This window comes from Chlorocebus sabaeus, chromosome 6, assembly GCF_047675955.1.
Source record: "Chlorocebus sabaeus isolate Y175 chromosome 6, mChlSab1.0.hap1, whole genome shotgun sequence".
NCBI lineage: Eukaryota > Metazoa > Chordata > Mammalia > Primates > Cercopithecidae > Chlorocebus > Chlorocebus sabaeus.
In genome coordinates, this window is record NC_132909.1 from 44,447,791 (window position 1) to 44,585,701 (window position 137,911).

A 137,911-nucleotide genomic window follows, 5' to 3' on the forward strand; every position below is an offset into this window, starting at 1 on the left:
CTCTCCCAGAGGATGTGTGCACTGATATTTCAGTGATGGCAACGGTCTGCCCATGCAGGGAACTGACAGCCCCAGGGCTGGGCAACAGCATGCCTTGTGCAAAGGCCCTGGGGCCAGATCTAGCCTGGTGCATTCCAGATGGATGAGGCTGGGTATCCCGCAGAGCCACACCCTGCAGGGCTTCAGGGGCCATGAGAAAGGGCCAGGGTTGATGCTGGCAGGTTCCCTGATCCCATCTGGCTCTCCCAACTCCGGACTCTGGGAGCTTCTCCCATGATGCCGCTCACCAGTATAGCTAGGATGGGCAGAGCCAGCACTGGGGCCTCTGTCACCCCAGCACCTGCACCTTCTTCTTACTGTTCCATCTTGCCCCCAAAAATGAGGACATCCCTGAAAATAGACCACTACATTCATCTCACCTGCATCTATCACCTTATAGCCCAGGAGGGGAAGCTCCCTGCCACAGCCACCCAGCAGAAACTGGTGCAGAAGGGAGGTTGGAGGCCCTCCCAAAGGCCTGGGACTCCAATCTACACCCCCACCTCACTCACTCACCCGCCGCTTCCAGGCCCTTGTTCTCTGTGTCACCTGGATAACTTGAGGCTGGGTGTGGCTTGAGTCTGTGCCCTCTTTCCAGTGGTTAGCCCCAGGTTCAGGCAATTCTCCTGCCTCAGCTTCCCAATTAGCTGGGATTATAGGCATGAGCCACCACACCCAGCTAATTTTTTTTTTTTTTTTTTTTTTTTTTTTGCATGCCAGCTCTGTCACCCAGACTGGAGTGCAGTGGCATGATCTTGGCTCACTGCAATCTCTGACCTCTGACTCCCAGGTTCAAGCGATTCTCCTGTCTCAGCTTCCCAAGCAGCTGGGATTACAGGTGCACACCACAATACCTGGCTAATTTTTTTATTATTTATTTATTTAGTTAGTTATTCATTTATTTTGAGACGGAGTCTTACTCTGTCGCCCAGGCTGGAGTGCAGTGGCGTGATCTCAGCTCACTGCAAACTCCACCTCCCAGGTTCACACCATTCTCCTGCCTCAGCCTCCCGAGTAGCTGGGGCTACAGGTGCCTGCCACCACGCCCAGCTAATTTTTTGTATTTTTAGTAGAGACGGGGTTTCACCATGTTAGCCAGGATGGTCTTGATCTCCTGACCTTGTGATCCGCCCACCTCGGCCTCCTAAAGTGCTGGGATTACAGGCGTGAGCCACTGCGCCTGGCCTATTTATTTATTTTTGAGATGGGGTCTTGCTCTGTCACCCAGGCTGGAGTGCAGTGGCCCAATCTTGGCTCACTGCAGCCTCCACCTCTTGGGTTCAAGCAATTCTCCCACCTCAGTCTCTCAAGTAGCTGGGATTACAGGGGCATGCCACGAAGCTTGGCTAATTTTTTTTTTTTTTTTTTGAGACAGAGTCTCGCTCTGTAGCCCAGGCTGGAGTGCAGTGGCACAATCTTGTTGACTGCTACCTCTGCCTCCCGGATCCCGGTTCAAGTGATTCTCCTGCCTCAGCCTCCCGAGTAGCTGGGATTACAGGCACTCGCCAACATGCCGAGCTAATTTTTATATTTGTAGTAGAGACAGGGTTTCACCATGTTGGCCAGGCTGATCTTGAACTCCTGACCTCGTGATCCACCGCCTCGGCCTCCCAAAGTGTTGGGATAACAGGTGTGAGCCACCGCTCCTGGCCCTTTTTTTTTTTTTTTTTTGAGATGGAGTCTTGCTCTGTCATCCAGGCAGGAGTGGCATGGTGCATCTTGGCTCACTGCAACCTCCGCCTCCAGGATTTAAGGGATTCGCCTGCCTCATCCTCCTGAGTAGCTGGGATTACAGGCGCGTGCCACCATGCCCAGATAATTTTGTATTTTTAGTAGAGATAGGGTTTCACCACATCGGTGATTAACTTTCTTTTTTTTCTCTCTCTCTCTGTTACCCAGGCTGGAGTGCAGTGGCACCATCTCAGCTCACTGCAACCTCCACCTCCCGGGTGCAAGGGATTCTTGTGCCTCAGAATCCCTATAACAAGCATGTAATCCCAGCACTTTGGGAGGTCAAGGAGGGTGGATCACCTGAGGTCAGGAGTTCAAGACCAGCCTGGCCAACATGGTGAGACCCGGTCTCTACTAAAAATGCAAAAATCAGCCAGGTGTGGTGGCATGTGCCTGCAATCCCAGCTGCTCAGGAGGCTGAAGCAGAAGAATTGGCTTGAACCCAGGAGACAGAGGTTGCAGTGACCTAAAATTGCACCATTGCACTCCAGCCTAGGCAACAAGAGTGAAACTCATCGCCAATATGTGTTTCTGTGTGTATGTGTGTGTGTGTATACATACAACCTCTTGACTTTTCATAATGCAAAGTCAACTTGTTTCCTGTTCATGTAGCACACAAATCCTTTTTTTTTTTTCCCCCGAAACGGAGTATTACTCTGTTGCCCAGGCTGGAGTGCAGTGGCCTGATCTCGGCTTATTGCAACCTCTGCCTCCCGGGTTCAGTGATTCTCCTGCCCCAGCCTCCAAAGTAGCTGGGATTACAGGTGAGTGCCACTACGTCCAGCCCATTTTTTTGGTATTTTTGGTAGAGGTGGGGTTTCATCTTGTTGGACAGGCTGCTCTCGAACTCCTGGCCTCGTAATCCACCTGCCTCGGCATTCCAAAGTGCTGTAATTACAGGCGTGAGCCACCACGCCTAGCCAGCACACAAATCTTTTTTTTTTTTTTTGAAACAGAGTCTCGGTCTGTCACCCAGGCTGGAATGCCGTGATGTGATCTCAGCTCACTGCAACCTCTGCCTCCCGGGTTCACACCATTCTTCTGCCTCAGCCTCCCAAGTAGCTGGGACTACAGGTGCCTGCCACCATGCCTGGCTAATTTTTTGTATTTTTTAGTAGAGACAGGGTTTCACCGTGTTAGCCAGGATGGTCTCGATCTCCTGACCTCATGATCCACCCGCCTCAGCCTCCCAAAGTTCTGGGATTACAGGTATGAGCCACTGTGCCCAGCCCAGCACACAAATCTTAAGATACAGAATTTCTTCAATCCAGGAGCTCCTAAGTCTTGTTTTTTTCTTAGAGACACGGTCTCGCTGTGTCACCCAGGCTGGAGTGCAGTGGCGCAGCTCTCTGCAGCACTGACCCGCCCCCCTGCACTCAGGTGATCTTCCCACCTCAGCCTCCCAAGTAGCAGGGGCTACAGGCATTTGCCACTGCTCTCAGCCAACATTTTAGTGTTGAATTGCAGCCTAGATCTGGCTAAATGTGAGACTGATAGTTAATATTTCACTCACTTGCTTGATGCACTTTTTTTTTGTTGAGATGGAGCCTCACTCTGTCACCTAGGTTGGAGTGCAGTGGGGTGATCTTGGCTCACTGAGACCTCTGTCTCACGGGTTCAAGTAATTCTCCCGCCTCAGCCTCCCGAGTAGCTGGGACTGTAGGTGTGTACCACCACGCCCGGCTAATTTCTTATTTTTTTTTTTTTTTTGAGAGGGAGTCTGGCTCTGTGGCCCAGGCTGGAGTGCAGTGGCCGCATCTCAGCTCACTGCAAGCTCCGCCTCCCGGGCTTACGCCATTCTCCTGCCTCAGCCTCCCGAGTAGCTGGGACTACAGGCGCCCGCCACCTCGCCTGGCTAGTTTTTTTGTATTTTTTAGTAGAGACGGGGTGTCACCATGTTAGCCAGGCTGGTCTCGATCTCCTGACCTCGTGATCTGCCCGTCTCGGCCTCCCAAAGTGCTGGGATTACAGGCTTGAGCCACCGTGCCCGGCCACGCCCGGCTAATTTCTTTTTTTTTTTTTTTTTTTTTGAGACGGAGTCTTGCTTTGTCGCCCAGGCTGGAGTGCAGTGGCCGGATCTCAGCTCACTGCAAGCTCCGCCTCCCGGGTTTACGCCATTCTCCTGCCTCAGCCTCCCGAGTAGCTGGGACTACAGGCGCCCGCCACCTCGCCCGGCTAGTTTTTTGTATATTTTTTGGTAGAGACGGGGTTTCACCGAGTTAGCTAGGATGGTCTCGATCTCCTGACCTCGTGATCCGCCCGTCTCGGCCTCCCAAAGTGCTGGGATTACAGGCTTGAGCCACCGCGCCCGGCCCCGCCCGGCTAATTTCTATGTTTTTATTAGAGATGGGGTTTCACCATGCTGACCAGGCTGGTCTTGAACTCCCAACTTCAAGTGATCCGCCCACCTCGGCCTCCCTTAGTGCTGGGATTATAGGTGTGAGCCACTATGCCTGGTCGCTTGTTTGATAAACTTTTTAAAAAGGTTTATTAAAGGAAGGAAATGTCCTTCCTGGCCAAGCAAACTGCCAGTGCCAACCAATATCTGGAGTTGAAATAGCCCTGCAGGACCGGTGCGTGGCTCAAGCCTGTAATCCCAGCACTTTGGGAGGCCGAGACAGGCGGATCATCAGGTCAGATTGAGACCATCCTGGCTAACACGGTGAAACCCCGTCTCTACTAAAAAATACAAAAAAACTAGCCGGGCGAGGTGGCGGGCGCCTGTAGTCCCAGCTACACGGGAGGCTGAGGCAGGAGAATGGCATGAACCCGGGAGGTGGAGCTTGCAGTGAGCCAAGATTGCACCACTGCACTCCAGCCTGGGCGACAGAGCGAGATTCTGTCTCAAAAAAAAAAATAAATAAATAAAAAGAAAAAATACAAAAAAACTAGCCGTGCGAGGTGGCGGGCACCTGTAGTCCCAGCTACTCGGGAGGCTGAGGCAGGAGAATGGCATAAATCCGGGAGGCGGAGCTTGCAGTGAGCCGAGATCCGGCCACCGCACTCCAGCCTGGGCGACAGAGCAAGACTCAGTCTCAAAAAAAAAAAAAAAAAAAAAGAAAATAGAAATAGCCCCAGAGCTTCCCAGAACATGCAAATTATGACATGGTCCGGGGATGGGGAGGAGAGAGGCCCCGAATGGCTGGACTAGGATTGTGAAATTGAATGTGGTCATTCACTTGGCCACTTCATCCTCAAAGGTTTGAGCTGGATGTGGGTGGTGAACTGGAGCATCCAGTAGGTGTGATATTGCAGTTGTGTTGAAGGCATGGAATGCTTTTCATGGGTGGCAAAGGGTATCCCTCTTGGATGGCATAGCTGTGCAAGGTATGCCAGCTGGACCACGTATGGTACCTTTGGAGAACGACGGGGATGGCTTTTTCTTTCATACCAACACATTTACTAACACCTCCCATGTACCTGGCCTTGAGCAGTGACCCAGGCGGGCCTTACCCGACCTGCTATGGGCTGTGAATTGGAAGTGAGCATTGCAGAAGGAATTTTGCATGTGTACGCGAGCTCACATTTCTGGAGCATTTGAACAGGGCGAGCTACATGTGCCCTTGTCTCGTCATCGTCAGAGGACAATCAGGTAGATGCTGTTACACTCCCTGTTTCCTGGATGAGCAAACTGAGGAACAGAGAGGGCAACACATGTCCAAGACCACACATGGGGCAAGGGGCAGGGTGGGGTCACTGCTTCCATCAGAGAGCTCACCAGGTGGACTACGTGTCCGGGGGGCACTCTAGGGTAATCAACTCACTTGCAATATTGTGGATGACCTAGTTCTTTTTTTTTTTTTCTTGAGACAGAGTCTTGCTGTGTCGCCCAGGCTGGAGTGCAGTGGCGCGATCTCAGCTCACTGCAAACTCCGCCTCCCAGGTTCATGCCATTCTTCTGCCTCAGCCTCCCGAGTAACTGGGACTACAGGCACCTGTCACAATGCCTGGCTAATTTTTTTTTTATTTTTAGTAGAGACGGGGTTTCACTGTGGTAGCCAGGATGGTCTCGATCTCCTGACCTTGTGATCCACCCGCCACGGCCTCCCAAAGTGCTGGAATTACATGTGTGAGCCACCACGTCCGGCCTTGTCTGCAGAAATTTTTAAGAACTAGGTCACCCATGGCCGGGAGTGGTGGCTCACGCCTGTAAACCCAGTACTTTGGGAGGCTGAGGCAGGTGGATCACTTGAGGTCGGGGGTTCGAGACCAGCCTGACCAACATGGTGAAAACCTGTCTCTACTAAAAATACAAAATTAGCTGGGCGTGGTGGTGCATGCCTGTAATCCCAGCTACTCAGGAGGCTGAGGCAGGAGAATTGCTTGACCGGGAGGCAGAGGTTGCAGTGAGCCAAAATCATGCCACTGCACTCCTGCCTGGGCAACAAGAGTAAAACTCTGTCTCTAAACAAACAAACAAACAAACAAACAAAAATGTCTGCAGATGGCCAGGCGCAGTGGCTCATGGCCTATAATCCTAGCACTTCCTAGCACTTTGAGAGGCTGAGGCAGGAGGTTCTTTTGAACCCAGGAGTTTGAGACCAGCCTGGGCAACATGGAAAAATCCCATCTCTTCAAAAAATACAAAAAATTGGCCCAGTATGGTGGAGCATGCCTGTAATTTCAGCTACTTGGGAGGCTGAGGTGGGAGGATGGGTTGAGCCCAGGACTTCGAGGCTGCAGTGAGCCAAGATCATGCCACTGCACTCCTGCCTAGGTGACAGAGTGAGACCTTGCCTCAAAAAAAAAAAAAAAAAAAAAAAAAAGGCCAAGCGCAGTGGCTTACGCCTGTAAAACCAGCACTTTGGGAGGCCGAGGCGGGCGGATCATGAGGTCAGGAGATTGAGACCATCCTGGCTAACACGGTGAAACCCCGTCTCTATTAAAAATACAAAAAATTAGCTGGGTGTGGTGGCCCGGGCCTGTAACCCCAGCTACTTGGGAGGCTGAGGCAGGAGAATCTCTTGGACCCAGGAGGCAGAGGCTGCAGTGAGCCTGAGATTGTGCCACTGCTCTCCAGCCTGGGTGACAGAGTGAGACTCCATCTCAAAAAAAAAAAAAAGAAAAGAAAATGGAAGGCTGGGCTTGGTGGCTCACGCTTGTAATCCTAGCACTTCAGGAGGCCCAGACAAGGAGGATCAGTTTGAATTCAGGAGGTGGAGGGTGCAGTGAGCCATGATGGCGCCATTCCACTCCAGCCTGGACAACACAGCAAGACCCTCAAAAAAAAAATAGGAAAATGAAGCTGGACTGCACCATCGCTCAAGGCCTGTGGGGATGTAGGATTTTATCCTATTAAAAGTATTCATCTCATAAGAAAAAGTTTACCAGCTCCTCCTCCACCTACCGGTCCAGCACCTTCCCTGGGTGGAAGTCCCATCATCCCACCCTAAGGGATGCCCTATAGGTCCAACTCAGCTTCCAACGCGCGCGCCTCGTTTACATAGCCACGCCCACCCTCCCCAGCCTGCGGCGGCGCCTACCCACCCACGTGTTTCGCGCCGGCTCCGCCCCTCCACGCCCTCTCTGCGGCTTTCCACAGAAGCCAAAGACGGAAGACTGTAGAGATCTCATAAATAATGCATCACGTCAGCGGCTGTCGGGGCGGGGCTTTGACGCGCCTGGCTGAGTCAGGGTTATGTATAATACTATGGAGGTGGGGCCTGGAGGGGTGCGCGTGTTGAGGCGGAGTTCGTTCACGGAAGTGGCCGCCTCTAGGGCCTGAAGAGGCGGGGCCATCAGTGCCTTATGAATTTGCAACAATTTGGGGCGTTGACTGTGGGCCTTGTGCGGCCCGCAGGGGGCGTGGCCAGGCGCGTTCCTGAATAATGCAGTACGCTGCCTGGCGGTACGGCGGCGACTGTTGGCTTCGCGGGACTCTGGGGGGCGTGGCCAGCCGCGTCTCATGAATAATGCAGCACGTCAGCGGGCGGCGGGGCGGGGCGTGGCCGGCGCGGCGGCGCTGGAGCCGGGAAGGGGGCGCGGGGGAGAGATGGTCGCAAGATGGCGGCGCTGAAGGAGGCTAGGAGCTACGGGCTGTCGTGCGGGCGGGTTAGCGACGGCAGCAAGGTGTCGGTGTTCCACGTGAAGCTCACCGACAGTGCCCTGAGGGCCTTCGAGAGCTACCGCGCCAGACAGGTGAGTGGCATGGCGCCGGGCGCGCCAGTGGGGAACGTCGGGGCGCGGGCTGGCCTCGCGCGCCCCTCACTAAGGCGTCCGGGCTCGGAGACGCTGGGTCTGTGGTGCTGCTCGCGGGTCCCTGGGCCGGCGGGGCGCGGAGTGGGCGCCCGTCCGGCCTGGAGCGCTGAGAACCGCGTTCCTTCTCAGCACTAGGAATACAGGCGGGCGGCCCGGGGCTGCTGAGGAGCCCAGACTCGCGCGCCGGGCCGGGAGGGCGTCGGTGTAGGCACCTGGCGGCGTACGGGGCCTTTCTGGCCTGCCCCGCACCTGAGCGGGATCCAGTTTGCGCACCTGGCGGCGGGGCGAGGAGGCGGTGGGCCGCACGGTCTCGGCACCGTGATAGGGGGAAGGTGGGGGCTTTTCCATCTGGGGCCCGGGTAGGGCCGTTGGTGGGGGTGACTGTGCTGTCCTCATGGGAAGCAGCGATCGTCTGTGTGCCTGGCAGGGGGTGGTCAGCGGGGCACTTGTGGGGGCCTGTTCTGTCTGGGTGGGAGGCTGTCTGCAGCTGGGGGCCGGCTTTGACGCGTTCCGATGAAGCCCCTCAGGTTGGGCCACTTTCGTTCTTGGGACGGGGAGTTTGGGCAGGAACTGACAGCTTGTCCCAGCTTTCTGCTCCCCTTACGCCCCTTACACCCTGTCTCCGTACACCCTTGGAGAGTGGAAGTGTTGGGGGCGGCTGTGATGTTTTCCTCAGGGCACATGTAGGGGTATCCCTGCCACCCGGGAGGAAACTCTGGCTACCACATCTGGCCGCTGACTCTGGAACTTCTCAGAGGCAGATTTGGGCCCATCTGGGGGAAGTTTGAGGCGTTTCGGTTCTGCCACCTGGCTGGTGGTGGGGAGGGGAGGCTGCCGTGTATGTTCTCTTGGGCCTGACTTTGGGGCGCATCTGGGGCCGTGGTCAGAAACCTGCCTTTTTCATTTCTGTTTGTGTCATGGCCCCCCCCTCCCCCCCGTCTGTGCTGGGTCAGAAGTTGCAGATGACCAGTGGTCAGGTCCCGAGGGGAAGTGGTTTAGGAACCTTGTAACTCCTTTTCTGGAAATTGGGGGCTTCATAGCCCTAAAGGGAGTGGGGGTGGGTCTAGTCTCAGACTCAGAGAGCCCTGCTCCCTGCATGTGTGTGTTTGTGTATACTGGTGATGGTGGTGGTGGGGGGGTGCCGCGGGCGGGTGAGGAGGGAGACTAACTAGGAAGGAATGTGGCTTTCTTCCTGCCCCGAACTTGTTCAGCTCCATTAGCTAAGCCGAGAATTTCTTCCCCTGTTTGGTTTCCACTGCTCTCCCGGTGCCCACCCCTTCCGTGCTTCTTTCCCATGTCTTTGGGTAATTTCCTCCCTGTCCTGGTGTCTCAGTTTTCCCCTTCATAGAATGAGGATTTCATTTTTTTCGGAAGAGCAAGTTCGCATCTTGTCAAAAAGACTCCCCAAGATGAGGCTAAGGCGCCCCTGCAGGTGAGGAGGAGATGGTGGCAGCGACAGCAGCTGCTGGCCCGTGACCAGCCAGAGCCTCTCTTCCTGGTAGAATTCTGGCCCTGGGTCTTTTTCCCTGAGCGATTCTGACTTGTCCTGCAGGAAGGCAGGCTTTCCTAGAAACAGCTGGGGGAGAGATCATGAGTCATGTAACTACGATGGACTTGGTACCTGGTCACCACTGTCTTCTGCGCTTTGGGAACCAGGAGCCCCGCCTTCTCTCTGATGCTGCTCTTGCTTGCTTCAGTACAGAAGGTCTGCCTGTGTGTCCACCTCATGCTGTCACACAGCTATTTTTACTTTAGGGTATTGGTTACATCCCCTCTCTAAGCTGGATCTTCCTCATGTTAGGGTGAAGGTAACTGTGGACTGTTACTCTCGGAGCCCAGCTGTGTAGGGCAGTGTGTTGACCAGCCAGGAGGGGCTCCCTAGAAGAACTTCTCCAAGCCATCCAGAGCAACTTGGCTGGCTGGATTATATTTTGGGGTGATTCAAACTCGGGTTTTTCTCAAAAAGCTGTCTGGTAATTTAAGTGGCTTGGCCACTTTCTGTCTTTTTTTTTTTTTTTTTTTTTGAGATGGAGTCTTGCTCTGTCGCCCAGGCTGGAGTGCAATGGCTGGATCTCAGCTCACTGCAAGCTCCGCCTCCTGGGTTTACGCCATTCTCCTGCCTCAGCCTCCCAAGTAGCTGGGACTACAGGCACCCGCCACCTCGCCCAGCTAGTTTTTTTTTTTTGTATTTTTCAGTAGAGACGAGTTTCACCGTGTTAGCCAGGATAGTCTCGATCTTCTGACCTCGTGATCCGCCCGTCTTGGCCTCCCAAAGTGCTGGGATTACAGGCTTGAGCCACTGCACCCGGCCTTTTTTTTTTTTTTTTGAGACGGAGTCTCGCTCTGTAGCCCAGGCTGGAGTGCAGTGGCGCAATCTCGGCTCACTGCAAGCTCCGCCTCCCGGGTTCACGCCATTCTCCTACCTCAGCCTCCCCAGTAGCTGGGACTACAGGCGCCCGCCACTGCGCCCGGCTAATTTTTTTCTATTTTTTAGTAGAGACGGGGTTTCACCATGGTCTCGATCTCCTGACCTTGTGATCCGTCCGCTTCGGCCTCCCAAAGTGCTGGGATTACAGGCGTGAGCCACCGCGCCCGGCCTTTTTTTTTTTTTTTTTGAGATGGAGTTTCATTCTGCTGCCCAGGCTGGAATGCAGTGGCGCGATCTCGGCTCACTGCAGCTTCTGCCTCCTGGGTTCAAGTGATTCTCCTGCCTCAGCCTCCTGAGTAGCTGGGACTACAGGCACATGCCACCGCGCCTGGCTAATTTTTGTATTTGTAGTAGAGACAGGGTTTTACCATGTTGGCCGGGCTGGTCTTGAACTCCTGACCTCCAGTGATCCGCCCTTCTTGGCCTCTAAAAGTGCTGGAACTGCAGGTGTGAGCCACTGCTCCCAGCCAGCTCAGCTACTTTCGAATTTAATCTTGCCCATGGGGCAGTACGGTGGATGGACTTCTCTAAGGACAGGGCACCTCCATGCTCTCTGTGGTTTTGGGTAGTGAGCTTGAGGAAGGCAGCTTGAAGAACTTGATTGTGTAACCAGAGAAGTGTACTGGTTATGGACAAACTCTCATGTGGACAGCTCTATCAACCAGCAGCCAGAGTTTTCTATTCCCCATGCTGTGGTTATACAGTTTGCCAATTGCAACTTCTGGAGAGGGCTTTTATTTTTAGTTGTTGTTTTTTTTTTTTTTTTTTTTTTGAGACGGAGTCTTGCTCTGTCGCCCAGGCTGGAGTGTAGTGGCACGATCTCAGCTCACTGCAAGCTCCGCCTCCCGGGTTCACACCATTCTCCTGCCTCAGCCTCCCCAGCAGCCGGGACTACAGGCACATACCACCAGCCCCGACTAATTTTTTGTATTTTTCGTAGAAGCGGGTTTCACCGTGTTAGCCAGGATGGTCTCGATCTCCTGACCTTGTAATATGCCCTCCTCGGCCTCCCAAAGTGCTGGGATTACAGGCGTGAGTCACTATGCCCGGCCAATTTTTGTTTTTAATTACGAAGAGGCTTTTACAAATTCAGGTGTGGCAGGGGCTAGAAGGGAACTTGTTGTGGAACTTTCTCTTTGGCTCCTAGGAGCAGGTAATCCTAGCTCTGGGAACAGCCCAGGTAGAAGCCCTCCTGTTTTCTCTCCCCAGAGGGCTTTGGTGTTGACTTGGTAGCCAGCTGGAGCAGCATGGTGGAAGGTAAAGGCGCAGCAATACCCGTAGCTGCTGGCCTTCTCATTCTACCTTGGACTTCGTGCAGTTTTTCGTTCCTTTTTTTTTTTTTTTTTTTGAGACAGGATCTTGCCCTGTCGCCCAAGCTGGATTGCACTGGTGTAATCTCAGCTCACTGCAACCTCCACCTCCCGGGTTCAAGTGATTCGCCTGCCTCAGCCTCCCAAGTAGCTGGGACTACAGGCACCCACCACCATGCCTGGCTAATTTTTGTATTTTTAGTAGAGGTGGGATTTTACCATGTTAGTCTGGATGGTCTCAAACTCCTGACCCCTCAAGTGATCCACCTGCCTCAGCCTCCCAAAGTGCTGGGATTATAGGCCCGAGTCGCTACTCTGGGCCCTTTTTTTTTTTTTTTTTTTTTGGTTTTTTTTTTTAGAGGCGGGGTTTTGCTCTGTTGCCCAGGCTGGAGTGCAGTGGCGTGATCATAGCTCACTGCAGCCTCAAACTTCCAGGCTCAAGCCAGCCTCAGTCTTCTGAGTAGCTGGGGGCCACAGGTGTGTACCACTGCCCCGGCTAAGTTTTAAATTTTTTTGTAGAGACAGGGTCTCACTATGTTGCCAAGGCTTGTTTCAAACTCCGGGGCTTAAGTGATTTCCCTGCCTGCCTCAGCCTCCCAAAGTGCTGGAATTACAAGAGTAAGCCATCGTGCCTGGCCTAGTTTTGTTGTTGTTTTTTGAGACAGAGTTTCACTCTTGTTGCCAGGCTGGAGTGTAATGGCCATATCTCGGCTCACTGCAACCTCAACCTCCCAAGTAGCTGAGCTCACAGGCATGCGCCACTGTGGTCTGCAAATTTTGTATTTTTAGTAGAGACAGGGTTTTATCATGTTGGTCAGTCTGGTCTTAAACTCCTCACCTCAGGTGATCCTCCTGCCTTGGCCTCCCAAAGTGCTGGCATTACAGGAGTGAGCCATCGTGTCTGGTCTAGTTTTTCTCTTTCTTTTCTTTTCTTCTTTTTTTTTTTTGAGACAGGGTCTTACTCTGTCACCTAGGCTCGAGTACAGTGGTGTGATCATAGCTCACTGCAGCCTCCAACTCCCAGGCTTAAGTGATCTTCCCACCTCAGCTGCCCAGAGTGCTGGGACCACAGGCATGAACCATTGTGCCTGGCCCCTTTTTCTTTTAATCCCAGCACTTTGGGAGGCTGAGGCGGGAGGATCCCTTGAGGTCAGGAGTTTGAGACCAGCCTGGCCAATGTGGTGAAAACCTGTCTCTACTAAAAATACAAAAAAATTAGCCAGGCATGGTGGTGCGTGCCTGTAATCCCAGCTACTTGGGAGGCTGAGGCAGGAGAATCTGGGAGATGGAGGTTACAGTGAACTGAGATCGCACCACTGCACTCCAGCCTGGGTGACAGAGGGAGACTCTGTGTCAGAAAACAAAATGACGGCCAGGCACAGTGACTCACGCCTGTAATCCCAGCACTTTGGGAGGCCGAGGCAGGCGGATCACGAGGTCAGGAGATCGAGACCATCCTGGCTAACACAGTGAAGCCCTGTCTCTACTAAAAAAATATAAAAAATTAGCCGGGTGTGGTGGTGGGTGCCTGTAGTCCCAGCTACTGGGGAGGCTGAGGCAGGAGAATGACAGGAACCTGGGAGGCGGAGCTTGCAGTGAGCCGAGATCACACCACTGCACTCCAGCCTGGGTGACAGAGCGAGACTCTGTCTCAAAAAAAAAAAAAAGAAAAAAGAAAACAAAACGAAATGTTCATGGGTTGTAAGGTGGCTGTTCTTGTGGATCTCCCGGTTTGCTCTGATGAGTGATTTCCGGGAGAGGGGAGAGTGGAAGCATGGACACACCCCCTCCTTCCAGTACAGTGTCACTCACCTGTGTGGGGAAGTACCCTCTGGTCACTCTGAGGAAGTAACCCTCCCAGGGGCACTTGGGTTGTAGTTCATCATTAGGGGTTTGCATGGGCTCTGTTGCTGAATCATGAGCTTCTGGATCACGAGCTCCTTGGTGGAGAGGAGCACACTGTTCAAAAAAAATTGAAGGCCCGGGAAGGGCTTCATGAGGCCTAGGGATTGGAGCCTCTCTCTATTTGAATCTCAGCTCTACCTGCCTCCTGAGGCCATGGGTGAGTGCCTGACCCTCCCATCTCCGAATCCTTTTCAGAACTGGGGTCAGCAGTACTTGACCTGCTCCCTCATGTTCCAGATCCTTCTCTCAGGGCTGTGAGGATCCTGGTGCCTGACCCTTTCTGAGTTCCAGATTCTTTCCTTTTGGGAGGAGAATAACCTGACCCCTCTTGTCCTCTGAGCCCTTAGTGAACATACCCAGAGCTGGCTCCTGGGGGGCTGGTCCCTGCCTGGAGGTTCATACAGCGCCGGTGGGAGACTCTGGATCACTAATCTAACCCAATATGATTGAGCCTCTGGTCAGTGCCCATGGCTCAGGGTCCGGATACCCACTAGTGATTGAGATGGGCCCTTCATGTCATGAGCTGACATTCTAGTGGCAGGAGACAGAGAATTCATGAGCAGGAAGGATGGCACAGAAATTAGCAAGAGGAACTCACCGTTGGTCAACGTTAGTGATGGTGAGGGGTACAGGTGGGGCAGTCAGTGGGTGCTTCCAGCAGGTGACACGGAGCTGCAGTCTGCTGGGGGAAGGGTCCCAGGCATGTCTGGCATGCTCTCCCAGGGAAGGGTATGAAGGGAGTGGAGGTAGAGAGGTGCTGGGCCTCAGGCCTGTCACCAGTACTGGGCGCTTCTGGGTGGCCCTGGAGCTGTGCTGGGGGCTACTGTCTGCTGCTAAGTGGGTGGGCTGCATGGATGTCATCCTCGGCACTGGTGGCAGGAGGAGCCTTACTTTAGCCTGTGATCCATTCCCACAGCAGGGCCCCAGAGGCCCAACTTGTCTTCCCTTCCCGGTGGGCACCCCCCTTGGTTCTGAGCAGGGCAGCTTCTTGCCAGCCCTGCCTGCTTTTCAGAGAAGGCCTTTTTTATTTTTATTTATTTTTATTTTTATTTTTATTTTTTTTTATTTTTATTTTTTTGAGACAGAGTCTCGCTGTCGCCCAGGCTGGAGTGCAGTGGCCGCATCTCAGCTCACTGCAAGCTCCGCCTCCCGGGTTTACACCATTCTCCTGCCTCAGCCTCCTGAGTAGCTGGGACTACAGGCGCCCGCCACCTCACCCGGCTAGTTTTTTTTTGTATATTTTTAGTAGAGACGGGGTTTCACCGGGTTAGCCAGGATGGTCTCGATCTCCTGACTTCGTGATCCGCCCGTCTCGGCCTCCCAAAGTGCTGGGATTACAGGCTTGAGCCACTGCGCCCGGCCTGAGAAGGCCTTTTTTAGAGACCTAGTGCTAGTGCTGCCCCTCTTGGCCCTGGGCTAGACCCCCATCCCTTCCCATGGGTGCACATCATCTTGACTACTTGCCAGGAGAGCAAGTTTATGGTCCCCTTTCATGACAGGGACAGATGTGGCTCTGAGGGGTGGCATCACCTGTCTGAGGGCACTCGGCTGTCCTCACTGGCCCATACTGTCTCTTGAGTGCCCACGCCAAGCTCTCATGTGAGGTTGCAGGGGGCTTGAGCTGAAGGGGACGCAGCTCTGAAGGGGAGTCACACTGGGGTCCTGAGCCCCGCTTAAATACAACATTCCGCGTCCCCAAGAGGCTCGAAGCTTGGTGACATGAGTGAGCAGATTCCTCCAGTTGCTGGCTGTGCTGTACCCCTTCCCCCAAGAAAGTGGAAAGGTGATGGACACCTACACCTGTGGAGGGTGCCCCACCCCACCAGTGCTGGCTGTGCCACCCACAGTACTGTATTTCATCACCCGTCTTCCCTGTGGTGGGAGCAATTCCTGTTTCTCAGGTGAGGATATGGGCGGAGATTTGGGAGGAGGCTGAATCACCAGGCGGGATCTCCCAGCTGAGAAGTAGCTGAGAACCCAGAATCCGGGTGTCGTGGCCTGGGCTCTTCCACCTCTAAGGGCTATGGCCGCTGGATGGACTGGGGTGGAGCAGGTGGGCTGCCAGGGGACATCAGGAGTGGCCCACTGGTGCACCGGGGTATGGTTTGCTGCTGTATTTCAAGGTGAGCATTTGGTGGTTCTAGGTGGGTTCTTCCAGAAGGTGCTAGAAGAGGACAAGCCAGCTTGAGTCTGTGGGCCCAAGCTAGTGGTTTCTGCAGGAGGCAGGCAAGAGTGTGTGTGAGGGACCGAGCTCTGCCCTCGGCACTGTGACCCTTGACTGTGCTTCCAGCTGGTTGCCCTGGCTGTGATTGTGTGTAAACAGCAGGCAGCGCTCACTCGGAAACCCACCCCTCTGTTGACTCACGGCCAAGGCCAGAGTTCGTCACCTTTGAAGCAGTTTTGACATCACACCCGGATTGTGACATCCCGCCCGGGAGACCTTGAGGGAGGAACCCGCCAGCCTGACAAACAAGAGTGCTTCTGTGTTCCACGTAGCCCTGGGCTCGAAGCAGCTGCCCAGGGAAGAGACCCTAGTTTTCAGAGGTCTGCTTCTTAGGGGGCATCAGCCTTGTTTAAGGCACCTAGCAGGGCACAGACTTGTGATTGATACTGCACCTTTTGGGGTTGGCCTCTTCTGTGTCCTTTATTTTAGGGCCTTCCCGTTGTGCTTTCTGCCTTGATGAATTAAGTTGTCACACTTTCTCCTTGGTCTCTGAATCTCATGAACAGGGTTGTCTTCAGTCTCACCTATGTAGTCAGCCACAGAGTCCAAAGGGACACGCAGAACAATGCATCCAAATGGCCTGTGACCTGCAGATGCAGTGAATGACAGAGATGGCCATGACGTGGTTATTTTGTCTCTTCGCTTTTTATTTCTTTTTAAAATTTTATTTTATTTTATTTTATTTTTTGAGACAGAGTTTCACTCTTGTTGCCCAGGCTGGTGTGCAATGGCGCGATCTCGGCTCACTGCAAACTCCGCCTCCCAGGTTTAAGCGATTCTCCTGCCTCAGCCTCCCGAGTAGCTGGGATTACAGGCATGCCATGCACCAACACGCCTGGCTAATCGTTTTGTATTTTTAATAGAGACAGGGTTTCTCCATGTGGTCAGGCTGGTCTCAGACTCCTGGCCTCAGGCGATCTGCCCATCTTGGCCTCCCAAAGTGCTGGGATTACAAGCGCAAGCCACCGCGCCCAGCCGTCACTTTGCTTTTTAATGAAAAAAGCTGGTATCCAAAAAAACCATCCGCAGGGAGACTATTCCCCCAGATAAAAGCGTCCTAGAGACCTCCCGCCTCCTTCTGACCTGGCAGTGGGCCCCGGAGTCTGATGCTAATTATATCTTCCAGGGCTGGACCCTCCTGGCCAAGTGGAGACACAGCTCCTGGCTGAGGCAGCCAGGCCAGCAGACGTGTTTGTGACTCCTGCAACCCTCTGAAGGGATGGGGCTTCGAGTTCTGGTCAAGTTTGTGGAATCACTGAACTGTTTTTTTGTTTTGTTTTGTTTTGTTTTGTTTTGTTTTGTTTTTGAGACGGAGTCTTGCTCTGTCACCCAGGCTGGAGTGCAGTGGCGCGATCTCGGCTCACTGCAACCTCCGCCTCCCGGGTTCACGCCGTTCTCCTGCCTCAGCCTCTTGCGTAGCTGGGACTACAGGCACACACCACCATGCCCGGCTAATTTTTTGTGTTTTTAGTAGAGACGGGGTTTCACCGTGTTAGCCAGGGTGGTCTTGATTTCCTGACCTTGTGATCCGCCTACCTTGGCCTCCCAAAGTGCTGGGATTACAGGCGTGAACCACTGGGCTTGGCCTGAACTCCTATTTTAAAAGCAACCTGTGAAGTTTTTTTTTTTTTTTTTTTTTTCATTTTTACTATAGCAGTATAACTCAGGGTAGAAAATCTGCAAAGTACCTAAAAGTAGCAAGTCTGTTCTCATCGCCCCAGGCAATCGCTGTTGACACCTTTGCACCCTCCTCTGTCTCGCCTGGGAGCGCCGCGTCGTCATAGTGGCTCAGTTATATGGTTTTGTGTCTCTTCTTCTGTAAACACTTTATGTTTTAATGCTGCACCTTCTGTGCATCGTGGAGCCTGACAGGTCAGTATTCTTCGAGCATTTTTGTGTTCTTGGCACTGTGCTTGGTTCTGGGGATGCCCAGATGCTGCGGGCCTTATGTGTGTGCAGACCAGTCCACTATCCCGTAGTGAGGCTACACAGTGATGAGGTGAGGTGAGGGAGGTGACCCAGCACAGGCCATGCCCGTGTGTCTGTGAGTGGAGCCTGGAGCATGAGGCTGCGATTTTGAGGCCAGGGAAGGCAGCTCAGCCCCCCTTGGCTTGGTCCTCCTTGGAGAAATTGAGCTGCTGGTGATGGAGGACTGTGGTCAGTCCTTCTCACCGTTCTTCAGATGGAGAGACCGCAAGTATGTGCGCCAGTCTGAACACCCCTGTCCTTCCTCCAGGCTCACTGGGGGCCTCAGGTCTTCATGAGATGCTGTTGTTGCGCCCTGTGTCCTTTTTATATGCTTGGTGAAAATGTTTTCATGAGGAGGGTCTCTTGAAGGATTCTGAGAACTGCATATTGGGGATCAGGTACATTGGTGGCACTGCTCCCACTGACAATTTGAGCTCCAGGCTGCTGGTACCCTCCCTGAGCCTCAATTTCCCAATTCAGGTGAAGTGATGTCCTGGAGGTTAGACAGGCTCATTCTCCCTGGCTGTGCAGGAGGTATCAGCTGCTCTCCTCGTTGACCAAAAATGATCCCAGAAAGCAAAACCCTCCAAAATTTAAAATAGCCTCTCCTGTAGCTCTGCTGTTAGGGTTTTATTGTTTTTTTTCTGCAATAAAGAACTGGCTTCCTTGTTTTGGATCACTGCAACCTCTGCCTCCCAGGCTCAGGCAGTCCTCCCACCTCAGCCTCCTGAGTAGCTGGGACTACAGGCACCCATCATCATGCCTGGTTGATTTTTGTGTGTTTTTGTAGAGATGGGGTTTCACCATGTTGCCCAGGCTGGTCTCGAACCTGAACTCAAGCGATCTGCCCGTCTTGGCCTCCCAAAATGCTGGGATTACAGGTGTGAGCCACCGTGCCTGGCCTGTTTCTTTATTTCTTTATTTTTGAGACGGAGCCTTCTGCTCTGTTGTCCATACTGGAGTGCAATCACATGATCACAGCTCACTGCAGCCTCAACATCCTGGGCTCAAGTGATCCTCCTACCTCAGCCTCCCCAGTAGTTGGGACTACAGGCATATGCTACCACACTCAACTAATTTTTTTTTTTTTTTTTTGAAACGGAGTCTTACTCTGTCGCCCAGACTGGAGTGCAGTGGTGCGATCTCCGCTCACTGCAAGCTCCGCCTCCCGGGTTCACGCCATTCTCCTGCCTCAGCCCCCGGAGTAGCTGGGAGTACAGGCGCCTGCCACCACGTCCGGCTAATTTTTGTATTTTTAGTAGAGACGGGGTTTCACCATCTTGGCCAGGCTGGTCTTGAACTCTTGACCTCATGATCCACCCACCTCGGCCTCCCAAAGTGCTGGGATTACAGGCATGAGTCACTGTGCCCGGCCCTTTTTTGTTTGTTTGTTTGTAGAGACAGGGTCTCACTGTGTTGCCCAGGCTGGTCTCAAACTCCTGGGCTCAAGCAGTCCTCCAACCTCAGCCTCCCAAAGTGCTGGGATTACAAGCTTGAGCCACTGTGCCTGGACAGCTTCCTGGTTTCTTTAGCAATTTCCCCACTGGAAAGCCCACAGCACTGTCAGAGGGATCTGGGACCCCTGTACATTCACCTTCTCCATCAGGCCACCTCCAGTGGTGTGGTGGGTGGTGGGCGGTGGGCAGGGAACCAGACTGATGGCCTGTGGTGTGAATGGACCACATCGTGCTCATCCGTTCCTCTGTCCATGGGCATTCGGGTTTTTTTCACCTCTTGACTGTAGTGAACCATGCTGCTGTGAACAGGGCATGTAAGTATCTGTTCCAATCCCTGCTTTCAGTTCTTTTAGATACACACCCAGAAGTGGACTTGTTGGATCACCCAGGCTGGAGTGCAGTGACATGATCTCGGCTCACTGAAACCTCTGCCTCCTGGGTTCAAGCAATTTTCCTGCCTCAGCCTCCCAGGTAGCTGGGATTACAGGTGCCCACCACCACACCTAGCTAAGTTTTCTTTTTTTTTTTTGAGATGGAGTATGGCTCTGTTGCCCAGGCTGGAGTGCAGTGGCGCTATCTCGGCTCACTGCAAGCTCCGCCTCCTGGGTTCACGCCATTCTCCTGCCTCAGCCTCCCGAGTAGCTGGGACTACAGGCGCCTGCCACCACGCCCGGCCAATTTTTTGTATTTTTAGTAGAGATGGGGTTTCACCGTGTTAGCCAGGATGATCTTGATTTCCTGACCTCGTGATCTGCCCACCTCGGCCTCCCAGAGTTCTGAGATTACAGGCATGAGCCACCACGCCTGGCCCACGCCCAGCTAATTTTTATATTTTTAGTAGAGACGGGGTTTCACCATGTTGGCCAGGCTGGTCTTGAACTCCTGACCTCAGGTTATCTGTCCACCTCGGGCCCCCAAAGTGCTGGGATTAGAGGCGTGAGACACCGTGTCTGGCCTCATGCCAAATTGTTTTCCACAGCGGCTGCAGCATTTTACATTCCCACCAACAGTGCACAAGGGTTGTGGTTTCGCCATGTCCTTGCCCCCACTGATTTTTTTTTTTTTTTTTTTTTGAGACGGAGTCTCGCTCTGTCGCCCAGGCTGGAGTGCAGTGGCCGGATCTCAGCTCACCGCAAGCTCCGCCTCCCGGGTTCACGCCATTCTCCTGCCTCAGCCTCCCGAGTAGCTGGGACTACAGGCGCCCGCCACCACGCCCGGCTAGTTTTTTGTATTTTTTAGTAGAGACGTGGTTTCACCGTGTTAGCCAGGATGGTCTCGATCTCCTGACCTCGTGATCCACCTGTCTTGGCCTCCCAAAGTGCTGGGATTACAGGCTTGAGCCACCGCGCCCGGCTGATTATTTTTTGATGGTAGCCATTTTAATGGGTGTGGGGTGGTCTTGGAGCCTTTTAAATACCCTCATTTGTGTGACTGTCGTGTGAGAGCTAGGGCCTGCAGGGCCTCTGATGCCCCTGGATGGACTCAGGAATCACTTGGTCACAGGTGACAAGAGGAAGGTCTTGAGTAGGATCATCTGGGCTCAGGTGAGAGAAAGGGACAGGGAGAGCCTGGTGTGGCCCTGCAGTGGGGGAAGCTGGGGCTGAGTGGAGATGACAGTGGCTATGTGCCCTGCTTCTGCATAGCCAGCGTGTGGTTGCCCGGCCTGTGTCGGGACACAGGTCTCTCTTTTTTTTTTTTTTTTTGAGACTGCATCTCACTCTGTCACCCAGGCTGGAGTGCATTGTTGCGACTCTTGGCTCACTGCAACCTCCGCCTCCCAGGTTCAAGCAATTCTCGTGCCTCAGCCTCCCAAGTAGCTGGGATTACAGGCTTGTGCCCTGATGCCCAGCTAAGTTTTTTGTATTTTTAGTAGAGACAGAGTTTCACCATGCTGGCCAGGCTGACCTCAAACTCCTGGCCTCAAGTGATCCATCCGCCTTGGCCTCCCAAAGTGCTGAGATTACAGGTGTGAGCCATCAGAGACGGGGAGAGGGGAGAGCATTGACCTGTGTCTCTATCTGTGCTTACCCTGGAGACCTGAGATCGGGTCCCTCTATCCAGAGTAGGCTGATTGGAGGGGGCCTGTGGGCCAAGGGGCCGAGTTGGGGTAGCCACCCCATCACATTGTCCTTCCTTCAGAAGGGTGACTCCCCACCAGGAACCCAAAGGGCTTGGGGTGGCCTCTTCTCCTCCCACAGGCCTGAGGAGGATAAGCTGGATTGGGAAGTTCCCTTTTCCTTTCCTAAAACAGTGATTTTTCGGGGGACATTCAGCTTCCTGCTATGGATCTTGTAGCCCCCCACACCTGGAAGGAGTGACCTTAGGGCCTCAGTGAGGCACTGTGATGATGAGGATGCCTGCTTAATTGCATCAGGGTGCCTGGTTCACAGGACCTCCAACCTGGCTGCTGTGGGGAAGGGCCCTGGTGGATGCTCCTGCTCACAGCTTCTCTGAAATATTATTCCTGAGATCTTGAGGGGAATTTGGGCTGCGTCCACCTCATGTTTGCGCCATTTCCCCATGGAATTAGTGGTAGAGGTGTCTCACAGGGTCTCTTTTTGTGTCCTCAAGGAAACTGAAGCCTATAAGGTCTGCCTAGGGTCACTGCCATAGTTGCCTATCCCCACAACAAGGCTTGCTGCCTTGTTAGGACACGGAGAAAGTGGGCTGTGGTGTGATCTTTTTCAGCAGCAACCCTGGAGACTACAGCATGTTGGTAAACTGTGTCCAAAGGGCCAGGTCTGGCCTGCCACTTGTTTTTGTAAAGAAAGTGTTAATTGGGACACAGCTGCCCACTTGCTTACCTGTAATTTATAGCTGCTCTTGCCCTGTGACGGCAGCCAAGGCTGCAACTGTCTAGCTCACAAAGCCTGAAATACCGACTCTTTGGCCCTTCACAAAAGAAGCTTGCTGGCCGCTTGTCTAGGCTGTCCAGCTGGGTGTGTAGGCTGTCCAGCTGGGTGTGTGGTAGGAAGACTTGGTGGAACCACTGTCCTGGGGCCAGGCTCAGGCCTTGGGCTCCCAGGCCCCTGTGCAGTGCCAGGCAGCCCTGTGAAGCCTTGCTGTTGGCCAGAGCCCGTTGAGACTTTGGAGAATCCTTTTGTTCTGGCCCCTTTATTTCACTAATAGGACATCTAGAAGATAATGGCTAACTTGAGGTCATACAGTTAGTGCATATGATGTCAAATCTTGAACTTGAGGGCATCCACTCTGGGACAGGCTACCGTCCTGGCTGCTGACTCCTGTATTGTATTTTATTATTTTTATTTTATTTTACTTTATTTTAATTTTAATTTTTTAGAGAGAGGGTCTGGCTCTGCTGCCCAGGCTGGAGTGTAGTGGTGTGATCATAGCTCACTGCAGTCTCTAACTCCTGGCCTCAAGTGATCCTCACGCCTTGGCCTCCCTAAGTGCTATAGGTGTGAGCCACCACACTCAGCTGTGACTCCTATTTTGATCTCATGAAAACTCAAAATGTTTCTCAGCCTGCATGGGAGTCCCTGGGTTTTCCAGGAGTTTTTCTCAGCAACTGCGTCAATCCTGACATAGCTTCCAGTGGGAACTGGTCTCTTTATTTGTGACCTGTATGTGACCTTTGGAATTGAAAACAAAACACAGTAATGCGCAGCCTGGATGGGAAGGGCTGGCTACGTGTCCCTTGTGGAGTTGGAAGCAGCTGCCGCATGGAGGCAGCCCCAGCCTGTTGCATCCTCATCTCTGGGGATGGAGCTGGGGGTCAGGCGTCTGCCTCCAGATGGGTAGTGGGGCCTGCAGAACCTGTGTCTGATCCTAGTTGAGCTCTGAATGCAGTCCCTGGGCTTCAGCTGCGTGACTGTGCAGTGGGGCACAACCTACACAGTGCAATCTCCTACACAGAGGGATTGTACCCAGTGGGGGTTCAGCTGCCTCCGGGAGTGTTTCTCCTGTAGGAAGCTGGAGGGATGAAGCCCCTGCCCTCACATGGCCCACTGCTTTGCAGCAGGGAGGTACGCCATAAACCAGGAACAGCCAGATCATGGTGGCTTCAGACTGGCTCGGTGTGCAGTGGTGTTGGACTTGGGCAGGCAGGCATCTCCCTCCACAGGAGCAAGCTTACCCTGGGCTGGGGAGACTTAGGATACCCTTCCAGATCTTTCTTAGCTTGGGGCAAGTGCTGTGTGCAGATTAGATTCTTTGTTAGATACCAGTGGCCTGAAAGACTCAGAGGAGGACTTCTTGGGCAGTTCTCTGCCAAGGGGCTGTGGGTCTGTGGCCAGGCTCTGGCAGCGGACTTGGCCTGTTTTCACTCTTCTTATCTGGGGATGTTATCTCTCCCTTTTCAGAGTTGGGTGTGACCCTTGAACTGCCACAGGCCAGGCACAGACCGTGCAGGGAGGTGTCTGAGGGCAGGGACCGGGTGCAGCTAGAAGAGCATGTTCCTTCCTCTCCTGGTGGCACTATTTTTGGAGTTGGATGCTCACAGATGCCTGCTTGTTCCAGTGAAATGTGCTCAGCTCACACTGGATCTGGCAAGTGGGAGGGGACAGCCAGTGCTGGCAACCTGTGTCCAGCTCATCTCCAGGCTGCCCTGGCTCTCTTACCTGTGCACAGGGTCCTGCTGGTCGAGGGCCATGTGCCTGGAGCCACATGACCCCATGATGTAGGAATCGCTTCCATCTTGTAGGCCAGCTCCTTGTAGATAGGAAGTAGAGCCGTGTTGAGAAGGATTCTGAGGTGATGACTGGCCTAGAGTGGAGGATCAATGAGACAGGGTCCCTGGCGCTCTGATCATACCATCTCTGTGGGGAGGGTTCCCTCTAATCTCTGAGCTGAGGAGGATAACAGACTCCTAGGTGTGCAAGGTGAGGTTTACATGCTGTTGAATAGAAGTCCGCTTTTGTTTTTTCAGATGGGGTCTTGCTCTGTCACCCAGGCTGGGATGCCGTGGTGTGATCGTAGCTTACTGCAGCCTTGGCCCCTGGGCTCAAGTGATCCTTCTACCTTAGCCTCCCAAATAGCTGGGACTACAGGTGCGTGGCACCACACCTCGCTAATTTTTTATTTATATGGAGACCAAGTCTCCCTGTGTTGCTCAGGCCGGTCTCAAACCCCTGGCCTCAAATGATCTTCCTGTCTTGGCCTCCCAATGTGCTGGGCTTACAGGTGTGAGCCACGGCACCCAGCCGAGCAGAAGTCTGGGCTGATGCTGCACCCCAGAGGCACAGGGGCTTTGGATCCCTTTCTCCCTGGGGGAGAGGGTAACTTGCCACGGTCTGCTCTGAAGCAGCACAGGTGTCCCTCCACTGTGGGAGGTGACTTAGGAGCAGGCGCTCCTGGAGGGTGGCCCAGGCAGGTCGCTGGAGGGTGCGGGAGACAGGGTCCAGGCCTGGGGTGGTGCCAGCAGGGCTGTCTCCACGTTGACTGTGGGGGTCTGGTTCCAAGCCAGGCTGCAGACCCAGCTGCTGCGTGCGGTGTGGCCTGAGTCCCGGGGCAGCAGCCTGGGCATACATGGGCACCCAGCTCTTGGAGGGAGGCTGGGTCAGTGGGCCTAGGGGCAGAGCTCCTGGTGTCTAAACTGTTGTCCCAGGGATGGCTAAGGGACAGCATGGGGGGCCCAGGCTGCCACTTTTGCCTCACTGGTATTGACCACGTGTGCTGGGTGGTGTGTGAAGTACAGAGCAAGACACAGGGCAGGAGTACCTGACTGTACAGTGGTGCCACCCTCTGGGCCTCAGTTTCTCCCTCTGTAGTGTGGGGTCATCCTGTGGGTGGGAGGTCAGGTCAGTGCCTGCAGCCCCTCCTGCCATACACATTCACCTCTCCTTAGTTTGCTTTCCTGTCCGTGGGGTGTTTCGGGGTTCAGGGAGCTGTGTCCTGGCACATCAGAGGAACACAAGCCACTGTCCCATGGCCCCCTTCCTCTCCCATCCTCTTCTCCCCTCCCCTGTCTGTGTGCCTGGTGCCCCGGGTGGCTTGCAGGTTTCCTTTCCCAGCTCAGCCCTTTCCCATCACAGAAACCCCAGCTCTCTCCCAGGCTAGTTTATAGTGAGGAGCCCGCGTTCCTGAGGGCTGTCGAAGCACCAAAACATAGGAAACTCTAGATGAGGTGAAGAGCATGTGTGTGTGCATGGCACAGGCGCTATGGCCCTGCCCAGTGCTCTGCACACGTGCCTTCCTGCCTGCCTGGGAAGTGGGATGAATAATGGCAGTAACTGGGGCTTACCGCCGGGTGCCCTTACCCGTGGGAGGGTGTGACTGGCCACAGCATCCTTAGGATGAAGAATTGAGTAGGGAAGAATAGCAAAAGCTATCTTCAGTCCTAACAAGAGCCTAACTAGTTGGGATTACATTTGCCGTTGGGCGAGGTATGGCAGATGCGGAAGAAAGCACACCATGGAGGAGAAGGGAGGAGGGTAGGAGAGGATGGGAGAGGAGTGGGGGCTGCAGGGCAGTGGCTTGTGTTACCCCGATGGCCTGGTATGTCATAGCCCTCCGGCACACAGAAGTTGCCCATCGTTCTCAGTCCCCTGAGATTTGGCCACGATGGCAGGAGGGTGAGATATCCTGAGCCTTGACCTGCTGCTCCCACAGCCCTGGCAGCCCAGAATAGTTAAAGCCTGGGTTGTCTCCACAAGGCAAGAGTTTTTGCCTCTGCTGGAGCTGTGGACTGAGAGCTCCTGTGTGCAGGCATCACACATCCCCAGGCCAGCTGCCTCCTCGGGTGCTCAGGGCTGCGGGGGCTATGTGTCCCTCAGGCACTATCCACTGGACAGGTGGTGGCAGGGCTCCATGGAGAGTGTCCCAGAGTAAACAGGTTCTAGTATACACAGTGTTTCTCATGATAGCCCATGGGGTGTGTTGGTGGGGGGAGACACAGCTCATGTGCCCGTGTCACTCTTGGGCCTTGGCAGGGATGCAGCTGGGAGAGTTCTGTTTATTTAAAGTTGAGCCTCAACTTTTCTGCTGTGACTTATTAACCCATTGATCCACCCTGTGGGCGGTGCCAGGCTCTCCTGAGGCCTTACAGGTGGAAGTGACCTCTGCTGACCAATGACAGAGAGCATCACTGCTCTGATGACCAGACGCAGACTGCAGGTTCTGAAGCCCGTAGCTACTTCCCCTTCCTCCCAGGCAGAGATGAATGTGACAGGGATCAGACGTACATGGCAATTTCAGATGGGAGTTGAAGAATGCTGAGCTCTGTAGAAAATATAGGGGAAATTTAGCAAAGCAAGTCACACGTCATGGATTTCAATCAGGATGTGCCTTGAGTTGTGGGTAATCCTGAAAGTCACAGATTACATTGAAAAAACAGGGCAGGAGTGGCCTCTGTGTGTCTGTGAGCACACCCTTGGGTAGATGGCTGACAGATGCCCTTTGCCCACCTCCCTGCCTCCTCAGCCTCACCCCTCCAGCCTTTCTGTGCTGTCCCTGGCCTGTTGGCACACGTGGCCGAGGAGGCCAAAATGAAGTGATGCATGCTTGGCAGGGGTGCCAGCACAGGTGACCCCTGCACCCACCGTGACGGCCAGCAGATCCTCCGCATGCTGTAGCCACCAGGTGAGGCCTCCATGGGTGCCGAGGAGTCGGTGCTTCACTGAGCCCCTCGGATCAGGTGGGGGGATGTGAGTGAGCAGGGTGTCCACATGGATACGGGTGGGGTCAGACCTAGCGTCTGGCCAGAGTGTGTGTCCTTAACCTTGGCGGGGCAGCAGCCAGGCCCCCAGGTGTGACTCCAGTTAGCCAGGTGCATTCTGAACAGGAGTGAAGAGTGACAGTCCCGTGGACCCTCATCCAGCCTGCAGCTGGGAAGGCTCCCTGAGGAGGGAAACTTGGCAGGACCCAAGGAAGGGTGGTGTTATTGAGCCCTGGGTGGATGCTTTGGAAAAGCCCACTCTCCACTCCTGCTGGTGCCAGGCAGCCAGAGTGACAGGTTCCCGTCCCTTCCCACCACTGCTCAGACATCTCCTCACAGCCCCTGAGTTCTCAGCAGCCGTGACTGCGTGTCCCCTGAGCTCTGGGTGTCTGGGGCCACATCAGCTCACTTGGTGAACTGTTACTAGATGAACATGTGATGGGGCCAGGTGAGGAGGGACGTGTGTCCTGCAACAACCTGTTCTGTCTGTTCCGTCACCTCCAAGAGCCCACGTCCTGCCTGAGATTCCCGGTACGGGCAGCTCAGCTCCTCAGAGCCTAGCCAGATGTGCCCCCGCCTTGCTGGGGCTCCCTCGCTCGCATGGGTCTGCTTCACTCCCTTGCTGTTCTCCAGCTTTGCCAGATGCTTTTTCCAAAAATAAGACAGAAAAACTCTGTCACCTCCTTTTTATCCCACTTATCACCCCAGGGTGGGGGTGCTCCCTCCCAGATGCCATAAAGACACCCATGGCCCTGACTGCTGGGCGGGCGGCGCCACGGGATACTCTCCAGACCATATATGCTCACAGGGATGTCCCTGCACTAGGTGCCAGCCTGGCACAGTGCGGGTTCCCTTTTCTTTTTAAATCAGGTTCCTGTTTCACCACATTAAACCAGCCGTAAAGTGCCTCTTTATAAAATAAGCAGGTAATAGGGAGCCACTCTGGCAGTGACCAGGGAGCTCTACAGGGCAGTGCCGCCGAGCCCTGTGCCTGTGTGTGGTGGGTGTGCAGCCACTGGAAGTGCCGAGCTGCCTGCCTGGAGCACTGGCCTGCCCTGTTAGTAACCGAAGCTCTGCTGGGCATTGGCACACCCAGCCAGGTGGCCCCATGGTTTCCCTAGACAGGGGCTTTTGGATTCTGCATTGATGGTCCAACACTTCTTCCCTAAGTTGTCTTAGAAGCAAAAACAGGAAGGTCATTGGGTTTCTTTGCAGAACACTAACCCATGCTGCCACCCCGTGTTCCCACTCCTCCTCCTGGCATCTGCAACATGACAAGTGGCAGGTGTCTGGTGTCCGTTGTCGTTGGGCCGTCTCTCTCGTTTAAACACTGTCTCTTCCTCCTTGGCTTCTTCAGTTGTCTTCCCTCAGAGATGGGATTTTGGGAAGCCCTGTGTGCGGATTACTGGGACTTTTGTGGTTGGGGACATTTGACCTTTTAGTTGTAAATGTCTGCTCTAATGCAGGTGGTTGCAGGATTTCCCTGGCGGTGGGGGTGCCTGTTGGCAGAATTGACTAAGGTGAGCTCACTGCTGGGTTCTGGCACAGTCAGCACAGGCCTGGCCCTCACCTGGGACACCTCCCTCCCTTCCTGGTCTACTCCTGGCCTGCCCACAACTCAGAAGATGTAGGTGGTGCTCTCCATGGAGGATGGCTCCAGGGGGCCTTTCTGTATCCACAGCTGTTCCCACAGCCCACCCTAGGGTGGTCATGTCTCTCTCTTACTGTCCTGGAATCCTTCATTCACCTCTGGGTGCTGGACTAGGGGTGTGCATCCTCAATGGGCTATCCGGCTGTGGTGTTGGGAGCCTTCTGGATGCTCCGGCCCCGTGGAGCTGTGGGGCTCCGGGCAGCTGAGTGTGGAGCATCAGAGCATCTCCCACTTGCTGTAAGCTCCTTGTCCCCATGCCAGGTGCTGCTCATGCCTCTGTGGGATGCACTCTAGCAACCTCTGGGGGCTCTGTGGGGGTGACTCCTGGTTCCTGATCGTGTGTCTCCTGAGCCCAAACCACCCTCAAGAGGCTCCAGGATCTGTCCGCCAGGCTCCAGTGTTTCCTTCTCTTCCTCTTGACTCTGCTCAGGGCCTTTCTTTGGAAAGGGCTGCCCTGATCACTGGTGCCCATGCTGCCTCCCCTCCTTCCTGCCCACCCTCAGACATGTAGCTGGAGGCCGAGGATGTGGGGGAGATGCTCCCCAAGGATGGACCATTTGTGGGAGAGTCCGAATTTGCCTGGATCGGTGGTTTCAACTTTCTTTTGCTTTTATGTTATGCTACCACCTCTTGGGCCCTAGCCAGGTGTGTCCGATGGACCAGTAGGAAGTGCCTGGGGTTGGGCAGATCCTGTCCCAGTGAATTCTGGCTGTCCTCGTGTGCTCCCCTGAGTAGCCGGCCTCTGGCTTGGCCTCCATCTCATCTGCCCAGCTCTGAGCTGGCTGTGCCATGAACGAGTGTCTTGCTCCCTCCTCCCAGTGGCCCCTCACTCCAAGGCCCCGGCTGGCCTGGAAGAGCTGCCTTGAGGTGTGTGGCAGGTTGGAGGGTCTGCCTCATTGTCAGAGGCATGGGCCCCTCTTCGCCGACAGTGGGCCCATCTCAGGCCCTTTCCCACGTCCTCTCGCTCAGCAGGATTTTTGATTCCTCTTAATTTGATTCCTCTTAATTTTTGATTCCTCTTAATTTGGTGCTGGGCACACATGGTATCTCGCTGTCATCTGGGTCTGCCTGGTGGCTTCTCGTGTGTTTTGCCCACTTGTGTTACTCTCTGTGGTCCATGCTGTGCTCACCACTGTTTCCCATTGAGTGGTTTGGCGTGGAGTGGGGTTTGCTGTGGCACAAGTTGTCTGCATGGCCCCTGGAGGTGTGCCGCCTGCTGCCCGCTGATGCAGATGGTGAGAACAGTGTCATGGCCTGCTCGTTCTTCTCCCAGGTGTGCGCCCACATGTTTGGGATGGGACAGCATTGCCTCTCCCGCTGTGAGTTTTGGCCCAAGTTCAGTGGTTGGAGGTTGGCCTGCCTTCCCTGCAGGTTCTGCTCTGTGGAGTTGAATTTGGCGAGCAGTCGCCATGTGTTCACTTTCCTGAGTGTGATCTGTGTGCACATTGGCTGGTATGTTTTGAAGCACCCAAACCATCTTAGGCTGTTTTTGAGAGTCTTGGGTATGCTTCAGTGTACCTCAGTGATGTATTAAAAAGTTAAAGCAGTGTTTTTGAGTTGAAAAATAGTAAGCTTTGTAAGGCCCCTGACAGTTCCCAAAGCTGTTTTACACACATGGTGTGTTCCAGCCCGAGACCACCGTCTGCCATGCTGCCCCAGGCCTGGCACAGGGAGGGCTCACTAAGAGGTCGCAGGGCACCAGAGTTGTGCCGACCTCCCCAGGGGACCAGTCGACCCCTCCATCGGCGCCAACACACAGCTGCTTCCTTGAAGGAAGTTTTCAGTTCCCGTCTCTCCTTTTGTGAGAATGGACTCTCTGGGAACGAAGCTGTGCCAGGTCCTGCCTGGAGAAAACTGGATTCTGTGTGCAAGATTTCAAATGTCGCAAGCAGCCCGTTGATGGAGCAGCTGTGAAAGTGGTGGGAGAAGTGGACCTCTTGAAGAGCACTTGGTGCAGCCTAGTGGGGTTCATTTACAAACCCACGATATGCTCAGGAAGCCTCATGGTCACACCTGTCTCAGGAGTGAGGAAGGCGGGAACAGGAACGTGGCTGGTGGTCTCACTTTTTTTTTTTTTTTTTTTTTTTTTTGAGACGGAGTCTCGCTCTGTCGCCCAAGCTGGAGCGCAGTGGCCGGATCTCGGCTCACTGCAAGCTCCGCCTCCCGGGTTTATGCCATTCTCCTGCCTCAGCCTCCCGAGTAGCTGGGACTACAGGCGCCTGCCACCTCGCCCGGCTAGTTTTTTGTATTTTTTAGTAGAGACGGGGTTTCACCGTGTTAGCCAGGATGGTCTTGATCTCCTGACCTCGTGATCCGCCCGTCTTGGCCTCCCAAAGTGCTGGGATTACAGGCTTGAGCCACCGCGCCCGGCATTTTTTTTTTTTTTTTTTTTTGAGACAGAGTCTTGCTCTGTCGCCCAGGCTGGAGTGCAATGGCACGATCTCAGTTCACTGCAACCCTCCCGGGTTCAAGCAATTCTCTTGCCTCAGCCTCCCGAGTAGCTGGGGTTACAGGCACCCGCCACCATGCCCAGGTAATTTTTATATTTTTAGTAGAGATGGGATTTTGCCAGGCTGGTCTCTAACTCCTGGCCTCAAGTGATCTGCCTACCTTGGCTTCCCAAAGTGTTGGGATTATAGGTGTGAGCCACCATGCCTGGCCTCATGCTTTGCTTAAGCACTTAATGGGTTTGCTCTCACTTTGCTGAATATTATTTGGGGTCATTGATGCAGTTTTTTTTTTTTTTTTTTTTGAGACGGAGTCTCGCTTTGTCGCCCAGGCTGGAGTAGTGCAGTGGCTGGATCTCAGCTCACTGCAAGCTCCGCCTCCCGGGTTCACGCCATTCTCCTGCCTCAGCCTCCTGAGCAGCTGGGACTACAGGCGCCCACCACCTCGCCCGGCTAGTTTTTTTGTATTTTTTAGTAGAGATGGGGTTTCACTGGGTTAGCCAGGATGGTCTCGATCTCCTGACCTCGTGATCTGCCCGTCTCGGCCTCCCAAAGTGCTGGGATTACAGGCTTGAACCACCGCGCCCGGCCATTGATGCAGTTTTGAGAAAGGTCACTGAGCATGTTCTGTGGTCAGATGGCTCCCTCGGCCATGCTCTTCCTCCATTGTGGGGTCTGTCCCATCAGCCATCCCTGGTGGGTTCTCCTAGAGGGCCCAGAGCCCCCCAGTGTCCTTTCTCCCAGCCCTTGTCTCCTGTGCCCCGTCTGTTCCTCTGGCTCGGGAGCAGATGCCGTGAGGTGGTGTGACTGTGGCTACTCATACCCTGACTATGGCCCCTGAAAGGAAGGATGGGGTTATTCCTATTTTACAGGTGAGAAAACTGATGAGGTCAGGTGTCAGGTCCATCACTCACAGCCACACGGTGGGCTGAGGGACCATCTCCCCAACCCTGGGAAGTCTGCAGGGGCCCCGAGGCCTTGCTCCCTTGCTCATGGCAGGACTTGTATTTGTGTTGTGTTGTTTTGTTTTAAAGAATGCTGCTTTATTTCCAGCATTTAGAAGCTTACAGGCAGCTACTGGAGGTCACAGGTATGGTAGAGTCCAGTTTGTGCTGTTAATACATTGTTTCAGCAGCCTTGCAAGTTAGAAAATCAGCCCTGTGTGACAAAGCCTGGAGAGGTTAAGTGTCTTCCTGAGGTCACACAGCTTTTAAATGGCAGATCATGAGTTGGAAGGGAATCTTCTGATCTCAGTTCTTGGGCCCCAAGACAGAAGTTTTGCTTTCAATTCCCAGCAGCCGCTGGTGGCCCTTGTGTCATTCCTATTGAGCCCTCCCATCCGTGCTGGGATGGGTGAAGTGTGTTGCTGGGTTCTGCAGGTAGGAGAGGCCATGACACTGCCTCAAGAGCTGCCTCAGCTTTAAGGCCGAGGCTAGCCTTCCCTCCTGGCATCCTGGGCTTGAGTATGAGTGGCCTAGGGTGGCATGCAGGAGGGAGCCAGCCTTTAGTTTTGTCCCTAGTGCATACATTTGTGCAGGTTTTGTTGTTGTTGTTTTTTGGAGAAGGAGTCTCGCTCTGTTGCCCAGGCTGGAGTGCAGTGGCGTGATCTCAACTCACTGCAACCTCTGCCTCCCAGGTTCAAACGATTCTCCTGCCTCAGCCTCCTGAGTAACTGGGACTACAGGCGTGTGCCACCATGCCTGGCTAGTTTTTGTATTTTTAATAGAGGCAGGGTTTCACCATGTTGTCCAGGCTGGTCTCGAACTGCTGAGGTCAAGCGATCCGTGCGCCTTGGCCTCCCAAGTGCTGGGATTACAGGCGTGAGCCACCACACCCAGCTGTCTGTGTTCTTAACCCAGCCTGTCTACCCATCCGGGGGCAGCAATATCCTGAGAGGCCGGCCCAGCTGCTGGTCATTGGGGAGGGTCTCACAGGGTCCCTGAAGCTAAACCAGACCTTCTGTCCTGGTCGTGACACTGCCAATTCTATTTTCCCAGAATTGTAGAAATCCAGGAGTTTGGATGGTACTGTGCAGTCTCACACCGTTGAGTTCAGCTGCCTGGCATCAGAAAGACAGTTTCGTTTTCCCTTCCTAACTCAATAGACCTCTGGATTGTCTTCTAGCGGAGGCGGCTGCCCTAGGGTCCCGTCATGTCCTGCTACTATGAAGCCCCTCTCAAAATCTAATTTCAGGCCAGAAAGAAATAGTTTTAGTGATCCAGGTTGGCTCTGGCCAATACTGAGCAAAGTTGAGTGGAAGGTAGAGTTCCTATATAATTCTCCCCCCCTCCCCGCACCCGCAGCCTGCCCCATTCTCAGTGCCCCATCCACCCCACAGAGTGGCACATTTGTTTCCCATGGATGAATGAGCCTGCATTGACATATTTTTTTTTTTTGAGACCAAGTTTTGCTATTGTTGCCCAGGCTGGAGTGCAATGGTGCCCTCTTGTCTCACCCAACCTCCGCCTCCTGGGTTCAAGCGATTCTCCTACCTCAGCCTCCCAAGTGGCTGGGATTACAGGCATGAGCCACCATACCCGGCTAATTTTGTATTTTTAGTAGAGACAGGGTTTCTCCATGTTGGTCGGGCTGGTCTTGAATTCCCGACCTCAGGTGATTGGCCCGTCTCGGCCTCCCAAAGGGCTGGGATTATAGGCATGAGCCACCGCGCCTGGCTGACTTTTTTTTTTTTTTTTTTTTTTTTTGAGACAAGAGCTCACTCTGTTGCCTAGGCTGGAGTACAGTAGCATAATCATAGCTCACTGTAGCCTTGACCTCCTAGGCTTAGGTGATTCTCCCACCCCAGCCTCCCATGTAGCTGGGACCACAGGTGTGTGCTACCATGCCCAGCTAATTTTTTTTTTTTTTTTCAGACAGTCTTGCTGTGTTGCTCAGGCTGGTCTGAAACTCTGGGCTCAAGTGATCCTCCCGCCCAGGCCTCCTAGAGTGCTGGGACTACAGGTGTGAGCCACTGTGCCCAGCCTGACATATTTATCATCTGAAGCCCTGAGTTTCCATCAGGACACACTCTTGGTGCTGTACATTCTATGAGTTTAGACAAATATATAATGACATGTCCACCATGGTAGTGCCACACAGTCATGTCACTGCCCCCAAAATCCTCCCAACTCTACCTACTCATCCCTTCTTCCCCTCTGCCTGCTGACATTCACTGATGCTCTCACTGTCCCCATAGTTTTATTTTTTTCCAGCGTGTTCTGTAGTTGGAACTGTGCAGTGTGCAGCCTTTCTAGACTGGCTGCTTTAGTCATAGGCTTTTAAGGCCCCTTTATGTCTTTGCATGGTTTCCTAGCTCATTTCTTTTTATATCCTGTTGTCTGGATGTGACATGGTTTATTTATCCATTCATCTAATGAAGGACATCTTGTTTGCTTCTGAGTTTAAGCAATGACAAATAAAGCTGCTGTAATTCGTATTTTTCATGTGCAGGTTTTTGTGTGGATGCACGTTTCCAGTGCTTCTGGGCAAATACTAAGACGTGCAATTGTTGCATTGGATGGTAAGAGTATGTTAGTTTAGTTTTTCAGGAGTCTGTTGAGGCTGCACCATTTTGCATGCCCACCGGCAATGAATGAGGTTCCTGTTGTCCTGTGTCCTCGCCAGCACTTGGTGCTGTCTGTTCTGGGTTTTGGGCATTCTAACAGGCATGTGGTGGTATCTCATTGTCATTTCAGACTAGACTTTTCCTTCTGGATTTTTTATATTATTGAAGTGATGTCTGCCCGCAGTGGAAAACTTAGTATCGTAGGCCACAACCACAGGTTCCTGTGCTGCCCGCCTGGCCTTGGCAAGGACCTCCCTCCCCAAGTCCCCACCACCTGAGTGGACAGCAGCAGCCTGGATCTGGCCTCACCTGCTGGCAGGGGACACTGGAGAAGGGCCTGTTCCTGGGCTTGTGCCAAACCCCAACCCTACTCCACACCTCCAACTCGTGATCTCTCTAGCTCCTGCCAAACTATGTTTCTAATAATGTCAAAAAAAAAAGTTGTTACCTGCACTTGACCTGGTTTTATTTATTCTCGAGCCCAGGAAGACAGGCTCTGTTACCACAGGAAGTAGAGGAGGCGCTCTGGGTGCAGTGTGAGGCTGAGTCTGGTCAAGTCTCTGTCTCCTGAGTCATCCCTCAGGGAGACTTTGAGCTCTTTCTTCACCCAGTGTTGCTGCACAGCAGCCCTCAAGCTCTTCCTGCATGCAGGGGAGTTTTCTGGATGAGGCAGTGGCCTGGCCACCTTGCGGGGCTCACGGGTAGTTCTCTTCACACCCACACCCATACACTCAGGCATGACCATCACAGCTCCGGTATCAAGTTCTGATGTTTGGCCCAGTAGTACTAAAAGGTGCTTGTGTGGGGCGCAGCCATGGCCCCTCCTGAGTCTCAGTTTCCCCATCCATAAGGAGGGAGTATCCCTATCTGTCCTGGAGGTTGTGGGGACCAAGTGGAGTGTTGGTAGCACTGTGCCTGCATCTGCATGTCCTCTGCAGTCCCCATATAAACCTCCCACATCACTTCCAAATACCCACTGTGTGGAGCAGGTAGGGTAGGGGCTCTCGGAGGACAGGCCCTTTCAGGCCCGTGTGGCAGGAGCCTGCTCCTCAGTCTTCTACCCTAAGCCTCATAGTCCAAGGTAAGATGAGAAGAGGCTTCAGTGGGCCTACCCTGGCTGGCGCTGTCCACGTCCAAATGTCCCCCACAGCCCAGGTCTTGGTCAGTATTGGGAAGCTGAGGCGCGTGGGACGTGCCCACCTCCCCATCCCCCCACTGCAGTGCATACTGCCCTGAGTGGCCACTCATGGGGAGGCGGGAGGACTGACTTCTGCTCACTCAGCCGGGGCTTGTGGCTCCTCCTTTTCTCCTTAGTGGGGCAGCCACTGCTGCCTGTCACTCTGCCCGCCAGCCCTATCTCCGCAGCCTCCTGGCCCTCCTCCTTCAGCTACAGCGGGAGCTGGGCACCTTCATGCAGGGCACTGCTTCCAGGAAGCCTCTAGTGTCCTCCTGACATCTGAAGCAAGGAAGTTGCAAGCTGTACTACCCAGGGCAGCCAGGCGGGTGCTGCGCCCTCTCTGATGGGGATGTGAGTGAGGGAGGGAATGGTGGGGCCCACCAACTCCCGCTGGGGCTTTTTGCTGCTGTTGCCAGTTCCCCTCTACATCCCAGCAGCCCATGGTGCTGGTGATGTGCACATGGGTGGGGCCAGGCCCTCCCCCACATGCTCCCGAGTCTTGTCATGCCAGACACTGATGCTCCCCACACCTCCACAGACCACCCCACGAGGCCTGCAGTCTCCTGGGGTCAGCTCACCTCCTGCACTTCTGCTCTCGGCTCAGTGGCCCCCAACCCTTGGCAGTTAGAACAGCCCTGCAAGGGGTCCCCTGTGTCACTCTAGTTTTTGTCTACTCCAAAATTTGTGCCCAGGGGCTATGAATGGGCAGGGCCACATCTGTCTCATTAGCCGGTGAGTTCCCAGGGCCTAACGAGTTATAGCCCACACTTTGATTGAGTTAGTGCCAGCCTTCTGCTCCGGACCTCTGCCTTGCTGTCTTTTTCAACTCTCAAATCCTGGGCACATGGTGCTTCTGAGATCACACTTGCCTAGAGGTACAGGGTAGAGCTGTCCAGATGCCACCCGGATAGGGAAGTGGAGGAAGGTGAGGCTCTAGCTCAGGTATGGGTGGGGCCTCCCAAGCTCTGAAGGGAAAGACAGGAAGATGCCTCACCTGGTCAGAGCCCAGAAGGCTGGAGAGTGGGGGCTGTCATCAGCACAGGTGGGAGGGGGAGTAGGGGCAGAGGGTGGAAATCAGAAATTAACTTCTGGCCTGGTGCAGTGGCTCATACACCTGCAGTCCCAGCACTTTGGGACGCCATGGTGGGTGGATCACTTGAGGTCAGGAGATCGAGACCAGCTTGACCAACATGGTGAAACCCTGTCTCTACTAAAAGTACAAAAATTAGTCAGGTGTGGTGGCAGACACCTGTAATCCCAGCTACTTGGGAGGCTGAGGCAGGAGAATTGCTTGAACCCGGGAGGAGGAACCTGCAGTGAGCTGAGATCATGCCACTGCACTCTCATCTGGGTGACAGAGCAAGACTCCCTCTCAAAAAAAAAAAAAAAGAAACTCACTTCCTTCTCTTCCTTCCTACATAGGTTGGGAGCTGATGCCGTCCTGGCTGACACCGTCTATATCCAAATCTCTCCTTTTTCTCTGTGTGACCTTCCCCTCCCCTCCCCTCCCCTCTTTTTAAAATTTTTTTTCGAGGCAGAGTCTTGCTCTGTTGCCCAGGCTGGAGTGCAGTGAGTGACTTGATCACAGCTCGCCATAACCTTGAACTCCTGGGCTCAAGCGATCCTCCTGCCTCAGTGTCCAAATAGAAGCTTTTTTTTTTTGTGACCGTTCACTCTGGGCAGTGGAGAGGAGGGGTGAGGTTGGAGTAAGGGAGAAAGACCTGGAGGTATCTTGGGGTCCTCTGGTCTGTGTGAACCTACCTGTCCTTGGATGGATTTCTGGTACTGATTATTGTTTCTGTCTACCTGCTCGGGACAAGAGGCCGTGAACTCACTTTACTGTGCCCTCGTAGGTTAGATCATCTTTCAAGTGTCTTCAGGATTGTTCCCGCTGGGGAGCATCTGTGTGTGGGGACAAGAGAGCAAAGAGCTATGAGGAGTGGTCAGTGACTCACCTAGCAGGCCTTTCCCAGGCCATGAGAAAGGGATGGGGTGGCTGATGGGCCTGCAGGCCACTTTCTTCCCTAGCCCCCGTTAGGGAGCTGGGCACTTCTGGGGCATGGCCTGAGGTGGGGCTGACTGAGCCTTGGGAGTCCAGGTGGAGGCAGCTAGACCAACACCTCCCCTCCAGGTGTCTGTGGAGTGTGGGGCCGTCTGGCTGCCGTCGCTCTGCGTGCCCTGCCTGTCAGGTTGCCAGCGTGGGTCAGAGGTTGAGAGTACACTGTGGTCGTGTCATTCTCTCCTCCCAAGTATGGCAGCTCACTCCCAGTTCAGGGTCTCTGTTTTCCACCCAAGTTGGAGCACCAGGCCCTGCATTTGGGGAGCCAGCCCTCCCTGCCCTGGCCAGCAGTGGCAGCGCAGCCCTGGCCTCAGAGGGGCCAGAGGCATTGTTATGCTGCCCAGGGCCCAAGGCAAGCCCCTCAGGGCCGCAGCACAGAGCTCGTCTTTTCTGGAAGATGTGGGCAGAGCTTCCCCACTGGCCTGGTGGGCCACCCTGGTGGCAGCGGCCCTTCTTTTCACCAGGGTTTCTGAATTGCCCCATGGGATCCCCAGCCCTGTTCCTGTATTCTCTCAGACAAATCCCTGGACTTGTAGAAGTGGCTTGTCTCCATGGGATAAGCCCCATCTTTCCTTCTTGGTTGCCCTTGTGGTCTGGTCTCAGAGGGGATGATGCAGGCAGCATGCTCTTCCCTCCGCTTGTCACTGTTGGCTTTAGAAGCCACCTGGGATTAGGAGCAGCAGGTGACAAGGTCATGGTTTTTATTTGGAGGGTGGGAAACAGGTCTTGGGGAGGAATCATGAGAGGAGTGGGGGAATGAACTTGTCCTAGCCTTTCCTTGTGTCATCACAGCCTGGCCAGTGGGACTTCACGGCCCCATTTTCCAGAAGAGAAAACTGAGGCTCAGAGAGGCTCACTCATCCACCTAAGGCCATGCAGCTTAGAGGGCAGTGGAGCTGGGCCTGGGCCTGGCTGCTGGACTCCAGCCCTGCTCTCTGACTTGAGCTGCACTCTGCCAGCTTCAGCTTCTGTCACCTCCCCTCCTTGGTAGTTGAGGGGTCTGGGGATGCCTTTGGCAGAGAGGAGGAGAGGGCACGCTTGTGTGTCAGGAGAGTTATCAGTTGTTCAAAAGAAATATGTGACACAGTAACAGATTGACTCTTTTAACATGTTAATAATGAGATTTAAGTGGCAAGTCTCACGGCCATAATTAGTGGTGAGCTGAAGTGGCATTTCCAGATAGCGGCACAGCCATCACTGTATGCACTAACAGCACATCAGAGGCACAGATAGTGCTGATACCACTGTAGCTTATTGCTTATGTTTCAAACGGAAGGAATTGCTACATTTTAGTTTATGGAAAACAGATATGTTCCTTCATCCCACTCAAATTCAAGGACATCCCTAGGGTGAGCCATGCAGGAATGGCTGTCCTTGCACATAGGGCCGTGGGGAGCTGTCCCGTGCAGGAGACCTCTGTAAGCAGCGTCACCATGACGGATGAGGAAGCTTCCAGGTCTCCGAACCAGGCCTCCTCACAGAGGTGGGTAACCCCATGGTGTGGTCAGAACAGACCAGGTGGAGCCTGGATCCTCTCCCAGTGTCACAGTCTCAGTTGGGGGCTTAGAGGAGGTTTGGGAAGAGCCAAGAGCCAGTACCAAGAGCCAGCCTGGGACAATCTGAACATGAAGATTTTAAGGGCAGTGTCGTGCTCCAGGCCATTTACAAAAGGCAGTCTGTGAGTCTGTGTTGGTCAGGGCTCTCAGAGCAGAATCTAAAGGGAGTGTGTGTGTATGTATATTTAGAGAGAAGAGAGCTAGCTAGGTAAATATAAAGTCACATTTATTTTATTTTTTTTAAGACTGGGTCTCACAGTCTCACCCAGGCTGCACTGCAATCTCGACCTCCCAGGCTCAAGCAATCCTCCTGCCTCAGTCTCCTGCGTAGCTGGGACCACAGGTGTGTGCCATCATACCCAGCTAATCTTTTGGGGTTTTTTTTGTAGAGACAGAGTCTCACTATGTTGCCCAGGCTGGTCTCCAACTCCTGGGCTCAAATGATCCTCCCGCTTTGGCTTCCCAAAGTGCTGGGATTATAGACGTGAGCCCCTGTGCCTGGCCCATCTTTATTTTAATGAATCGGCTTAAGCATTTATGGGGTTGGGGGGACAAGGCCAAAATCTGCAGGGCAGGACAACAGGCTGGACACCCAGGTTACAGTGGATGTTGCAGCTCAAGCCTAGAGTCCTTCCGCCAGAGGCCTCAGTCATCTTCTCTCTGGGCCTTTAACTGATTGGACGAGGCCCACCCACACTTTGAAGGGTGATCTGCTTTACTCATAGTCTGCTGATTTAGGCCGGGCACAGTGGCTCACACCTGTAATCCCAGCGCTTTGTGGGGCTGAGGCAAAAGGATTGCTAGAGCCCACTGGAGTTCAAGACCAGCCTGGGCAACATAGTGAGACTCCATCTCTACTAAAAATTAAAAAAAAATTAGCCAGGTGTGGTGGTGAGCACCTGTAGTCCCAGCTACTTGGGAGGCTGAGGTGGGAGGATCGCTTGAGCCAAGGAGGTCGAGGCTGCAGCAAATTGTGATCACACCACTGCACTCCAGCTTGGGCAATAGAGCAAGACCCTGTCTCAAAGGAAAAAACAAAACAGTCTACTGATTTAAATGTTAATCTCATCTGAAGAATAGCTTCATGGCAACATCTAGACTGTTGTTTGGCCAAACAGGTGGGCAGTGTAGCCTAGCCACATTGACACGTGATGCTAGCCATCCTGTTGCTGGTGGTGAGCATGTGTGAGAATGACCAGGGAGAGAGAGGACTCCTCCCCAGGCCAGCGGAGACAGAAGCAGGGTTTTATGGCCACCGTAGCCAAGCTGCAGACAGCAGGCACTGCACCTGGGGCTGCGGGTGTGTGGTGGGTACCTGCTGGGAGCTGCGAGGGGAGGAGGGTGGCCGCACAGGGCAGCACTGCCTGGGCAGTCAGAGCTCATGGCTGATGAGGGTGGGATGCCTTCCGAGGGCCGTGGTCACTGTGTGGCTCTCAGCTGGGAACATAACACGCATTTGATCTCAGGAGATACCAGGCAGACCCAAAATCCAGCACACTCTGATGAAGAAAGTGAGGAGGGATCTGTGTTACCCAAAAACATTGAATGTCAAAGAATGGCCAAGAAACTTGCAGGTTAGAGGCAGCCAATGAAGGCAGCTGAATGCCATGCGCCACTGTCCACAGGCTCCCGCTGTAAGGAAGATAATGTGAGGTCGCCACCAAGTCAGGCAATGACCTGGGAGACGGACGGTGGCTTGAAGTGTCATATTGATAATAAATGTGAAGCTGGTGCCTGCCATGTCGGCCCAGAAGAGTATTTTTACTCTCAGGAAACACACTGCGTTTAGGGGCACAGTGTGGCAATGACTCCAGCCAGCCCTGAAATGGTTCAGGAAGCAAGTGTGTTGCTGCACCTAAGTTTGTGGATAATAGGGGTGGGGGGGAGCAGGTGGGAGAAATGTCACAGAATATGGCTGTTCTTTGTACTGTTCTTCCAGGTTTTCTGTAAGTTGAGATTGTTTTAGATTGCGTCCAGGAGAGAAGGCCACAGCAGGGCTCTCTGCTCTCAGACGCAGCCAGCGTGTAAACATGACTCTGTCTCACCTGGCCCGGCTGGCCCCACATGCTGGTGGCTGGATGCGTGAGGAACCAGCAGGGGCCCCACAGCGTGGTCAAGGCCAGCCCTGAATCTCTGCTAAGTGCGTATCTAAGTCCTTGTTCTGTTGTCCTAGTGCTAGGCCAGCAGCCCCAGGGGTTAGCAGAAACAGGAGGGACTGCCTCCTCCTGGAACTCCCTTTTAGATGGGAAGAGACCAACCTCGCATCCCAATCGGTGAGACGCTCATAGCCAGGGGCGGGGGCCCCAGTGAGCCCTCACAGTCGGAAAGCTTCTCTGATGAGGCCTTGGGGGAGGTGTCAGCTGGGTGGATCCCAGGAGGATCTAGACTGCAGTAGGCAAAGGGGTCAGCACTGAGTGTGAGTACCATGGGGGCTGCAGAGCTAAGCCTGCTGGGCGGTGCAGGGCGTGATCCAGTGGATACTTGGGTAAGATTCCCCTGTGAGGAAGCTAGAGAAGGTGCCAGAGCTGGCTGTGAGAGGCTTAGGGCTTGAATGGAGCAGCAACCAAGAGCCTGGGGCTCGTGAGGTCCCAGCGGGAGTGAGTGGTGGTTGGGGGAACCAGGGGCTAACATGAGGGGGATGGGACCTGCCGGGGGTGGCCAGCCCGAGGTCTGCCTAGGCCTGCATGACTTTCTCTAAACCTGTCCGCAGTGGGGTGGTTATCTGACCTGGCTGAACTTCAGCATTCTCTTGAAACTTCTGGAATTGTGCTAGAGTGCTTGGGAGGACGCCCCCTCGCTCACACCTGCACTGTGTTCTGACCTAGATCCACAGCACGCTTGGCAGAGCTCCTGCTGCTTCCTGCTTTCTGGTGTGTGTCAGCTTCTAGGCAAATACCCAATCCATGTCACCTTGAGCCAAAATCGGGTGCTTTTATTTGAAGGCAGGTGACAAAACGTTCTGTAAAAAGAGCAGCTGAGATTTCAGACTCCGGCTCCTTTGGGCTGTCAGGCAGGGCTCCTCCACACCCCCTGCAGGCGGGATGACGAAAGTGGGTCTGCACATGCAGGGACCTGCGCCTGCACCGCTTCAGTTCAGGACGCTGGTCAGCTGGTCCAGGACGCATGACCTGTGCCTGTGAAGAGTCGATCTGTCAGTGTGGAAGGAGAAAAGACACATCCTGACATAGCAGGGTGCCACTGCCTCGTCATTCTGGGAGAGTCCTGTGTTTCAGCTCAAGCTCTGTCACTTACTGAGCTGGTGGTCTTAAGCAAGGCACCTGGCTTCCTTGAGCCTCGGTCTCCTCCTTTGCTTAAAGTTGGCCCCCAAGATGCACTGTCCTGTCCATAGAAGGTCCCTGTGATCAGACTTTCCTTTGCTTAAAGTTGGCCCTCAAGATGCACAGCCTGGTCCATAGAAGGTCCCTGTGATCCGGCTTTTGAGGGTGTGTGGGTGCTGAGCACCTGGCAGAGCATGTTCTGTTCTAGTCCCCACCCCGTGGATGCTGGGAGCATGCACCCCCTCCCTAGAGCCCTGGATCCTGAGCCCCAGCGCCTCCTGGATATGCTGAGGTTTGGGGACTTGCCCTGGGCCAGCCCTGGCCAGCAGGTGCCCCGCTGGTCACAGGCTGCCTCTGCAGCTCCTATCCAGCTTGGCAGTGCCACACACTTCCTGCTGTGTGGTCTCCTTCAGGCTCTGTGGGAGCTGTGCCCTGGGTTCTGTGCTGCTGGTGGGGAGGAGTCCAGTTTGGTGACATTTCTTGTCAGGCTGTTTGCTCTGAAGTACAGGCATCTTTCTGGGAAGAAGTCAGTTGGCGGATCTTGGTGTACGCTTACCCACAACCTAACCCAATAACAGAGCCGATCCTTTTGTGAGATAAGACCTAGGTGGAGAGGCGGGCTGGGACCCACCTGTCTCGCTGCTCACCTGCCAGGTGCCTTGAGGCATGTTTGTCAGGATGGGCCCACCAGGTGAGGATGCCCACACCACACCACACTGCTGAGGTTATTACTGGGCAGGGACCACGGTGGACACCTGCCAGCCTGGTTGTGGCCAGAGTGAGGCGGGGCTGGCAGGCACAGGGCTTCTGTCAGGGTAGGTTAGAGTCTGGTGGCTGGGACCACGGCTGGATGGGCAGAGCAGGCCCTGCCAGCTGGGTTCTGAGCACAGCTCCTGAGTGTTTAGAGTCTGAAAGTACAGATTGTACTGAGAAGGCTCTACTTTGTTTTTCTGGGTAATAGAAGATCCCGTTGTTCCGAAGGTAAGCACCTGGGCCTGTTAGAAGCCACGTGTTCAACTTTCAGGAGGATGAGGATCTGAAGGGACTGATTCATTCTCTCCAGAGGAACAACTTGGCGGTGTTGTTGATGAACCTGAGCATCAGGCAGCTGCAGCGGTCCTCGTCCCAGAGATGTTCCTTAGTGGAAAACGCAGGCAGTGCTTATCTGGCCTGGGGCCTCCCTGAGGGGCCAGTGCAGCCTGGCTGTGGCCATATCAGGTTCTGTCTCAAAAGTTAAAAGTGTGCTGGTTTCATGCAGCTGCCTCTCTGTCAGACCCAGCAAGGTGGAGGATTTTCCTTAGACAGCACATTCTGGGATCTGAGCGCATCCTAAGTGCTCAAGGTGGCTCATGGTCATGCTGAGGGCAGCTGTACCCCAAGCCTGGCTGCTCCTCAAGTGCGAAGGAAGACTGAGGCCTGGCTGTCATGGCACCTCCTTGATGCCCACCTCAGGACACATTTATTACACTTGCTCTGTCCTCACTGGGCCTGCCCGTTTGAGGGGTGACCTTGCTCTCTGGGCTAGTTGGCTTGTCCAGATCTTCCCAGAAGCCTCTGGAGCCCTCGATGGGTTTTCATGGGGAATGCCAACCCATATGGGCATTGGTTCAGAAGCAGTTACTCCTTTCTCAGGGGGTCTTCCAGTGGGTAGCGGGGTCTGAGCAGCAGGGTCTATACGCACCGGGCCTTCATCATGTTCCTGAGTGATTAGGATTTACCCACTGTGCGGTGGTGGAAGCATCAGAGGTGTCAGCATGGCCTGTAGCTGATGGTGGAGGCCAGTATCTTGGGAGGCTTTGGTGTACTGCAGAGGCGCATGTGGGTGAGGTGGCAGGCGGGACCCTATGCCCACCTTTGTGGCTAGCAAGGTCACATCCCTGGGGTCCTGATGTAGCAGCTCCCAGGTTGCAGGTTCAAACTGGGAAGGGGACCTAAGAGCACCCGTGCAGTGGGTCCTGGCTGGGGGCCACGGGTCATGCCTTGAAGGGTGCCAGATTCTCTCGGCAGCCTCTTTTATTTTTCTGTGATCTGTGCCTGTCTTCTGGGACAGGGGTTTGGGTGCTTTGCAGAGGGTGCTTTGCAGAGGACGCGGTGGGCAGACAGTGAGACAAGGCGCTAAGAGCCGAGTCTGGTGCTGAGCTGTGAATCACCCAGGTGGCTGACGTGACACAGGGGCCCTGTGGAAGGGCGTGGTTTCTGCTACAGAGACAGGCTCCCTTCTCAGAACCGCCTGGGTCTCTGAGGGCCTCAGGGGTAGCCTTGGTGAGTGTGGCCGACCACCAGAGGAGGAAGGACGATCCTCCTGGGTCCTGAGTGTGTGCCTCGGGAGCTTGGCAAGCTACCATTTCCTTCTGACCTGGGTCTCATCCACGGTGGACACTCCCAGGACCGCACCCCCACTCTGGGTCACAGCGTACATCTTGGGTGGGTCTGTTGTACATAGACTGTTAGAAATGGGGCTCAGCAGCCTCTCTTCCTGCACCTGTTGAGCCAGTGCCTGACGCTGACCGTCCTGGGGGCCCTTAGCTAAGCTTCACACAGAAGCCCCTCCCCAGATTCCTTCCCAGGTTGCAGGGCTCCCACCCGAGGAGTAGCCCCCTCTGCAGAGGAGGTAGCATTGGGGTGTTTGTGCTGTGGGGCTTGTTGCTTCCTGCCATGGTCTCTCAGGGAGAAACAGTGGCTGAGGGGCTTCGTGGTGCATCCAGGAGAGTGCCTTACTGTTTTCATCCCCGTAGCTTTCTTCCTTTTTTTTTTTTTTTGAGATAGAGTCTCGCTTTGTGGCCCAGGCTGGGGTGCAGTGGCGTGATCTTCGCTCACTGCAACCTCTGCCTCCTGGGTTCAAGCAATTCTCCTGCCTCAGCCTCCCAAGTAGCTGGGACTACAGGCGTGTGCTACCACGCCTGGCTAATTTTTTGTATTTTTAGTAGAGATGGGGTTTTACCATGTTAACCAGGATTGTCTCAATCTCCTGACCTCGTGATCCACCCGCCTCGGCTCTCAAAGTGCTGGGATTACAGGCATGAGCCACCATGCCTGGCCCATCCCCGTAGCTTTCCCAATGACTGTGAATGTGGCATGAATTTGGTCAAGGGATACCCTCTGCCTCCTTCAACTACCAGGCCTCATGGGGCACCCTGGGCTGGGCCTGTATCTCGCCTCTAAGATGAGCCTTCCCTGGGTTGGGGGCCAGTACTGGTCTCCCTGGTCTCCCTGGCCCTGGGAGGAGATGGGCTCCCATAGTGGAGTGTTAGCTGTTTTCAGGGGAGCGGTGGAGGCAGCTGGAAAGCTTGAGTACGCTGAGGCTCATCAGAAGGGGCGGGTCTGCTCTGTGGTGTGGCTGAGGACGGGCAGCCTTGGGAGCGTGGCAGAAAGGAGGCGCTCTAACAGCAGTTGAGCTTGGAAGGTGCAAAAGTGAGGTGGCCCTAGAGACTGACAGGTCAAGGGCACACACATGGCCTTGTCTGCAGGGGAGTTGAGATGGAGGCCTGGAGGAGCCTCCTGGGGACAGGAGAGCCCATGGGCCGCGCGTCTGCTGGGCTCCAAATAGTCCCATGGAGGTGAATGGGGTGCGGGACCTCCTAGCCGCCTGAGCAGGAAGCACAGTGGCAGGACAGAGCTGCATTCTCAGGGACCCAACCCCCACGGAGGCCTGGCCTGGTCTCTGATGAGGGGATGGCCCATATCAGGCCCTAGATCGTTCTCATTCACCTCAGAAATGTCAGGAACCCAGGACTGGGAGAGGCCCATGCTGTGCCCTGGAGGACCCCAGTGACCTAGGTCAGTCCCTTAGCTTCTTCCATTGTCAGATGTGATCAGATCATGGTCACTGTTGTCTGGGGGAAAGCAGTTGTTGTCTGGCACTGCAGACCATGGGCAGAGGGCAGGTTTGGTGAGAGGGCTGCTTCTTGGGGGCCTTCCGTTTGAAATTCCTAGGTCCAGTACCTGTTGTTGGTGAGTTTTAGTGAATGATTAAAAAGAAAAACAAAACCCCTCCAGATGCTTGCACTTCTCTTGGGGAGCACAGGTGGAGGCAAAAGAGCATTGATTGTGAAGCCTCTTGTGCTTCCTTGCCCATTTTGTTTTGTTTTGTTTTAAAGACAGTATCTCTGTCTGTCACCCCTGCCAGAGTGCATTGGTGGAACTGTGGCTCACTGCAGCCTTGATTACCTGGGCTTAGGTGATCCTTCTGTCTCAGCACCTGAGTAGCTGGGACTGCAGGTGCACATTACCGCACTAATTTTTAATATATATTTTTTTCTTGAGACTGAGTCTCACTCTTGCCCAGGCTGGAGTGCACTGGTATGATCTTGGCTCACTGCAACCGCCCCCTCCCATGTTCAAGTGATTTTCTTGCCTCATCCTTCCGGGTAGCCAGAATTTCAGGCACCTGCCACCACGCCTGGCCAAATTTTGTATTTTTAGCAGAGACAGGGGTTTCACCATGTTGGCCAGGCTGGTCTCGAACTCCTGACTTCAAGTGATCCACCCACCTTGGCCTCCCAAAATGCTGGGATTACAGGTGTGAGCCACCACAGCGTCTGGCTGCCAAAGGGGAAATGTGCCTGTCACACTGGCACTTGCAGGTTCGCTCTGTTTCAGACTCTATGGAGCGCACTAGAGGGGACAAGGGGCCTGACCGTGTGGTCCAGGTGCCCCCGGGGTGTGCAGCAAGTGCCCACATGCCCACATGCGACAGCCTCTTTTCCTGTTTGAAGAAAGGCAGATGCAAAAGGTGGAATAATAAGGGGGAAAGGCAAAGTGAAGGTGTTGACAAGAGGGCTTGTGCCAGGCGTGGGTTGCATGGCTCTGAGATGCACTCTCTTGGAAGCAGGCCTGGGCTGTGCCTGGAGCATGACCCATGCAGGTGCAGGCAGGGTGGGCAGGGTAGGCAGGGTGCTTGTCCCTCCCTTGGAGGGAGACTTCTGTCTGTCTGATGAAGCAGGGCTCAGGGACATAGAAGCACTATAACTTGAAGAAGTGTGTAGTAAACGTTTGTCATATCCTGCTACGCTGGATCATGTGAGTTTGGATAAATTGTGAAATCCTCATGGGGACCCCAGGGCTCGGTTTTGAGGTTGGGATGAGGTCTGCTTTGACCTCGGGCAGCCCTGTCCTCTCTTAGTACCTCATTTTCCTCAGTTGTAACAACCAGAATCCGATCCCATGCAGTTTAGGATGGGAGTGGGTTAGTGATGGAGGCTGGCCATCTGTGGTGCCATGAGTCCTCGCATGTGATTTGGCTGTGATTTCTATGGACAGGGAGTTCAAGCAGCTCCCCCACCCCCAGCCATGATGCAGGAATGGATCTGAGGGCCTTCCCATGACTACAGAGGCCGCTTTCTGCTCACCTGCTGAGTGCCTTCTGGAAGAAAACCCTGCACTGCAACTGCCAGGTGGGCAGTGGCATCCAGGGAATATCCAGGGAGCATCTGTGGTCATGACCCAGAGCACATGCAGATGAAGGAATCTGGGAGACCCTTCACGGGGGGCTGTGGCTGCCGCGGGTATGTGCAGGAGTTACCCAGAGCTGCTAGTTTGGAAGGGGAGAGGGGAGTTGGTAAAGAATGGCAGTTTGGAGGATTTTCCTAAAATAGAGCTATTTTTAAAAAGATGGGAGTGTGGATTATAAGCTCACACTTGTAATCCCAGCACTTTGAGAAGTTGAGGTGAGAGGATCAGTTGAGCCCAGGAGTTTGAGACCACCCTGGGCAACATAGGGAGACCCCCATCTCTACAAAAGAGTTAAAAATATATATATAGCTGGGCATGGTGGCACATGCCTGTAGTCCCAGCTACTTGGGGATAAGCTGGGAGGATTGCTTGAGCCCAGGAGACTGTGACTGCAGTGAGCTGTGATAGTACCACTGCCCACTGCCTGGGCAACAGAGTGAGGCCCTGTCTCAAAACAACAGCAACAAAAAAGATGGGAGGAACTAAGACACAAAATCAAGACCGACCCATAAAAGAAAAAAACTGAAAAATTCTACTTCATCAAAATTAAGAACTTCTGTATTTTGAGAGATACTGTTAAGAGAATGGAAAGACAGGCGAGGTGCAGTGGCTCACGCCTGTAATCCCAGCACTTTGGGAGGCTGAAATCACTTGAGGTCAGGAGTTTGAGATCAGCCTGGCCAACATGGTGAAAACATGTCTGTACTAAAAATACAAAAAAATGAGCTGAGTATGGTGGCAGGCATCTGTAGTCCCAGCTACTTGGAAGGCTGAGGCAGGAGAATCGCTTCTAGCCAGGAGGCAGAGGTTGCAGTGAGCTGAGATCACACCACTGCACTTCAGCCTAGGTGACAGAGCGAGACTCCGTCTCAAAAAAAAAAAAGGAAAGACAAGCCATGGACTAGGAGAAAAATGTAAAATTTGTCTGATAAAGCTCTCATATTTAAAAAACCCTGAAAACTCAGTAAGAAAATGACCCAGTTTTTAAAAATGGTATAAAGATTTGGACAGCTTCACCACTGAAGCTAGAAGAATGGTACATTAGCCTGTAAAAAGGTGTGCAACATGCTTAATCAACAGGGAAACCCAAACATGAACCTCCATGAGCTGTCACTACATCAAACACCTATCAGAATGACTGACATTTTAAAGAAGCCGACAACACTAAATGTTAATGTGGACGGGAGCAACAGGAACTCTTCATTCATTGCCAGCGGCAGTACAAAATGGAACAGCCACTTTGGGAGCCAGCCTGGCAGTTTCATATTAAATTAAATGTATACCTCTCTAACCCAGCAGTCAGGCTCCTGGGTGTTCACCAAGTGAAATGAAAACATGTCCACAGAAAAACCTGTCCGTGAGTATTTATAGCTGCTTGATTCATTAATTCTCCAGACTGGAAACAACCTGTGTCCTTCATCCAGCAAATGGATGCATGGGAAGGTGGCATATTTATACAGCGGGGCAGTGCACAAGATAGATCTCAAAAGCGTCATGCTGAGTAGGTGGTTGACTGAATCATGGCCACAGCAGATTCCAGGAACCTGTGAGTGTAACCCTCTGTGGAAAAAGGGACTTTGCAGATGAGATTAAGTTAAGGCTCTTGAGATGGGGAGGTTACCCTGCATTATCTGGGTGGGCACTGTTTGTCATCACAAGTGTCCTGGTAAGAGAGGGACAGATTTGATGCCCACAGAAGAGGACTTGAAGGCCGCATGACCCCAGGGGCAGACATTAGGGTGATGCAGCCACAAGCCAGGGAGTGCCTGAGCCTGCAGCAGGTGAAGAGGCCAGGAAAGGTCCTCCCCTAGAGCCCTCAAAAGGAGGGAGCCTGCTGACACTTGGATTTCAGACTTCTGACCCCCAATCCATGAGAGAAACCAATTTCGGTTGTTTTAAGCCACAAGTTTGTGCTCATTGTTGCAAGGACCACAGGAAACCCATCTTGTGTGATTCCATCAATAAGACTTTCTGGAAAGGCAAAACCATAGGGACAGAAAACAGATCCAGGATTGCTGAGGGTGTGGCAGGAAGGGTCAGGCTCCGAGTGGGGACGTGGGGAAACTGGGCAGAAAGGAAGGTGGCCTGCTCAACACGCTCACCTGGGAAAAGCAAGCAAGATGCGTGGAGTGTGTGGAGGCCACAGTTTTGGGCAATCTGCATATTTTTGTCTACAAGGTTTCTGAAAAAACGTTTCCCATAAGCTTTCTGTGCACCTTTGTGAATGTAGATAGAAATATCTGCTGTGGGCTGGGTGCGGTGGCTCGCACCTGTAATCCTGGCACTTTGGGAGGCTGAGTCTGTTGAGTTGCTTGAACCTAGGCATTCAAGTCCAGCCTGGGAAACATGGCAAAACCCTGTTTCTACAGAAAATAGAAAAATTAGTCAGGTGTGGTGGTGTGCACCTGTGGTCCCACCTACTCAGGAGCTGAGGCGGGAGGATCACCTAAGCCTAGAAGGTCGAGGCCTCAGTAAGCTGTGTTCACACCACTGCTCTCCAGCCTGGGCGACAGAATGAGAGCCTGTCTCCAAAAAGAAAGAAAGAAAGAAAGAAAAAATACTTGCTATGGCAGCCACTGAATTACACTTGGCTTGTAGCCATTTGGAGTCCCTTTCTTGCTCTTGCAGTCCCACCCAGCCTGCTGAACACACCACTGTCCTCCCAGGCTGGCAGAGGAGCTGCCATGGGTCTTGCCCGCTGCTCTGCCCTGACCGTGGCCGCCTGGCTGCTTCGGCTGGAACCAGTGAGGTCCACAGTGTGTCTGTCCAAGTTCCCTAGCTTGTTCGTGAGCCAGGCAAGCCTGTCCCTGAGCCAGCCAAGCCCATTGGGCAGGTCTTCCTTTGTTTTGTAGTTCATGGAGACAGCCCCACTCAGTCACTGTCTAAACTCTCTGTGGCCTCAGTGTCCTGCTCCAGTTCTGCCAGGAAGTCTCAGGGAGGATTCCTGAATAGTGTTTCCCAATCATGTGTGCTTTACTGGAAAGGGGGGGCCTGTTGTGGGGAGGTCATCGGCCAGGGCTCCTCCCAGGACTTCACCTTCCCTTTGCTGGACCACACGCTGTGGCTTGGCAGGGTGACCCAGCTCTGTAAGATCAGGACATGTGTGCTGACGCTGGTGCTTGGGAGAGTCAGCAAGATGGACTTCTGAAGAAGCAACAGATGCCTTCCTTTCTGTCATTTCCTGCGTCGGGGGTGGGGTAGCAGGCCTTGCCCAGTAAACAGTAGGGAGAACGTGCTGCCTGGGGAGAGTGGGCACTTCTGCTGAGTGGGTGCTTCTGGAGGGTGGTGGGAAGGATTGTGTGTCCTTGGGGCAGCCTTGGCACCTGCTGCCTTGGGCCTCATTGTCCCCCAGGCCGGTAGCACGTATCCTGGGACTTGGCCAGATTGGGCTGTGTGTCTCTTCTCTTCACTGTGCCTTCTCCCTAGTTTTTGTCTTTGTGGAGCGTTTTTTGTTTTTTTGTTTGTTTTTGTTTGTTTGTTGTTTGATTTTTACCACCTAGTCTCACTCTGTTGCCCAGGCTGGAGTGCAGTGGTGCCGTCTGGGCTCACTGCAAGTTCTGCCTCCCAGGTTCACGCTATTCTCCTGCCTCAGCCTCCCTAGTAGCTGGCACTACAGGCACCTGCCTCCACGCCCGGCTAATTTTTTGTTTTTTTTGTAGAGACGGGGTTTCACCATGTTAGCCAGGATGGTCTCGATCTCCTGACCTCGTGATTTGCCCACCTTGGCCTCCCAAAATGCTGGGATTACAGGCGTGAGCCACTGTGCTCGGCCAACTGCTAGAGTGTTTTTAAAACAATCCTAGATTTTTTTTTTTTTTTTTTTTTTTGAAATAGAGTCTTACTCTGTTGCCCAGGCTGGAGTGCAGTGGCGTGATCTTGGCTCACTGCAACCTCCGCCTCCCGGATTCAAGCAATTCTCCTTTCTCAGGCTCCCGAGTAGCTGGGATTATAGGCATATGCCACCATGCCCGGCTAATTTTTGTATTTTTAGTAGAGATGGGGTTTCACCATGTTGGTCAGGCTGGTCTTGAACTCCTGACCTCAAGCAGTCCACCTATGTCAGCCTCCCAAAATGCTGGGTTTACAGGCGTGAGCCACCGTGCCCGGCCAACAATCCTAGAGATCTTCTTATTCCCGTAACTTTTCCAGCCGGTAGCAATTTATACCCTCCGTCCTTTCCCCCTCATGCCATTTGTATTTGTTGAAGGGAGCAGGTCTTTTTTCCCATAGATTTTTCTGCTTTCTGCTCTGATGGTCGCTTCCCATGGCAGGGTCAGCCCAAGGCTTCTCCGCCCCTGCACTGCTTGACATTTGGGGCAGGAGGTTCTGTGTTGCCTACAGTGTTCGCTGAGCATCATCCCTGGCCTCCCCCGAGCCAGATGCTGGGGACTGTCCCAGCCCCCAGTGGTGAGGACCAGAAATGGCTCCAGACGTTGCCTCGTGCCCTGGGGAAGATTCACTCACCACACTTCCTGTAAACTGGTCACTCGACCTGGAGGTGGATTTCGTAAGCCACTTCCTGTTGCTTCATCCCTTGAAGTGTTCTTTGCCAGAGAGGAGAGGATCAGGGGATTCTGGCCCTGGAGACGTTCCTCCTCACCCTTTCCCCTGTCTCAGCATTGAGGGCTCTCGCTGCCTCCCACGCCCTGCACCCTCAACCTTTCTCCCGAAGGCATTGCTGTCTTTACGGGAGTGTCCTCATTGAGGGGGAGCTGCCTGCAGGAGTCTCCCAGTCTGTGTTCAGCAGCCCCAGTGAGCACCCAGGCCAAGCGACTGCAGGGCGCAGGCATCACTGCCCTGCTGTGTTGAGGTCTGTTCTCCGAGTCAGGGTATGAAGTCCAGTTGGGTCTGGGGAATGCCAGCCTCAGCACAGCTCAGTGCCTGCCTGCCCAGCCTTGAAGACCCAGCTGACCTGCTGACTTTATCAGGCCGACTGTGGCAACCCTACCAGGCTCCCCAACTCCCACCTGGGGCCCTGGCCTGAAGTACAGCAGAGGGGGTGACTTTCTCTCACAGGAGCTCCCAGTTCCATACCTCATGCTGGGTAATGAAAGATGGATTTCTGGCTGAGACGGGCGGATCACGAGGTCAGGAGATCGAGACCATCCTGGCTAACACGGTGAAACCCCATCTCTACTAAAAAATACAAAAAAACTAGCCGGGCAAGGTGGTGGGCGCCTGTAGTCCCAGCTACTCAGGAGGCTGAGGCAGGAGAATGGTGTAAACCCGGAAGGCGGAGCTAGCAGTGAGCTGAGATCCGAGCACTGCACTCCAGCCTGGGCGACAGAGCCAGACTCCGTCTCAAAAAAAAAAAAAAAAAAAGAAAGATGGATTTCTGCCACTCGAGGGCCTGAGAGGACTTGTCTACCAGTGTGGGGCCCAAGGAAGGTTGTCACCTCTGACCCTGCAGTGGGGATGATAGGACCTCTCAGAGGGTCTACAGAGACTCTGCAGAGACTGGGCAAGCGGTGGCCTGAGGCATGGCTCTCCCCTGCCAGGTGTTCTTGGGTGTGAGATGGGCAACACCCTGCAGATGTCATGTGCTACTGAGTTACCCTGTTAATTAGTGTGGCCTGAGGCCAACCCCAAAGCTTCTAAGGCAACAGGGAAATCACCTGTGCCACAGGCTGTTCCTGCCCCTCTGTCCTGCTGCACAGATGAGGTAACGGGGTGCTGGGCCCCCTGACAAGGGTTCGGCCATGACACCACGTATGTCGGCTCTGGAGGGAGCATCCAGAAGAGGGTGTGGTGGGCCACGCGCTGTCAGGAGTCCCCACTGGGCCAGGCTGGTGAGCACAGAGGGCGACAGCTGGTCCCACCGTGAAGGGACCTAGCTGGCTCTGCCTGTCTGCAGCTGACACTCACCTCCCTGGTGCCCTCGATTGGCTTGTCAGGGCACTGCAGCCCAGCTGCTTTCTGTGTTTTTTCTCATCCCCCCACTCCCTGTCCTTGTGTTCTCATCACCATCTGTTTAGCACCCCACTTTCAAAACCCCAGCCTCGCTACTGTTATTTATGCCTTTTTTTTTTTCTTTTTGAGACGGAGTCTCGCTCTGCAAGCTCCGCCTCCCAGGTTCACGCCATTCTCCTGCCTCAGCATCCCGAGTAGCTGGGACTACAGGCACCCACCACCACGCCCCGCTAATTTTTTGTGTTTTCTGTAGAGACGGGGTTTCACCGTGTTAGCCAGGATGGTCTTGATCTCCTGACCTCATGATCTGCCCGCCTTGGCCTCCCAAAGTGCTGGAATTACAGGCGTGAGCCACCACGCCTGGCCGTTATTTATGCCTTGAGTGATCTTTTGCAGAAACATCATGAGAAAAAAAGCCTTTTCCATTCATGCACATTCACTGTGCCCACGTCATCCTCTGCAAATCCATCTAGGGTCACTCTCCCTCCTTCTGAAGAACTTCTAGAACCTTCCTCACAGTGCAGACCAGCTGCTGACAGAATCTCTCAGCGTTTGTCTGAGCGAATCTTTATTTCCCTTTCTCTTTTCACTGGGCATGGAATTGTGGTCTGGCGGTGTTTCTCCCTCAGCACTTTGAAGATGCCCTTCCAGTCTCGGGGATGGCTCCTGGCATGCAGTGTTGGCACCTCGGCACTTGGGGCGACTGTTGTGACTGTGCTGATTTGCTCGTGAGGCGCCACAACCTGGTAGTTTTCCCGCTGGGGGCTGACAAGGCTTCTTGGGTCTGTGGATTTATAGCATTTGTTACATTTGGGAATCTCTGGCCACTCTTTTCTCAGATCCCCTGCCCACCCTCAGGACTCCAGTTACTTGTGTGTGGGATCCCCTGCTGTCGTCCGCAGGTCACTGAAGTGGTGTTCGTTTCCTGTAGGCTTCTTTCTCTGGGATTCGTCTAGGTGGCTTCTGTGGCTTTGTCTTCAAGTTCGCTGCCCTTCTGTGGTGCCTGCTGTGACTTCCACCTAGTGGCCGTTTCATTCCGATGCTCCATGTTTCAGCTCCAGAAGCCCCTCGTGGCTCTCTCACGATGCCCTTACGTCTTCCTCTTCAGCTGTTTTCCTTTAGGTGTGGAGCATTCCGAGTTCACAGTAGCCGTCCCGAAGCCCCTGTCTGTTCAGTCGGCATCTCTGTGCTTCCCACTTCTTTGTGCTGACTCATTTTCCCCCTGGCTTAGAGGTCTCGTTTTCCCACTGCTTCACGTGTCTGTAGGGTTCTGCTTGTAGATGCTGCCTGGCATTCTTATGAGGTGGGTCCCTGCCTGGTGGTCCACACAGGGCTGGCCATGATTTAGACGAGAGTTAGCCTTGGTGCCCATGTCTGTTAATGGCTTGATGCGTCCTGTGTGGACTGTCATCCTCGTGTGTGTGTGATGTTAGGAGTGAATTGCTCTATTGTTAACAAGGCCCTGGTCTCCTGCTGGAGGGTGGGGATACAGTGTGAGCCTGAGTGGCTGGGAGCCTGGCCATCATGACGGCCAACTTTCGTGGGGACAGGCACTTGAGGTCAGCCCTCCTGGCATCATGGAGAAAGGCTGGCTCTGTGGCCCCTCAACCCTTCTCCTCTGAGGCTTGAAGTCTCGTTCTCCATACCCTTGGGGGATAAGCAACTTGGCAAGAAAGGAGTCTTGCAGGCGACCCGCCTGACAGTCAGCTACCAGAACATGTTTAAATGCCTCACTGGATGGCGTGGCCCACAGGGAGTGTGGAGCCACGGGGTGGGTGGGAGGGCCAGTGTGTTCAAGGCCTGTCACCCTCAGCCTTGCACAGCTGGGGCTGCCCTGGCACAGTTCTTGGGGGGTTGTGCACCCTAACTGGTTCCCGTCCCTTGTCACCCTAATGGGCTTCGACATCATCACTGTTTTCTCAGCCCTCATCCCTGGCTCACGGCTGCACATGCAGAGGCCTTGCATGGATAGTAGACAGGGTGTTCATGTTAGCCCCGGGCTGACCCCTCTGCAGAGGTTTGCACTGTGAGAGACGGGCCCCACCTGCTCTCTGCAGCCGCTGCACTGTGTCCCTGCTCCAGTCCCCTGCTGCTCCCTGCTCCAGAACACCCTTCCCACCTGGCCTTGGTTATGTGCTCCCTGGGCCTGTGAGGATTGATGCTGTGAGTTTGGGGGCTCCCTGAGTGGGATGGGCCAGGCCATTCTGCCTTGGTGCTTCCTTTGCTCTGTGTGGTTCTTGTGTCTTATGCCAGTTCCCTTTCACTCATGCATTGAAAATGGTTAACGGACAGGACTCTCCTCTGCCTGTTCCAGAATTCTCCATGTTTGTGTCAGAGAATGTTGCTCCTGTGCCCCGAGTCAACAAAGATGACCCCGTGAGCTCGAGGGCAGTTGGGAAGGTGTAGCGAACATCCTATAAAATGTCCCCATCTTGTGCATAGTCAGTGAGTTTTGACCCTCTACCCTCACCCGGCTGTGGCCACTCCCCACTCCCACTTCCAGCCCTGGATACCCACTAGTCGGCTTTCTGTGTCTTTGGTTTTGCCTTTCCTGGGGATTTATAGAAATGGAGTCATATAGCCTGTGGCATCATGTGCAGCCTTCTTTCACTTGGCATGGTTCTCCGTATTCTGTCGTTTGATTCTCTCTCTGCCAGTTGACGGACATTTGGGTTACTGCCGCTTTTTGGATACTCTAAATAATTCTGCTGTAAATGTTCAGGTGTAAGTTTTTGTACGGAAGTGTGTTTTTCTGGGTGTATACCCGGGAGTGGAATTGCTGGGTGTGTTTAACCCTTTGTTTAACCTTTTAGAAAACTGCCAGGCGGCTTCCACAGTGGCTGAGCCTTGTCCATTCCTGCCAACAATGGCAGAGGTTCTGGGTCCTTGCCAACACTTGTTCTTGTCAGCCTCTTTTAGATTAGCTGCTCTGATGGGTACATTGCTATCTCTGTGGTTATTTTTTTAATGTTTTTTTTATTTTTTATTTTTTATTTTTATGGCTGTCAATCTAGGTCACTGTGGTTACAGTTTGCCTTTCCTTGATGAGTAATGGCATCCGGTGTCTTTCACACCTTCTTTGGTCCCTGTAGGTCTCTTTTTCATGTCTGTGTTTAACCAAATTCTTTTTTGTTGTTGTTGAGACAGGATCTCACTCTGTTGCCCAGGCTGGAGTGCAGTGGTGCAATCTCAGCTCACTGCAAGCTCCACTTCCTGGGTTGAAGTGATTCTCCTGCCTCAGCCTCCCAAGTAGTTGGGGTTACAGGCACCCGCTGCCACGCCCAGCTAATTTTTGTATTTTTAGTAGAGACGAGGTTTCATCATGTTGGCCAGGCTGGTCTCGAACTCCTGATGTCAAGTTATCCGCCCACCTCAGCCTCCCAAAGTGCTGGGATTACAGGCTTGAGCCACCGTGCCCGGCCTGTTTAACCAAATTCTAAGCAAAGATCACTCAGGAGCTGCTTCCCCAAGGTCCCAGCCAGGCCAAGGTCCCCTGTTCTCTGCAGTAGCAGCACAGGCTGGTGGTTGGGTCGTGTTTTAGGGTACAGGGCCAGCCCTTCCTGAGCTGCTGTAGACGAGACCCCCTTGTCGCAGCAGCACAGTGGCCCTTGTGACTGTAGCAGCTGTTTCCTGGTCCTGGAGCAGGACAAGGGAGTGGGCCGTGGATGTGTTGCACCGTGGACAGTGGTGGCTTGCTTGCCCCGTGAATCGTGCTCATTGTGGAGTGGGCCTGTGCGCCTGTTGAGGGGTTGCGTGCTTGAGAAGCATTGGGCAGTTTCTGGGGCATCACAGCCTGGGTGGTGGTAGCGTGCAGGGACACCATCCCTCTGTTCTCCCCTGAACAGCAGAATCCTTGGGGAGTCTTGGCAAAATCCTTGGAGAGCCTTGGCAAAGAAGGGGGCTCCTCGTAGACCAAAATGAGGCGCTCGGTGCCTCCCACTCTGGGCCCTATGCATGTCATATGTATATGGCTGCATGGTCTAAACTGGCCAAGCAGACCCATGACTCAGAGTAATCGTGGAGCAGGTGCTGAGAGGCCAACCATCTCTCACGTCCCAGGCGGCTTGCCCTGCTCCTAGCAGCTCCTGTCGTGCCCAGCTGATGGGCACTGGATGTGGGCAGTTGGAGAGCCCACCCCTTCCAAAGGTCAGGGCCCTGTGCCACCTCAAGCTGGAGTCCTGAAATGGTGCTGAGTGGCTCCAGGGGGCGGACCCTGGGCAGACCCATGGGGTACGTGTTGTCTCTGATACCGTCCCAGGTGTAGAGCTGCTCGGCTTACCCTGGGTCTTCGAACAGGTCTCTCCAGACTCAAGTAGTGCTTTGTCCTCTGGGGCGAGCTATGGGCAGACCAGGGTGGGAAGGAGTGAGACCTGAGCAGTGGAGACGGAGCCCAGAACAGGGTACTATGAGGACAGGAGCAAGGCCTGGGTGGGAGGGCATCTCAGTGAGCTGGACCTGAGTGGGACAGTGGGGCCAGGTGGTGCAGGGGTGGATTTGGAGACCGAGGATCATGGTGACCAGCCAGGACTACGCTGTGGGGTAGCATCTGGGACACTGAGATCCATGCTTAGGGCCCCAGGTTGGGAAGAGGGAAGAAGATACAGAGGTGCGATTCTCCTCTGGATCCCAGTTCTTTCTCAGACACTGCCAGAAGGCTGGTCTCTGAATAGCTGAAGCGTCAGTATTTATTTTGAGCTCTTTTGTATATTTTTTCCTTGGAAATTCCACTGCTCCAAGCTCAGTGACCAGCTGCCCTAAAGCCCTGTGGCTGCCCCAAGGCCGTGCAGCAGAGCTCTGCAGGCCTTGGGCTCCCACCCCAGGCTCCAAGGTGGCCCCACTGCACCCGCTCTGACAGACAGTGCTCACCCACCTGGTTGTTAAAAGCCAGTGTTTGTGAGACAGGACTTAGCCTGGTTGGTGGTTTCAGGGGATCCGCTGGGGCTGAGAGTGGAGGGGGCTGCTTTTACCTATATGGGACTTTGGGAGAGTCACGATCCAGGGTCAACCTTGACCTGACCTTGCTTTTTCCTGGCAGGGCTGTGAGCACCTTGAGCCTTGCCCTTCTCTCCCGGTGGATTCACAGGCTGGTGGTGGATTCCAAGGATGGCACACTCCCCACCCCTGCATCCTGGGCCTGCCGCCAGCCTGTTGCCTGTGTCTGGAGGCCCCATTCTTACCTGTCATGTGGCCCCAGCCCTCTGTCCATCTGAGGAACTCCTACTGATCCTTCCAAAACCCTGCTCCGGTGACCTTGCCTGTAATTTTCAGAGTGTGTGCATTTCCTTTCCCCTCTCTTGAGAACACCATCTTCACCCTGCTCCTTCTGTACCTGGGGAGGGAGTCTTTGGGTTTTCCCAGTGTCTTTATTGACGTTCCCCTCACGCTTTTTTTTTTTTTTTTTTGTAGGATTCTGTTTCACTGAGGCCGTCTATCCGATTTCAAGGAAGCCAAGGGGTGAGTTTCTGTTTTAATCATTCATATTTGGAATCTTGGGACTGGTATAGTCTCAGTTCTGTCCTTGCTCACTGGGTACAGCAGCAGCTCATGGCAGTGTTTGGGCCCTGTCTGCCTCCACGCAAGGCTGGGTTCTAGACCCCCAGGATAGCCGCTTGGCTGGGGCCACACCAGGACGTGTCTGGTGCCCGTCACAGGCTGCCTGGGTGATGGGCAACTCTCCTCTCCCAGTGGCCCCCTTTGTGCAACAATGTGCACCTGGCTTTCCAGTCTGATAGGGTAGGGGCCCCAGCCCCCAGCCCTGGACGAGTTAGGAACTGCTCACACAGCAGGAGGTGAGCTGTGGGTGAGCGAACATGACCACCTGAGCTCTGCCTCCTGTCATCGGAGCGTGTTATTAGATTCTTACAGGAGTGCGAACCCTATTGTGAACTGTGCATGCCAGGGATCTAGGTTGTGTGCTCCTTATGAGAATCTAATGCCTGATCTGAGGTGGATCAGTTTCAGCCCGAAACCATCCTCCCCTATGGCTCCCCGTCCCCCTTCCACCATCCATAGAAAAATTGTCTTCTGGCTGGGTACGGTGGCTCACGCCTGTAATTCCAGGACTTTGGGAGGCCGAGGCGGGCGGATCACCTGAGAGGTCTGGAGTTTGAGACCAGCCTGACCAACATAGAGAAACCCTGTCTCTACTAAAAATACAAAATTAGCCAGGCGTGGTGGCTCGTGCCTATAGTCTTAGCTACTCAAGAGACTGAGGCTGGAGAATTGCTTGAACCTGGGAGGCGGAGGTTGCAGTGGTAGCCAAGATCGCGCCATTGCCCTACAGCCTGGGAAACAAGAGCAAAACTCTGTCTCAAAAAAAAAAAAGAAAAAGAAAAAGAAAAATTGTCTTCCACGAAACTAGTCCCTGGTGCCAACAAGGTAGGGGACTGCTGCGTTAGGGGACACAAGGACCACGGACATTTGTGTGGATTTTGGTTGGGAGAGAGGTTCATAGAAACTCAGCACCCTCATTTTTATTGAAATATGTTTCCTTCTAAATGACCATCTTACGGAAAAATCAGGGAATGAGAGAAAGGGTGAGTTGTCTACCTTCCTTGACCGCCCGTCTTAGGACTCTGCATCTCCCCCAGCCCGCCCAATATGCCTTAGAATGGTTTGATTTTTCTTCTAGCCTTTATTGCTGGTTCCCCCACTATCCACCCCCGAGACAGAGTCTCGCTCTGTCATCCAGGCTGGAGTGCAGTGGCGTAATCTCGGCTCACTGCAACCTCAGCCTCCCGAGTTCAAGCAATTCTTGTGCCTCAGCCTCCCAAGTAGCTGAGATTATAGGCGCCTGCCACCGTGCCTGGCTAATTTTTGTACTTTTAGTAGAAACAGGGTTTCACCATGTTGGCCAGGCTGGTCTCAAACTCCTGACCTCAGGTGATCCACCTGCTGCAGCCTCCCAAAGTGCTGGGATTATAGGTGAGCCACAATGTCCGGCCTTGTTTTGTTTTTTAAGAGATAAGTCTCTGTTGCTGAGGCTGGAGTGTAGTGGCATGATCATAGCTTACTTTAGCTTTGAACTCTTGGGCTCAAGGGATCCTTCCACCTCAACTTCCCAAGTAGTTGGGACTACTGGTGTACACCATCATGCTAGACAAATTTTATTTTTATTTTTCTGTAGACGGAGTCTCATGTTGCCCAGGCTGGCTTTGAACTTCTGGGCTCAAATGATCCTCCCACCTTGGCCTCCCAAAGTGCTAGAATTACAGGTGTGAGCCACTGCACCCAACTTTTTTTTTTTCTTTTAGAGTTACCATGTCGTACCTAAATCAGTTTCTATCCACAGCCCGAGAGCTCTGCACAGCTGGGTGTGGTGATGTGGACATGATGATCCGCGGGCTTCCAGGTGCAGCCCAGGGTTCCGCAGAGACATGGAACCTCCAGGAGACGCGTGTCTGTGTGTGCTGATAAAAAGATGCATTGCGGCTGGGCGCGGTGGCTCAAGCCTGTAATCCCAGCACTTTGGGAGGCCGAGACGGGCGGATCACGAGGTCAGGAGATCGAGACCATCCTGGCTAACACGGTGAAACCCCGTCTCTACTAAAAATACAAAAAACTAGCCGGGCGAGGTGGCGGGTGCCTGTAGTCCCAGCTATTCTGGAGGCTGAGGCAGGAGAATGGCGTAAACCCGAGAGGCGGAGCTTGCAGTGAGCTGAGATCCGGCCACTGCACTCCAGCCCGGGCTACAGAGCAAGACTCCGTCTCAAAAAAAAAAAATTAAAAAGATGCATTGCAAGCAGTGGGCTCAGATGACTGTGGGCTGGGGAGTCTGTAACCCTCAGGGCTGACTGCAGACACCCAGTAGGAGCTGATGGAACAGTCCTCAGGCAGCCCCAGTAGGAGCTGATGGAGCAGTCCTCAGGCGGTTTCTTCTTCCTCCTGCCAAACCCCGATTTACCTCTTAAGGCCTTGAGCTGATTCAGCGGGGCCACCCAGACCATCGAGGATCATCTCCTTTACTTGCTTACAGTATCTGGGTTGTGGATGGTAACTATGTCCACAGAGTACCTCCAGGGCACCCCTAGATGGGATGTCGTGGAATAATGAATCCCCAGGGGCTGCAGCCTAGCCAGTTGACACAACCCCACACCTCCACCAGCCCCAGTTGGGTCTGTGGTCACCCTTTGGCCACCTCCTTTTTACCTTCCCCAGGACATTCTCTCAGGGGTCAGACGTTGGGGGCAGGGGCGGGCTGGCTGGGGCTTGCTGCCAGGGCAGCCCCACAGTGCCCTCTGGTGTCTTACAGCAGTCACTCTGTGCCTTCTGCTGCCACTGAACACCCGTGCCCCTCCACCCCAACCTGGGCAGTGGGGGACCCCTCATCCCCAACCCCCATCTCAGCGAGCCTGTCAGATGATACACTGCAGCCTGGCCATGGCTGAAGCACACAGTGGTGTCCTTGCGTGCAGTGTGCCATGTGTCTTGACCTGGAGCCTAAGCACATGTGTAGCGGGGGCTCATGTCACTGAGAGAGACCTGGGGTGGCTACAGGGATAACCTCCTTCTAGAGACAGAGTTTTGCCGTGTTGGTCAGGCTGGTCTCGAACTCCTGACCTCAGGTGACCCATCCACCTTGGCCTCCCAAAGTGCTGGGATTATAGGTGGAAGCCACCGCGTGTGGCCAGCAGCTTCACTTTAGTGGGCTGTTAGCTTCGGGGCTCTTGGTCCTGGGCCATGCTGCTGGCAGCCTGCCACCAGAGCCTGCACTAGGCTCATTGTTGTCGGAGCACCCCCTGGAGGTGTGTTCCTTCGTGGATCCAGTCAGTCAGCATCACCCAAGCTCCTGCGGTTCACTGTCTGGGTCTTGGGGCTGGAGGGACTACTCTTAGGTTGTCATCAGGTATACGTGCTGATTTGATGTTCAGGGTCCTGTGTGGGATTCAGGGACCCATTCCCCACGGACCCACTGGACTCGAGCTGGAGACTTTGTGACTTAGGGACCTTGGCCATGCTTCTCCCTCTGTTCATCACCTTCCTTGTCCACCTCAAGGGCATCTGCAGGTTGAACTTGAGGTCAGGAGAAGCAGTGTCCTTCCTGCAGCACAGAACAAGCTCAGCCTTTCGTGTGCCTCTCCTCTTATGTGGGTGCACCATGGCCAGCATAGGGTCTCGGCCTACGTGCTTCTGGGGTGGGGGTCTGATCTCGCCCAGCCACCTCCCGGCCTGTGCAACAGGTGCCCTCATGATGGCCAGGTGCACCTCTCCCTTCCCCTGTGCAGGGAGATTCGTCAGAGTCGCTTTATGGCATTTGCTGATTCACTGGGAAAGCTGAGCCTGCTGTGGTGTGTCCTGCCCCCGGGTAGCGTGCTTGGCTCGATGGCATTTCCTTTGTCCACGCTTGTGTCTAGAGCCTCTGCCCTTTCCCAGACCCCGAGTGGGGCTGACATGGATCTCAGCTGTCTGGGGATTCCTCCTAGGATTTAACCCTAGACAGGCCAGTAGACTCCAGAGGGGAAAAGAAACCTGCACTTTGTTGACCCCAGCCGTGAACTCCAGCAAAATCCCAGGTGATGATTAAAAAAAAAAAAAAAAAAAAAAAGGCTAGGGGAGCTGGGCATGGTGGTTCACACCTGTGATCCCAGTACTTTGGGAGGCTGAGGTGGGCAGATCATCTGAGGTCACAGGAGTTCAAGACCGGCCTGGATAACATGGTGAAACCCTGTCTCCACTAAGAATACAAAAATTAGGGCCGGGCACGGTGGCTCTAGCCTGTAATCCTAGCACTTTGGGAGGCCGAGGCGGGTGGATCACCTGAGGTTAGGAGTTCAAGACCAACCTGGCCAACATGGTGAACTCCCATCTCTACTAAAAATACAAAAAATTTAGCCAGGCGTGGTGGCGCGCACCTGTAATCCCAGCTACTTGGGAGCCTGAGGCAGGAGAATCGCTTGAACCCGGGAGGAGGCAGAGGTTGCCGTGAGCTTAGATCATGCCACTGCACACCAGCCTGGGCAACAGAATGAGACTCCATCTAAAAAAAAAAAGAAAAAGGAAAGGAGCAGTTGGTGTCCAGGGATGTTCCAGGTGTCAAGACTTCTGTGCGCTGAGGCAGGACTTGTATGGCAGTTTCTAGAAGGAGGTTTGGCAGGGTTTGTCTCTGCCAAGCAGAGACACAGCAGTGTCTTGGCAGCTAGGAATCGATTCCTTAGGAGTAATCAGTGTAATGCGTGCAAAGATTTAGCCACACGGAGTGCATGTTGCTGTGTTGTTTGTGACACAGACAATTTAGAAACAATCTAAAAATGCCTAAATTGGGAGCCATCCATGTGCTGAGGCTGAGCAGTCAGGGATCCTAGTTGGGCACAGCACATGGCTCTTCTCTGGCTGGCCATGGTGTGCCTGACTCTTGGAGTGGAAGCAGGTACTTAGAAAGTGCCCTTGGCTTGAGGCTGAGGAGGTGAGGCTCCCACTAGGCCAAAGGGGCTGCCTCCCTCCTAGAGGTTGTATTCAGCCACTGGGTCATGACTCTCTTTACAAATAACAACATATTTTATTCTGAGAGTTCTGTGGGAAATAAAAAAAATAATGTAGAAAACATTTCTGGCCTGAAAACGTCCCAGGCCAGAGAGAACCTGGTCAGTACGTTATTTGGGCTCCTGTGTGTGTTGTATGGATAGCACGTGGGGCCACCTACCTCACGTTCTTAGTTCTGTTTTTGTTTTAGAGATCCTCTGTCGCCCAGGCTGGAGTGCTGTGGTACAATCACGGCTTACTGCAGCTATGACCTCCCGGGCTCAAGCCTCCTGAGTAGCTGGGTTTACAGGCGTGAGCCACCACGCCCGGTTAAATTTTTTTATTTTTTGTAGAGACAGGGTTTCACTGTGTTGCCCAGGCTGGTCTTGAACTTCTGGGCCCAAGTGATCTGCCTGCCTTGGCCTCCCAAAATGTTGGGATTCCGGGCGTGAACCCCTGCGCCCGCCATCCTTATCTTTTTATTTTTAACTGCCCAGAATAGTGAGCATTTTTCCTTGTTTTTTTCAACCATTTTTGCTCTGCACCCCCTATCCCAGCTTAATATATTTCTTCAGAACCCTCCACCTCCCCACCTGTACTGTAAAAGAGGCTGTGCAGATTTTAGGGGGTCAGGTGGGGGGGTGCAGCAGGCCCCAGTTTGGGATGGATTTCAAAGGGAAGAGATGAATGGACTCTAGCAGAGACTTGAGCGGTGGTGGAAGCAGCGCCCTCTGGTGGCCATGGTCAGGTCAGCGGGAAAGGCAGCAGGCCTTAGGGACCTACGGAAGCACCCGGGGTGAGCCTGTGTGTGGCCTGGGCTCTGTGTCTGTGAGCATGGACAAATGCTTAGGTTTATGGCAACTCCTCCCCAACCCCCATAACCTGGAGCCAGGGCTGATTTCATACGTACCCAGACCTGCTGTGCGTGGGCCATCTGAGGGCCCCATGGCAGCCCACTGGTACACGGGTCACTGGGCCCATGAGCAGCCCCCAAGGAGCAACCAAGACCCCGTTCAGAAGGCCAAGCAGGGGCTGCGTTTCAAACCTTGTCCCAGAACCCGGGCAAGCTCTTGGCTAGTGCAGAGAAAGTGCCCGCATTCCTGGGCTGCTCCCATCCCGCTGGCTTCCCCACTGTTCCGGGCTGGTGACCATTAACCCGCAGCAAAACAGCCTGTTAATTGGAGGGCTCCCATGATGCTGTGTGTGCTAGGGGAGGCAGGGCTGTGAGGACACTCTCCCCATCTCCTCACCCCCACATCCTGAAGGACGTCAATCACCGTGCCCTCTGTATGTCTTCCCCTTGTCACCAGCGGCACAACACTCTCCCAAGCAATTGCTTTGAGGCCTGTGTCACCCCCTTCATGCATCCCCTACACCCTGCCACAGCTGCACACCTGGCCCTGGGTTCTGCACCTGACCCCGGCTTCTAGGATGGAGTTTGGGCGGCAGACGTCTACGCCTGTGTGGAAAAGAGCCAAGCAGAGTGAAGGGCCACTGTGAAGCCCCTACCCACGAAGAAGCAAGGTCTCTGGGCAGGCCCAGGAGGGGCACTGTCAGTGCTGACTGGGTGTGCAGCTGCCCTCGGCCACAGTCGGTGCCCAGACCCTCCTGTGGTGGCAAAGGGGGTGTCAGACTCCTCACCTCTCCAGCTGGCTGTGGCCTGGTCTCATTGCCAGCTCTGCTGAATGGCATCTCCCCTGAAGCCAGGGTGACAGGATGAATCCTGCCCGCCTGGGTGGAGCTGGGGTTTTCTTGGGAAAGGACTGCACGTGAGGGTGCCCAGCCCTCAGTCACTGTGGGGCAGGAGCCACTGGCGACTTAGGCCTCAGGCCAGGACCACAGGGGCAGTGGGGGTTAAAGAGATGACAGAGGAGGGCGGGAGAGCCACCCAGGCCGGGCTCAGGTTCCCACAGCCACTCCTTTTGGTTTCTCTGGACGTGTAGTCCCCGACTTCCCTGGCTGGCTCATTCTGGGTCACCACGTCACCTGTGCACCTGGCCACCACAGAGCCTCTCGGAAACCTGAGCTTCCCTCATCCCAGCAGCGTGTTTCCAGTTACTTGTATGAATGAGAATAAAAGTCATATCTGGGAAGGGAGGTGCAGACAGGGCAGGGTGGCACCTGTGTGTGTTGGGCGAAAAAACTCCTCAGTGACATCGGAGCAGGACAGGTCTAGATGGCCAGGGTCACCCACATGGCTCTGGCAGAGGCTTCAGGGTGTGTGTGGTTATGTTTGTGTGTGTGGCGGGGGGGTTGTGTTTGAGTGTGGGGGGTTCATGGTTGTGTGGGCTGTGGTTGTGTGCAGGTTGTGTTTATGTGGCTGGGGGTTGTGTGTGGTTGTGTGTGCGTTGTGTTTGTGTGGTTGTGTGAGGGGTTTGTGTGTAGAGGGGTGTATGTGGGGGGGTTGTGCATGTGTGGGTTGTGTGGGTTGTGCTTGGGGAGTTGTGTTTGTGCGGAGGGGTTGTGTGTGGGGGAGGTTGTGTGTGTGGTGCTGTGGGGGGAGTATTGTATGTAGGATTGTGTGGTTGGGGGGATTGTGTGTGTGGTTGTGTGTGGGGGAATTGTGTGGTTGTGGGGGTTGTGTGTAGGGAGACTGTGGAGGGGTTGTGTTTGTGTGTGTGGTTGTGTGTGGGGGGATTATGTGGTTGCGGGGGTTGTGTGTAGGGAGATTGTGTGGAAGGGTTGTGTTTGTGTGGTGTTTGGGGGAATTGTGTGGTTGGGATTGTGTGGAGGGAGATTGTGTGTGGAGGGGTTGGTTGTGTTTGTGTGTGTGTGGTTGTGTGTGGGGGATTGGTTGTAGGGGTTGTATGTAGGGAGATTGTGTGTGGAGGGATTGTGTTTGTGGTTGTGTGGTGTGTGGGAATTGTGTGGTTGGGGTTGTGTGTAGAGAGATTGTGTGTGGAGGGGTTGTGTTTGTATGTGTGTGTGGTGTGTGGGGGAATTGTGTGGTTGGGGTTGTGTGTAGAGATTGTGGAGAGGTTGTGTATGTGTGTGGTTGTGTGTGGGGGATTGTATGGTTGTGGGGGTTGTATGTAGGGAGATTGTGTGTGGAGGGGTTGTGTTTGTGTGTGTGGTTGTGTGTGGGGGATTGTGTGGTTGTGGGGGTTGTATGTAGGGAGATTGTGTGTGGAGGGGTTGTGTTTGTATGTGTGGTGTGGGGGGGATTGTGTCGTTGTGGGGGTTGTGTTTAGGGAGATTGTGTGTGGAGGGATTGTGTTTGTGTATGTGTGTGGTTGTGTGTGGGGGATTGTGTGGTTGTGGGGGTTGTATGTAGGGAGATTGTGTGTGGAGGGGTTGTGTTTGTATGTGTGTGTGGTGTGTGGGGGAATTGTGTGGTTGGGGTTGTGTGTAGAGATTGTGGAGAGGTTGTGTATGTGTGTGGTTGTGTGTGGGGGATTGTGTGGTTGTGGGGGTTGTATGTAGGGAGATTGTGTGTGGAGGGGTTGTGTTTGTATGTGTGGTTGTGTGGGGGGGATTGTGTCGTTGTGGGGGTTGTGTTTAGGGAGATTGTGTGTGGAGGGATTGTGTTTGTGTATGTGTGTGGTTGTGTGTGGGGGATTGTGTGGTTGTGGGGGTTGTATGTAGGGAGATTGTGTGTGGAGGGGTTGTGTTTGTGTGTGTGGTTGTGTGGGGGGGGATTTGTGGTTGTGGGGGTTGTGTTTAGGGAGATTGTGTGTGGAGGGGTTGTTTGTGTGTGTGGTTGTGTGTGGGGGATTGTGTGGTTGTGGGGGTTGTGTTTAGGGAGATTGTGTGTGGAGGGGTTGTGTGTGTGTGTGTGTGTGTGTGTGTGTGTGTGTGTGTGGTGGGGGAAGGTTTCCCTGCCATAGGGTGGATCATCAGAGGCTGTGTGTGTGTGATTTCTCTGATGCTGGGTGCAGGCTGTTTCTGCCTTCTCTGACCCTGATAGAGATGGGTGTTTGTGTTCAGGTGTGGCCTGGCGTGGTGGGCCCATGATGGGCTTTGGCCTCACCCTCCACCAGTACACTGGGTGGGCCCTGACCCCTCAGCTTGCGTTTCTGTATCAGCATGACAGGGACAAGGGCACCTGCCCTAGGGGGACACATTTGAGGCTGAGAGGGGATGCTGGGCAGACCCCAGCAGATGGGACAGCTTTTCTCCTGGGGCAGTGTTCAGCCTTGGAGAGGGGCAGGATGGGCCTCTGGAGAAGGGTCTGCAGGCCGGACACAGGGAGTGGCTGGTGCAGGGACTGCCTGGAAGCGCAGACCAGACTCTTCCTGCCCAGAGTGGCTGAACCCAGGAACTGTTCTTACCTTGGGAGCAGGGACTGGCACTGGGCTGGGTGCAGCCATGGCTTCCCTTGTGGGTCCCAGCCAAGGCCACACAGCAGGGCGGGGGAGTGGTGCTCTTCCACGTTCCCGGTGGCAGAAGCCCCGTCCTCTGTCTCACAGGTGAGGCACAGGCAGGCAAAGCCTCCCATGGGCGTATGAGGCAGCTCGGCAGGGGCGAGGGGGCAGGAGATTCAGCCGCAGTCTCTCCTGCGCTCATGGTGTCGCAGAGGAGGAGATGGGGCTTGGGTGCCAAGGGGGTGCTGCAGCCAGGGGACAAGACCCGAGGGCTCCCTCCATGTTGTCCCTCCTTGTTGACTGTTTGAACGCCCCTCATGTGTCAGTCTAACTGTGAGGACCTCGTGCCAAAGCCCAGGCATTAATTTAGGAAGAGCCACCTCTGTTGACAGAGGGTCTAGGGTCAGCCTGGAATGCAGTGGCCTCAAATGTGATGCTGCCCTGCACTGACCCTGGCCGGGACCAGCACAGTCCATCCATCTGCCTGCCTGTCCCTGACTGTCCGTCCTCCCAGGCAGGGCTGCAGGGGCACAGCCAAAGTCAGGCTGCTGTGACCCATGACAGGCTTGTCGGGGGCCAGTACTTCTGATCTGTGAGCCCACAGGACACAAGCCTACCTCATTCACAGCTGCAGCAAATGGAGACTCACATGGAGTCAGTGTCCTTTGTGGGGGGATGCTGACAGGGGGTTGCCAAGGAGGGGCGCCAGAGTTTCGGGTGACTGCCCAAGCCCCTCTGGTCGCATTTTACCTCATAGGATGTCCCAGGCCAAGGTCTGTCCGTTTGGTGGTGGGGAAAGTGAGTCGTGGTCCAGACAAGCCACTTTCCAGGGGTCACACAATTGGGGTGGGGGCCCTGCATCTGGGCGGGTGCTGAGCACTGTCCTCAGACAGCAGTGCTGTTGCTGCTGAAAACGGCCCCTGGCCCCATGCCCCCCCGCATAGGTGCCTGAGTCCCCTCTCTATGCAGTGTGTGTTGCTGAGGATGGGCCACCCGTCCGGTCACTGGCAGAAGAGCAGGGGTGTGTTTTAGGGAAAGGGGCCAGCACATTCCTGTTGTGAGGGTTGCATTGTGGGGACTCGTGCAGGAGATGCAGGCTGGGGGCCCGTCCTGCTGAGGACCTCCCAGTGACACCCCCTCCCCCTCCATGCAGCACATCTCCATCCCCCAGCCCGACTGCCCCGCCGAGGCGCGGACGTTCTCCTTCTACCTCTCCAACATCGGCCGCGACAACCCCCAGGGCAGCTTTGACTGCATCCAGCAGTATGTCTCCAGGTGAGGCGCCACCCCAACCCAGAGCACCCCACTGACTCTCAAGGTCACCCTGCCACCTCTGGACCAGGGTTAAGATGTGCCCCATTGAAACCGTGTTGCCTGAGACGGTGCTGACAGAGCCTGTTTTCCAGGCCAGGTGGTGGACTGGGGGCTTGGGTCCTGAACAGATACTCCCTGCATTGTCCCAGCTGCTGACCCCAGCTCCTGGCCTTGTCTTGCAGTCATGGGGACATCCACCTGGACTGCCTGGGTAGCATACAGGACAAGATCACAGTGTGCGCCACCGACGACTCCTACCAGAAGGCACGGCAGAGCATGGCCCAGGCAGAGGAGGAGACGCGGAGCCGCAGTGCCATTGTCATCAAGGCTGGAGGCCGCTACCTGGGTGAGCAGCGAGTTTGGCAGGGCTGCAGGGTGGCCAGGCAACTGCCAGTGTCGGGAGGCATTTGGGGCCCGTCCAGGCTGGGCACTGGCTGTGCCCTGCACAGAAATGATGGGCCAACTGAGGAGTCCCTGAGCAGGATGTGCCTGGACCAGAGTCTGGGTTGGGAAGAGAAGTCTGGCCACATGGGCCTGGGGGCCACATGAGGGGTGGGGGTTGGGCTGCAGCAGCTGCTGCCTTGTGAAGCCCGAGGTGGACAAAGCGGCCTGAGAACTCCAGGAGCTGTGAGTTGGTGGTCCCTGCTTTCAGGCTGCAGCCTTGGGGACCTTCACCTGTCAGGGAGGCCAACAGGCCCCCCGAAGATGGGCATGCAGCCTAGGGCAAGGCCCGTGTCTGTCTCTGGTGGCTGCCCCCACCCTCACCTGACCAGCCAGCTCCTCCCCAAGGCCACCACAGTCGGCAACAGGCAGGAAATGAGCCTCACAGGCCCTGTTGCCAGCGACCCAGCACTGCGGGAAAACTGTAGCCACTCAGCATCGACTTGGAAACAGTTTCAGCAGTTGAGAAGCCAACAGGCCTTGACAGTGGGAAGGAAAGTGCTGTTTGTTTACAGAGCTGCAGCACCCCGCCTCTTAATCCAGGCAGAGCGCCAGGAGTCATGGGAACTCATTATGGCGGGAGTAGGGTGCCGGGCTTCAAGAGAGGAGGGAGATGGCTCAGAGCAGACGACAGCCTTGATGGCTTTTTGAGTTTTCTCTTTAAGAAAAGTGGGGGGCATTTCAATTCCTCTCTCCTTCTGAAGAAAGTACGTGATTTCCCTTTGCTGAGCAGAGGGGTTCCCTCTGAATGAAACCCCAGGTGTGGGTGCAGGAGTTGCTCCTCCTGGTCAACACTGAGCCCAGGTGGACGTGTTGTATGGCTAGGGAGCCCAGGGCCATGATGTTGAGGCCCTGGGCTGTAAGCCCCAAGCACAGGGCTGCTATGGGCAGAACAGTTGAAGAGACAGCTGTACACGTGTTTTGTTTTTTGTTTTCTCTTTTTTTAAAGACGGGACCTTTCTCTGTCACTCAGGCTGGAGTGCTGTGGCACAATCATAGCTCGCTGCAGCCTCAAACTCCTGGGCTCAAGTGATCCTACCTCAGCCTCCAGAGTAGCTGGGACCACAGGTGTGTGCCACCACACATGGCTAACCTTTAGATTTTTTGTAGAGACAGAGCCTCGCTATGTTGCTCAGGTTGGTCTCTGACTCTTGGGCTCAAATGATCCTTTCGCCTGGGCCTCCCATGGTGCTGGGATTACAGGCATGAGTCAGTGCACATGGCCTCATACACATATTAATAAATCTGTGGGTCCTTTGGCCAAACACTTGATCAGAAATGTATCTTAGCACACCACTTTGGGTACAGTGAGGGCTTTTTTTTTTTTTTTGAGAAGGAGTCTCGCTTTGTCACCCAGGCTGGAGTACAGTGGCGTGATCTTGGCTCACTGCAAGCTCCGCCTCCCAGGTTCATGCCATTCTCCTGCCTCAGCCTCCTGAGAAACTGGGACTATAGGCGCCTGCCACTATGCCCGGCTAATTTTTTATTATTTTTTAGTAGAGACAGGGTTTCACCGTGTTAGCCAGGATGGTCTCGATCTCCTGACCTCATGATCCGCCCACCTCGGCCTCCCAGAGCGCTAGGATTACAGGCCTGAACCACCGCGCCCGGCCTTTTTTTTTCTTTTTTTTTTTTTTTGAGACTGAGTCTCGCTCTGTCGCCCAGGCTGCAGTACAGTGGCACTATCTCGGCTCACTGCAAGCTCTGCCTCCCAGGTTCACACCATTCTCCTGCCTCAGCCTCCCGAGTAGCTGGGACTACAGGCACCCGCCACCACGCCAGGCTAATTTTTTGTAGTTTTAGTAGAGACAGGGTTTCACCATGTTGGCCAGGATGGTCTGGATCTCCTGACCTTGTGATCCACCCACCTCGGCCTCCCAAAGTGCTGGGATTACATGCATGAGCCACTGCGCCCGGCCCCTCCCCCCCCTTTTTTTTTTGAGACAGAGTCTTACTCTGTTGCCCAGGCTGGAGTGCAGTGGCGCAATCTCGGCTCACTGCAACCTCCGCCTCCCGGGTTCATGCCATACTCCTGCCTCAGCCTCCCGAGTAGCTGGGAGTACAGGTGCCCACCACCATGCCTGACTTCTTTTTTTTTTTTTGTATTTTTAGTAGAGACGGGGTTTTACCATGTTATCCAGGACGGTCTCGATCTCCTGACCTCGTGATCCACCCGCCTTGGCCTCCCAAAGTGCTGGGATTACAGGCGTGAGCCACCGTGCCCGGCCCAGTGAGGGTTTTTGAAACAGTTTATGTTCTGGTGGGGGACACTGTCTGTTAAGATATGACTGTGGCCGGATACGGTGGCTCACACCTGTAATCCCAGCACTTTGAGAGGCCGAGGTGGAGAGATCACGAGGTCAGTAGTTCGAGACCAGCCTGGCCAATATGGTGAACCCCCATCTCTACTAAAAATACAAAAATTAGCTGGGTGTGGTGGCATGTGCCTGTAGTCCCAGCTACTTGGGAGGCTGAGGCAGGAGAATCTCCTGAACCTGGAAGGTGGAGGTTGCAGTGAGTTGAGATTGCACCACTGCACTCCAGCCTGGGCAACAGAGTGAGACTGTCTCAAAAAAAAAAAAATTTTTTTGTGAATGTGCGTGTCCCTCTGTCTCACAGTGCCCCCCATAGGCTGCTCCTCCTCCCTGTTGACCAGTCTGGCCCTATATGGATGAGTGCAGCCCTGCTGTCAGGACTCCACTGAACAGACCCCAGAGGTGTGAGTGCTGGCCCTGGGTATTCTGAAAGCACGGCTTTCTGGGTTAATTTGACAGATCAGATTTTGAGAGAGAAGATCAGAGTGATGTTGTTATGAAGCACTTTTGGGGGAAGGATTTGAGGCACTGTTGAGCTTGCTTAGCTGACCGTGTTCCCAAGGATGCCAGGGCATCATTGTTCAGGACAATGCAGGGAGCAGCATGCTAGACCCTGCCCACATCTCTGTCTGCATCAGGAATAGAGGGGAGCCTGCTCTCCCCAGGGCTGTGGGCACAGCCACGCCTGCCAGAGGAGAGCTTGACCAGGCCTAAGGCCGGGGTGCCACTTGCACCAGGGTCTTCACAGCAGCTGCCGAAAGTGGCTCTGACATCTTTATTGACTTTAGAAAAACAAAAATGGCAGCCGCGTGGGGCCAGCATAGGACTCTGAAGAGCAGACTTGGGAGTGACTGCCTCTTGCAGTTCAGGGACCCCCAGTTTAACATCAGAAGGGTTTATAAACAGTCCCCACCTCAGGCTGGGCAGAGTGGCTCTGGCCTATAATCCCAGCACTTTGGGAAGCTGAGGTGGGAGGGTCCTTTGGGCCCATGAGTTTGAGACCAGCCTGGGCAGCATAGTGAGACCCCACGTCTACAAATAATAAAAAAAAATTAGCCAGGCATGGTGGTGCGGACCTGTGGTCCCAGCTACTCCAGAGGCTGAGGTGGGAGGATCGCTTGAGCCCAGGAGTTTGGAGCTACAGTGAGACATGATTGTGCTACTACACTCCAGCCTGAGTGACAGAGCGCGATCCTGTCTCAAGAAACAATCCTCCCCACCTCTCCCCAATCTTCCCGCACAAACACACTGCCTACCAGAGTTATCAGGTGATTTTGCTGTCCAGGATTTAGGTCGCCTGTGATAAAGTCAGTTAAGGCTCTAACACAGTTCTGCTGCCTGCACCTCCCACTTCTAAGGCTGTGTGCCCTGCAGGTGCCAGCCGTGGGCAGCAGGAGGCGCTCTTGGCCGCCCAGGGTCCCCAAGGAGCAAGCTGGCCTTTGCTGTGGTTGGTGTGGTGCCTGCCGCCAGCACTCTCTATAGTCTCAAACCTTTGGGCACCCGCTCAGCAGCACTGGCTTAGGACACGGCAGTGCCCTCTCTGTTCCCTAACACTTGGATTCTTGTTGCAGGCAAGAAGGTTCAGTTTCGGAAACCGGCCCCAGGTGCGACAGACGCGGTGCCCTCCCGCAAGCGGGCAACCCCCATCAACTTGGCGAGTGCCATCAGGAAGAGCAGTGCCAGTGGCATGAGCGGGGGCAGCGGGGTATCTCAGAGGCCCTTCCGTGACCGAGTGCTACACCTCCTTGCGCTAAGGCCCTACCGCAAGGCCGAGCTGCTGTTGCGGCTGCAGAAGGACGGCCTGACACAGGCGGACAAGGACGCACTAGATGGCCTCCTTCAGCAGGTGCGTGCCGCCCTGATGTCATGTCTTTACCAGTGGTCTCCGCAGATGGCCTTTTGCGGGTGGAATGGGCCAGAGCATGGAGACTGGGATTGGGGCTGGCAGGGAAGAGCCCTTCCTGGGTTCAGAACCTGCCTGAGAGCCAGGACCTCCTGGATTAGAACAAGCTTAGGGGGCCATGGGTGCATCTCTGGGCATGGCCCTGACTGTCCAGGGTTGAGAGGTGGGCTCAGCATGGAGCCCAGGCCCTCCTTCACTGTCTGCTGACACGCGGGCCCTGGGACCTGGCACAGTGGATCCAGGCTTCGGCTGCAGACGATTTGTGGACTCAAGGCCTGGGGAAGGAACCTACACGTGCCTGGCACAGCCTGGCGGGCCTCAGTGTGAATCAGCTGCCTGCTGCCCTCCACCTGCACCTCCAGGCGAGGGCTTCACATCTCGGACCATAAAGCTTCCGTCTGTGACCTGCCGTGTCCCTCCCTGGGGTTGGAGGCTAGGCCATCTGGAACGTGGTGCTGGCGAGTGGAGCCTACTGTTGAGAAACACCCCGGGCATTGGAGCAGGTGTGATGGCCCTGACTGCCTTCCACCCCGTCACCCATGGAGGTTCCTGAGGCTCCACCCTGGCTTCCTGGGGTCCCTGGGAAGGGGAGTGACTCACACTGGCTTCAGAACATCAGCCAGGGCCTGTGCAGACACAGCCCTGAGGTGAGCTGAGGATGGGTCTCCTCGGATCGCAGCTGTGGTTGAGGGGGAGGCACCGCTGAGCCTCTTGCACCTCTTAGGATGATGGAAGTGGGATGTTTGGGGTCACATCCAGCACCTCAGGAACACAGGTGATGCCTGCAGCAGAAAGCATACACTGTGGCATGCTGGGATAGCAGCTGTATAAAGGACGTTCTTCCATGTTTATGGAGCTCCTCATAGGCATCCCGCTCGGGTGCGCGCCTGGTAGGACTGTGCTGCACATTCCTTGGGAGGATGTCAACCCAGCCCTCATCCACCCACATCCTGCTCCTGAGGCAGGGCTGGCATGGTGCCAGCAGGAGTTGCTGAAGGGAGCTTGATGGAGTTATCAGGTGTGGAACCTTCATTGACCTGGCCAGGAGGTGCCTGTGCTGGGGCCTGGCTTCTCCAGGTAACTTTGGTTCAGCACCTCCTGGGAGCAGGCCCGGCCAGCGTCTGCAGGCAGAGTGTCCCTTCCCATGCCACTGTGACTTCCCCTGGACAGCTTGTCTTCTTCTTGCTTCTATATTCATTATGCAGCTGCTTCCCCCCAAGCAGCTATGGGGGTCAGCAGAACACTGTTGGCTTGCAGAAGAGGAGGGGGATGTGCCTCACCCACACTGGTCATTTCCAGCCCCTCACAGGCCCACAGACACCCTGAGGAACAGCAGTGACAAAATTGCACCCCTCAAAGGTGCTTGGCCCTCCCTGTGGAAAAATCTAGAGTAGAGATGGAAGGTGACCACCTCCAGGACTGGCTAGGCCCCAGGGAAACCCGCAGGCCTATCCTTCAAGGGGAGGGGTGTTGACGGCTGAGTAATGTTTAGCAAAGGCCGTTGACAGCCATAAAAATATTCAGCCTTTGACCTACTAATCTGGCTTCTGGGAATCCCGTTGAAGGACTGTTGCCAACCTGAAAAAAACTGCACACAGTAATGTCTGTTTATGCTACAGAGAAACTGGCAGCAGTTTGAGGGTGGAATATTACTCAGCTGTTAAAAATGCTCCCCATGGAATACGCTGTGACGCAGAGCCATGTCAGATGCAGCAGAAAACAGTGGCTACTGTGCCTGCAGCAAGATGGAGACCAGAGCGCCCTGCAGGCCAGCACACAGCACCCACTCAGGGCAGTGACCTGGAGCTTCCTCAGGTCCCTCTAAGGCAGATGTTCTGAATCCATCTTTGTTAGCAGTCTGGGAGACGAACTCAGCTTTTGTCAGCCAGCAACAGCAAGGCATGCTGGTTGTAGGGAAGGTGGGCTCACACCTGGCCCCGGAGGTACCCCTCACCCAGCATCCCCAGCTGTGGCTGACTCTGCCCTGGGAGTTGTGATCAGAAACAGGGTGGAGCCCAGTACGGTGGCTCACGCCTGTTTCCAGCACTTTGGGAGGCTGAGGTGGGAGGATCCTTGAGGCCAGGAGCTCAAGACTAGCCTAGGCAAAATACTGAGACCCTATCTCTACAAAAAAATAAAATTTGCTGGGTATGATAGTGCATGCTTGTAGCCCACCTGCTTGGGAGACTGAGGCAAGAGGATTGCTTGAGCCCAGGAGGTTGCAGCTACAGTGACCCTTGATCACACCACTGCACTCCAGCCTGGAAGAAATAGGAGCCGGGTGTGGTGGCTGGAATCCCAACACATTGGGAGGCTGAGGTCGGAGGATCGCTTGAGCCCAGGGGTTCGAAACAAAAGCCTGGACAACATAGCGAGATCCCATCTCTAACAACAACAACAAAAAAATTAGCTGGAGTATAGTGGTGCACACCTGTGGCCCCACCTACCTGGGAGGCTGAGGTGGGAGGATTGCTTGAGCACAGGAGGTCTAGGCTGTAGTGAGCCAAGATCTTGTATCAAAAAAAGGAAAAGCCGGGCGCGGTGGCTCAAGCCTGTAATCCCAGCACTTTGGGAGGCCGAGGTGGGCGGATCACGAGGTCAGGAGATTGAGACCATCCTGGCTAACACGGTGAAACCTCGTCTCTACTAAAAAATACAAAAAAAACTAGCCGGGCAAGGTGGCGGGCGTCTGTAGTCCCAGCTACTCGGGAGGCTGGGGCAGGAGAATGGCATAAACCCAGGAGGCGGAGCTTGCAGTGAGCTGAGATCCGGCCACTGCACTCCAGCCTGGGCGACAGAGCGAGACCCCGTCTCAAAAAAAAAGAAAAAGAGAAATAGGCTAGGGGGGCCAGGGGACAGGTGATAGGGTCTCAGGACTGCAGGTGGTAGCCCTCCCCGTTTTGGAGCCAGCCTGGCCCAGCACCTGTAAGACAGTTGAGTCTGGACCTGGCTTCATGAACCTCATTGTCCCTTCTGCACCCTGAGGATTGTGTGCGGGGGAACTAAGGGTGGGAGGCAGCACGGATCGGTAGTGGGCCATCCTCTTTCCTCTCCTCTGTCTCCGTCTGTCTGTCTTCTACTGTCTCTGCACACCTTCCCAACCTCGCCATAAGATCTTTTTTCTCTAGTCCCCCGTCTCTCTCAGGCTTCCCACAAAGTGATGGCTGGCTCTGTCTTGCAGGTGGCCAACATGAGTGCTAAGGATGGCACGTGTACGCTGCAGGACTGCATGTACAAGGACGTGCAGAAAGACTGGCCTGGCTACTCGGAGGGAGACCAGCAGCTGCTGAAGCGGGTGCTCGTCCGGTAATGCTGCCTTCCGTGCCCCAGCATGTCCCTACCCCCATGAAGGCAGCCAGAGCTTACCCAGAGGATGTTGGGGTGGTCTTGTGTGGTCCTGAAGGCTGCAGGGCTTGGGAGCAGGATGGAAGGGTCCAAACAGGCCTCTCTGGCCATCTTCCCTACAGCCCACGTGGTGCTCCAGGGCCTCCCATGGTGGGGGAAGGCCACGCCCACAGAGTGGGATGGAGGTGTGAGTCACTGGCCCCAACCTCGGAATCTTCAGACAAAAGGCTTCAGTCTGCCCGGACATTCCTCAGCTGTCCCCAACTTCCCCTCATGCTTCCCTCCACAACCTGGGCATCCCCACAGGGCCTCAGAAGTTCACTGGCTTTTTGAAAAGAGCCTCTCAAGAACCTGAAGTAGAGAGAAATAAGGCCAAACAACACTCCCGGCAGGTGTCATTAAGCAGAGTTAATTAAATGCATCCCCTCAGGCTAATTGGGACCCAGGGTCAGGAGTGGCAACAGCGCAGGGGAACAGTGGTTATGGAGGCAGGCGGCTAATGATTTCCTTCTCCACGGCTGCCAGTTACTGCCAGTTAGGGAGCTCTATTGGGCTGTGAAGCAGGCCAATCTGCTAATTAGTCCGTAAGTGATTTCTCGGGGACTCGGAGGTATTTATGAGTTTGTAGTTGTTTTTTGGAAGTTCAGCTGTTTAAAGCAGTAATTGCCTCTGGAAAGCAGAGTGAAGTTGGGGGTCCACTCTGCTCCCCTGAGAGGGTAGTGCCTGCCTGTCCACCCTGGGTGTGCAGGTCAGGGGCCTGCGGGGCACTGCCCTGGCTGGCGGCAGGCTGGCAGAGGGCACAGTCTTGGCAGAAGACCCCCCCCCATCCTCACACCCTGTGTCCTCTCCCTTGGCCCCCTGGGTTCCTCAGACCCTTAGGGCACTGGAAGGAGAACTGCCCAGAGCTAGTGGAGTGAGGTGGAGAAGCCTGGGCTGCATCTCCAGGGCGTTGGGGAGCTTCCCCAGGATGCAGGCTCCAGAGCTGCCTCCAGCTCCCGTGATTCGAGGCTCATGTTCCATGTGCTGAGTGAGCTGCTGGGCTCGTGCCAACTCCTTGGCACTCCGCTTTTACTCTCGGCCGGCATGGGGATCAGCACTGCCTTCACAAGCTTCCACTAGCGTGCAGGGGTAGGGTTAATGTCCCTGGGCCATAACCACATAGAAGGTGACCTGCAGTGCCCCCTGCACAACTGTTTCTTTTTTTTTTTTTTTTTTTCCTATTTAGCATCCCCCCCAAGAAAGCCCCATTTATAGCAGTTTTTGACACCATAGCCTCATATATATCAAAGCAGGGCCTTGGGGTATTTGTTACCAGCCGGCCTAGCCCAGGGCAGGCCGTTAGCCCAGTGCAGGCCATGAGACAGATGGGATGTGGGGGTCCAAGTCACTGCAGGAGCATCCTCAGCTGAGCCGGCACCACATGTGGCTCTGGGGGTGGTTTCTTCACTCATGTTCTCTTTGTTCATCACGTCCAACCCTGAGCTGTCCCTGGCATCCAAATCTCCTCTCATCACTGTCCGTGGGTCAGGGGTCCTACAGGTCCCCCCAAGAGTTCCTGGTTCCTCTGCCCGAGCCACACACTGCCTGGTGCCCTCACCTCCAACCTGAGCCACTCCCCTCTTATGTGAGCCCCATGCCAGAGTCTACACTCCTGCTTGTGCTCCTCCCTCATGCCAAGGGGGCACAGTTCCTGGAGCACCTCTCTGAGGACAGGGCTCTGGGAGGACTGCTGACCACATCTTCATGCCCAGACGATGGTCCTGCTGAGCCGGCGGTTGATCACGTCTAGACTTGTAGAGTCCAAAGTGCTTTCCCTCCGTGTTGAAGGTCAGAGGCTTCCCACCCCAAACCTGTGCTGGTCCACATAGCCAGGGGCTGGCCAAGCACCTACTCTGGGATGGTGGGCACCACTGCCCCTGCAGGCTGAAAACTTGCCTTATCCGTCCATCCGTCTTTCTATCCTGTGTGTGGTAGTGGAAAGGCCTATCCTACTGCACACCACCTCAAACTGCCTTTGGCAGGCTGCTAGAGTCTGTCCTCCTCTTCCTGGTTTTCATCTCTTGCTCTTTTTTATTCTCCTTTTTTTTTTTCCTTTTTTTGAAACGGAGTCTTGCTCTGTAGCCCAGACTGGAGTGCAGTGGTGTGATCTCGGCTCACTGCAAGCTCTGCCTCCCGGGTTCACGCCATTCTCCTGCCTCAGCCTCCCGAGTAGCTGGGACTACAGGCGCCTGCCACCACGCCCGGCTGATTTTTTGTATTTTTAATAAAGGTGGGGTTTCACCGTGTTAGCCAGGATGGTCTCGATATCCTGACCTTGTGATCCACCTGCCTTGGCCTCCCAAAAAGTGCTGGGATTACAGGCGTGAGCCACCGCACCCGGCTTTATTCTCCTTTTGGGAGACTTCTTTGACATTTCTCATCCCGTCTCTTAATTTACTAGTATTTCTAGTTTCTTTATTTTTCTTGAGACAGAGTGTTGCTCTGTTGCCTGGGCATAGAGATGGGGTTTCACCATGTTGTCCAGGCTGGTCTTGAACTTCTGACCTCAAGTGATCCGCTTGCCTCAGCCTCCCAAAGCACTGGGATTATATGCATGAGCCTATTATTTCTAGTTTCTGAAAGTCTTCCCTACTGCGTTTTCATAGCATCGTGTTCTTTTTTTTTCTTTTTTAACTGAGACAGAGTCTTGCTCTGTTGCCCAGGCTGGAGTGCAATGGCATGATCTCGGCTCACTGCACCCTCTGCCTCCTGGGTTCAAACAACTTGGTGCCTCAGCCTCCCGAGTAGCTGGGATTACAGGTGCCCGCCGCCATGCCTGGCTAATTTTTGTATTTTTAGTAGAGACGGGGTTTCACCATCTTGGCCAGGCTGGTCTTGAACTCCTGACCTCATGATCCACCCGCCTCAGCCTCCCAAAGTGCTGTGTGATCCACCGTGCCTGGCCTAACTCATCATGTTCTTATTTCATGGAAAGGATGTCCCTTTTCCCCTCCTCTCCCCTCCCCTCCCTCCTTTTTTTTTTTTTTTTTAAGAAGTCTCACCCTATCGCAACCTGGAGTGCAATGGCCCAATCTTGGCTCACTGCAACCTCTGCCTCCCCAGTTCAAGCAATTCTCCTGCCTCAGCCTCCTGAGTAGCTGGGATTACAAGCGCGTACCACCATGCCTGGCTAATTTTTTGTATTTTTAGTAGAGGTGGGGTTTCACCATGTCGTCCAGGCTAGTCTCGAACTCCTGACCTTAAGGGCCTCGGCCTTCCAAAGTACTGGGTTTACAGGCGTGAGCTACTGTGCCCAGCCAGGATGTCTTTTTTGTTTGTTTGTTTTTTGAGACGGAGTCTCTGTTGCCCAGGCGGGAGTGCAATGGCGCAATCTTTGCTCACTGCAACATCCACCTCCCAGGTTCAAGTGTTTTGCCTGCCTCAGCTTCCCGAGTAGCTGGGATTACAGGCGCCTGCCACCACTAATTTTGTATTTCTAAGTAGAGACAGGGTCTCACCATGCTGGCCAGGCTGGTCTGGAACTCCCAACCTCAGGTGATCCGCCCATCTCAGCCTCTCAAAGTGCTGGGATTATAGGCGTGAGCCACCGCGCCCAGCCCAGGGTGTCATTGGTAACCTACTCTAAGGATTTTTTGTCTTTTTTTTTTTTGAGATGGAGTCTCGCTCTGTCGCCCAGGCTGGAGTGCAGTGGCACGATCTCGGATCGCTGCAAGCTCCGCCTCCCAGGTTTATGCCATTCTCCTGCCTCAGCCTCCCGAGTAGCTAGGACTACAGGCGCCCGCCACGTCACCTGGCTAGTTCTTTTGTATTTTTTTAGTAGAGACGGGGTTTCACCGCATTAGCCAGGATGGTCTTGATCTCCTGACCTCGTGATCCGCCCATCTCAGCCTCCTAAAGTGCTGGGATTACAGGCTTGAGCCACCGCGCCCGGCCTATTTTTTGTGTTTTATGTATTTTATGTTTTTGAGATGGAGTCTTGGTCTTATTGCCCAGGCTGGAGTGCAATGGCATGATCTCTGCTCACTGCAACCTCCGCCTCCCGGGTTCAAGTGATTCTCCTGCCTCAGCCTCCTGAGTAGTTGAAGTTACAAGTGCCCACCACCACACCCAGCTAATTTTTTTGTATGTTTAGGAGAGACGGGGTTTCACCATGTTGGCCAGACTGGTCCCAAAGTCAGGTGATGCGCCTGCCTTGGCGGATCTAATGCTGGGATTACAGGCGTGAGCCATGGCACCCAGCCTGTTGATTTATTTTTTAACGTTTTCATCTCCCTGTGGAGTCTCTTTTCAAATGTATTTTCCTGTTCCTCTGTTTTGAGGTCTGACATTTGTTGCCTGGAAGCTGCAGTGCAGCCCTTGGGGACACTCTGCACAGCTTGGGGCCTCTGAATCCCGATGTGCCCTAGTCCTGGGCCCTGTTTCTTCTCCTGAGGCCACACATCTGGCCATCCTGTTATCTAGCTGTGGCCCAGGTAGCTTCCCAACTGCCTGGAGGAGTGGCCCGAGCCTCTTTGCTGCCTGACAGCCCTGGGCTCACTGCCCTGCAGCCCCACCAGCAATAATGAGGACCTGGAGTAGAGCTGTGGGGGATGGCCCCGCAGCAACCTGTTGTCCCCTGAGGTCGTGGTGCCTCTTGCTCTGGGCCCTGGATTCTCTGGATCCTGCAGCAGTCACCACTCATGCTTCTGCTCTGCTTTCCGGTGTCTTCACTCCTCCTTTTGTCTCTGCCTTGCCTGTTCAATGGACGCAAATGCCTGTCCTCAGTTTTCTGTCTTTAACTGGCAGTTCTGTTTATATCCACATGGTTCTCCTCTCAGGCCACCAGGGAAGTGACACCTGCAGTGGTCTGCAGCTGAGCCCATTGGTTAGGGAGATGGGCTCTAGGTGTCACTGGCTGACAGAATGGCCATGGCCCTGGACTTCAGTCTCCCTGCAGGGCCTGGAGCGGCACTAGGCTCCCCTGAGATGCACAACCCCCGGGAGTTGAACAGTTGGGTCAGAGAGGATACCCGTAAGCTGCAGGGTGGCTGGCGGGGGTGAGGGGCTCCACTTGCCCAGATCACATGGAGTGGGAGAAGGAGCATGCACCGGGGTGTTTCTTCCCTTCTTCCCCAGCTGCATCACCTGGTCATGCTGGTGGCCACTCTGCCGCCCTCCAGATCCTGCTGTGACCTGGGCTTCCAGGAAGGTTGTCTCATCCTAGGCCAGGGCCCTCCGTTCTCTTTTGCATTTTGGACAGTTTCTGCAGTGAGCGTTCTGAACAGGATGAACAGCTATCTTTAAAAGCAGGGTCCAGCACCCTAGTGTGTGTCCCTGGTCTCTCTGGTAGCAGGCACCTACACAAAGTGACCCTCCTCTGGGCTCAGGGGGAGAGTGAGTGGGGAAGTCCTCCTTTGGGTGAAGCTGGGGGCAGGATGGGCTCAGGCCCAGGCTCCTATGACCCCTTGGCCCTGCTCTGGATTTGGGAGCAGGGGGGTCCCTTCCTTGAGGCATCTCCACCGGGCCCCCATGTAGATATAGGCCTGGAGTCCTGCCTCTCCTTCGCAGGAAGCTGTGCCAGCCACAGAGCACCGGCAGCCTCCTTGGAGACCCTGCTGCCTCCAGCCCCCCAGGCGAGCGTGGGCGCTCGGCTTCACCCCCACAGGTAAATGGGGCAGGCCTGGGGTGGCTGTCCCGAGCACCTGCAGGGCACCCTGTGTTGCGTCAGTAACCTTTGTCACCTTCCTCACCAGCTCCTTGGAGTATGAGCTGCTCCGAGTTGAGCCGTCTCCCTCCGCCCAGGGACCAAGGGGGAAGCTGTCGGGTTGGGGTTGGGGCCAGATTTCTGCCATTGTGGCTGCAGCACCCCAGTGTCACAGTGCGGAACCTGGGACAGGGGGCAGCTCCCTGATGTGGGGTTGCCCCTGGACCTCCTGCTCCTGTGTCACAGCTATCGCTGGGGAAGCATGCTGAGCACAGCAGCGCTTTAGACCAGTCCCCGGGGTGGCCCACTCACACGCTGGGCCCTGCCCTCCCCCTGCATCTATCCCAGCAGGCTGATGGGCCCCAGCTGAGGCCACCCTGAGCAGTACCTGGGACCTGACTTGGTGCCCGGGCGCCCCCATGTGGCCAGTGTGGGCCTTGCAGGCGGCACTGGGTTTTCTGGCTGGGCCAGGGGATTGCCTGTTGCTGCCCAGCCGCTCTGTGCTCCCCTCTAAAATGGTCTCTGTTCCTCTCCAGAAACGGCCACAGCCTCCTGATTTCATCGACCCCCTAGCCAACAAGAAACCCCGGATATCGCACTTCACTCAGAGAGCTCAACCTGCCATCAATGGGAAGCTGGGCATGCCCGATGGCCGTGAGGCCCTGCTGCCCACCCCGGGCCCGCCAGCCAGCACGGACACCCTCAGCTCCAGCACTCACCTGCCCCCGCGGCTGGAGCCCCCAAGGGTCCATGACCCCCTGGCCGATGTCAGCAATGACCTGGGCCACAGCGGCCGGGACTGTGAGCACGGAGAGGTGGCTGCCCCAGCCCCTACTGCGCGCCTCGGCCTGCCCCTGCTGACGGACTGTGCCCAGCCCAGCAGGCCCCACAGCAGCCCCTCGCGCAGCAAGCCCAAGAAGAAGTCCAAGAAGCACAAAGACAAGGAGAAGGCGTCTGAGGACAGACCCCGGGCCCAGCCTCCAGACTGTGCACCTGCCACCCGTGCCACCCTCGGAGCCCCAGCAGACGCCCCAGGTAGGTGCCCAGGCAGGAGGGCGCTGCTGGGACTGCAAGTACTGGCCCAACACCCACCTCACCTTCATGGGGTGTCGAGGGGGCTCACGCTGTAGAAGCTGGGAGAGGGAGCCCTGTTGCCCCAGGCCCTGTCAGATTTGCTCTGTGTGCCCGGCACCTGGCACCCTATGTTCCTGCATCTGGTCCTCTCCCTGCCCATCTGGAGTGCCCAGTGTCACTTGCAGTCAATGTGCCAGGCCAACACTGGGGGCCGGAGGCCCAGAGCCTTATGGGGAACTGAGGCCACGGAAGGGGCTAACATGCGGAGAGGAATGGGGCCCAGGCCCCAGCTCTGACTGCAGGGAAGCCCCAGGAACCAGGGACATGCTGAGATCTGCTGGGGTTCAGGGAAGGCAGTAGGGGCCCAGGCAAGCCAGCCCTATTCAGGGAGAGGCAGTACAGGTGCGGATAGGCAGATTCTGGTGGGAGAGGGATAGCACCTGGACCTCCGTAGGCCCCGTACGACTGTTGTAGAGTGTAGGTTTCTGCTGTGGGGACAGGGCCTGGCAGGCTGGAGTTGGGGAGCCAGGAGACCTGGGCAGCTCCGAGCCCACAGCCCAGGCACCTGAACCGAGCAGCAGTAGCACCCGCCCAGCACCATGGCCATGAGCCTGTGCAGCTGTTTGTTTACAGGAACCAGCAGAAGCAGCGGCCAGCGTGCAGTGGCTGTTCCACCACCATGTGTGGCAGGGGCTGCAGTGGTCCCATGTGGTGATGGCGGCCAGTTGCAGATAGCCACCTCGCTCTCAGCACTGGCTGGCCCAGGGCAGCCCAGGTGGTGTCACCTGTTGTGCTTTTGGGTTGTGTCTCTGGGGAGGAGGCTGAGTCAGGGGCATTCCTGGGATGAGGATGGGAGTCCTTCTTCCATTATAGCTTTGCGTTGCTCAGAGGGCCATGCCCTGTCCCCTGCTGTGGCTGGAGAGCAGGTCCTCACAACTGTGGCTGGGTCTTACTGGATAGGAAGGACGACTTTTGGGGTTGGGTCAGCCCTGCCTCGTGCTGGGCTTCCCACCTCCCATGGGACTGCATGTGGAGGCCGAAGGGGAGAAGGTGGCCTCACTCCCTGGGCAGGCTCTCTGACCAGGGCCATGCTTAGGGCAGGACTCCTGATTCCCAGGACACACCCACACCCCACAGCCAGACCTGGGCCAGGATCTGTCTCAAATGGCCCAGGTCCAGGGTCCACAGACCACTCTGGGCTGTGTCCCTTCCTTGGATACCCAGTGTCTAGGTGCCAAGACAGGCCTGGGGACTCAAGGTGGTTTCCTATCTGGCCTGGTGCATGTCAGCCCCTAGGCAGCTCATCCCCGGCCTAGGAGCTGTCATCTCTACCACAGGTGAGAAAGTGCAAACCAGGGGTAGATGTCCCAAGCACCAAGAAAAGGACAGTAGAGTCACCAGAAGCTGAGCCTGGTGCTGGTGGTCCATGTTACCCAGGGTCCCAAAAGTGGTACATGTGCCTGTGCCCCTGCCCGGGACAAGCAAGTAGAGAGATGTGGACTGTGAAGGGACAGATAGGGAGAGGAGCTGCTGTGGGGGTGTTCCCTGGGGCCCCAAAGCAGGGACCAGCTTGGCCGGCCCCACACAGCCAGAGCTGAGCGGGAGTGGGGGCCACTGAGGTTTGCCAAGGGCTGGACTTTGAAGGGCCCACTGGTACCAGGTTGAGCTGACCCCGAGCCTTGATTTCCCCATTTGTCATGCTAGCTGGTGAAGATCTTGGGGCCTGTCAAATGCAGTGATGTTGACCAGCCTGACACATGACAGTTACCTGTCCTAGAATACCCACGGAGGCCACTCTGGCGGGAGCATGGGCTTGGCTTTCCCAGCTGTGCCTTGCCTGTCACTTCCTTCTGGCCTGGACCAGGGTCAGATTCATTCAATACATGCCCAGTGGGTTGCAGCCCTGGGAAGGCCACAGCCTTTTAAAGACAACCCAGGTGGGGGTGGTGGCGATATTGAAGGCAGTGCCTGACCCAGAGTTGGGACTGTTAAAAACTTTGTGGGGAGTGAGCTTTGTCCACTTTTGGGAATTTGGCAGCAGAGAAGCTGCTGTGGTCAGCCCAGATGTTACACTGAGAGAGAGGGCTCAGCAAACTGGAGATTGCAGACTCCTGCTCTCTCAGGGGATAGTGCAGAGGGCCCCTGAAAATGTGCACGAGGGCCAGGCACAGTGGCTCTGCCTGTAATCCTAGCATGTTGAGAGGCCAAGTCAAGAGGATCACTTAAGTCCAGGAGTTCAAGACCAGCCTGGGCAATATAGGAGAGCCTCTTCATCTCTACTAAAAAGTAAAAAAAAAAAATTCACTAGCTGTGGTGGTTCACACCTATAATCCCAGTGCTTTGGAAGGCCAATTCAGGAGGACTGCTTGAGGTCAGGAGTTTGAGACCAGCCTGGGCAACACAGTTGGACCCCATCTCTACAAAAAATGTTTTTAATTAGCTGGGCATGGTGGCATATGCCTATAGTCCCACCTATTTGGGAGGCTGAGGCAAGAGGATCACTTGAACCCAGGAGTTCAAGGTTGTAGTAAGCCATGATCGCACCACTGCAACTCCAACCTGGGTGGCAGAGCAAGACCCTGTCTCCTAAAAAAAAAAAAAAAGTGTACTGAGGATACATCTGAAATTGATAAAATCATTCCTGTATTGGAAAGAAAGTCACTTCAAGAAGGCCTAGGAAACGCACTAAATTGTAGTTGTGATCTGAGGGGATGAGGCGACTGTGGTCCTAGGTGACGGGCACTTCAGTCCTCCTGCCCCTCCTCCCTGATTGCCAAACCCTCAGGGGTGTTGTCATATGTGGCCAGGGCACCCCACCACATGGCTGAGGAGAGGACAGCTGCCTGGGGTCCCATCTAGCCATCAGCTGTGCAGCTTTGGGCAGGCCCCTGAAGGGCTGAAGGGCTGAGCATCATCATGGACGCTTTGCTCATGGATGGCCGATTGGGGTGGCCCATGGGCTCCTCTGGCTGGCCCTGTCCTGGAGCTGCCTTGTGGAGCCTGCAGTTCAGTGTCTAGTGGAAAGGATGGGACGATCTGGGTGGGGTGCAGACCAAGGGCCTGGAACTTTGTCAGCAGCAAGAGATGCAGGCCCTGCTGGCCATCTTGTCTTTGTCCTGCCTGGCCAGAGACTGGGATGCCACAGAGACTCGGGTCAGGCCAGGGGTCATTTGTTTTCAGCTTAGTGACCTTTGACATGCAGTCAGTGGAGGCAGCAAAGACCTGGCCTGGGGGAAGCTCTGACCGGTTGTGCAGGCTTTGGCCCTGCAGTTCCCTGACCTGTCTGCTGTTTGCCAAGAATGTGACTGTGGTGATGCCTGGGCGCTCTGTGTCCTGCAGGGCTTTGCCCTGGACACGCAGGTGCACATTGAACTCTGCTCGACACCTGGAAGGCATGTCCAGGTCCAGCAGCCCACAGTTGCCAGGTGCCAGGTGCTCAGCCCTTGTATCTGCCACACAGTCATCCCCTTTGCCGTCCCTCCATGTCCCTCCAGCAGCAAAGCGTGCACTTTTGATGCATGTCCCCATCCTGGCGTGCTTCCTGCAGACCAGTGCCATGGGTGCAGACTCAGGAGGTATGTGTTTGTTCTCGTAGGTTTAAACGGAAGCTGCAGCGTTTCCAGTGTTCCCACATCCACGTCGGAGACGCCCGACTACTTGCTGTGAGTGTTTGTCCGGGCCCTGCAGGCCAGTCCTCCCTTTTCTGGGTTCAGACCCCCTCCCCCAGCACTGCAGGTTATCAGAGGCAGAAAGCCACTGCAAGTCTGAGTATGTGAATTCCAAACATAGCAGCCTTTTCTGGGCCAGGCCCCCTCATAAGCCAGGGGATCACCCGAGAGGCCAGGCCGCCGGCGGAGCCAGGATGGCCGCTGCCTGGGTGGAGCTGGGTCCTTCCAGCCTCCACTTAGTGGCCCCTCTCTCCTATCTCAGGAAGTACGCAGCCATCTCCTCTTCGGAGCAGCGCCAGAGCTACAAGAACGACTTCAACGCCGAGTACAGCGAGTACCGCGACCTGCACGCCCGCATTGAGCGCATCACGCGGCGGTTCACGCAGCTAGACGCCCAGCTCCGGCAGCTCTCCCAGGGCTCCGAGGAGTACGAGGTAGAGCCGCCCCGCTGTCTGCTGTGCCCCAGCTCTGGCAGGAGCCAGGGCCCATTTGGGCGCGTACCATCGCCACCACGAGCCTACTGGCCTGCTTGGTGGCCCCAGAGTCTGGCCCTTCCCCAGGCAGCACTTCTCCCCCTGGTGCACTCCATGCGGCAATTCCATGGTTCTGGCCTGGCCCTGGGGCCCTGTTGTGGGAGTCCTTGAAGGCAGCCCAGCTTGTCAGCCTCCTTTGCAGTGGGGACAGCTGTAACCCACCTCCTTGGGTGGGGGCGATCCAGGGTACATGGATCGCCACACATTTGAGCACCGGGGGTCCTCTCACAGCCCAGGACACAGGGCTCTTGGTACCTGTGCCACACCCTCGGGAGACTCCGCAACTGAGCCCTGTCCAGCACCCTGGAGCCCATCCATGCTGCCACAACTGTAGCAGGGGGAGGTGACAGGTCCCTGTGTTTGTGGTCCCCTGGCTTGAGCTCACAGCTCCTTCAGCTGCCCTGTGTAGACAGAGTCTCCACCCTCAGCCACAGCCCTGGACACAGCCTCCCCACCTGCCACCTTTTGAAACTGGTGACCTGACTGCAGGGCTGGGCCCCGATTAATCAGATGCCGGGGTATCTCCTGGCCAAAGCCCCTTTGGCTTCCAAAGAAGATGACTCATGATAGGGTTCTAGGGGCTGCAAGCCACGGCTTCTTGGGGCATCTCTCCCTCCCCTCCCTCTTTGCTGCATGCCCCGCCCAGCCCCCCATCCCAGCCTCGCCGTGACATGGATACTTCCTTGTATCACACCCCCATGACAGCGGTGCGCCACCTGCTCTTGCCTCCAAGGGACCCGGCAGCCTTTCCCTCATGCCCCATCCACTCTGGAGCTACAGCCACTGCAGACCCATGGGGTGTGACTTGCCCCTGTACTTGAGGCTGCCCCACCTTCCCACTCCTCACCCTTCTCAGAGCACCTGGGACCACTCAATTTGAGTTTCCTGCAGGCGGGGATGCATTCTGTCATCTCAAAATTTTGTTTTTCTTCTAGACTACTCGAGGGCAGATTTTGCAGGAATATAGAAAAATCAAAAAGGTGAGTGTCTCTTGTGTTGGGATGGGCTCCAAGTGAGCCGTGGGAGCTGGAGGGAGGAGAGTGGGCCCAGGGCAACCTCCCTGCCTGCTACTTCTAAGGTGTGGGGGAAGAGCCTTTGGGTCTGAGGCCAAAGTTGCCCCGCCTCCCCCAGCCAAGTCTTCAGCTGTGGCATCCCGGCCCAGCCACACAAGCTGAGGAGGTGCGGGGAACCAACTCCCACTCTGCCCTTGGACCATAACCCTCCTTGCTGGGCACCAAGCCCAGGTTTTTGGTTGGGGGGGGGGGGTGGGCACTGGCCTGCTCACAGCGGGGAGTAGCACCCAGGGAGGCTCTGTGCTGAGCGTGACTGTGCTGTCCCGCAGACCAATACCAACTACAGCCAGGAGAAGCACCGCTGCGAGTACCTGCACAGCAAGCTGGCCCACATCAAGAGACTCATTGCCGAGTACGACCAGCGGCAGCTGCAGGCTTGGCCCTAGCCGCCCGCCCCGATGGCAGGGATCTGGGAGGGTGGGGGGAGCAAAAAGCCGGGAGAGAGGATTTATTTAAAAAAATAAACCCAAGGAAGATGCTCATCTGAGCCAGCACCGCCGGCTTTCAGGGCAGCCCCTGCAGACGTCTCACCCTGGCAGGTGGCTGCAAGCCCACCTCGGCCCTCCCTGCGCCTCCTGAGCAGTCCCTGCCTATGACGGGCTCCCCAGAAGCCCACTGCCTCCTCCCTGGCTGCAGCCCCCTGGGTTCAGCCTCCTCTCTCGCCAGAAGACTCCTAGGCCCTCAGGGCGGCGCGCCTGCCTTTTCTAGTTTTATACAAAGACAGCCACTTTTAGCTACTGCTAATGAGACTTGAGTCTATTTTTGTACAAAAGAGAAGCAAAATCTTTTTTCTAAACCTGTGCCTCCCTCTCCTCGGACACCCAGGGTCTAGCCGCTGCCCTGGGTCCTGCCTGCAGTATTACAGAGGCCGTCGAAAGGTGCAGCCGCGTTCTGAGGGCGCGGGGACGGGGCACGTGGCCTCTGCTAGTCTCTGGCTCTATGTTTAGGCACCCCCGTCCCCAGCCTCTCCTCCTCGGGCAGGGTCTCTGCTCCAGCAAGCAAATGGGGTGGCCTGGGTGGCTATTTTGAGAACTCCAGCTGGTGTCCCCAGGCAGCTGCTCAGAGCCAAGGGGGCAGAGGGCTTTTGGCGCCCCCAGGCCTGCCCTGTTATTTGAGGCCCTCAGCTGTCGGGGGCCACTGTGTTTCTGTGCTCCAAGTTGAGACTCGGCTGCAGCGGCGTCAGATTTTACTTTGTGATGTCCTCGGTTTCCCATTTGCTGCTGCTGCTCATTCCACACTGTTGAGACCTTGTAGTCTCGATGCTGCTGGCCTCCCTCCGTCCCTCTGTCCACTTGTGGGTCCTGGGGTCGTTTTAGCAGAGCCACCGCCAAGGTTTGCACTCAGGGAGGGGCTGATGGAGGGCTGGGTGCCTTGGGGTCAGGGAGGCCCCAGGGACCCGTGGGCAGAGCTGGGGAGCCAGGAGGATGGGTCCGCCTGCTCTGGGGGTGCAGGCTGTGCAGACACCCCAATTGCTGCTTTGTTGCTGTGCCTACTCTAGCGTCCCCGAAAGCATCGGGGGGCCACGCAAGTGTGCGTGTGTGTGCGTGTGTGGGGACCCCCCAGGGCATGGTGGGGTCTGAGGCGTATGTTCCCATTTAGGGCTGAATGAAGCCATGACTTGGGAAGGTGGTGGTGGGGGTGGCTGTGACTCAGGGCCCAGGGATCACATGGGGGTCACTGCTGCCATCAGCAGTCAGGCAGGGAGAGCAGAAATGCAAAAATACAGATGTGTCTATTTTTCTAAACTGGGGGGTGGAGGGGTGCCTCCTGATAGCTTCCAAAGAGCTGACCATGGAGGGCCCACAGTGCATCCCACCCCTGCCCAAGAGTCTCTCTCCTTTGGGATCCCCGGGTTCCCAGAGCTCCGAGGAAACTGATCCTTCATGTTTCAATAGCTGTTGTTGTTTTTCTCTTCTGGGCCGGCCAGGGAAGGGTCGAGCAGACTCCAGGGGGCCTCCAGGGTCAGCTGGACCCCGCTGTGTTGCCCGCAGCCAGCCCTGCGGACATGAGTGAGGTGGGATAATTTCAGGAGGTCCCAGCTTGGGACTGCCCGCCCCTCTGCCCTGGGAACCAGTCCAAGGGGCTGTCAGTTGAATTTGCCTTTTTGTTGTTGTTGTTGTTTTTGTTGTTTATTTGTTCTCCTTTTAAGGAATTATGAAGCTAAGAAAAGTTTTGTGTTTTGGGGGTTGGTGGACAAAGTTCTAGCTGATTAAATATGGTCTAACTTATTGATACTATTTTTTTTCTTTTAATGTTGTACTGTGGAGAAAAACTATTTTGAGCCATGGGGTTGGTGTTTACAAGAACTTTCCACTTTTGCCAAAATGTTACAATTGAAAGGCATCTGTGTCTTCAGTTTCCTAATATTTTCTTAAAAGATCTAGTGTCCTTTTTGTACACTAAACAGGTGAATGCTGACTTTTTTCATTCTCCAATAAATTTCACTGAACTGAACCCGGCAGCCCAGACTGCCTGGCTGGTGTGTGTGGTGTGTGTGGTGTGTGGGTGCTGGTGTATCTGTGTTTGTGGTGTATGGTGTGTGTGTGGTGTGTGTGGATGTGTAGTGTATCTGTGTCGGTGTGTGTTGGGTGTGATGTGTGGGTGTGTAGTGTGTGGTTAGGGTATGTGTGGGTGTGTTGGGGTGTGGGGTATCTGTGTAGGTATGTGGGTGTGTTAGGGTGTGGGTTCTGTGTTGGTATGTGTGGTTTATCTGGGGATGTTAGGGTGTGGGTGTTTGTGGGTGTTGTGTGGGTATGTTGGTGTGGGTGTAGTGTATCTGGGTGCGTGTTAGGGTGTGGTGTATCTGGACGTGTGTGTTAGGGTGTGGGGGTGTGGGTGTCGTGTATGTGTGGGGTGTGAGGGTGTTGGAGTGTGGTGTGGGTGTGTGGTGTAAGGGTGTGGGTGTGTGATGTATGTGGTGTGTGCTAGGGTGTTGGTGTGTGTGGTGTGTGTTGGATGTGGTGTGGAGTGTGGTATGTGGTGGAGGTGTGTGGGTGTGGTGGTTGGGTGTGTATGTGGTGTGGATGTGGTGGTGGGTGTGGTGTGTGTTGGGGATGTATGTGTGGTGTGTGAGGGTGTGGTGTGTTGGGGTGTGGGTGGGTTGGGGTATGGTGTGTGGTGTATCTGTGTGTGTGGTGTGGGGGTGTGGTGTGGGGGTGTGGTGTGTGTTGGGGGTGTGTGGTGTGGGTGGTGTGTTTGGTGTGTTGGGGCAGTGTGGTGTGTGCTGGGGTGTGGGTGTGGTGTATGTGGTGTGTGGTATGTGTGTGTGGTGGGGGTGGGGTGTGGTGTGTGTTGGGTGTGTATGTGGTGTGGGGGGTGTGGTGTGTTGGTGTATGGGTGTGATGTATCGGTGTGGTATGAGGGTGTGGATGTGTGGTGTGTGTTGGGGTGTGCGGTGTGTGGTGTGTTGGGTGTGTGGTGTGTGTTGGGGTGTGTAGGTGTGTGAGGTGTGTGTTGGGGTGTGTAGGTGTGTGAGGTGTGTGGTGTGTGTTGGGGCGGTGTGTGGTGTGTTGGGCTGTGGGTGTGGTGAGTGTAGGTGTGTGGTGTGCGTATTGGGGTGTGCGTGTTGGGGTGTGTGTGGGTGTGTGGTGTGTGCTAGGGATGTGGTGGGATGTGTGTTGGGGTGTGCGGCGTGTTGATATAGGTGTGGTGTATCTGGGTGTGGGGGTATGTGTGTGTGGTGTGTGTTGGGGTGGTGTATGGTGTGTATTGGGATGTGTGGGTATGGTGTGTGTTGGGATGTGTGGTGTGTGTGGGTGTGATGTGTGTTGGGGATGTGTGGTGTGTGTGGAAGGTGTGGGTGTGTGTGTTGGGTGTGGGTGTGCGGTGTGGGTGTGTGGTATGTGGTGTGGGTGTGTGCTGGGATGTGGGTGTGGGGTGTGTGGTGTGTGTTGGGGATGTGTGGTGTGGGTGGTGTGTGTTGAGGGTGTGTGGTGTGAGGGTGTGATGTGTTGGGGTGTGCAGTGTGTGGTGGTGGGTGTGGTGTGTTGGTGTGGGTGTGGTGGGTGTGGTGGGTGTGTTGGGGTGTGTGTGGTGTGAGGGTGTGGTGTGTTGGGGTGTGTAGGTGTGTGGTGTGAAGGTGTGTGTTTTGGGTGTGTGGTGTTGGTGTGTTGGGTGTGTGGGTGTGTGGTGGGGGGTGTGGTGTGGGGTGTGGTATGTGTTGGGGGTGTGGTATGTTGGTGTGTGGGGGTATGGTGTGTTGGGTGTGTGTGTGTGTGGTGTGAAGGTGTGTGTTTTGGGTGTGGTGTTGGTGTGTTGGGTGTGTGGGTGTGTGGTGTGGGGGGTGTGGTGTGGGTGTGTGGTGTGTGTTGGTGTGGTGTGGGGGTGTGGTGTGTGTTGGGGGTGTGGTATGTGTTGGTGTGGTGGGGTGTGGTGTGTGTTGGGGTGTGTAGGTGTGTGTGTGGTGTGAGGGTGTGGTGTGTGTTGGGTGTGTGTTGGGGTGTGGTGTGTGTTGGGGTGTGTGTGTGGTGTGCGGGTGTATCACAGCCTGGTTTCTGTGGTGGCTGTCCCTGTCCAGTGGTTGGGGGTGGGCTGGCATTGGGAGGTGATGTGGCCTGGAGCCGCCATAGTGAGGAGGGGTTGTTCAGGGGCTCTGGGTGGGACCAGATGAGAAGGCAAAGTTTGCAGCCTACCTGAGCCGTTGCCCTAGAAAGGACCAAATCAGAGGGCCCTGTAGGTGATAGGGGGGAGCAGCCATAGCGGGTGTATGAGCAGAGCAGTACTCTCTGGTAGGGTGGGCTTAACCCAGCATTGGGATTCCTTGGCCCCCTGTGGCATCAAAGGCCACAGGAGAGGGGCTGGGGATGGGGGAAACCAGCTGTGACTGTCTTCCTTTGATGAAAACAGCAGCAGGTAACGGTAATATTTTATTACCTGTTCTTTCCACACTGGGGCAGGGGCATCCCCTGTGCCACTAGTGGGGATGGGATAAGACCTGGTGGGAGCGGTGGCGGTGCAGGTGGAACTGGAGCCAGGGGCCATGGGGAACATAACGCTCATCCTGCCGGCCAAGGGCAAGAGGGGGTGCATTTAATAAGAGATAACACAGAAGAATAGGACCATGGGCAAAGGTCCTGGGCCTGCAGCTGTGGGGCCTGGTCTCCCTGCCGGTCCGCGGCCTTGGCCTATGTTCTAAGGCCACCCAGGAGTCTGAGGGACGCGGGAGGGGAAGTCATGCAACCCAGCGGGGCAGCATGTACCCTGCTCCCAGCATAGCCTGGCCATGCTGTTCTCCCAGGATAACATCTCTGTCCCCACACCCCAGGGCCAACATCAACCTCCTCCAGCTCACGGTCCTGCCTCCCCTGGCCCTCCAGCACCAGCCCTGCGCCAACAGCCCAGCAATACTCTGGCCATCACCCCCACAGCCCGCAGAGGCCACAGTCAGTCTCTTGATCTTCCTGAGCCATGGATGCCATCAGTCCAGTGCCCCGGGTATCCAGGAGAGCCTTCCCACCCTGATGACCTGGGCATCATGGTGGAGAGGGGCTCAGGCCTGCTAACCCCTCTCCTGCCACCTGCCAGGGGCCCCAATTGTCCTCTTTCCACTGGCACCCCTGTTCCTGCAGCCCCCTCCTGTACCAAGCTCCACCTGGGCTCTGCAACACAGCAGTGACTGAGAGACCCTCATCCCTGCCTTCAGGGAGCCCAGTTTGCTGGGGGATGGCAGTGCATCTCACCACCCACTTCAGCACACCCAGGCCTGACTGGAGGGGCCAAATCCCCTCCCTCAGCTTGTCAACTGCTGGGAGTGGAAGCAGCCCAGCCTCTACACCGAATCCCTCCAGCTGCCCCATGCCAGCTCCCATCCTCCGGCACCCCCGACAGGTGGCCCTGTGAACACAGGGGCTCCCCGGGGCTGGGTCTTGGGACCTTCCTTCCTCATGTCTCTCAACTACACAGGTTCCTGAATTGCCTGTTTCCTCGAGGCACAAGATTCCCCGATTCTCTGATCCTCTGATACCTACAGGATGTCCAACAGTTCCATTCCCAGAAATGGTATCGGACTTCACAAGTTATGGGGGTCAGTCCCACAGGGCTGCACCCATGTCAGATGCCACCCATACTTCTGGCAAGCAGGCTAATAAATTGGGAGTTCCCACCACCCCCACTTCAGGTTTGATAATTTGCTAGAACAGCTCACAGAACTCCAGAAAATGCTCACAAATGGAGGAGGCGCACAGGGCAAGGTATGGGGTGGGCCATGAAGCTTCCATGCCTTTTCCAGGCGTGCCACCCTCCCAGCGCCTCCATATTTTCCCCTAAACCCCATTATTATTATTATTTATTATTATTATTTTGAGACAGGGTCTTACTCTGTTGACCAGGCTGGAGTGCAGTGGTACAATCACGGCTCACTGCAGCCCACACCTCCTGAGCTCAGGTGATCCTCCCACCTCAGCCTCCCACACAGCTGGGACTACAGGCATGCGCCAAGCCAGGCTACTTTTTTTTGTTGTTTGTATTGAGATGGTGTTTCCCCGTGTTGCCCAGGCTGGTCTCAAACTCCTGGGCTCAAGTGATCCGCCCTCTTTGGCCTCCCAAAGTGCTAGGATTACAGGCATGAGCCACCATGCCTGGCCAACTGCCTATTTTTCGGCTTAGGTTCTATGAAGAATGTGTATCAGTGTGAGGAAACACTTTGTAGATCTTAAAGGGAGCAGACTGGGTGGGGGAGAGGGGCCAGCCTGCCCAGACTTCCTGGGTTCTGGGTAGCATTCCTTCCTCCAGGGTATGGGCAGGACCCTCCTGGAATGACGGTCTTCAAGGGAGCAGGCAGAGAGTGACCTTTGCCGGCTTTGTGGCTTTTTTTTCTTTTTTTTTACGGGAGAAGGGCTCCAGTTTCTCTGACCTGCCTTGGGGAGGAGGAATTCTGGTTTCTATGGTTTCCAGAGGAGAAAGGGGCTAGAGGTAGGAGGGCAGGAGAAGGTCAGAAAGACTCGATTCTGAGTTTTCCGATGCCCTGCTCAGGGCCAAGGCCTTGAGGGTGGCAGGGGTGGCGGGGGGAGGTTCTGTTTTGTGAGCCCCATCTCATTTGCATATATGTGATTGATTAAATCATTGGCCACTGGTGATTGAGCTCAATGTCTAACCAAGAACCAGGAACAACCAAATACTCTTTCACACTCCCTATCCCAGCCCTCAGCGTCTGCCCAAGACCCCAAACTGCCTCCCACGTAGCCAATTTTTCATCTGCCCTGCCTGGGTGGCTCAGGTGACTTAGCTTGTAGTCTTCTTTCAGTGAACTCCTCTTCACATCTCAAAACCCTTGCCAGCAGCCCCCTCATCTGGGGAGCCTGTCTTGCAGGGGCCCTGCCTGTGAGTTCTCACCCACTGGGGACAGGGATATCCCAGTCCACTTCCAACTCCCTCAGACTGGGGCCCCTTCAGGGTGAGGCCTGGACCCAGAGTCTTAAGCCCTCATCCTCCAAGGTCAGGCCCTGTCTCTTGCAAACGTTCCCAACTATCCACCTTTTGGGCCAGTTCCAGTGGTGGAAACTTTCCGGCCTCCAGGCGCTTGTTTTGGAAAGTTCCTGGGGGAGCTGCCCCGGCCTGCCCGCTGGGTTCCCACGCTCTCTTATCAGCGCGCATGAGGGGGGCGCCCTGCTGTGCAGGCCTCATTCCTCCCCTGCCTGGGCCCTGCCCGCCTGTGTGTCCCCTCCCCTTCCCAGCGAACAACCTCCCCCTCGGGTCCACCCCTGCCAAGCCCTGCTGCAGGTGGGGAAACAGGCCAAACAGGCCCCATGCTTGTGAGCCCCGTGGGGACACAGTAACTTTGTCCCCTCTGAGATGGATGGGAGCGGACATGGGGAGCCAGGGGATGGGACTGCCTGGTAGGTGCTGCTGCCCACGGAGGGGGAGTAGGTGGCAGCGTGGCTCCGAGGAGATTCTGGCTTTGGAGTTCTGGTCCTCTGCCTGTTTCCCCTGCAGTGTCTCTGACCCAGAACTCCTACCCCACCCCCAGAGGTCCAGCTTCCCTGCCCAGCTCCACTCCATGGCTTATGGCTGGGCTCGTGCCTCATTGTCCTCTTGTATAGGGGGAATAGGCAGCCATGCGCCCCTGGGGGCTGCGGAGCGAGCGAGGTGAACCTATACGCGCCGCGCTCGTGGACGCCCGGCCACTTCTGCCAGACGAGGACCCGATGGCCACGATGGCTCTGAGTTGTCGGGCCTCGAACCGGGTCTCCAGACATTGGGCCCCTCCCCCCCAACGCGGGAGAGGCGGGGAAGGGGGCGGGGCGGGGGCGGGGCCGCAGCGCTTTTCTCCGGAGGTCGCGCGCCCGAGAGCCCGCGCTGTTAGCCACCGCTGCCTGAGTCGACTCTGCGCCGGTGAGTGCGGTTCGGGGCGGGGATGGCCTCCCTGGGGACCCAGGCTGGCTTGGCCCGGCCACTTAGAGTCCCCGCTGACCCCCCTGCTCACCCCTGGACTCCAGCCCGCCACGATGGAGGCCGCCGCCCAGTTCTTCGTCGAGAGCCCGGACGTGGTCTACGGCCCCGAGGCCATCGAGGCGCAATACGAGTACCGGACGACGCGCGTCAGCCGGGAGGGCGGCGTCCTCAAGGTAGACCAGGGGGCTGGGGAAGGGGGCATGCTAGGGAGAGCGGGGCGGCGCGGGGAGAAGGGCATGGGACCCGGGGTTCACTGCGCGGCCTGTCTTCAGGTGCACCCCACGTCCACGCGCTTCACCTTCCGGACCGCCCGGCAGGTGCCCCGGCTTGGGGTCATGCTTGTCGGCTGGGGCGGGAACAACGGCTCCACACTCACTGCCGCGGTGCTGGCCAACCGGCTGCGTCTGTCCTGGCCCACGCGCAGCGGCCGCAAGGTGGGGGCGGGAGGGGCGTGGTGGGCTGGAAGGCTTGGTGGGAGTCCTTGCGGGCGGGGGCGGGAGTCTGCAGGGGGCGGGGCTCTGCGGGACCGGGGGACTCTAGGGGGCGGGGTTCTGCGGGGCGGGGGGGCTGCAGGGTCGAGAGACCTTCCCGGGGCTGGAGGCCTGCAGTGGGCTAGAGACCTGCAGGGGGCGAGGCTCTGTGCGGCGGGAGGGCTTGCAGGGGGCGGGGCCTGGCTGCAGGCGGACCCCGGGGAGGGGTTTCGCGAGGTAGCGGGGGCTCCTTGGGAGTCTTACAGGGGCGGAGCTTAAGGTGCGGGAGGTCTCGGGGAGGGGCCTGGGGGCAGCGGCTTCCGTCCTGGCTGGGAGCCCGGAACTGAAAAACGCCCGAAAGTGGGGCGGGGCTTGAGAGTCTAGGCGGGGCCCAGGCCGGGTCGCGGCCCCTTCGCCACGCCCCCCCGTCACCTCTCCGTGTCTGCTGCCCCCCCAAGGAGGCCAACTACTACGGCTCGCTGACTCAGGCAGGCACCGTGAGCCTGGGCCTGGACGCCGAGGGCCAGGAGGTGTTCGTGCCCTTCAGCGCGCTGCTGCCCATGGTGGCGCCCAACGACCTCGTGTTCGATGGTGGGCGGAGCCCTGGGCCGGGGTGGGGAGGGATGGGAGATTGGGTCTGGAGGGGCCCAGGATCCGGGCAGGGCCGAGTGTGAGGATCCCCCCAGGCTGGGACATCTCGTCGCTGAACCTGGCTGAGGCGATGCGGCGCGCGAAGGTGCTGGATTGGGGGCTGCAGGAGCAACTGTGGCCGCACATGGAGGCCCTGCGGCCCCGGCCTTCTGTTTACATACCCGAGTTCATCGCGGCCAACCAGAGCGCGCGCGCGGACAACCTCATCCCGGGCTCGCGCGCGCAGCAGGTGCTGTCCCATCCTGCATCCCTTGCTCCCTGCCACCTGTCCACTTGGTTCCCCCTTTTTGCCCCACCCCGTGAGTCCAGGCCCCATTTGACACCTGGGGAACTGAGTGACCCAGGCCTCTGAGTCTGAGAGCATATACACCCGCTCCATCCTCCCCACACCCTCTTCATCCTCCCCACAGTTGGAGCAGATCCGCAGGGACATCCGAGACTTCCGGTCTAGCGCGGGGCTGGACAAAATCATCGTGCTGTGGACGGCGAACACGGAGCGCTTCTGTGAGGTGATTCCAGGCCTCAACGACACAGCCGAGAACCTACTACACACCATTGAGGTGGGCGCACGCCCGGGTGGAGTGGGTCAGGCAGGGCCAGTCCCAAACACAGCTCTGTGCTGACTGCCCACCTTGCCCACAGCTTGGTCTGGAGGTGTCGCCCTCCACACTCTTCGCCGTGGCCAGCATCCTAGAGGGCTGTGCCTTCCTCAATGGGTCCCCGCAGAACACCCTGGTGCCCGGAGCCCTTGAGCTCGCATGGCAGCGCCGGGTTTTTGTGGGCGGAGATGACTTCAAGTCAGGCCAGACCAAAGTCAAGTCCGTGCTCGTGGACTTCCTCATTGGCTCCGGCCTCAAGGTGCGTGGGCCTAGGGGGCTGCGGAGTGCAGGAAGGGGGCCTGGGCCGCGAGCACCTGGCTTGTAGGGCCACAGGGCCTGCAGCTGCTGGGGCGTCCCTTGTACCTACAGACCATGTCCATCGTGAGTTACAACCACCTGGGCAACAACGATGGGGAGAACCTGTCGGCGCCATTGCAGTTCCGCTCTAAGGAGGTGTCCAAAAGCAACGTGGTGGACGACATGGTGCAGAGCAACCCAGTGCTCTATGCGCCCGGCGAGGAGCCTGACCACTGCGTGCGTGGGGCGCGGGCACGGGCGCTGGGTTGCCCGGCGAGGGGTGGTGGGAACCCGGGCAAACTCCTGCTGCACTCCAGGTGGTCATCAAGTATGTGCCATACGTGGGTGACAGCAAGCGCGCGCTGGATGAGTATACCTCGGAGCTGATGCTGGGCGGAACCAACACACTGGTGTTGCACAACACATGCGAGGTGCAGTTCGGCTTCAGGGGCTGCTGTGGGAGGCGGGGCTTGGCCACCACCCCCACCTCCTGACCCACCCGTCCCGCAGGACTCGCTGCTGGCCGCACCCATCATGCTGGACCTCGCACTGCTGACCGAACTGTGCCAGCGTGTGAGTTTCTGCACTGACGCCGACCCCGAGCCGCAGACCTTCCACCCCGTGCTATCCCTGCTCAGCTTCCTCTTCAAGGCGCCACTGGTGCCACCGGGCAGCCCGGTGGTCAATGCGCTTTTCCGCCAGCGCAGCTGCATCGAGAACATCCTCAGGTGTGCCCCAGCCTCCAGGTTCCCCATTCAGGGCCCAGATACCCCCTGGCTAAGCTATGCACAGGGCTTGGGGGGCTATAGGCGGTGTCTGGCTCTGCTAAGCTGTACGGCCTCTCCAGGGCCTGCGTGGGGCTCCCGCCACAGAACCACATGCTACTGGAGCATAAGATGGAGCGCCCAGGGCCCGTCCTCAAGCGAGTCGGACCCGTGGCTGCTGCCTGCCCTGTGTTGAACAAGAAAGGACCGGTACCCGCTGCCACCAACGGCTGCACTGGTGATGCCAATGGGCATCCGCAAGTGGAGGAACCCCAGATGCCCACCACCTGAGGCCCTGGTCACACAGCTTCCCAGCTGTTCCTCCCTGCTGCCCCCCAAGACCCCACCTTGCTAGGCCCCCACAAAGACAATAAAGGCGCTGCCACTCTTAGCCCTCCTTCCACCCAGGGTTCTTGGGGCCTGTGACCTGACTGCCTCCCTCTACTTTGACTCTGAGCGCCCAGCTTCAGTCCCACTCCCTCTGCCCATGGTCATCACCCCAACTCCCAGGGAGAGCCCAGAACCTGGAGCCTTGCTCTGCCCCCAGTTCTCAAAGGTGGGGCTAGATGGGGGCGTGGGGGAACATCAGACCACAGGGTGGAGGGTGTGGTGGCCGAAGGCCAAAAAGGGAATCTGAGACAAGCTACCAAAAACCAAAACCAGCTTCCATTTATTGATGGGCCCCACCCCCTGACGTCCTGGGGAGAGGGGCCCCCCAAAGAGCCCTCTGGGACAAAATACAAATGGCAGGAAGGGTCCATACAGAAAAGAACGTCTCTGAGGTCCTTGCGTTTTTAATAAAATGATAAGTCTTTCTTGTGGGGCCTCCCAGCCGGGCAAGCCTTGATTGGCCAGGAGTCCAGGTGCCCGAGGTGTGACCTCAGCCCCTCGCCCTGAGCAGGGGTGCTGGGCAGAAGCCTAGGCCCGCAGAGGCCCGGGGCTGCCGCCCCATCACACGCTCATGGTCATCCCTGGCGAGTACTGCGGAGAGAGGAGGGGGCAGCGCGCAGGGGCCGAGTTTAGCTTCGGAAGAGGCTGAGACCCGCCCCCAGGGACAATGGGGGACAGGGCAGGGCTGGGTCCTGGGCAGACGGTTGGGGATAGGAGGGAACGGGGGAGGGGCGATGCGTGGGGAGGCCGCCCTGGGGCGCGGGTCCCGGGGTGGGGGCGGATGGCATCGGGACGGTGAAACAGGAGTGGGAGGTGGTGGGGTGTGAGGAGAGGTTGGGGAGAGGGGAAGTATGCCGCGGCCGCCCCCCCACCTGGCCCGCCGCGGTCACGGTCTTGCTCTGGCCCCCCGGCCGCCCCGCCGGGGCCTGCCCGCCAGGCCCCTCCGGCCCGACGCCGCCGCGGGGGGGGAGTCGACGCAGTCGCTTACGCTTTCGCTCGGGAACGGGTGCAGGAAGGTCCCGGCGGCCGCCATCTCGCCGTCGTCCCGCGGGGTGCCCGGGGCGTTGCTCAGGCCGGCCACGGCGCCGGGAGAGCTCTGGGGGTGGCCGCGGTCAGCGCGGAACTCCCTGCCCCGCCCCCCGCTCCCACCCCTTCCCGGGTCCCCCCCCTCCGAAGGAGCGCGGCCCCCTTACCTTCGGCAACCCGTCCATGTCGCCCGAGCCTGCGGACCGACAGACACGGGCACCGGCTCAGACGTGCTGACGCCAGGACGCCAGGCCCCCCGGCCTCCAGGGGCCGAAGACCCTCGCGAGCTTCCTCCGCTGCCGCGCCCCCACCCTGCCCAGCCCGCCAGGAACCCCGGGACTGAGGCCAGGTGGAGGGTTGGGCCTGGGGGGGAGGGGCGGTCAGTGCATCCCCTGGTTTGGTCGCTGGATCCCGCTCCAGGTGGGGGCAGCCCCTGTCACTGAGTGGTCCCCCGGGGGCTCAGGGCGCCACTAGACGCCTCCACCTGACAGGCGGGCTGACTGGTGAGGGGAGGCAGCCAGGGAGCGCACGGGCCCGGAAGGCAGGAAGGCAGCGTGGGCAGGAGCAGGGACGCCCACTCACCCAGGGATCCGTTCACATGGTGAGGCTCCATCGCGCTCATGGCGGCCATGGGGCCCTCCGGGCCAGGGCCGAGCGGGAACTGCAGGCATGAGGACAGCGTGGGTCTCTGGCCACCCATTCCCTCAGTGGGGTCACCACCTCGAGAAGCACCCCCGCAAGCCCCCACTCACATTAGCCCTGCCGGCGCCCGGCCCGATGGGGTTCATGATAGTATACATGTTTTCGCTGGAGTTAGTGGAATCTGGGGGAGATCAGGGGACAGGAACGGTGCCAGGTGTGACGGGGTTTCCCCCAACCATACCCACCCTAGCACACCCCGCCTCTGCCTAGGTCATACCTCCAGGGCTAGGCATGATGGGTGTTCCAGGGGGCCCACCTCCTCCTGGGGGTCCCTGCACACAGAAGGAGACAGGAACCGTGAGAAATGGCCCCTCATCTGCCATCCCACAGCCCCTGCCCAGGGGTGGCCCAGCCTTGCTCAGACGTACCGTGTAGCTGCCGGGGGATGAGGAGGAGTAGGGGATCTGGGGACAGGGGCAGCTGTGAGCAGTCAGCCAGGCGGCTTGCCCAGTGCCCCTCCCACCCCACCCCAGGCCTGCCCACCCAGCCTTAGGCTCACCGAGTTTCCACTGGGGCTGGCCCACGGGCCACGAACTCCTGGGCCCCTGGAAGAGACGGTGGGTGACAGACTCCAGGGCTAGTCCATGTGGATCACAGCCCCCACCACGCACCCCCCACATCCTGCTCCACTGTGTCCCCAGACAGGCCACAGAGCAGATGTTGCTGGAAAAGTGGCCACCGCGAGCGGCCAGGTTCCAATCTCAACCCATCACTGGCCCCAGGGGACTAACTGCTACTTCAGGCCTGTCTCCCCTCAGTGGCCATGAAATAAACAATATCCAAGACTGTCCTGAGGATTCAGAGCCTGCCCCAGCTGACCCAGCCATGAAGCTAGTGGTGGCCTGTGAACTGCACACTCCGGGGGTCCCCGAGGGTCTTACATGTTCATGGCAGGCAGGCCTGGGCCAGTAAGGGAGTTGGGTGGGGGCCGCATGCCACCTCCATAGCTCTGCAGAGGCAAAGGGGCTGTGAGGGGCAGACCGGGGACAGCCCGAAAGCCCCACCCACCAGGGCTCCACTCTTACCTGGGGCCCCACGCTGGCCATGCCCCGAGGAGGCGTCACCCTCTGCATTGGGCCGCCCATGCTCGGATGCCCTGGGGTGGGGCAGAAGGAAGGGGACTTGGACCTGGACCATTCCCCAGTGTGGACAGCAGGGAGGCAGCAAGGTCAGGGCTCTGAGAGCTGGAATTCTGATTGATGGGGGGATGGGGGGTGGAGCTTCCCTACTCACCCTGGGCTCTTGGGGAGGGCTCCATGGCGCCAGGGAGGAGGGGCTGGGAACCGGGGAGGCCTGCGGGAGGCTGCAGAGGGGGTACGGCGGCACTGAGTGTGGGGTGCTCTCTCCCCGGCCCAGCTCCTGCCCCCCTCCCATCATCCCTTTCTCACCTGACTCGGCATCCGCAGGGCGGGCCGGGGGCCCCCTGGGAAGCGCGGTGACATGAAGGGCTGGAAGAGGTGGGCGGGGATCAGCACCTCCCCCGACCCTCTGGCTCCCAAAGCTACCACATTCCTGCTATGCTGGGGGACCCCCGACCTGGGGAGCCCCCTCCTCCAGACCAGTCAGCAAAGCCTGGCGGTGCCAGCCGGCCAGGACATCATGGCTTGGGGGCAGGAAAGGGTGGCACTGGGGGAGGGGATGTGTGTGTGTTAGGGGCAGGCACCACAGCTCCTTACCTGACCGGGAGGCCCCATCATGGGGGCGTTGGGGTTGTGGGGGGATGGCTGGGAGCCCGAGGGGCCCTAGGAGGACAGAACCAGGTGGGTTGGGGGGAATGAGGTCCTACTGGGTTTGGCTGAGGAGGGGAGGGGCTCCATGGAGGCAGAGGGGTGGGCCAGCCTATGGGACAGGGACCCTGTGGGAAGGCTTGAGGGCAGGACTCAGGCTCCAGTGGTCACCAGGACCCTGTGCACCCTGTGCACACGCATGTACAGGCCAAGCGTGCAGACACCCACCCTCCACTGCACTCGGGCCCTCCCTCGATGGCCCCTGAAAGGCCCACCTGGGCACACCTGCGACACAGAGGACCCTCCCACCCATCTCCAGCCTGCTGGCCTCATGACCTCTGCCCACGTGGGACTCTCATCCTCAGACGCATGTTCACCCAGAGTTGGGGGCCAGGGGACTCCAGTCTGGGCCATACCTGGAAGAAGCCAGCTGCCATGGGGCCTGCGGCCATTGCGTCACCTGGGGCCATACTCCCCATCACAGGGCTGGGGGCAGCTGCAGCGCTCTGTAGGGGTGCGGGAAACCGAGAGGGCCAGGTCAGGGCACTTGGACACTTCCTACCTGGGGTGTGCCCCCTCCTCTCTGCAGGTGGCTGGCCCCACGGGACAGCCAGCTGGCATTGTTCAGTGAGCACACTGGGGTTGTCGCCTGAGGATCTGTGGGTCTGAAGACCCTGTAGGACCCAGGATCCAGTGCTGCCCTCATCTCACACAGACCTGCTCCCGACTCCAGACCCATCCCAACGGGCCCTGCATCGTCCTGGCTGGCAGGACAGCTCAGCTGGGTCCCCAGCTCTACCCAGGACACCCCAAATAAACATACACACAAATACACCGGCAGTTTCAAGAGCCTCTCTGAAGGCTCTACCTTAGAGCAGCTGTGGACCCCTGCCCCACCCCACCCTGCCCATCGTCCAGGAGGGAGGGGGAAAAGCAGGATTCTGGGGTGGGGTTCCCTTCCCTCAGCCTCTCTCAGATGGAGAAGGGGAGAAGACACGGTGCTAGAGGGGGCTTCCTGTATCTGCCAGAAATTCTGGTGGCAGCCCAGGCCTGGTCGGGGACCAAGTTCTAGACCTGTCTGCTATGGGGCCTATAGGGTCTGGCAGGGGGAAGGTGGGAAGGGGGATGTGAGGTGGGGAGGGCGGCCCGGTCTATGAGGGCAAAGGGACACCTCTGGGGACAGGCAGGGGAGAACTTCTCTCCCGGCCTCTGTCTGTATGGTCCAGGCCAAACCCCAACCCCCAAAAACAAGGGGAGGGGCTCTCTCTGGGGTTGGCCCAAGCCAGCACATCGGGACGCTCAGGTGTTTGTGGCATTAACTGATGCCACTTGGGCTCAGAGAAGTTGAGCACTCTGCCTGCAGTCACACTGCGTTTCCTGTCCTCAGGGACTGCTGAGAGGGGTCCCCTGCCTAGAGCAGGGCCCCAGCAGAAATCCTCCCTCCCCATGTAGGGCTGCGGGCTGGCCTCTTCTCTGAGGTTAGCCTCAAGCCTCCCGCCAGCGTCCTAAGCTGGGGGAGGGGGTAGAGGAAGGAGCCCCCTAAGCTCACCATGACGGAGAGCACTCCCAAGGCCCAGAACAAATCCTTCGAAAGCCCTCGTGCCCTAGGGCCCCACTCCTGTGCCACTTTCTCAGTTACAAACTGCCAGGTCCCCTCTGGGCCCCCACCCCATCCCCTCCCGCAAACACAATGGCCTGGAGCAGCTGCGCTCCCAGGCGGCCCCTCCGGTCCACTCCCGGAGGGTGGACAGGGGGCACCTCTGAGCCCTGTGTCTGTCCACCCCACAGGGAGGGGGTTCTCTCGGGCCACAGCGGGTGCCTGAGCGTTTCCTGGTCGCAGAGGCTCCACCGCAGCCTCTCCCCGGCCCCCTGCGCCCCGCAGCTTCCCAACTCTAGGCTCCGAGGAGTTAATCCCGGGCGGCGCGCCCTCCCTGGCGGTTGGCCCGGGCCGGACCCCCTACGTCAATCATCCCTGAAGAGCAGCCGGCCCGGCACGCGTTGCCATGGCGATGGGCTGGGCGCTCCGGCGTTTCCTGGAGACGCCAAGGTCGGCCTGGAGCCGGGGAGGGGCGGACAGAGCACTCCACTCAGAGGGCGGGAGAAAGGCACGAGAGGAAGGGGCCACCTCTGTGCGGGTTCGGCAGGCAGGGTGCCCCCAGTGAGAGTGAGAGCAACGGAGGCGACGGCACGGCATGACGAGTCCCCACGGGGATTCGGTCACCCCAGGGCTTGGGCGGCCTCCGCCCTGGGCCCTGCGGTCTACACTCCGCGCCGGCGCTGCCATGGTAACCGCTGCGCGCCTGGGAAGCGCGTTCTCGCCGACTCGCCAGCTCCGCCCTCCTGGCCCGGCGGGGGCGCCCAGAGAGGATGCTAGACCCAGACGGCAGGAATGGGGACAGAGTCGCCCAAGTCCACAGCTCCAGACACCCCCGGGGCCCCAGACCTAGCGGGACTAGGACAAGGGGACCACACACGACCAGTGGGACACCATGGGGGTGAACAGCAGTGACGCCAGAAGGGCTTCAGCATGCCCAGCTCCCATGCAGTGTGCTGGAGGCATCTTCAGAGACATGGGCGCCCCACCCCTCAGGCCGCCTCTGCCTCCCTGAGGCCTGCCCTCTGGCGCGCAGGGGGCAGGGAGTGGGCGGGACTGGCGCCCCCCAGCCGCCCACCGGCAGAGCCAACAGAGGGGGCCAGGTGGCCCAGCGCACAGGATGAAGGGAAGGGCTGCCATCTGCTGCCCCATGACAACAGGAGGCCGCCATCCCCTGGTGTTAGCCAGGCATAGCCTCTACTCCAGGCAGGCCTCTGACCTTTTCTAACCCAGAAGGAAAATGACAGCAGAGAAGAAGTGGGCAGCTCCAAGTACCCGGGAAGGTCAGAAACTGTCCTAGTGCCTGGCCCATCAGGCACCCCCACTGGGGCTCCCCGCTCAGAGGAGCAGCAGTGACCCCCAACGCACACACACGGCAAAGGAGGAGGAAGGCAGTGAGCTTCCCCCATCTCTAGGCAGGCTCACAGGAGGGGCGGGGAAATGGCACCCAGCCAGTACCCCGAGGAGGGTGGGAGGGCTGTGGGGACCCTCAGAAGCGTGGTGCAGTGAAAAGAGCTTTCCCTTACTCTGTGAATGACCCTGGACCAAGGGGAGGGTGGAGGGACCCCCAGAAGTGGCCAAGAGTCTGAGTGGCAGCTGCAGCTCTTCCTGTCAACCCCAAACTACCACCATTCCCAGCCCTCCTCTAGCTGTGCAGCCCCCACCCCACCTCCCCAGCCACCGGCCCAGCAGACCTCCCACCCTGGAGTCCCCGAGTCCCTGGGGCTGGGACTCACATAGTCCTGGAAGGCCTTGGCCTCGCCGGAGTGCTCGCAGGCCTCTCTCCGGTCAGGCGCTGCACAGTACAGATCCCAGAACACGCTGTGGGCGGCAGGGGTAGACGGTTGCTCCACGTGACCCCCTCAACCCCCTTCCACAGCCCACCCACAGCAGCCCAGCACGCACCACCACCAGGAGTGCAGGAACCCGGGGGGCTCCCCCAGCGTGATGTTCTTCTCCCATCGGATCTGCAGGGAAAGGAAGGTGGTGAGGGGGTGGCCCTACCTGACTTTGCGCCACCACGAAGCAGGGTGCCCAGAGAACATCTGGGCAGGGATGGAGTGGGGAGGGAAGGATAACTGGGTGGGCAGAGGGCCCCAGGATGTGTGGCAGGTCCCAGCTGGGCATGTGGACCAGACGCCTGGATGCTAGCCCGGGCCCAGACCCTGCCAAATCCTCAGTTCCCAGGGCCATCAGAGTGGCAACGTGGGCCCATCCCCTGGATCCCCAGTGGAAATGGAGGAGGCCCCTGGGGTGTGGGTGGGGAGGGAGGGCCAGGCTGGAGGCAGCGGCTTACCTCAGACAGGAAGGTCTGGGCTGACTTCTGAGCACCGATGTGCAGCAGGTACTCATAGACGTATAGTGCCAACCTGTGGGGGCGAGGTGGTCCAGGGGGCTCAGGCTCTCCAAGGCAAAGGCCCGCCCCAAAGCCCTTCCACCTCTCAGGAGGGCGGGTGGAAAGGTGGCCTCCCAACCAGCTGCTCAGCAGGGACAGCTCATAGTTATCTATCCATGTCCTGCAGGCCCCTCCCAGGAATCCCTGACCCCCAATTCCGGGCCGAATTTGGCTGTGTTCTGTGCTCCCTCGAGGACCAAGCCCTTGCCCTGTCCTGCCAACACTGTGACTTCAGAGAGGCCTCCGTGCTGGGGAGGACTTCTCCACAGAGGAGTGTCATTCCTGAGTATGTGCGGGGTGGGTATGACCAGTGGGCACCCTGGGCCATGTAGTGTGCTCAGGGCCCACACCCAAACTCATCCCCAGCCTTCCTGGCCCAGGACGGAAGGAGGGAAGGGGCCCTCCCCCCGACATCCCCCCCATTCCCTGGACCCCATCTCTTCCTTAGGGTCGCTGCCCATCCACTGTGGTGGCCTCAACCCTTCCTGCAGACTGTCCCCAGTCAGGGCAGTGCTGACCCTGGGGCAGTGTCTGGGGAATGGAGGTGGGGGGCCAGGGGAGGTAGGGCCCGCAGTGCCACGTCTGCAGTGGTGCTGCCCTACCCAAACACCCACAGGGCTCTGCACAAGTCCCCAGCCCGCCAGGGACCCCTGGACTCACCCTCTCAACCATTGCGTACCCCAAGAGCTTGGACCTGGGCCACCCTCGCCCAGCCAGGTGGCTCCAGCACGGCCCTCTGCAGGTCAGGGAGAGGCCGGACTGTCCACCCCACTCCAGTTCAGCTACCACACCAGACAGCAGAGGACAAAGCCCTCATCCAAAGGGGTGCCCAGTCCTGTGGCACCAGCCCTTCTGGACCTCCCTGGAATGAGCCGCCCCCTCTCAGAGCTCTGGTAGTGCCCAGCTAGGGACCCACGAGGGTCTGCTGGGGGTTGGGGGACTCTTGGATTCAAGACAGGGTACCAGAGGGCCAGCCTGAGGCTGAGCCCTAGAGGCGAGAAGCAGGCAGGCCTGGGGGCCCTTCCAGCCGCCTCCGGCTCAGCTGCGCCGCCCTCTCTGGCTGCCGGCCCCATCCTAAAATAACCTTCCTTTGACTCACACTCTGCTCCCTCTCAGTCAGGCTGCTCCAATCCCAGCACCCACCACCTATCATGTCCCCCAGGTCCCTTTCAGACTTCCAACCCTCTGGTTCCTGCCCCGGCCCCTAGAGAACGTGAGGACTTCCTGCCCCCACCTGGTCTTCAAAGGCACTGCCCTTGCCCCAGATCTTATCCTGCCTCCCCTCCTTCATTCATTCACTTCTTCATTAGTTCCTCCAGCATCCATGAAGTGCCTTTTGAGCAATGCACACCCCCAGCCCGTCCTGGAGGCCACGTTCTTGAGGGGAGAGACAGAGACAGGCAATACCTGTCAAGAGAGGTGAGCTCTGTGGCAGGCTGGAAGGCGCTGAGGCTACGGAAAGGCAAGCGGGCCGGCATCAGGGAGGGGAGGCGGCCCAGGGCGGGGTGCACCAGGCTCACACTGTACCATGTGAGCTGTGAAGGCCACCCCAGGGGCAGGGATGGGGCAGGACACACAGCGCCCAGTGGTCAGCCCTGCATTATCTTTGAGAGTGCCCCCAGCCCAGATCCTGCTAGATCCTGACCTCACACCCCTCCAGTCACCCACACCAGCTCTTCCTCCACTTTCCTGGCCCCACGGCCTGCACGCCCGCCTATCTAGCTCACTTCTGTGGCACCCTGGCCCATCTAGAGGCTTCTAAGCCTTTCCCTGTGGCTAGTGGCTGAGAGGCCTGCGTCCATCAGTGGAAGGGGAGCACACAAGGCCAGACTGGGCAGGTTCAAGGGGCAGACTGACCAGCCTGGGGAGCCCAATGCCAACTCACCCACCAGGTGCGGAAGAGAGTTCCCACCCCAGCCACTTGGGGGTCAGAATGGGGGCATGAAACACCAGAGTGGGGTAAGACAGAGTTGTGGGAATGCTGGTGAGCTGCCCCAGGAGGGCAGGGGCAGTGGGAGATCCTGCACAGGCTGCATTCTGAGTACCCCACACCCAGGGCATGGCTGTCCAAGAGGCTCAGGGGGAGTCCTGAAGAGGGGGCTGCCAAGGGTTCTACCTGCCTTGTCTCCCATTCCCTGACTGTCCCCATGAGCACCTAACCCAGGAGGTGGCCCCCCGAGAGCCCACCCCGCCCTCTTCTGCTGTCCTCCTGCCTCCAGCCCCGTTGGCTACCAGCTCTGTCCTCTCCTCTGCTCTCCCTGTGCGGCCGCCCGTCCTGTTTTGATGATGCCTTCAAGTAGGGGCTGTCCAGAGGATGCTATGGCCTGACCTTCCCCAAACTTGGGATCCACTGATCTACTGTCCACTTGATCCACTGATCCACTGACCCAGCCTCGACACCCTGAGCCCCCACCCCTTCAGCTTGGCCTTTACACACACATACCATCCAAGGAGCACAGGCGTGCACCTGCATGAGATCCACCCAGCTGCCCCCAAACATCACTGCATTTAAAAAAACACTGAAGGAAATCTCTCTGATTCAGGCCCCTCTCCCCACCTCCACTGCACACCTGAGCCAGGCCACCCACCGTCTCCCACCTGGATTACGACAGAGTCCCCTCCAGGCACTGCTCCCCCAACCCCCACGTTCCTTGTGCAAACCCTCCTGTGCACCGCCTCCCCCCAACCCACACACTGGCTGCCCTGCCACCCCAGGGCCTCTGCGCACTGTTTCCCTGCCTAGGGCACTTCCGCCCAGAGACTCCAGTGTCACCTATCAGGGGCTTCCCTGTCACATGGAAGCCTACACCCTGCTCCGTCTCCCCCTCTGAGAGTCTCTGTCTTCGCCCCGATGGAATGTGGCTTCAGGCAAGGTGGGGGCTCGGAGTCTGCTCACTGTGACACCCTTACAATGGAGCTGGGCATCCTAGGCCCCGGGTCACCCCAGTGAATGAACAAACCGGCCCGGGGACCCCCTCCTGGGATGCCGGGAGGATCAGGCGAGCCATGGGGTAAGCACTGATGAAGGTCAGCAGCTATTCTGTCCACATTGAGGATTTGGGAATTTCTCCTGGGAGTGATGGGAGGCCAGAGGAAGTTTCTGACTTCGCTGATTTCCCTTCCACATTAGTCCTTTTATTTGAAACAGGATTCAGTCTCCAGGGAAGAACTGTGGGTTGTTATTGTTTTACGTAAAAAGTTTTGAAGCCTGGCTGTTCGGCCAGGGAGTTTTGGGACCTACAAAGCCCTCCCCTCCCAGAGGACGGCTTTGGGGGCCAGGTCTGGGGGCACCACCGGTTGGGGCCCTGAGCTCAGTTATAGGGAAGGGCTGTGGATGCAAATCACCCATGCCCCCTACGGGCCACTTGCCCTGGGTCGGCACAACCTCTCGGGGCCTGCCGCCTACGAGGGCTCCCTGTGCCACACGGGCAGGTGGCCAGAAACGAACATGGGGAGGCACCCGGAAGAGCAGCAGGCAGCCCTCCCTGCAGAAAGAACACAAGACCCGGAGGACATGGGGCGCCTGGACCTGGAGCGAGCATGAGGCTACACAGGGAAGCAGAGCCAGGATGGGGTGCTAGCTAGCGCCTGGTGGCCTGAAATATACCACAGCTACCTCCATAATGACGCGAGTTACCATAATTACCAAGAATGGCCACAATGGGTGCTCCCTGCTCAGCGCCCTCCTGAACACAGACGCTGCTGGGATAGGAGACACCTGCCACTTACGGCTTTCTGTCACCGCGCCATCTGTCACCAGGTCTCACTGCTGTCCCCAAAGGGACCCTCCAACCCTTGCCATTCTCCCTCCCCTGTGCCAACCCTAAAGGCCGGGCCTTTGGCAGCTTCTTGGCAAAGTGGCAGCCTCTCCTTACTACCCTCCACACCTGCCCCTCCATAGCCATTTCCAGCCAGGGGCCAAAATGACCATGTCCAGTTGTGAATCCCATCCCTGGCTTTCCTGCTAGGCTGATGAACAAGCCACCGGCATCTATGTGCCGGGTCAAAATCAAGCCTGGGAGAAACCCATGGGCTGCCAGGCGACACCAACCATGGCTGTGATTCATGGACCTCTTCTCAACCTGCCTGGCAGTGCTTGAGTGCTGAAGGATATACACACCCCCCTCTTCTTGTGGGTGGCCTATTCAGACCCCAGCCTCCCTTGGCCCACTCTGCTGCCCCCGCGCTCCGCAGTCACCACCATCTGCTGCAAGCCCCCGAGGGCAGGCAACCCACCAGGTGCTCGGTCCCTTCCTGGAGCCAGCTGGCCGAGACCTAGCGTGAGCCGGGGAGGCCTGTAGGCTCCAAGGGCAGCCAGAAGGGGCTCAGGATTGGGGCCAGAGAGAGAAGGAAGGAGGCATGAGGCTCAGTGCAGGAAGAAAAATGCAGTGCTGCAGAGTCAAGGTTTGGAGCAGTGTGACCCCTTCACCCCATTTCACAGAGGAGGAAACCGAGGCCCAGAAGCAGGAAGTGGCTCGCCTGTGGTGGATACTTCCTGAGAGCCAAGTGGCTGCACCAGTAGGTGCTCCACCTACGGGCTCCTACCCAGTCCTTGCAAAGATCCTGAAAGACGGGTCGTCCACATTTCAGATGAGGAAACTGAGGCCTGGGGCTGCCTCTTAGAGCTCATCTGTGCCAGAGAAGCTGAGTTCTCATTAGGTGGCTTCCTCTCCAGGGCCCTGGTGTCCCTTTCGGTGAAATGGGGGGATGCAGCCATCTGGTGTTCTCCAGGCTTTCTTTCATAGCGGAACCTCACCTCCAAACCAACACTTACTTGAGACCCTCTCCGTGAAATGGAAGCACGCAGGCTGGTTCTGGCCAAAGATGGGCCCCGCAGCCTCCCCACTGGCAGCTGAGGGACTTCGGAGAGCCTTGAGTCCCCAGACCAGTGTCCCCAGAGCACCTCTGCTGGGCAGGTTGGGGGGTGGGAGGACAGTAAGGGAAGGGGGCCAGGAATGCAGCTAAACCCCTCACCCTACCACTCCCAGCTCAAACCTATGAAATCTCTTCCTTCTTACTTGGGTCCAGGCTGCCATCAGCTCTCTTTCACCATTTTTTTTTTTCTTTTTGAGATGGAGTCTCGCCCTGTCACCCAGGCTGGAGGGCAGTGGCACGATCTCAACTCACTGCAACCTCTGCATCCCAGGTTCAAGTGATCCTTTCACCTCAGCCTCCAGAGTAGCTGAGATTACAGGCACCCGCCACCACGCTCGGCTAATTTTTGTATTTTTAGTAGAGACTGGGTTTCATCATGTTGGCCAGGTTGGTCTCGAACTCCTGACGTCAAGTGATCCACCCACCTTAGCCTCCCAAAGTGCTGGGATGATTATAGGCGTGAGCCACCATGCCCGGCCTCCCCAGCTGTCTTTGAGACAACTGTGTCCACATCCCCAGGGACTCCCAGCCTCTGTTCCTGACCCCTCTAAGCCCCATTCCACCTGGGAGCCAGAGCACACTTCTGCACACACAACCAACTGTGGCCCATCTGGCACTCTTGCAGGCTGCCTCTTCCTACACCTGGGCCCAACCTCAGCTCCTTTTCCTGGTCCCACCTCAGGACCTTTGCCCTTGCTGTGCCCTCCACCTGACATCCCCTCACCCTTCACTATATATCACCTACTTTGCTTTCTCCAGGTGACTGGATACCTGCCTCCCTGCTGGGGTAGGGGCTTCTTCAGGGCCACTGACCCTGCCATCCCGACCAGACCCTGCCTTCCCGACTGCCACACCCTGGGACACCCAGGGCAGGTATGCTGAACCAGTGAACGATCCCGATTCCCACTGGGTGGGTGGTCGCCTCCAGAGCCAGCAGCTGGCTAGAGACACACAGGAGACAGACCAGGGGTCCGGAGTGACCATGGCAGACACCTCCTACTTCCAACCTGAGCAGGAGCCAGAGGCCAGTTTCGAAAAGTCTTTGGGTTTAAGGGTGCTGGGAAACGGAGCTCATCTTCCTAACTGCACACAGACAAGGGAGGACTGATGGTGCAGCCATTTGCCTCCCACCTTCTGGCCAGAACAGCCTCTTCTCCAAAATGACCCAGAGGCTGGGCAGAGGGGACAGTCATCTTTGTGGAGGGGTGGGGTATCCCAAGTCAGCCTAGGCAGAAGAGGTAGGACGGGGAAACTCAGCCAACGTCCGGGGCTCCTCTCCAGCACCCAGACATTCAAGTCCTCCCTCCTGGCCTGGCCCTCAAGGCGGGTCCTCATGGGACCCCTCCCTGCTGACCCAGCCTCCTCTCTGCTTGGGTGGCCAGTTCCACACCCTGGGTCACTCCAGGCAGCTCAACTTCAAGGATCCTGCAAGTCCACCATCAGCTATGACAAGACTCCCCTCCTCCTGAGCACTTTTTTTTTTTATTTTTTTTGAGATGGAGTCAGACTCTGTTGCCAGGCTGGAGTGCAGTGGTGTGATCTCGGCTCACCATAACCTCTGAGTCCCGGGTTCAAGCGATTCTTCTGCCTCAGCCTCCCCAGTAGCTGGGACTACAGGCGCCCACGCCCAGGTAATTTTTGTATTTTTAGTAGAGACAGGGTTTCACCATGTTGGCCAGGATGGTCTCGATCTCTCGACCACCTCAGCCTCCCAAAGTGCTGGGATTGCAGGTGTGGGCCACCACACCCGGCCTCTGGGCAATTTCACCAACACTGCAAACTGCCCCGTGCCCTTCCTGCGGGACGGTCACAGCTCCAAGCACCTTTCAAATGCTCTCCACCCGGAGAGCACACTCGGCTGCCTCCCCACCCCGAGAGACCTCAGCCCCACCACGACCCTTCCTCCATCCGCACGGTGGAACCTGCCCCTACCAGCCTGAGAGCGCCTGGTACCCACCGCCTGGAGCCACGCCCAGAAAAGAGGGGCCCTCAGTATGCACTCTTCGGTGGTATCAAGAGAAGGGCTCCGTCGTCCCCACCCGCCCCCGGACTGTGAACCGTGCGGCTTCCCCAGGGGCCCCACACAGCTGCTGGGGCCAGGGCAGACAGGTGGCCGCGCGCCCCTCCAGCCGCCCTCCAGGTCTTCCCCAGGCGCCCGGGGTCCCCGAGCCGACACTCTCGCTCTTCCCGGAAAACTTCGCCGACCTCGATCCCCGTGCGTCCGCAGCCTCGGGCACCCACGTCTCGGGGAGGCCTCGCGACCCCCGAGTCCCACTCGGGGATCTCGCGCGCCCCCTCAAATCTCGCGCCCTCGGGTTTCGCGCACCCCCGCCAATCTCGGGACCCCTGGAGCCGCTAGGGTCTCACCCGTTCACTCCCGTCTAGCGCCCCTCGGGTCGCCCGTCACCCCTCAACTCCGATGACCCCTCGGGGTCTTGCGCGCCCCCCGCCAATCTCTTGCCCCTCGGGGGTCGCGCGGCCCCGCCAATCTCGCGACCCCTCGAGCGCGCTCAGGTTCCGCGCTCCCCGCCGCCCGCGCCCACGTGCCCCGCGCGGTGCCCGCCCGCGCCGGAGCCCACGGAAGAGCGCGGACGCCGAGCCCCGCCCCCGGCCCCGGCCCCGCACTCACTTCTCGCGGGCCTGGCTGTCGGAGGGCACGGCCGAACCCTTGCCCCCCTTGGCGTACATGCTGCTCCGCGCCGCCGCCGCCGGGGCCCACACCTGTCAGGCGGCGCCGCGGGCCGCGCTCGCCGTCGCCATAGCTACCCCGCGCCCCGGGCCTCACCGCCCCGAGCCCCGGGCGGGCACCGCGGGCATCGTCCGCGCGGGGGAGCTCCAGACGGCTGCAGCGGCGGCGGCAGCGGCGGCTCCAGCTCCGGCCCTGGCCGCAGGGTGGCTTTTTTTTCCTCCCTTTCCTCCGCGCGGGCTGTTCCGGGAAACGCGCGCTCCCCTCCTCCCGCCGCGCGCGCCCCCGCCCGCTGCCTCCCCGCCGCCCGCGGGCGCCGCTCTTAAAGGGGCGATGGCGGGCGCGCGGGTGGGTCCCGCCGCCAGGACCGCGGGCCAAGCGCGCACGCGCAGTGCTCGTTGCAGGGGGTGGGGGCGCGGCTACACACTCGCGGGTCAGGATCGGGGACGGCCACCCAGGGACGCACAGCTGATCGCGGCTGCACACGCGCGCGCGCACACGTTCACTCACCTCAAATGGAGCCAGCCACCCAAATTGTACACCCAGCCACACACATTTGCAGCGACACTCAACGTAGCGCTTTACACAACAAAAGTATACCCCGCTGCTGGAACGACTGCGGATAGCCCCATAAAGCCTCAGGCAGTGACACTGGGTGTCTCACCCTGCAGAGCTACCCACACTCAGCACGGGTGGGAACCACCGCACACACAGCCCGCCCAGCGACACACATACACTGCCACACACCCAGCTCACAGTGGCCGTCCTGGAACAACAACACAGGCCACCGCACGCAGGCACCCAGCCTCACACAGACGCACGCTTATGCAAGGCCATGCCACAGCTTCCAACAGCCGTGGACAGAGCCCACGCCGTTAACTCACAGTCACCTTGGGGCGCACTATTGCGGCCTCCTGAGAACCACACCCTACCCAGCTCCACAGTCACAGGGCCTGCGGACACTCAGCCTCCCGCCCGAAGTCACACAACACGGACACAATCCAGACACACAGAAACAAAGTTCCTATAATACCCAGGTTGTGGGAGCCACCCGGCACCACCCTCAAATAACACCCGGTTACAATACTAGGTGCTGGGTTTGGGTTTCTCAGCCTCGGTGCTGTGAGCTGTAAATGGGACGCATCCCACCTTTGTCTGCGGGAGTCAGGGTGCAGGCAGTGGGTGCCCTTTTCCCCTTCTAGGACCCTTCATCCCCCCACCAAGGGTGTTCAGAGAGAGTGGGGGCGGATACTGAGGCAGGGACCCCTGCAGGGCACGGGTGTCCGCGTACCAATGGGTCGTGTGTGGACAGGCAGGGCACGGGAAGGCGGTGCAGTTGACTCTAGGTCTAGATGTTTCTGTGTTTGCCACGGCTATTCCTTTTTTTTCTATGTGTGTGCAAACACGCGGCTCCTGTGTGAGTGCACGTGTGCATCCTTGTGCGTGGGGAGCTGACAAACACCCAATAAATGATCGCTGTCTCGGCGACTGTCCCTGGCTGCGCGGTGGCAGTTATGGGTCCGAGTCGGGCCAAGCCGCCCAGTGAGGTTGTGTGCACAAATGTGTGCCGAATGTGCACGTGTGTGCCTCCGCGCGTGGGTGGGCCGCCAGCTCCCTGGGACCTGTGTGTGGCTGTGCGCTCACGTTTCGTGTGTGTGTTTGTGTGTGAATGTGTGGACGTCTCTCGCTGCCAGCTGACCCCCAGATGCCTCCCCGATAGAGGCCGGCCCCCCAGTACGTGAGAACCCTTCCGCCCCCACCCCAAGCCTTCTGGCCGGCGGGAAGTCGGGAGCCGCTGGGGCTCCAGACCCGCGGAGAGGAAGGGAAGGGCAGGGCCGGCCCCAGCCCCGCCTCCTCCCCGAGGGGCCTCGGCGCGGGAGGGGGGACGCCAGCCCTTCTCACTTCCTGTCCAGCCGGCCGCCACCTCCCCCAGCTTCCTCTCCCGCGGGCCTCCGGGCCCCGGCTGCGGGAAGGAGGGGGCTCGCACAATTCCGCAGGGCATCGGGCTGGCGACGGCCCGGAGCCTGGGGGGCCACGGGAAGCATGGGCTTCGGCGTCCAGGTCACTCTCATCCTAAACACCGCCCCCACCACTGCCCACCCAGCGCCTACTCCTAATGAAGCACAGAGAGGGTGTGGCTCACCCAAAGTCACACAGAGCCTTGGTGACAATCGGGGCTCCCAGGCCCGGCAGATGCCCCTCCTGGCACCCCGAATTTAATCTCCCAAAGCTCCGTGGCTCACCAGGGCCCCGTGTGCCCTGGTGGGGTCCCTCGCCCCGTGAGCCACGGTTCCTTGGACCAATGTGAGTCTTCACCCCATTAAACATGCATTGAGCGCCTTCTGTGTGCTGGGCTCCGGAGACCCAGCCGGTACACGTTGCTGCCTTTTAGAGCCCAGAATCTGATGGGGGAGGTGGACAGTCAAAAGCTGGCGAGTCAGTTGGGGCAATTTCAGGGAGTGCCACGTGCGTAAGAGGGAGGGGACCCCTGGTGACAGGACGGGCGACGGCAGGGTCTGCCGGGCTCCCAGGGGAGGGCGGAGGCGGAGGGAGGGAGGGAAGGAGGGAGGGAGGCGGAGGCGCTGGCGGCCCAGAGAGTTGCGATGGGGGAGGCGCGGAGGGCGGGAGCGAGGAGCGCGGTTCTCATGGCAACTGGGAAGGATCTCCAAACACAGCCTGGGCGCCGGCGGGAAAGTGCGAGGGTAGCAGGCCCTGGGTCCCACGCGGCGTCGGGGAGGCTGAGCCGCGCTCACTCCCAACCAGGGCGCACGCCTTGCGGGACCAGAACCGGCAGAAAGGGCCCCCTCACCCACGCGAAGGCCGGGCAGGGCGGGGAGGAAAAATTAATAACGGGGAGTGGGGGTGGACTTGAAAGACCTGGAAGTGGAATATTCAGACTGTAGTCACAGCAAGTGCTTAGGCCCTGAGGTGGGCACATGGCGAAGGCGCTGGAGGCAGGAGGCAGGGCCAGGAGGCAGCCTTGGCGGGAGCAGTGGGAAGAAGAGGGGGATGGTGGCAGGGAAGGCAGAGAGCTAGACCACGCCCAGCGGGGAGGGGGTGAGATTTTTTTCTAAGAGCAATGGGGAGCCATGGAAGGGTGTGGAACGGCGAGAAGAGGATGGGATTTTAAGAAGCTCCATGGGAGGTCGCACGTGGTGGCAGCGTGTGCCTGTAGTCCCAGCACTTCGGAGGCCGAGACGGGAGGATGGCTTGAACCCAGCAGGTGAAGGCTGCAGTGAGCTGTGATCGTGTCACTGCACTTAAGCCTGGGCGACAGAGGAAGCCCCTTACTAAAAAAAAAAAATCTAAGAAGCTCCGTGGGGTTGCCAGTGAGATCAAGGCGGCACAGAGTGGGCAGGGAGGTTGCCCCAGTAAGGGGCTCAGGTAGACAGGGGTCCAGGGCAGGTCCTTGGCTGGGTCTGTGCTTCTTGGGGTGGACAGTGGTGAGTCACCCACCACAGATGTCCCCTAAATACGGATCAGGGCCTGTGCCTGGAGGAGCCCCTAAGGAGAATCTGCTTTTAGGACAGGGGGGTTGCCGGAAGAAGGGGCCGACTTTGCCCTCACCCTGGATCCACCCTGCACAGTCCCACCCACAAGCCTCTGCGCTAGCGGTTCCTGCCGCCTGGAACGTTGTTTCTCTGGCTTCTGGCCTGGCCTACTGAGGCTCCTCCTTTGGCCAAGGGTTCCTCCTTGGTCCTCCTGGTGGAGGAGGCCAACTCCTCCTCTTCCTCCTCCTCTTCCTCTCCCTCCTCCTCCTCCAAGCCTTCCCTGGGCACTGCCCCCACAAGACTGTTTCCGCAGAGTCCCTAGTTGGACTTGGCAGTATTCAGATGAAATAACGCATCCCGTCCTCAGTTGGCCGCCTCCGCCTTCCTCTGGGTCCTGTCTCCTTGAGGACACAGCAGTGGGGGGCCCACGAGCACTCCCGATTCCCGCAGAGGAGGCCGGGTTGGGTTTTCCTGCTGGTGGTTTTTCCTCTCCATAGGTGGCAGAAGCGGCCTCCCTCCCTCCTCATTAAAGTGGGGGGCCCTGGGAGGGGACCGGGGCTGGCGGCCCCTGCAACCCCTCCCCAGCCGTGCGTGGGAGGCGGCCACAGCTGGGAGCCGGGTCTGTGCTAGGAGACCGTTTCCTCTCAGAAGCTGTAATTATGGGTAATTTTCTAAATGCAACACAAAAATTAAAACCCAAACAACACCAGGGTGGGAGCAGCCACAGCAGCTGGTGAACACGAGGGTAGGCCGGGGGTGGTGGGGGGTGGGAGGAGCTGGGGCTTCTTTTTTTTTTTTTTTTTTTTTCTGAGACGGAGTCTCACCCTGTCGCCCAGGCAGGAGTGCTGTGGCGCGATATCAGCTCACTGCAAGCTCCGCCTCCCGGGTTCACGCCATTCTCCTGCCTCAGCCTCCCGAGTAGCTGGGACCACAGGCGCCCGCCACCTCGCCCGACTAATTTTTTGTATTTGTAGCAGAGACGGGGTTTCACCGTATTAGCTAGGATCGTCTCCATCTCCTGATCTCATGATCCACCTGCCTCGGCCTCCCAAAGAGCTGGGATTACAGTCGTGAGCCGCCGCGCCGTCCAGGAGCTGGGCTTTCAATCCAGGAAGGCTGGGGGGTGGCCAGCACAGGCAGCGGGGTGTTCAGACAGCCTCCCTCCTTGGACAGCCAGCTAGGGTTTCTGAAGTGGGGATTACACCCCAAGACTAGTTGCCCGGAGGCGGAAATTCACTGATACTCTGGGCCTGGGTTTGAACCCAGCTGTGCCGTGGCTCACTGTGTGGCCTTGACTGGGAGACAGCTGAACTTCAGTGACCCCTCCAAGCCATTAGGTCATGCCACCAATCCCACAGGGCTGCAACGGACTCCGGGTGACAGAAGGGATACAGGAGGGCCTGACCGAGGAGCATCTGCCAAACCTACAACTTCCCACTCCCATGTCCGTCCTCCACAAAGCTTAACCAAAGCCGGTACACTGCTGTGCTTCTAGCACCTTCTGTGGCTCCCACTGGCCACATATCAAAGCTCCACGCCTCTGCCCTGTACTCGAACTCCAGAGTCAAACTAACTCTTGGGAACTGGTGTGTCCAGCTTCAATCATCTGGTAACGTCCTCCTGCCAGACCAAAGGAGGCAGCATCTCTAAGTTTTCTTTTTAGAGATGGGGGTCTCACTCTGTCACCCAGGCTGGAGTGCACTGGCACAATCACAGCTCACTGCAGCCTCAGCCTCCGGGCTTAAGTGATCCTCCCACCTCAGCCTTCTGAGTAACTGGGACCAAACGCATGTGCCACCACGCCCAGCCATCATTTCTTCTCCCCATGTTACAGATGGGGAAACTGAGGCTTGTAAAGGAAACAAGGATGTCACGTGAGCGACCTATAGGTAATACCCCACCCATCGGAGTGCCTCCAGTACCCTGTCTGGTCTGGGAGACTCAGGGTGTCTCTTGGAAATCCCAGGTCTGGGAGGAGGGTCTGTAGCAGCTGCTGGTAGCTCCAGGTGCACGCTGGCTGCAGGCCACCCTGGGCCTAACGACGTGGCTGCACTCCCCACCGCCAGCTTCTGCTTCTCCTCACCTGCAGCTTTCTCTGGCCAAGGGAATGCCCTTTCTTTCTTTTTTTTCTTTTTTCTTTTTTTTTTTTTCTTCTTGAGACGGAGTCTCACACTGTCCCTCAGGCTGAAATTCAGTGGCACAATCTCTGCTCACTGCAAGTTCCGCCTCCCGGGTTCAAGCAATTCTCCTGCCTCAGCTTCCTGAATAGCTGGGATTACAGGCCCCTGCCACCACGCCCGGCTAATTTTTGTATTTTTGGTAGAGATAAGGTTTCACCACGCTGGCCAGGCTGGTCTTGAACTCCTGACTTAAGGCGATCCGCCCACCTCGGCCTCCCAAAGTTCTGGGATTACAGGTGTGAGCCACCGCGCCTGCCCTGGGAATGCCCTTTCTAAGGGCATGCCAGTCTCCCTAAGGTCTCCGACAGGACTGAGCTTTGTTTCCCACGACCTCCCCTGCTCCTGGGCACCCCCTACAGGGCCCTTCCCCAGCTCCCATGGCCGGATACCCATGTACCCCACATTCTCAGTGTGCCACCCTGGGTCTGTTTTCTGGGAAATCAAACTGAGGTTGGGGGTGGATAAACACCCCACAAGGCCGGGTGTGGTGGGTCACGCCTGTAATCCCAGCACTTTGGGAGGCCAAGGCCAGTGGATCACCTGAGGTCAGTAGTTTGAGACCATCCTGGCCAACATGGTGAAACCCCATCTCTACTAAAATCACAAAAAATTGGTCAGGCGTGGTGGTCATGCCTGTAATCCCAGCTACTTAGGAGACTGAGACAGGAGAATCACTTGAACTCAGGAGGCGGAGGTTGCAGTGAGCTGAGATTGTGCCACTGCACTCCTGGCCGAGGAGCCTCTGCTGAACCTACAACCTCCCACCCTCAGGCCTGTCCTCCCTCCCCCACTTCCACAACAAGATCAAAAAGACCAAAACTCCGTCAAAAAAAAAAACAAAAAAAACCCCAAAACACCCCACGCTCCTCGCCCCTGAGTGGGACCCCTCTGAGATGAGCGTCTACACTGTCCCCCAGCTGTCTCAGGTGGGTCTGAGCGCCACTCATCCACATGTGTCATCACTGTTGGCAGTTGGTGTCCCCTGTAGGGCTCCTTCCCTTCCTGTCTCATGTCCCATTCCCTACCAGGAGCTTCCTGGGGTCACCTCCCAGGTACCCCCTCATCCCACCTGATCCCACCTGGCCTTGAATCCTCAACTCAGAGCCAGTTACTGAAAGCCCCACTATGCACCCAGCGCTCTGCTTCAGTGCTTTCGCTGAACCTCAACCAGTTGCCTTCGCAGCCTCCACCTCCCGGGCTTAAGCAATCCTCCCACCTTGGCCTCCCAAGTAGCTAGGACCACAGGCATGCGCCACCACTCCTGGCTGTCATTTCTTCTCCCCATGTTACAGATGGGGAAACTGAGGCTCATCACGGCATCAGGGGTGTCCTGTGAGAGACCCATAGGTGGCACCTCACCTATGTCTGAGAAAGGTTCAGAGCAGCAATGCAACTTGCCTGGGGACACACAGCAGGGAGTAGAGGCACCAGGTCTGACTTCGAGGTACCCTGGCAATGCCCGTCCCTCACCTCATCTCTCTAGAGCACCAGCCTCTGCCTCCTCCTCCTTTTTTTTTTGTTTTTTTTTTTTGAGGCAGAATCTCATTCTCTTGCCCAGGCTGGAATGCAGTGGTGTGATCTCGACTCACTGCAAACCTCCGCTTCCCGGGTTCAAGCAATTCTCTGACTCAGCCTCCTGAGTAGCTGGGCTTACAGGCGCCTGCCACCACGCCCGGCTAATTTTTGTATTTTTAGTAGAGACAGGGTTTCACCATCTTGGCCAGGCTTGTCTTGACCTCCTGATCTAATGATCCACCCACCTCGGCCTCCCAAAGTGCTGGGATTACAGGCCTGAGCCACCGCGCCCAGCCCTCCTCCTCGTTTTTTAGAGAAAGGGTCTCACTCTGTCACCCAGGCTGGAGTGCAGTGGCACAATCACAGCTCACTGCAGCCTCAAACTCCTGAGCTCAAGCGATCCTCGCAGCTTATCCTCCCGAGTAGCTGGGACAACAGACACGCACCACCAAGCCCAGCTAATTTTATTTTTTTTGTGTGGGGGGGGTCTGACAGTCTGACTTTGTTTCCCAGGCTGGTCTTGAACTCCTGGCCTCAAGCGATCCTCTCGCCTCCGCCTCTCAAGTAGCTGGGACTGCAGATGCATGCCACTGTGCCCAGATTCAGTCTCTCTTCTTATTGGTGGAAGAAAGATTTCCTGTGGTACCCTAAGGTCCATCCCTCTCGGGTCTTTTCTTCCCTTTGGCTTAACAACACCACAGAATCCACACTTGCTAAGTACCTGACATTGAGCATGTTTTGACATGATTATGTTAAAGGCATCCAGGTCATCCCACCCCAGGGCCTTTGCACGGGGTTTTCTCCTGGTCGGGATACCCTTTCTGCAACTGTACACCATGGCCAGCTTCTCTTCATCCTTCAGGCTTCAGCTCCAGTGACACACCCTCAGAGAGTCCCCCAAACCTCCGTTGGGATTATATTACCTTGTTGGATCTTCCTGGATACTTTTTTTTTTCTTTGAGATGAAGTCTCACTCTGTCACCCAGGCTGGAGTGCAGTGGCGCAATCTCAACTCGCTGCAACCTCCCCGTCCCGGGTTCAAGAGATTCTCCTGCCTCAGCCTTCGAGTAGCTGGGATTACAGGTGTGTGCCGCCACGCCGGGCTAATTTTTGTATTTTTTTTTAGTAGATACAAGGTTTCACCATGTTGGCCAGGCTGGTCTCAAACTCCTGACCTCAGGTGATCCACCCACCTTGGCATCCCAAAGTGCTGGGATTACAGGTGTGAGCCACTGCGCCCAGCCGAAATTTGTATGTTTTGTTCAGGACTGTGCCCCTAGTCCTTATAACACTTTCTGGCCTACAGTAGGTACTCAACAAATATTTGTTGCTGAGCAAGTGGACTAAAGATTATCAATGGCCGGGCGCAGTGGCTCAAGCCTGTAATCCCAGCACTTTGGGAGGCCGAGACGGGTGGATCACAAGGTCAGGAGATCGAGACCATCCTGGCTAACACGGTGAAACCCCGTCTCTACTAAAAAATACAAAAAAAACTAGCCGGGCGAGGTGGCGGGCGCCTGTAGTCCCAGCTACTCGGGAGGCTGGGGCAGGAGAATGGCGTGGACCCGGGAGGCGGAGCTTGCAGTGAGCTGAGATCCGGCCACTGCACTCCAGCCTGGGAGACAGAGCGAGACTCCGTCTCAAAAAAAAAAAAAAAAAAAAAAAAGATTATCAATGTCGCCTCTGCGCTGAACTCCTCTGTGTGGCGTAGGGAGTTGCCTGCCTTTGCCGAGGGAGCCAGCGCCTGCGGTTCCGAGTATAACCACTTGAGGGCAGCAGAGACTCAATATAGCAACTCCTGAGAGTCCCAGCAGGTCCTGCCCCAGCACCCCCTTGAAGCCTCCCTGAGCTAAGGACCCAAGTGTCCGCGGTGGAATATAGTCTGCCTCTCTTGACCTTGGCCTTGCTCCCAGGTCGGCTTACAGATGTATATCTACATATTTCTGTACTGAATTATTTCATGGCAAGGAGGAGCCAAATATAGAAAACATCACCCAGTCACATCACACCCCCAAAAGTCCTGTCCCCATTGTGAACGCCCCCCAGCACATTTTTTCTTCTTGTTTGTCCATGTTTTTTTCTAGAGAGGCCTTCTTTCACTAGCCCGTTTAAAACTGAACCAGGCTGGGCACGCTCACGCCTGTAATCCCAGCACTTTGGGAGGCCGAGGTGGGCGGATCACTTGAGGTCAGGAATTCAACACCAGCCTGGCCAACATGGTGAAACCCCGTCTCTACTGAAAATACAAAAATTAGCCAGGTGTGGTGTCATGCACCTGTATTTCCAGCTACTCAGGCGGCTGAGGCAGGAGAATCGCTTGAATCTGAGAGACAGAGATTTCAGTGAGTGGAGATTGAGCCACTGCACTCCAGCCTGGATGACAGAGCGAGACTCAGACTCAAACAAAAAACAAAAAACAAAAACAAAAAAAACTGAACCAGGCCAGGCACGGTGGCTCATGCCTGTAATCTCAGCAATTGGGAGGCCAAGGAGGGAGGATCATGTGAGGGCAGCAATTTGAGGCCAGCCTGGGCAACATAGTGAGACCTCTTGTCTCTACAAAAAATAAAAAATTAGCTGGGTGTGGTGGAGCCATGATTGTGCCACTCACCCCAGCCTGGGCGACAGAGCAACACTCTGTCTCAAAACAAGAAAAAACTTTGAAATCACCCCACCCTACTCTCCCAGTCCCCTTGACTCTAATTTTTGGCCATGGCACTTTTTTTAAATGAAATCAAATTTATTAAGAAAGTAAAATAATAAAAGAATGGCTACAGATGGTTGCCATGGCTCACACCTGTAATCCCAGCACTTGGGGAGGCCGAGGCAGGCAGATTGCCTGAGCTGAGGAGTTCGAGACCAGACGGGCAACATGGTGAAACCTTATCTGTACTAAAATTACAAAAAATTAGCCAGTCGAGGTGGCACACATGTAATCCCAGCTACTCAGAAGGCTGAGACGAGAGAATCGCTTGAACCTGGGAGGCGGAGGTTGTAGTGAGCCGAGATGGCACCATTGCACTGCACTCCAGCCTGGGTGACAAAGCGAGACTCCGTCTCAAAAAAAAAAAGAAAAGAATGACCACTCCATAGGCAGAGCAGCACCGCAGCACTATTACTGCCTAATTTCCTTTATAATTTGCTGACTTAGGCCAGGCATGTTGGCTCACACCTGTAATTCCAGCACTTTGGGAGGGCAAAACAGAAGGATCGTTTGAGGCCAGGAGTTTGAGACCAGCCTGTGCAACACAGCAAGACCCTCATCTCTACAAAAATATCAAACAATTAGCCAAGTGTGGTGGCCCACACCTGTGGTCCCCGCTACATGGGAGGCTGCGCCAGGAGGATCACTTGAGCCCAGGAGGTGGAGGTTGCAGTGAGCTGAGATCACACCACTGCACTCCAGCCTGAGTGACTGAGTGCAGTGAAAGAAAGAAAAAACAAAACAAAAATAACTGTCTTAATTTGGTGGCTTGGGCCAGGCACGGTGGCTCATGACTCTAATCCCAGCACTTTGGGAGGCCAAGGCGGGCAGATCACCTGAGATCAGGTTGGAGACCAGCCTGGCCAACATGGTGAAACCCCGTCTCTATTAAAAATACAAAAGGCCGGGCGCGGTGGCTCAAGCCTGTAATCCCAGCACTTTGGGAGGCCGAGACGGGTGGATCACCAGGTCAGGAGATCAAGACCATCCTGGCTAACACGGTGAAACCCCGTCTCTACTAAAAAAATACAAAAAACTAGCCGGGTGAGTTGGCGGGCGCCTGTAGTCCCAGCTACTCGGAAGGCTGAGGCAGGAGAATAGCGTAAACCCGGGAGGCGGAGCTTGCAGTGAACCCGGCTACTGCACTCCAGCCTGGGCGACAGAGCGAGACTCCATCTCAAAAAAACAAAACAAAACAAAACAAAAATAATCTGGGCGTGGTGGCACATGCCTGTAATCCCAGCTACTCAGGAGACTGACTCAGGAGAATTGCTTGAACCTGGAGGTTACAGTGAGCCGTGATGGTGCCACTGCACACCAGCCTGGGAGATAGAGCAGGACGCCATCTCAAAAAAAAAAAAAAATTTGGTGGCTTGGTGAAGGAGACTCTAAGACTCAATTCAGGAGCATAGTTATCTGAGAGGTGATCCCAGAAGCCCTCCTGGGGGGTAAAGAGGCAGGAAGGGAAGGGGAGCCCTGCAGGGGGCGCCAGCGAGCAGGTTCAATGTAAGCAACCAGGAATGGGTCCTTTCTCAGCGAGACAATACAGAAGAGGTGCTTTTGTTGTCCTACCTGAGGGTGGAGGGAGCGGAGGTATTTACAGCCAACTCTCCTTCCGTCTGTGGTTGAGGACTGCTCTCAAGAGAGCCATGTGGCCCAGTGACGTGGCCTTCCGTGGTCAGAGCAACTGTCAGCCAAGAAACGCAAGCCTTGCAGGTGGGACATGCTTGGCCAATCATGGCTGCCTTCATGCCACGTTTTATTTCCCCACGACTCTCCCAAAGGTATTCAGTGGCTTTTAAAATTGTACTAGAACCAGCGGGGCGGGCACGGTGGCTCATGCCTGTAGTCCTAGCACTCTGGCAGGCCAAGGCTGGAGGGTTGCTTGAGCCCAGGAGTTTGAGACCAGTCTGGGCAACGTGGCGAAACTCTGTCTCTACCACAAAAAGAGAAAAATTAGCCAGGTGTGGTGGCGCGCACCTGTAATCCCAGCTACTTGGAAGGCTGAGGTAGGAGGATCACTTGAGCCAAGGAGGTGCAGGCTGCGGTGAGCCGTGATTGCGCCACTGCACCCTATGCTGGGTGACTGAGCCAGACTCTGTGTCTAAAAACCAAACCAAACCAAACAAAAATTACTATAACCAACAAGGCCATGTGACCTTAAATAAGGTCTTCTCATGTTATTAAAAAGTCATGCTTTGGGCTGGGAGCTGTGTCTTACGCCTGTAATCCCAGTACTTTGGGAGGCCAAGGTGGGAGGATCACCTGAGGTCAGGAGTTCGAGACCAGCCTGGCCAACATGGTGAAACCCCGTATCTACTAAAAATACAAAAATCAGCAGGGCGTGGTGGCGTGCGTCTGCAATCCCAGCTACTTGGGAAGTTGAGTCACGAGAATCGCTTGAACCTGGGAGACAGAGGTTGCAGTGAGTCAAGTTCATGCCACTACACTCCAGCCTAGGTGATAGAGTGAGACTGCGTCTCAAAAAAAATTATAAAATAAAAATACAGAGGAGGCAGCTAAGGCACAGAGAGGTTGAGGTGCAAGTCCTAGGTCACACAGCTTTGAAGCATCTGAGCCAGCCTCAATCATCATTTGATGAATGAATGCATACAGGTCCATGATGTCCGTGTCAGTCCACATTCCAGCTGTGCCCTTAAGTCCTCCCTGACCCAATCTTGTGGTCATTACACCTACTTCTGGTCCTGACCGCTGGCTCTAGAGCCCCTCAGATCCCTCCAGACTCTCAAGTCTTGTTGAGGGCCTCTGGTGCTTGGCTCAGCCCTCCCCATTCTTCTGGGGGAGATTGGATTCCACCAGCAGGGGACCTGCAGGTGGAGTTTATATATATATATATAACAGAATATATATATATGTTTAGACACAGGGTCTCTCTCTGTGGCCCAGGCTGGAGTGCAATGGCGTGATCATGGCTCACTACAGCCTTGCTTCCTGGGCCCAATGGATGCCCCCACCTCAGCCTCCCTATAGGGAAAAGAAAGAGAGATCAGACTGTTACTGTGTCTATGTAGAAAGGGAAGACATAAGAAACTCCATTTTGACCTGTACCCTGAACAAGTGTTTTGCCTTGAGATGCTGTTCATCTGTAACTTTGCCCCAACCTTGAGCTCACAGAAACATGTGTTGTATAGAATCAAGGTTTCAGGGATCTAGGGCTATGCAGGATGTGCCTTGTTAACAAAATGTTTACAGGCAGTATGCTTGGGAAAAGTCATCGCCATTCTCAGTCTCGGTAAACCAGGGCCACAATGCACTGCGGAGGGCCGCAGGGACCTCTGCCCTGGCAAGCCGGGTATCGTCCAAGGTTTCTCCCCATGTGATGGTCTGAAATATGGCCTCCTGGGATGGGAAAGACCTGGCCGTCCCCCAGCCCGACACCCGTGAAGGGGCTGTGCTGAGGAGGATTAGTAAAAGAGGAAGGCCTCTTGCAGTTGAGATAAGAGGAAGGCCACTGTCTCCTGCCTGCCCCTGGGAGCTGCGTGTCTCGGTATAAAACCTGATTGTACATTTGTTCAATTCTGAGATAGGAGAAAAAGCGCCCTGTGGCCGGGGGCGAGACATATTGGCAGCAATGCTGCTCTGTTACTCTTTACTCCACTGAGATGTTTGGGTGGAGAGAAGCATAAATCTGGCCTATGTGCACATCCAGGCATAGTACCTTCCCTTGAACTTATTTGTGACACAGATTCCGTTGCTCACATGTTTTCTTGCTGACCTTCTCCCCACTGTCACCCTGCTCTCCTACCCCATTCCTCTTGCTGAGATAGTGAAAATAGTAATTAATCAATACTGAGGGAACTCAGAGACCGGTGCCGGCGCAGGTCCTCCGTGCTGAGCGCTGGTCCCCTGGGCCCGCTGTTTTTCCTCTGTCCTTTGCCTCTATGTTTTATTTCTTTTCTCAGTCTCTCGATCCACCTGACGAGAAATACCCACAGGCGTGGAGGGGCTGGCCCCCTTCACTCCGGAGTAGCTGGGACTATAGGCACACACCACCATGCCTGGCTAATTAAAAAAAAATTTTAAGGCAGTGTGCGGTGACTTATGCCCGTAATCCCAACACTTTGGGAGGCCGAGGTGGGCAGATCATTTGAGGCCCAGAGTTTGAGACCAGCCTGGCTAACATTGCAAAATCCCATCTCTACAAATAATAATGATAATAATAATAATAGCTGGGCATGGTGGCACACACCTATAATCTCAGCTTCTCGGGAGGCTGAGGCACGAGAATCACTCGAACCCGAGAAGGGAAGGTTGCAGTGAGCCGAGATTGCACCACTGTACTCCAGCCTGGGCGACAGAGCCAGACCCTATCTCTAAATAAATAAATCAACAAATAAATAAAGTTTTTGGCCTGGTACAATCGCTCATGCCGGTAATCCCAACACTTTGGTAGGCCGAGGCAAGGAGGATCATTTGAGCCCAGGAGTTTAAGACCTGACTGGGCACAACATGACAAAACCCCATCTCTTTCTTTTTTTTAAGACTGAGTCTTGCTCTGTCGCCCAGGCTGGAGTGCAGTGGCGCGATCTTGGCTCACTGCAAGCTCAGCCTCCCGGGTTCACGCCATTCTTCTGCCTCAGCCTCCAGAATAGCTGGGACTACAGGCGGCCGCCACCACGCCCGGCTAATTTTTTGTATTTTTAGTAGAGATGGGGTTTTACCGTGTTTGTTAGCCAGGATGGTCTCCATCTCCTGTCCTCGTGATCCGCCCGCCTCGGCCTCCCAAAGTGCTGGGATTACAGGCATGAGCCACCACACCTGGCCAACCCCATCTCTTAAAATAATACAAATAATTAGCCGAGCATGGTGACGCGTGCCTGCAGACCCAGCTACTCCAGAGGCTGAGGTGGGAGGATCACCCGAGTCCTGGAGGCCGAGGATGCAGTGAGCAATGAGTTTGGCATCGCACTCCAGCTTGGGTGTTGGACAGCGACCTTGTCTCAAAAAGAATTTTGTTTTGTTTTGTAGAGACAGGGTCTCACTATGTCGCCCAGGCTGATTTCGAACTCCCCGGCTCAAGTGATCCTCCCAACTCGGCCTCCGAAAGTGCTGGGATTACAGGCGTGAGTCACTGCACCCAGCCGTGGAGGGTTTTTTAAACCCTCCTGCTCTGCCCCCATGGCTGTCACAGAGAGGATGGAGGTGGCAGAAAACCGGGAAGGAGGAGGCTAGGGTGGGAGATTTGGGGTCTGTGCAGGTGATTGGGGAAATGGGAGGGCAGCCCTTGACCCTACTCCAGCCTGATCTGACCCCACAGGGCCAGGCATCCATGGCTGCCCCACTCCCTAGACTGGGGGATCTTGCGGCAGCACCGAGGCTGAGGCCTGGAGGGGCTCTGGCATCACGCACCTCAGGGTGGGCTCTGAGGACCTGAGGGTGTCGGGTGAATGTGGTGATGGGGTGGAATTGAGGCGGGGCCACTCCAGGGAGCTTCTTGCCTGGCTCTCCATGTTTGTTTCTTGGAGCGGGGCCTCTGGGCTTTCCAGGGCATCTCTAGGGTCTGTGAGGATCTCTGTATGGTCTCGATGTCTCTGAATATTTATCTTTTTTTTTTTTTTTTTTTTTGAGATGGAGTCTTGCTCTGTCACCCAGGCTGGCGTGCAGTGGCACAATCTCAGCTCACTACAACCTCTGCCTCCTGGGTTCAAGTGATTCTATGGCTTCAGCCTCCCGAGTAGCTGGAATTACAGGTGTGCACCACCACACCTGGCTAATTTTTGTATTTTTAGTAGAGACAGCATTTCCCCATGTTGGCCAGGCTGGTTGCAAACTCCTGACCTTAGGTGATCCACCCGCCTCAGCCTCCTAAAGTGCTAGGATTACGGGCATGAGCCACCGAGCCCAGCCCAGATGTCTCTGAATGTCTCTGAAAATCTCTGGGGATCTCTGAGGGTCTTTGGGAGTCTCCGAAGGTCTCTAAATGTCTATGAGGGTCTTGGGGGTCTCTGAGGTTTTCTGGGCATCCCTGGGCCTTTCTGAGTGTCCCTAGGTGTCTCTGCATGCCGATGGTGGTCCCCAAGTGTGTCTGAGGGTCTCTTGGCATCTCTGAGTATCCCTGGGGGGCAGACTGGTGTCTGTCTGTCTGGGGCCATCTCTGGCGGCTGCCTGGAAGTGTTTGTGCAGACTGGCTGGCCCTGCCTGGGACTTAAGCCTGGGACGGCTTCAGGTACATTGGGGGGCAGCAGAAGGACCACAGGGAGGTGCCCTCTGAAAGTTCCAGGCTCCCTTCAGCCAGGGAGGGGGCCCGTGGAGTCTTGAGCTGTCCCCTTTCCCAGAAACCTAGGTGTAGCCAGCTGGGGCTATGTCAGGAAGGCCCAGACCCCAGGGGCCCCAGACCCTAAGACTCCAAGACCTCTGAATCCCCAGACTCCAGGATCCCCAGACCCCAGGACCCCCAGATCCCAGGGCCCCCAGACCTCTGGATCCCTAGACCCCAGGACCCTCAGGCCCCAGGACCCCCAAACCCCAAGATTCCCAGACCTCTGGATCCCCAGGCCCCAGCACCCACAGACCCCAGAACCCTCATATCCTAAGACCCCCAGGCCCCAAGACTACCAAACTCCAGGGCCCCCAGACTGCAGGACCCCCAGACGCCAAGACTCCCAGACCTCTGGATCCCCAGACTTCAGAACCACCAGACCCCTGGACCCCCAGACCCTAAGCCTCTCAGACCTCTGGATCCCCAGACCCCTGGACCCCAGAACCCCCCAATAAACCGCCATATCCCAAGACCCCTAGATCCTAAGACTCCCAAACCTCTGGATTCCCAGACTTCAGGTCCCCCAGACTCCAGGACCCTCAGATTCCAGGACTCTCAGATCCCTGGATCCCTAGACCTCAGAGCCCCCAAATCTCAGGACCCCCCCATCCTCAAACTGTCAGACTTCAAGGACCCCAGCTTCCCCAGACCCACCTCCAAAACTCACTATCCCAGACTCCAGACCTGCCCGTCCCCCACCACCTGCAGCCTCGGGTCTCGCACTTCCTCATTTCTTCATTTCCTTCTTTTCTAAGACGCCTCCCAACTGGACTCCCCCTGTGGCTTCCCTGGGCGTGGAGGACGTGCAGCTGCATGAGGCTCACTGCTGGCTGGGCTCCTCCGTCCCTCTGCTCCTCATAAAAGAGGCCCCAAGAGCTCCCCTGCTCCCTCTGCTGCCTACTGAGGACACAGTGAGAAGATGGTCATCTGCAAACTAGGAAGTGAATCTGCTGGTGCCTTGATCTTGGACTTCCCAGCTTCCGGAACTGTGAGGAATACATTTCTGTTGTTCATAAGCTACCCCAGTTTATGGCATATTTGTTATAGCAGCCTGAAGAAACACTTGGAGACATTTGCTCTCTACCCAGGGCTGCTCCCACCACAGGGCCTTTGCACATGCTATTCCCACTCCTGGATGCTGTTCCCCACATCCCCTCCTTCTCACTCCCTAAGGGATTCCTTGATCATCCCATTAAAAAGTTGCTTCTGGGCCGGGCGCGGTGGCTCACACCTGTAATCCCAGCACTTTGGAAGGCCAAGGCGGGTGGATCACCTGAGGTCAGGAGTTTGTGACCAGCCTGGCCAACATGGTGAAACGCTGTCTCTACTAAAAATACAAAAAGTTAGTTGGGCATGGTGCCATGCACCCGTAATCCCAGCTACTCGGGAGGCTGAGGCAGGAGAATCACTTGAACCCGGGAGGTGGAGGTTGCAGAGAGCCGAGATCGCACCTCTGCACTCCAGCCTGGGCAACAAGAGCAAAACTCCATCTCAAATGAAAAAAAAAAAAAGTTTCCCCATCTCATTTTCCCTTATTTTTCTTTGCAGCTTTCCCACTACCTGTAGTTGATATATTTTCTTGATGGATTCTGCCTGTCTTCTGTTTCCCCAACTACAGTGAGAGTCCTGGGATGGTGGGGGGGGGGGGGCAGGATTTTTGTGTGTTTTATTCACTGCTGTGTCTGTAGTTCATAGTACCAGGTATACAACAGGAACTTCATAAAGGCTTGCAGAGGAAATGAATGAGTCTTTCCTTATAGGTTCATAGAGATCTATAATTTCATTTTCAAACTCTGTGGCACACCAGGATGGATGAACGGTTATTGATGTACCCAATCCTTTAAGAGTTATTTCCTTTTTTTTTTTTTTTTCCTTCTTTTTGAGGCAGAGTATCACTCTGCACTCTGTCACCCCAGGCTGGAGTGCAGTGACACGATTTCGGCTCACTGCAACCTCTGCCTCCCAGACTCAAGTGATCCTCCTGCTTTAGCTTCCTGAGTAGCTGGAACTACAAGGATGTGCCACCACTCCCAGCTAATTTTTTTGTGTGTGTATGTGTATATATATATATATATATATATTTTTTTTTGTAGAGATGGGGTTTCACCATGTTGCCCAGGCTAGCCTTGAACTCCTGGACTCAAGCGATCCTCCTACCCTGGCCTCCCAAAGTGCTGGGATTACAGGCATGACTCACTGTGCCTGGCCCTTTTTTTTTTTTTTTTTTTAATGTAACAAACAATGCTGTAATGAATCACTTTGAGCTTGGAGCATCTTTTTGCCTTCTCTCTCTTTTTTTTTTTTGACGAAGTCTCGCTCTGTCACCAGGCTGGAGTGCTATGGCACGATCTCAGCTCACTGCAACCTCCAGCTCCCTGGTTCAAGTGATTCTCCTGCCTCAGCCTCCCGAGGAGCTGAGATTACAGGTACACGCCACCACGCCCAGCTCATTTTTTGTATTTTTGGTAGAGACGGGTTTCACGGTGTTGGCCAGGATGGTCTCAATCTCCTGACCTTGTGATCTACCTGCCTCAGCTTCCCAAAGTGCTGGGATTACAGGCATGAGCCACCGCGCCCAGCCCAGCCATTTATTTTAAATTATGTTTTAGAGATGGGGTCTTGCTCTGCTGCACATACTGGAGTGGAGTGGCACAATCACGGCTCACTGCAGTCACAACCTTCTAGGTTCAAGGGATCCTCCCACCTCAGCCTCTGAAGTAGCTGGAACTACAGGCTGAAGCCACCATGCCCAGCTAATTTTTAATTATTAATATTATCATTATTATTATTGAGACGGAGTCTCGCTCTAACGCCCAAGCTGGAGTGCTGTGGCATGATCTCGGCTCATTGCAACCTCCGCCTCCTGGGTTCAAGCGATTCTCCTGCCTTAGCCTCCTGAGTAGCTGGGATTACAAGCACGTGCCACCAACCATGCCCAGCTAATTTTTGTATTTTTAGTGGAGATGGGGTTTCACCATGTCAACCAGGCTGGTCTCGAACTCCTGACCTCGTGATCTGCCCACCTTGGCCTCCCAAAGTGCTGGGATTACAGGCGTGAGCCACCACGCCTGGGCTGAGCCACGTTTTTTTTTTTATTCGTTAGTCAGTTCACACTGCAAACATGCAAATATTCAGGCAGAGATTCCCAGAAGTGAACTTGCTGTGTCAGTAGACACATGAGTTTATCATTCCGATGGCCTGTGCCAGGGTGCCCTCCATCAATGCTACACCATGGACGTACCCCACAGCCTGGCTGGCACAGAATGTCATTGCACTGTTGGATTTTTGCCAATTTGATTGGTGAAGACAAATAGTTTGTAATTTGCGGTTTTCTTATTAAGCGTGAACTTTTTTTTTTTTTTTTTTTTAAGACAGATCTCACTCTGTTGCCCAGGCTGGAATGCAGTGGACTGATCTCGGCTCACCACAGCCTCCGCCTCCTGGGTTCAAACGATTCTCCTGCCTCAGCCTCCTGAGTAGGTGGGTCTACAGGCACATACCACCACACCTGGCTAATTTTTGTATTTTTTATTGTTTTTTGTTTTTGTTTTTTTGTTTTTTTTGAGACGGAGTCTTGCTCTGTCGCCCAGGCTGGAGTGCAGTGGCCGGATCTCAGCTCACTGCAAGCTCCGCCTCCCGGGTTCATGCCATTCTCCGGCCTCAGCCTCCCGAGTAGCTGGGACTACAGGCGCCCACCACCTCGCCCGGCTACTTTTTTGCATTTTTTTTTAGTAGAGACGGGGTTTCACCGTGTCAGCCAGGATGGTCTCGATCTCCTGACCTCGTGATCCGCCCGTCTCGGCCTCCCAAAGTGTTGGGATTACAGGCGTGAGCCACTGCACCTGGCAAGAATGAGCATCTCTGGACATGTTGAAGAGCAGTTTCCAGCTTTTTCTTCAATGTCTTGGTTCAAAGCTTTTGACCATTTCTCGGAGTTTGGCGATGGGAAGGACAGAGGCTGAGGAGAGGGGAAAACGTGAGGGAGTGGACTCCCACCCTCCCAGATCCCGGAGAAGCCTCTGTGCATGTGACAGCGGTGGACATGGTGGCACACACAGTTAAGGTGGCACAGTGAGTCAGGGGCTGGCATCGGTTGGAACCTAGTCCGCCTGACACCAGGTTCAGGTGAGACCATCTCCCAGGCCACCCCTCCCCGGTATCACTTTTGTCACTACTAACCCTCCAGTCTGCCTCAGGCCCCCGTCTGCTTCTGGAACCTCAGCCTCCTCCCCATGTTGCCCACCCCAGACACCAGGCTCACTCCAGAGGGACTTCTTGAGCCAGTGCCCCTCTGCCCACACACCTTCCTTGGCTCCACATGGACCTCTTCCCCTGCCACCAATTCCTTCTATCCTCTCCACTCCTAACCATGCTATCCCAGCCAGCTACATTTTCTCAAGCTGCTGGGAGCCCTCCTCACTGTCCCCTCCAGCACAGAGGTGCCATTGTGCAAGAACTCAGTGGGAGGGGCTTGGAGGAGCTTGGAGAGCCAATTATAGGTTTGAGGAATCTTGGTGAACTCCTACTCATGTGTTGAAGCCCCATTGGTAATGCCTCCTCCTCCAGGAAGCCTTCCAGGACCCTGTCTTTCCCTCTGGACCTTCCTTGACTGCATGGGACTATGAGTGTCTATGTCCAACTCTGTCCTCCCTTAAGATAGCTCCTTGAGGACCTGGTCAGGGCTGAGTCCTTTTGGGGGCCCAGCGTGGGTGATGTTTGTTGAATGAATAAATGACTGCATGAGGTGGGAGCCAACTGAGCTGAGATCGAGAAGCGAATTGATGAGGTGGCTGTCGGTTGGGGTGCTAATAGAGGACATGAAGTCACTGGGTTCTAGCAAGAGGGAAGCGGGACCCTGGGCCACCCCTCCCCCTTGCCCTCCATCCACCTCTCATGAGAACTTTGAGGCCCTGCAAGGGGGCGGATCTCTGTCTTCATTCTTCCCCTCTGCACTCCACCCAGATACCAGTTCCTCTTCCCCCTGAGTCGCTGGGTGCAGAGCCAGAGGAACGCCGGCGACCCCAGCAGCGCTGCGGAGGGTGCTGTCCATTGCGGCCCCCGTGTCCAGGTGGGCCAGGACGCAGCCTCTGGGCGCCG

At 56.3% G+C, this 137,911-nt stretch overlaps 4 protein-coding genes across 13 annotated transcripts in view; 3 read left to right on the forward strand and 1 right to left on the reverse strand.

The window, feature by feature from the left end:
• The first annotated feature begins 7,733 nt into the window (after positions 1-7,733).
• Positions 7,734-92,534, forward strand: ELL (elongation factor for RNA polymerase II). The gene is made up of 12 exons (XM_007995806.3): positions 7,734-7,908; positions 59,376-59,423; positions 69,885-70,006; positions 70,228-70,391; positions 74,373-74,647; positions 77,886-78,010; positions 83,597-83,693; positions 84,269-84,767; positions 88,402-88,468; positions 88,737-88,908; positions 89,943-89,987; positions 90,350-92,534. The coding sequence occupies exons 1-12, from the start codon at positions 7,774-7,776 to the stop codon at positions 90,464-90,466; spliced, it is 1,866 nt and encodes a 621-aa protein (XP_007993997.3). The 5' UTR covers positions 7,734-7,773; the 3' UTR covers positions 90,467-92,534.
• A 5,774-nt stretch (positions 92,535-98,308) lies between these two features.
• Positions 98,309-101,646, forward strand: ISYNA1 (inositol-3-phosphate synthase 1). Its single transcript, XM_007995805.3, has 11 exons — positions 98,309-98,408; positions 98,513-98,641; positions 98,741-98,902; positions 99,397-99,529; positions 99,625-99,818; positions 100,000-100,149; positions 100,232-100,447; positions 100,558-100,722; positions 100,803-100,916; positions 100,996-101,213; positions 101,333-101,646. The coding sequence occupies exons 2-11, from the start codon at positions 98,522-98,524 to the stop codon at positions 101,538-101,540; spliced, it is 1,680 nt and encodes a 559-aa protein (XP_007993996.1). The 5' UTR covers positions 98,309-98,408; positions 98,513-98,521; the 3' UTR covers positions 101,541-101,646.
• A 247-nt stretch (positions 101,647-101,893) lies between these two features.
• Positions 101,894-116,898, reverse strand: SSBP4 (single stranded DNA binding protein 4). 9 transcript variants are annotated; one of them, XM_007995801.3, is made up of 18 exons: positions 116,588-116,898; positions 108,985-109,057; positions 108,594-108,655; positions 108,425-108,509; positions 105,511-105,600; positions 105,044-105,109; positions 104,756-104,815; positions 104,601-104,670; positions 104,393-104,463; positions 104,249-104,316; positions 103,867-103,912; positions 103,736-103,771; positions 103,585-103,639; positions 103,418-103,488; positions 103,248-103,326; positions 102,833-102,861; positions 102,628-102,735; positions 101,894-102,230 (listed from the first exon to the last, which is right to left on the reverse strand). In XM_007995801.3, exons 1-18 carry the CDS (start codon positions 116,644-116,646, stop codon positions 102,201-102,203), a joined length of 1,158 nt encoding a protein of 385 aa, XP_007993992.1. In that variant the 5' UTR covers positions 116,647-116,898; the 3' UTR covers positions 101,894-102,200. The 9 variants fall into 9 exon arrangements, with proteins under 9 accessions (XP_007993992.1, XP_007993993.1, XP_007993986.1 ...); XM_007995795.3 differs by having other exon boundaries at positions 102,028-102,230; positions 102,512-102,735; positions 116,588-116,749; XM_007995802.3 differs by lacking the exon at positions 105,044-105,109.
• A 20,626-nt stretch (positions 116,899-137,524) lies between these two features.
• LRRC25 (leucine rich repeat containing 25) overlaps positions 137,525-137,911 on the forward strand; it is a 6,506-nt gene continuing 6,119 nt past the window's right edge. The window contains exon 1 of one of the 2 annotated variants that reach the window (XM_073016794.1): positions 137,525-137,911. This exon is cut by the window's right edge and continues 50 nt beyond it. In XM_073016794.1, coding sequence (XP_072872895.1) covers positions 137,708-137,911 — 204 coding nt within the window. In that variant the 5' untranslated portion in view covers positions 137,525-137,707. The other variant, XM_007995791.3, reaches the window with a different exon arrangement.

Coding starts and splice junctions, on each gene's coding strand:
- ELL (XM_007995806.3), top strand. CDS start 7,774: ATGGCGGCGCTGAAGGAGGCTAGGAGCTACGGGCTGTCGTGCGGGCGG. Junction 70,007..70,227: donor ATCCAGCAGTATGTCTCCAG/GTGAGGCGCCAC, acceptor CTTGTCTTGCAG/TCATGGGGACATCCACCTGG. Junction 84,768..88,401: donor AGCCCCAGCAGACGCCCCAG/GTAGGTGCCCAG, acceptor TTGTTCTCGTAG/GTTTAAACGGAAGCTGCAGC.
- SSBP4 (XM_007995795.3), bottom strand. CDS start 116,646: ATGTACGCCAAGGGGGGCAAGGGTTCGGCCGTGCCCTCCGACAGCCAG. Junction 104,464..104,600: donor GCCCTCCCCAAGAGCCCAGG/GTGAGTAGGGAA, acceptor GCCCCACCCCAG/GGCATCCGAGCATGGGCGGC. Junction 102,862..103,247: donor CCATGTGAACGGATCCCTGG/GTGAGTGGGCGT, acceptor GTCGGTCCGCAG/GCTCGGGCGACATGGACGGG.
- ISYNA1 (XM_007995805.3), top strand. CDS start 98,522: ATGGAGGCCGCCGCCCAGTTCTTCGTCGAGAGCCCGGACGTGGTCTAC. Junction 99,819..99,999: donor CGGGCTCGCGCGCGCAGCAG/GTGCTGTCCCAT, acceptor TCCTCCCCACAG/TTGGAGCAGATCCGCAGGGA. Junction 100,917..100,995: donor TGTTGCACAACACATGCGAG/GTGCAGTTCGGC, acceptor CCCGTCCCGCAG/GACTCGCTGCTGGCCGCACC.